The sequence below is a fragment of the Pyrus communis genome, chromosome 17 (assembly GCF_041283825.1).
Source record: "Pyrus communis isolate YQ-2024b chromosome 17, ASM4128382v1, whole genome shotgun sequence".
Lineage (NCBI taxonomy): Eukaryota > Viridiplantae > Streptophyta > Magnoliopsida > Rosales > Rosaceae > Pyrus > Pyrus communis.
In genome coordinates this window covers 27194042-27331930 of record NC_142581.1, presented here as the reverse complement: position 1 = coordinate 27331930, position 137889 = coordinate 27194042, and the positions used below count along the sequence as shown (strand labels likewise).

Below are 137889 nucleotides of genomic sequence, written 5' to 3'. Positions count from 1 at the left end.
ATGATTCTCACCATGTGCATTGGTTTTCGTAGTCATTGTCGGGCTCGATAATCTTAATGTTCTACCCTTTGTAATGGCATTTTGGTTGTCGATGTGTATAGTATTAGACTTTTAGTTTCTTTCCAGCTTGTTGTGCCATAGGATCGGGTATAAAAGTTTATTTTATGGTGTTGCTGCGTACTTCATTTTGTAATTTTCGAAGTTGCAATTCTAATAGTTACTTTGTGTGAGGATGTGAAGGTATAAAAGTTTCACCTTACTGAGAGAACAAAATCTTGCAAGGGCTTATAAGAACATCTTCAAAGGAAATATCAAAATATCCACATAAGCTATAACAGTAATAAAATACTAATATTTTCCAACCCAAATATCAATTCTTCTGTAGAGCTGATGTGGATTGACAGCAGCTTCAAATATTTTTTTATTAATTTTTTTTTTATGGGAAACGCTGAAACTGAAGCAAACGAAGAAGCCGAAAGACCGAAGCTTGAATTTTGGAAAACCAAAGAGAGAAAAGAGAGAACAAAAGCAGAAAGCTTGCAGAGCATCCATGGCTGAAGGTAGTTCGAATTGGGGCGTGAGGGACTTGCGGGAGGGAAGCTTGCAGAGCTTCCATGGCTGAAGGTAGTTCGAACTGGGTGTGAGGGACTTGCGGGAGGGAAGCTCATATAGAGTTAAGCAATAGCAATCGATATTAGCACATCCTGGAATTATAAAGCAATTTCATTATGATATAATTATTATTTTTTCTGGGCTAAGAGGATCGGCAAGAACGAAAAAATGGAGCAAAGAGCTCATAACTAACTACATCATTTGCTTCCACGATTGATGATTCTGTTCTTGAAGTGAATTTAACTTACAAAGTTTTTTTTGGCCTTTTATGAAAGTGTTGACCGGAAAAAAGTTTATATGGCTTTCTTGAGGGACTTGCGGGAGGGAAGCTTGCAGAGCTTCCATGGCTGAAGGTGTGAAGTGAAGAAATTGGGTTTTGAAAGATGTGAAAATGGGTAATAAAATAATAGTTTCATAAAATTAAAAAAAAAAAAATAATGTAATAAAATAATATTTAATTTGACATACCGGATGGAAATCAAAATTTTAAAAGATGTCAAAATGCCACATAGGCCGTCAAATTCAAATTTTACGTTTAAAATTTGACATCTCATTTGGAGATGCTCTAAGATGTTATGCTATTCCCTATATTACCAATTAGTTTTATGGTGCAACTTCAATTTTTTTCATGGTATCAGAGCAGGTTGTCCCATGTTGTCCAACGCTCACACATGCTCCATGTCACCCGAGTTGTGTTGTCCACGTATGCTTGAAAATTCGTCCCATGTGAGAAGATGTGTTGAGAATGAATTGATGAGAGGATAAACCTTACATAAGTTATGTTGTCCACGTTTCTACCATGTCGTTTGACTGTGACGATAAAATAAAGGCCCAGAGTGCAGCTTTTCCGAATTGACGTTTCTGGACGTTTTGAGTATTTTGAAGGTCAAGATGACATATTTTGAGGAAGATTTTTTTTGAGGATTAGGACGTCTCAAGCTTTAAAAAGAGATCTTTTGGGACCAAATCAGAGTTTATTTGGTTGGTCAAAAGATGGATTTTCTTTGTAGTCCGAATTTCAGTTTAAATAGGAAACCTTTTATGTTCTAGTTATTTTATTCTATTATGTTTCGTAGTTTTTAGAAATCCTTTTCTAGGTAGATTTTTTTGTTGTAGTATAAATAAAGCTATTTAGCCATTAAGGGAAGAGAAAAGAAGAACGCATTACTTTAGAAAGTGATTACTTTGGAGAATTCTGCTTAGAGAGCTTTTGACGATTCAAATTTATTTTCAAGGTGTTTTCTATCTATGTTCTTAATGATATTTTGTTTTATGATTGTTAGTAACTAATTTCGTTTGCTAGGACGAGGCCACGCGCTTTAGCAAGAATATATAGTTTCTTTTCAATTTACTTATGATATTATACATCCAGATTTTGAATTATTAATCACTGTATTTGAAACTATCTACTTGTCTTGATGATTGGCCATCATTAGGATATTTAGAAAAGTAATTTGATGCAATTTTGGTGGGGGCTGTCCCTAAAACTGACGAAGGCTTATTGTGGTTAATATGTGTAACTTCTTAGGATGGACGACACATTGTAAGGGTTATATGGTTTTTCAAAAGGTTTTCACAAAATTTAATGAGTCTTGCATGTTCACATTCGATCTGGATGTCACAGACGGGTTGCATGTTAGATATATGTTCTATGTTGGAGGTTCCAAGTAGGACATATTTTAGGAAAACCTAACCTTCAAAATATGCATTGAATGTGTAACTAATTGGAAGAACTATGTATAATTGTTAAGGTGATGGCGGAACCCTAGTGCTCAAATTTATTTTCAAAACTATTTTCTTTTGTTTTCTTTACTTTCTCAATTTATTTAATTGTTTTTAATTAAATTCGTTTTTAATATTTTAGGTCATAAAATCACCTTTTTTCAAACTTTGTTTTCAAATAATTAATTAAGATTTGGTTTTAACATAAATTATTCATTCAATCCCTGTGGAGAAAGACCTTGCTAGAGTCGACTATACTACGATAACCTTGCACTTTTGTAAGTATTTTTAAGTGTTTTTATCCCTAATTTTAGAGGTGGTAAAAATCCTATCAGCTCAATTGTATGGTTTGCTCCATTTAACTCTGAGGTCACGGGTTTGAAATGGGAAACAACCTCTTTACAAGTGGGTTTGAGGCTGTATACCGTTTATATTCCGAAGACCCTGCAGTTGCAGGAAGGAACACTAGGGTGCGGCATCTTGCCTATTGTTTCTTTTGCCAAGTTGGTTGCATGGTTCGTTTCTTCATACATATAATGTGTGTATGTACTGCTCCTTGAATCCTCTTTATTTCAATTTGAAATCGAACTTCGGAGTTGAGCCCCCCAGGGTCCATCGTCTTTCTCTCCTCCTTCTTCCCCAATAATATTGCTATCTTGACATGAGCGTTGCATCGAGGAATGCGGATGGGAGGAGGAGAGTTCATGGTATGACTCGGTGCCAGGATGCTTTTCAGTTGTTCATTGGACCTAACGGGCTATAGACAAACACAGAAGCTAAAACAATAAAGTCCTTTGCTTCACAGATCATTTTTGGTTATTGTGTATATGTAGCTATGATATTTTTTTGGCATCAGTTGTCCTCTCTAGTAGGCAACACTTCGTAGGATCAGACTTTGTTGTTGTTCTCTCATATGCACTAGTGGTATATTAAGATTCTCTTCGTTGTATGTTTGCTTTCTCTGAAGTTTTACTTACTCTTGACCTCGCTCAACATAACATGTGTGGTTTAGACGTATGATATGAGTTGTTTTGGTGGCAATAGAAAAGTTTGTATTCCTTTACATCTCTCTATTTCCCCTCCACAATTAGAGCCAGCATGGGCTCCTCAATCTGGTTTAATATATGTTCTTTGAATCTATGTTCTGGTTCTTTTCCAGCTGAAGTATATTGAAGCAATCCAGCAAAGTTATTTATTTGTTGTTTGCCTGGATGGTTTTGCTCTTGTCTACTATTTGGTTTCGTGCTTTAGTGTCATCTGATTTTGAAATAGATGAACGTGTGCCAATTGAGCTGAAGAAAGCTATCATGCAAGCTCGAATTGGTAAGAAGCGTACCCAGGCTCAACTTGCTCAAGTATGTATCTATCTCTTGTTGGAATTTTGACAAGGAAGAGAAGAAGAAAAATATAAACTTCGAAACTCAGAAGTCGGCTCCATTGGAGTCCAGATTTGTTTTCATTCATTTCATGATTGTTGGTATTTCTTGGAACTCATGGGCCGGTTCTATGTTTAGAGTCCAGGCTTGTTTCTAACTCCACACTTTCTGGTGACAAGCTCTTGACTCGCACACTGTGGTGACAAGCTATGCTTGCACACACTTTTGCGCTCTCTCTCATGTATAGAGAAAGCCCTTGGTTGAATATATTTTCGACTACCAAGTTTCTTCTACACGGCTCCTACTTTACATGGAGGATGTGGAGAACTCTCCTCCCAACTAAGGCATCTACCCGTGGCTTCTTACACCAACCATTTGTCTTGGTGTTTTATATTACTATTAGTACAATAACTTCAATATTAATATTTCAATATCTCTGTCTCTCTCACACACGCACGTGTGCACAATTACTGATGATGATCACGGGGTTATTTGCAGATCATCAATGAGAAGCCTCAAGAGATCCAGGAGTATGAATCTGGGAAGGCGATTCCAAATCAGCAGGTGATTACCAAGTTGGAGAGAGCACTTGGAGCGAAGCTGCAGCGTCAAAAGAAGTAAGGAAGCCTGGAAAGAAAATGAAGCTGAGCGTGTGATATGAGTTTTAAGTTCGAACTGATCTGTTGCACTGCAATCTGTAGTTAAAGTTTGAACTAATGCGCTGCACCTCATTATGCAGTGTTACTTTCAAAGTCGTGTGTTTGCTGTAGGAAGTACCTTTTATGTTTTCTAAGAATATTTCCTGAAATGACGAGTTTGCAAACAATTTCACCTATCTACATGTTTGTACTGTTATCATAGCGGGGTGTTGCTGTCCCCAATCCGCCTCATTGCATTTGGTACTGGCTCGGCAATGTACTGTCCAAATGTGCTTAACTCATGGCGCGTTTAGTAACCAATAATCGGAATGAGAATAAGGAATTCGATTTCGATTACGGATTATACATGTGTTTACTAAAATTAGGAGAAATCAAAAGTGTGTGGGGCCCACACAAAAAATAGAATCCAATTCCTAAAATTGGAGGTTTTGGATTCCTAACATATACAAGGTATTTGGATTCCAGATTGTCCAAGCAATTGGAATGATAATTTTTTTTCCCTTTATGCCCTCACTTACTTTCATTATTTCCATGATTATCCTTTTAATCCTAGACTTATTTTTCTGAAAATGCTCCTATCAATTTCCTTCCATGTCCTTCTAGCTCATTAAGCATAATTCTATGCTCATTCATAATTTCATATTATGCACAACTCCATACATATGCCGAAGAGAAAAAAACTACAACTTGAGTGAGAAAATTTAGATATTAAAGTCAATACTTAAATTTATAAAAAAAATAAACAAAATCATTTTAATACTTAAATTTATAAAAAAAAATAAACAAAATCATTTTAGTATGTCTATGAAATAAAAAAGCAATTTAATTTTTTCTTACTATTATATACTATATCAAATTTTATTAAAAAAGTACATAAAATATTTGATTTGAGACAAGGACATTTTAGTAATCATACTGGTTTATATTCTGATTCTGCTGAATTAGTAAACAGCTTTATGGAATTGTATTTCGATTCTGGACAGTTTTAGTAAACAACTTCAACAGGAATTTGATTCTGATTCCACCTCAATCTAATTCCTCCTCAATAGGGGTGGGCATAAAAACCGCCAAACCGCAAAACCGCATCGAACCGTAAGAAAAAAAAAACCGAAAAAAACCGTGTTGACCGGAAAAGTCAACTTTGAGTGAAAAACCGAACCGAACCGTTTCAAACCGGTTCCGGTTCCGGTTTCGAAGGACCAAGAACCGTTCGAACCGAACCGAACCGTTTTATTAATAATAAATAAATAAATTATATACACACACACATGTCGTGGTATAATAAGTTGAAAAAATTGGTTTCACTAAATTGCAAAACAGAGGATCCTATCCTAATTAGGGTTCATTTTCACTTACACACACACGGAGACACCTCCTTCACGCCTTCACGCCTTCACGCTGCACGCACGCCGCTCACACGAAGACACCTTCACACCTTCACGCCTTCACGGCTTCACGCTTCGACCTCTCTCCTCGCCCTCGGGTACTCCCTTTTTTTGTTATTGTTTCAACTTTCAGCCATTGTTCAAAGTTTCAATTTTTGAATTTTGGGTTTTGGAATAGCTCATTAAATTGAATTCTTGATTAACTTGAATTTCAGGTTCCACAAACATTGTTGTTCGAATTTCAGGTTCCACAGCAGCGCAATCAGCAAAGCTAAAGGTAATTTTTCTGGGTTTTTCGAATTGTTTTGTTGTAAGAAAACTTATCAAACATTTATGCAAGTTAATATTCTCATGAAATTTGTCCTCTCAATATTAAACTGTTGTTGCGTAGAGGCAGAGGCATTTAAACTGTTGTTAATTTATTTTCTCATGAAATGGTGAGTGTTCCTAAGTGTACTCAGTAAAAGAGTGAAGTTGGTGCAGGGTTCTTGCTGTCATCGTCTCACGTTTCAACTCCAAAACTTTTTGTGAAGAAACCTGTGTTGAGATTCATGTTTGGATTTAATATTTAGATGAACTTAATTACAATGCCTGACACTTCAATTTATGATTTTTGCGAAGAGGCATTTAATTGCAACAGTGTTTTAATTTTTAGTACCATTTTCTGGAATCACCATTATTGTGATCATAGTACCCTGTCTGTCTTACCTTTGCTTTTCCCTCTCCTTCACATGTCTATGATCATCCCAGATGGTTCTTTTTTCTGTTCTTACTATAGTAGTTTGTACTGTGAGAAGATTTAAGGCTAGTGTTTTACTTATTTAGTAGTTACTGTGAAATTGGTCCCAATTTCTTGCAAGTTGGTAATAAAATTTAACATGAAGCCTTCTCTGCTGCTGATTCAAAGTTTGTAGTAATGTATTTTTGATAGGAGGGCAAGCCTTTTATATTGTTCCAATTAGTCCACAATATTGCATGCTTACTTTCTTATTTGCTAATGAGTTCTTAATTTTTATATGTTCTAGAAAAAAGGAATGGTGGCACATCTAGCAATAGCATTGCGGATTCATAAACTATTCAATCCTAACTTATCACCTTTTACTAGTGATGGTATGTATGTAACTTTAATTTTTTTAGCACCTTCCTTATCACCTTTTCTCCTTAATCTTTCCCTTTTGTGTGTGGCAGCAAGTTGCAATCTTTGTTTCTACTCTGATTCTATCTTTCGTAAACTATACTGGTTTAACTATTGTTGGATATGCTGCTGTTCTTCTCGCTTCAAATGTTGCATTTTTTTGGGGCTGTTGATGGCATGCTCAATTGCTGTTTTGTTAATTAACTTTGGGAAACTTATGAGTTGAAAGTTGCAACTCAATAATGACTGCAGTAGCCTGCCTTAGCTTAGAAATGTATGTCACTTAACCATGTAAGAGCAAATCTGTATGATCAATTGAGTTTAGATGGTCGAATTCTTGTTTCTCTGTTTGGATGAACTCAGTAGACATATTTTAGGTACTATGAACTGATTTAGTTGTTTATCAGTGACCTAATTATAGTTTTGTCAAACTGCATTTCTACTTATTTGTCATATCAGAATGCATCTTTCCCTGATCAGACAGTACAAAAATTTCATTGTACAAACTATTCCGATCATTTCTGAGTTGTTTGAAGTCTACTTTGAAATCCCATTTTAACCAGACTTTTTTCAATTATCCTCTGACTGCTATTTCAAGCCGTGATTACAGTTACAATGATTTTGGATTTTGTAGTAGGAGCAGTCGTGGAGGGAACAGAAATGGTCGTGGCAAACCACGTGGGAGTGGCAACGACAGTGGTCGTGGACGCGGGCGTGGTCGTGGTGGAGAAGGGAGGAAGAAGCCTGTGGAGAAGTCGGTTGATGAACTCGACAAGGAACTCGATAGCTATCACGCAGATAACATGCAGGGTTAGTTCAAAACTGGAGCTGTGGAACTTTGCTTGCTGGTATCAGTCAGTGTTTGAGCTAATTTCTGCTTGGATATAGACTAATTTCTGCTGTGGAACTCGATAGCTATCACGCAGATAACTCGGTAGCTGTACAAAATATGACGGTTGTGATTTTTGGGATATAGACTAATTTCTGCTTGGATGTTAATGTGGATCAAACTAGTTGTGGTTCAAATAATTTATTATTAGGAACCGTAAACCGGCAAGAACCGGATCGGAACCGGTGTAAACCGAACCGTAAGGTTCTAGTAATAAATTTAAGTGGAACCGCACCGAATCGAACCGTTAATATATTTCGGTTCCGGTTTCAGTTTAGGGGTGGAACCGCACCGAACCGCACTGTGCCCACCCCTACTCCTCAATTCAATTCCTCTCAATTTGATTATGGATTAGTAATCAATGCTTATTGGGGCAATGGAATGTAGAATTATCAGAGAGAGGGGCCAAATATCTATTTCCAATAACACCGATACTGTCCTCAACTAGGTAATTACCACCTGCACAATCCATCATGTGTGAAATTTTATGGTGTGTGGTTTTATCACAAAACGCCTCGGTGTTAGTTAGAGTGGAGTTAGAATATTTAAACTAACTATTAACTATCTTTTAGTACGACTGATGTAGGGTTCAACACGCCCCCTCATGTGGGACCCAATTAGCGGGTCACACGTGGAAGATCCATACATCGACAACCATGTGGAGCTAAAGGAACTCACCCTACACGCGAGACCAAGGGATCCATCATCATCGTGCGAGGCCATGGGGGCCCACCCATCACTTGGCTATACAGTATAGGCCCGCTCTGTGACTTTGATACCATGTAGAATTATTAGAGAGACAGCCAACGACTTACTTTCAACAACACCAATACTGTCCCCAACTTGGTAATTACCACATGCACAATCCGTCAGGTGTGAGGTTTTATCATAAAAGATTTCGATATTAATTAGAGTGGAATTAAGATATTTAAACTCTTATCTTTTAATCCGGCCGATGTGAGATTCAACATGGAACTCATGCCATGTTATTTCAGTAGATAAATGCAATATCATTGTTGGTGATGTCCCAAAATTTGATAAAAGCGATCTAGCCTAGCTCATCGAGATCCACAAGTTTGCCATTGTAAACCTTCCCAACCAAGCGATCACGATACACCACAGCCTCTTGCCAAAACTCACGTTTGATAATGTTGCAGTACTACATAATTTATGCTTAGGACTTGTTTGATAGTGATGATTAGTTTGGATATGATTCTTCAAGTTGAAAGTTCCTCATAAAGAAAAGATCCATTTTTAATCTTACTATTTTTGTAGGAACTACTAAAGATTTTTTTTTTCACAAGTAATGGACAAAATATAAAAAATTTCATTCATTTTTTCCTTCAAAATACCTTAAATGTCATAAATATTCCTATCTAGGTTAGTCCTTCCTATCAAACGAAGTCGTAATGTCTTAATCAATCAATTCGTATATATATATAAAGACTGATCACCCCCCAAAAGCAAGCAGTCAATTAATAATAATAAGCATTGGTTTGATCTCTCTCTCATGTATGGATTAGTTAAATTCATTAATTTAATCTCAAATTTCATAACACACACTTTTTTTATTCTCTCACGTACTCTATTAAATCTTGTCATTTTTTCGTTTAATTTATCAAATCACCAATCTAAAAATTTATGAAACACCCGTGAAAATGACGCACATTCAACAAAAGAGACCTACTCAAAGTTGCAGACAACTTAAAACAGGACAAACAACATTATTGTACTGCATATGAGCCATTGACTTGACCCTATGAAGGCGGAACACACCGCTTCCGCTTTGTCCCACCGCTACCAACCGCCGCCACCATTACCTATCAAAACTCAGGTACCGGTAGATCCTCATCTGACGGCGAAGGCAACACCCACTCCCCGCCTCTCTCATCAAGCACCATCCCTCTGTTCTTCTCCACCCACCACACCGCCGGCACATGACACTCCTCCTTGAGAAAATCACTAGACTTGTTCACCAATGCCACGCTCCTCTTCACCCTCAGCTCAAAATCCCCTTCCTCCCCGTTCCACCCGGCCACAACATGCAGCATCCCTTCCAAGTTATGCCAGTCGAACGGATTCTTCGACTCCTTCAAGAATGGTGACTTCCTCGTATCAATCAAAAGCTCGGTCCCGACCTTCCGGTACCCCATTACATGAACCGGATAGTGCGGAATAACATCGATGTGGTTCTTAATATGCAGTATCTTCAGATTCGGGTGCCTCTCAATCCGTCTTTTCAGTGCCTTGTTTCCGATATGTGGACAACCAAATACAAAAACCGCAATTGGGATATCGGATACCCCATTTTCGGCCAAATCGAAAGCGCTCAAAACCGATAAACTCCCACCGAGACTGTGTCCTGTCATGGTTATGCTCAGCTTCTCGTCCTTGTACTTGTTCCTCAGCTCGTTGATTTTTGTCACAAGTTGAACTCTGGCGCTTGTTTTTGTAAACGGGGATTTTCGGTCGTTGGAAATGTACATTGTAAGCCAACCCCTCATGGCTTTCGGCACTTTTTCGTCATCTTCATCGTCATCCTTGTCATCGTGATTTTGATGGCCATTGGCATGAGAAGAACCTAAGATATTCTCCGCGGACTCCAGCTCAGCTCCCATGCCATTAATCCGCTCGTAGTTTCTAATCGTGCCGCGCCATGCGACGTAGATTTCACGCCGACCGATGGCTTTGCTGACTTCATCGGTAGTGACAGCGATGTAGCCGATCCAGTTAGACTCGCGATCCCACGACTCACGAGACTGGGAGTGGAGAAGCAAGGCCTCGGGGACGCTGACTTGGGCAGTGGCGTAGAGGAACCAAGAGACTTGGTAGTTGGCGGCGTCTTGGAGCATGACCTTGTCGAAGAAGGAGTGTTTGCCATAGCGGCTGGATCCGCAGTACTTGGAGTTTTGGTCGTTGTTGAAGGCGTCGTAGGTGGCCTGGCAGAAGTTGCCGCAGCGGAGGATGAGGGTTCGGAGATTGAGGTCTAGAGGGTCCAAGAGGCCATCCCAGTTGTTTGAGCCTAGAAGCTCTGACCATGCAGCTGCTGGATGATCAGCTGTTTGGTTGGTGGCCATGGACGTGGGAGGGAGAGGATGGCTTGTTATTTTTGTATGTTTAGCATTATTGTTTCCCATCTTTTGTGTGGGAATCTAGCTGAGTAGATATATCATATATATAGGGAATCTATGGAAGCAGTAAATGTACGTGGTCGATGTAGTTATTTAAGCCTGCTTTTGCTGACCATCCCGCTGAACTGAACCTTCTCCTTCTCTTCCTAGAACTTACCGCTTAATTATCCAACACACCCCTACCTTCGGAAACCTTCACTGCACTTTCGTACAGTATATGCCCATCCCTCCTTACCTAATCCCTTCTCTTTTTCTATGTCATTAAGCTTTATAAAAGTAGAGTAAATTACACAAAAATACCTTAATTATGAGTCGTATCATAATTTTATATCTCATGTTTTAAAAGTTATAATGTTATACCTCATCTTATGAATTTGTTGCAATATCAAACTTCCGTTCATTTTTCTGTTAAATATTGACGTGGCTTGAGGAGGAACCCACTCCCTAACCCAACTGAATTAAAAAATTAATTAAATATTAAAAAAATAATTTTAAATAATTTTATGAAAAATTGTGGACCCACCCTACCAACACATCACCCTCACAGGCCTCACACTTCTCGTCTCCCCTAATCTTTCCTCCTTTCCCTTCCGTCTACCCGACTTGTTTCCTGAGCGAGCTTCCTAGGTGACTTTACGGCGAACTTCGATGACAAGCATCGTCTCCACCACCACCGTTCCATTGTTCTCGGTGACACGAACTAGACCCACCCAGATTTCACGCAGTTTGCCGCTGTTCATTGTTGATCGAATTGTGGAATTTATGAGATTTTGAAGCTGGGAAGGCGTTCGAACATTCATCCTCACCCTCATTCCCCCTTCCGTTTGTCCCTCATCCCTTCACCAAAAAGGCGTTCAAACAAATTTGAAGGCAGAAGAACTTGGAATTTGAATCAGAAGAGAGGAAAGAACTGAGTTTCAGTCACCACCTCCACAGGCACCATCGATGAGAAAATCACCATTGCTAGCCGACCCTGCTAGATCTTGAAATCGTGCTATCCGTCGAACTATCGATATACTCCGACAACGTCATGAAGAGAAGTAATTTTGAATCTAAGATGAACTCTAATTTGATTGAGTTGTAAATTTATGTTTATATTCTTTGATTCGTTATTTGAAGATTTTCTAGATTTTAATGGTTTCCATTTGGTGGATCAAGTGGCGTTTGTTGTTAAATGTTAGTTTGTTTTGTTTTACTGAATTTTTTGGGTGGTGGGTTGGGGAAGATTATAACTATTGATTTGGGTTTAAGTTTGTAGGTCACGTTCATGTAAGGTATATATTGATAATGTAAAGTATGAGGGTATTATAGGGAATAATGTTGAGTGTAATAAGATAAGTTTTAATTAAAAAAGCAAATGTAAAGTATATTAAGTATATGAAATTTATTCAATAATATATGGAGGGTTAATATAATAAGTGTTTTTCTTAATTGCGTCCAAGGTACCAATTGTAATTAAAATAAGTAAAAGCTGTATTAATTACAATTGGTCGGTTGCTGCGTAACCATTTAGGACTAGTTTGGTATTATTGGACTTTAAAAAAATGATTTTGCCATGCAGTGAAAATAAACATATAAAAGATAAATTAGTTGAGTGTTTAGCTTTTTTTTTTTTAATTTTTTTTATAAAAGTACTTTCAACAAAAAAAAAAAAAACTCAGCTTCTGAATGTTTGGTAATCTTTTATAAACATGTGACTATATTTTGAAGTGAAGTACAATATTCATTGAATAGAGAGATGAACGTACAAAAATAGAGGATAGGGTGTTAACAATGAGCCTCAATAAAAACCTTGTCGGGGATTGCAACTCAATTGAAGGGAAAAAGAGTACCCTACACCAACAATTTAACTATTAACATTATCCTCCAATAAAAGGCCTAAAATAACATCGAGAGGTTCCTCGAACCTTGAAACTGGATGATCAAGAGTTAAACTGAATCTTGCTAGGCCGTGAGCCACCTTATTCGTCTCGCAGCGGCCAAATGAAACTTTCCATTACGCGATATCCCACTGTTTTGGATTGCAGAAATCACCATGAGTGCATCGCCTTCCACCTCCACCAGCTATGTCGACCATTGATGTGTAAACACAACTATTGGACGTGCATCAGCAACTTCTGCATGTAATGGAGAATAAATTCCACCCAACCGGACCACTGTAGCTGCTAAAAACACCCCATTTGCGTTCCTAACCACCACCCCGATGCCTCCATATGATTGAACCTCACCTCATCCATGCTGCATCAAAATTACATTTAATACCACCAAAATTTGGTTTCTACCATTTCTGAACTCGTTCCGTGTTTCCTTAGGGTTTCCCCTTTTTCAATTTTTTGTATTCCAGCAACCAAGTGTGAGTTTTGAGTTGAATCTCCAAAGGAGATACCTCTGGACTCGTCCACAAAAAATCATTGCGCGCCTTCGATATACTTCACAATAATACGAGCAACAACTCAAAACTCTCATTGGATAACAATTGAGCCATATGTTCCATCTAACCACCTAGTCCATCCTCACATTGGTGAGACAAGTGAAGCCCCAAAGGATTCGCAAACCAGATAGCAGCAAATCTAGAGCGGTGAAGCAAGGCATATTCGATTGTCTTTGCCTCCTTATCACAGAACACAGAGACATCCTCTATATGGACTCGTCATCGTTTCAAATTTACCTTGGATGACAGTGCATCCATACAACCACGCCAAACACAAATCTTAACTTTCCCTGGAACAGTAACTCGCCACAAAGCCTTCCAAAGGAATTTTGTCACTGCAGTCATCGAAGATCCCATCGGTTCGTCACCATCAATCCCATTACACGATCGTGCAACAAAATAGGCGGTTTTGGTTGTAAACAAGCCTTTAGGTTCCATTGTCCAAATTAACATATTAGGTGGATAAAACAAACTCAATAGAATACTCAGAATCAGACTTGCCTCTTCCTCCATAAACCAACTTCGGATTAAATTTGTATTCCATTCAAGACCATTGAGGTCCACCTTAGCGATCTAAATGTAAAAGTGGGATGCACCCCCATCGGTCTAGGACTAAGAACTTTATATAAGTTCTCCCTAAGGCAACTAACTATCACCCCATATTTTAATATGCAAACCATCTTTGACCCTCCACCTAGCGCCTTTCTGAATGATTATTCTGGATGCTGCCACACTTCTCCAGCAGTACAACGCGTTAGGTCTTACTGGAGCTTGTAGAAAATCAGTAGTAGGGAAATAACAAGCCTTAAAAACCTTGGCAAAAACAAGAGACTGTGGCTGTTGTATTATTCTCCACCCTTGCTTTGCAAGCAATGCAAGGTTAAAAGCATATAAATCCTTGATGCCAAGTCCGCCCTCACATTTTGTTTTACACATCTTTTGCCACTTAACCCAATGAATTCTACGTTTACCTGCTTTTCTCCCCCACCAAAATTGCACCACCATTTGGTTAATTAACTCATCACAAAATGACTTGGGTGATAACAATGTATGTGTTGTATACAAAAGGAATTGCCTAGGAGACAGTCTTGATCACAATTTCTTTACCAGCGACACTACTCAACAAAGAACCATGCCAACTATTCAATTTCTTTCATAAACGGTCCTTTATGTATGCAAACATAGCTTTCTTAGGCCTTCCAACAAACACCGGCAAACCGAGATAATGTTCATGATACTCCACTCTTTCCATACTGATACAGTCGGCATCCGTGTCTGTTAAATTTCTACTAAAAGCCACACTACTTTTTGACAGATTTACTGCTTGCCCATATGCCATTTCATAAGTTTTCAACAATTCCTTCACCTGCAAGCATTCCTATATAGAACTCCTGGTAAAGATAAAATTATCATCCGCAAAAAGAAGATGATGAATACTTGGTGCCCCATTACATACTTGGATTCCTTGAATTCAGCCCTGAGCTTCCCACGAATCAAACAACGCGGAAAGGCCTTCTACACATAGAACAAAGATATAATGTTGGATGTAATGTTTGATGTGATATAATGTTAATATGATAAGTAACATGTGACTATATCAAATGACTAAAAAAGATATAATATTGGATGTGATATAATAATTTTTTATTTATCACAATGGCGCCATCACAATCCTAACCTTACCTAACCACCCAGACGCTCATCCGTCCGAAATCTGAATAAGTGTGGTCGAGGATGGTTGATCGGGCACGCGAAAACGGTAGAGGAAAGCCCACCCTCTTCTTCTTCTTCTTGTGAATCTGGGAGTAGGTCTTGGTGAAGGAGTCAGTGACTCGAGTTGCCGACGAGACCATTATTGGCGTGTGACAAAGCACCAAAGCTTAAGAAAATTGGATGTCCCCGAAGCGATTCGGGTTGTGGACTAATTGCGTTGCGGGAAAAGTGAGTATGAGGGTGGGGCCTGAGATGTTGCATTTTGTGGCATTGTATGAGGGGAAGAATTGGTTGATTGGGGTGCATGCACGACGGGGTGGGGTGGGGCTTGTTACTTGGTGGAGGGGTGGAGGGGAAGAAGATGATTTGTTTCATTTTTTTTAAAGTTTTTAATTGTATAAAATAAATAAATAAAATTTATATTATTTAAATATTTTAAGGGCCATATTTAATTATTGTGGAACCTAATTATGTGCCACGTTAGCACATAACAGAAATTTTAACAAAATTATGACGGAAGGACCGCATTGATCTACAACATCAATTTTCAGGGACTACATTGATTGATTTTCAATTTCAAGGACCATCTTGATGGCATGGATCAATTTCAGAGACAATTTGTAATAAAAACCCTTCTTTATATTAGAGAGGACGACAAAGAGGCCGAGGCGGGATTGAGAAAGAGAGAGAGAGGAAGAGTGAAGAGGGAGAGAGAGGAAGAGTGATAGGGATAGGAAGATAGAAGGAAGCACGGGAAGAAGGAGAGGGGCCGGAGTAAAAACAATGTGAGGGAAAAGAAGAGAGAGCCAGGGATAGGGAGTGGAAGATGAAAAAGAACGGAGAAAACGAGGAAGAGGGTTCAGACATAATAAAAAATAAATTAAAAAAAGGGGAAGAGAGGATTTTTTTTATAAAAAAATAAAAATAAAATCGTGTTTTTAATTAATTATATAAATATATATTTTTTTTTTTGAACAAACAATATTATCTACATTAAGGGAGAGATGATGAGTTAAATCTCACAATGGGTTAGTAAAAATATGGTTAAAATTCGCCTTTGGTAAAAATGGAACTAACACCTCCCACTTACAATTATCTACATTAAAGGAGAGATGATGAGTTAAGCCTCACAATGGGCTAGTAAAAATGTGGTTCAAATTCGCCTTCGGCAAAAATGGAACTAACACCTCCCATTTACAAGTGAAGAGGAATATCACTCGACCATAATACTAAATAGAAATGATTTAAATGTTTAAAAAAAATAAAAATTTTGCATCGAATCACTCAGGCAATTCATTTACGGGTGAAGATGTACTAGGGCATTACTATTTACTAAGTAAATAATTGCCTCTGGCCCAATTGACAAGACAATTATTGGGTGTGGGATGGAATTGCTCTCTCTTTTTGGGTTTGTATGTGAGCAAGAATTTGAGATTTGTTCTTGGCTCGTCTATGTATGAGAGTGATCTAGGTGTATTTGAGAATCAAGTTGTGACAGCTTAAACACTTTTGTAATCTTCTTTGATAATAATGAAATTTCCTTACCGTCTTCATACTAAAGAAGGTTCTAAGAAAGTCGAATCAGTATAAATCCTTATATTATTTTAATATAATGTGTATTGATCTCATATCCGCCACTTTCACACAAGTGGAATCAAGAGCATGTATTCGGACGCTTCCGCACAACACCAACTCCGCCCCTCCTACGTATATCATTATTATTTCCTTTTCTTTTCGGACGCTTCCGAGTTCCGACAACACCAACTCCACCCCTCCTAATGCATATCATTATTATTATTATTATTATTATTTTCTTTTCATATGAGGTGGTTTTGCAGGGCAATGCAACGCTGACGTTTGGGGTTACGTATCTTAAACCCTTATTTTGTTTTCTACCTTGATAAAAATGACTATATCGACGACCAAAGATATAATTAAATAAAAAGGTTTATATCATTCCTCGTATCTTTATTCTTAAAATACAATACCGACTCTACTTGGTCTCTTGTAGATGCATGGGTGCAATTTGCCCCTCGTGCAGCAGATAATGTTGCTCATCGAACTTCTACATGCATCTTGTTGATCGGTGGTTTATGTAGATTGTTTATTTGATGATAGTAGAATCGTATGATTGCAACTGAAAGCACCTGAGTTAAGACACGAATGATACTAGAATTCTCTTACTACGAATGAAATTTTATTTAAAGTAGGATTTTTATCCCTTCTAATCTTGTTTCTTCCTTTCCTTCTTCTCACACTTTCTTTTTTTGTTTTTATTTCTCTCTCTCTATTATAATATAAATAAAATGTTGACGTGATTCAATGATAACGTTCAAAAGAAAAAAAATTAAGAAAAAAGAAGGTTTTTCTTTTCCTCTGTTCAAACAATCATGTCAGATAACTTTTTCAATAATTGGAGTGCCATTGGGGTCGAGAAAAACGAATCCTGCCACAGCAAGATCATCTTTTTAGCTTTTAGTTTTCAAAAAACGAAAACATAAATATAAATATAAAACTGAAAATATTATCAAAAGAATTTTCAACCTTCGAATTATTTTTAAATAAAAATAGCAGTCAATTAGTATTATAATTTAGTGGTATTTCTTCAATTGTAAGCGATAGTTCTTAGGTCAATTCTCGACAAAGATGAATTTGAACCACATTGTTGCTAGTCTATTATAAAGTTAAGTTCATCATTCTCTTTTAATGTAGATAATATCGTTTGTTAAATATAAAAAATAAAAAAGCCGTTGCTGGGTGAGGGAGGGCAGTTGAAGCAGACCCGTCCGAAAAAGGTGGCTGAGATGGTGATAGGTAGGCGCAAAGAGGAGTGAAAGGTTGAAGGAAGGCAGCAATAAATTGGCAGCTAGGCTTAATATAATTTAATAAAATTCTAAGGATATTTTTGTCCGGTTATTAATTTCATTAATGGGCCAAACAAATGGTTTTCAAATCTAGGTTAGAGTAGATAATCAAAACCAGATTTTTTGGACCAACAAATTTTGAGAGTTTTATCAAATATTTTATGGGCAGTTTGATAATTATTATTATTTTTTTTTAATTTTCTTTTTTTTGAAAATAAAATCTTATTTGATAACTATTTCAGGTTAAAAAAAAAAAATTGAAAACACAATGCCAAATTTTGAAAACTCAAGCAAAGTAATTTTTAGTTTTCATTTTTTTTGAAAATTAAAAATTGAAAATAGTTATCAAACAAAATTTCAGATTTTAATTTAAAAAAAAATTGAAAAAATATCAAAATAGTTATCAAATGGCTCCTTAGAGAGCTCAAAACATAATCTAGAATCTACAGCTAAAAGCTCTATCAAATGTCATATAATCATAGTGAGGAGTATTGTAGGATGACACATGTAACATCCCGTCCCGACATTATCGAAACGTGCGTGTGAAATGACCATTTTACCCCTAGTTCGTTTTGTCATGTTGTTTGGCTGTTTTGTGTGGTGTGGCATGTGTTGGACACACACACACACACACACTGTCACTCTCCCTCTCCCTCTGTCTTTTCCCTGTCTCTCTCTCTCTCCCGTGTTCCCATTTTCCCCATTACCATTGAAACTGTACGGACACACACACAAACACCCTAAACACTAGCAGATCGAGGAAACTAAGAGCACAGTCGTGATCGTGAAGTTCGTGGGAGCACAATCGTACCATTTTCAGGTAAGAAATCCGTTGTTTTCACGTCGATTCGACAATGGCAGATTTGGGTACTGTTCATGCAAACATTAATCTAGCTCGTTTTTGGAATTTTGAAGCTCATAGATGTCTTAGTGAGGTCCCAAGGAGCATCGGAGTAGCTCGTTGGACGAAATTGGACGTCGGAATCGTGGTTTTCGAAGTTGGCCGGTTTTCGAGTTTTGAGACAGGTATGATCTCGTAATTTTTAGGCTTTAAAAGTGGTCTAGCATTGTTCTACTAGTTCTAGGCTTCAATTTGGTTCAAGAAACGTGAAAAATGGTTGAGAATCGAGTGAGAAAACATGAATTGCAGGTTTTCCAGTTTCCGGCGTCGGCGACGTCGCCGGAGAAGGTGACGGAATATTCCATCAAGTATGACGGAATATTCCTGACGCCGTTAACGGAATCTGTCAAAACTGACGGAATATTCCTAACGGCGTCAGTTGACGCCGTCAGCGTGCCAGGCACGTGCCTGCGCGTGGCTGGCGCGTGTGGCCGTGCCTTGGTCGGCGCGTGGGGGCGCGTGCGGCGGTGGAAAATTTTTCTAAAAATATGGTTGTGATCCTGAGGTTGTGTAGAGCACGTGGGTATATTCAATTGTCCATTTTGAGCAATGTATGAGAAGTTTTTACGAGAAGTTGGTTATGTGCTTTAAAATTTACGTTTTTATAGTTGTTTCGCATATAGGTGACACGTACCCCGAGGACGAGCGTGCGCACTCGAGGCAGGGGGGCTACGACCCTTCTACATACCAGTGAGTGGGCTTTTGGTTTTCCGTATATACCTATATACTATATTTTTCCCAGAAATTGAATAAATGTTAATTGTTTTATGCCATGCACCATATTATTATCGTTTATGCATCATTGCATACATTAGTAGTGGTATACATATACATATGCATATTGGGTGTTGTGGACACACAGGTAAGTGCCAGGTAAGCGTTATTCATGTTTACATTCAGTAGTGGTTTGAGATACTTAGAGAGCTCATAACCTGCACCCCCGGTGTTAGTGCTCCCGCCCAGAGTAGGGCACAGTCCTTCATGTGATGTTCACCTCCCGCACCACACGCTCACCTTGGATCCAAGTTAGGTGCACAGTCCTGTCGTACAAACCACTATAGGTGGTTCCGACTCGTAGGTGACCCGCGATTATTCGCACAGCCTTCACGTGATCGTAGCACTAGAGCGTACATATGTATTACACCCAGGCCTGTCGTACAGACCACTTTAGGTGGTTTCGACTCGTGGGCAGGTTCAGATAGTGAGATTGAGATTTGAGCTCTAGATACATCCGTACAGGTCACGTTAGGTGACTCCGGCTGCCAGATTACATGTCATTGGCATGATTATACCTGAGCACTTGCATATCTTTATGAGATTTCGGCATGGCATATTATTGAGCACGTTTGACATGTTATTGAGCATGATTGACATATATACTATACGTATATTTATTTTCTGGGAAGTATACAGGTTTTACGGCGAGGGGTTATAAAGTATTTTTATAAATGGTTTTCGAAAGATTGTTTTTGCCCACTTACGCTTTTGTTTTGCGCCCCTCCAGGTTCTAGTTGAGTAGCAGTTCCGGTGGTTTCCCAGAGGGCTTTTCCGGCATTTCTGACAGACACCCACCATAGTAGGGTCACATTCGGGTGTACTATTGTCGCATTTTTTTCTCTTGGACTGCTGTAGGCTTGCTCTGAACTTAGCATTTCACTTACGCTAACACTTGTATTAGTACCTCGTATGCTAGTTTTTAATTATTCGTACTTTTTATATTACTATTTTATTAGCTTCCGCACGTGCACATGGTTACGTCACCTCTGTGTGATGGCCAGTACGCCCTGATCTCGGTCGGGGTGTGTCAGTTTGGTATCAGAGCTTAGGTTTGGCAGTCCTGTGTCTGTGTGAGTATTCTAATGGTCTTGGTGTCTTCTGTCAGAATTATGCCGCCTCGTCGGGAACCACGTTGCTCTTCTGAGTCTAGCTTCCCCGATGTTGCTCAGTTGGGGGAAGTTTTTGCTACAGCCCTTCAGTCAGTATTGCGCCCTCCCCAGAGGACTCATCTGGAGACTATGTATAATCTGAAATTGGATAAGTTCAAGGGTAATGAGGGTCACGAGGGCGCAGAGCGTTGGTTAGAGCACATTGAGAAGACTTTCCGTGTGTTGCACAATCAGGGGAACCTTCCTATGGAGAGGTGGGTCGAGACGACCTCATGGTTTCTGGATACGGAGTCTGCAGCCTGGTGGGAACAGGAGCTTCGTCGTTTGACTCCAGTCGAGAAGACTAATTGGGACGTTTTCAAGGAATTGTTCAAGAGGAGATTTGTGCCTCATGAGTACATTGACCATAAGAAACAGGAGTTCACTGAACTGAGGCAGCGGAAGATGACAGCTAATGAGTACTATCGCAAGTTTACTGATTTGTCCCGTTACCATCCTGACGTCGCTGGTAATCCGGCGGAGATGCTTCGTCGTTTCCGCCTAGGTACTAAGAAGAAGTGGCGTTCGATGGCGACCACTACCCACTGCGAGACCTACCAGGATTTCTACGAGATATTGTTGAGGATAGAGGATTCTGAGAACATGTCGAGCGACAGTGACGAAGAAAAAGACGACAATCAGAAGAAAGATGACAAAGGTAAAGGTCAAGCGTTGCTCGGGCCCTATCAGACCCAGAACTTCAAGAGGGGTGGAGCTAGTTCGAGTTCTTCTAGTGGTGGCTTTAGTGCTTCTGGACAGGGACGAGGAGGTAGGTTTGCTGGAGGCGCTCAAGGCCAGAGACAGGGTGATGGTGGCCGTGGTAGAGCCCTAGTTTGCCGTAGGTGTAACAACCGGCATTTCGGCGAGTGCAGGCGTGGCAGCAGTGGTTGTTTCACGTGTGGGCAGATGGGACATCGGGCTGCGAATTGTCCCCAGAGTCAGCAGCAGAAGCCGCAGCAGACTTTTATGCCACCACCTGCACCGATCCAGCAGATTCAGGGTCCGAGTAGTTATGGCCAGGCAGGTAGAGGTGGTGCCTACCACTATCAGGGTGATGCTGTTCCTTATGCCCCGGGACAGTATCAGTACCCCCAGGACCCCTATTCCCAGGGTGGTTATCCTCCATATTCTGGCGGCTATATGCCGTATCCTCCAGCTCCAGCAGGTGGTTCTCAGTGGTATCAAGGAGGACAGTATCAGCATGGTGAGATTGCTACCAGCAGTGCAGGGTCTTCGAGACAGTCGGGCCAGCCCAGTCAGGGGCGTGGTGCTCAGGGTCGCGGTGTTCAGACGAGCAGAGGTCGCGGCGGACGACAGCAGGGCCAGGGACGTCTTCATAATATTTCTCTGCAGGATGCTCAGAACAACCCGGATCTGATTATGGGTACGTTAAACATTCTTGGTTATTTTGCTAGAGTCTTAATTGATTGCGGAGCTACTCATTCTGTGATTTCTCATACATTTGCTCAAGTGACGCAACCTCGCCCCACACCTCTAGGGTACGATTTAGAGTTCGCTATGCCTAGAGGAGAGAGATGTGTCGTAGATTGTGTGTACCCAGGATGTCCAGTGATAGTCGAAGATGTTGTTTTATCAGCTGATCTTATCCCGTTAGATATTGTCGACTTTGATGTGATTCTGGGCACAGATTGGTTGCATTTCTATCGTGCCAATATTGATTGCTACGGGAAAGTAGTTACATTTCACCGTCCTGGACTGCCTGTGGTTACTTTTGTGGGTGAGCAGAGTGGGGTGAGACATGGCGTTATTTCGGCTTTGCGAGCGAAAAGGCTGTTGTCTAAAGGTTGTCAGGGATACCTCGCACATGTGGTGTTAGATGAGGCCGTTCCTAACAGAGTTGAGGATGTGAGAGTGGTTAGACACTTTCCTGATGTTTTCCCCGAGGATTTACCTGGTTTACCCCTAGATCGAGACGTGGAGTTCACTATTGAGTTGCTTCCAGGTACTAATCCTATTTCTTTGACTCCTTATCCTATGGCTTCCGCGGAGTTAAGGGAATTGAAAGTTCAGTTGCAAGAGTTAGTGGATAAGGGATTCATTCAGCCTAGTACTTCGCCTTGGGGCGTTCCAGTATTGTTTGTGAGGAAGAAAGACGGAACTTTGAGGCTGTGTATCGATTACAGGCAATTGAATCGGGTGACGATTAAAAACCGTTATCCGTTGCCACGTATTGATGACTTGTTTGACCAGCTTCGAGGTGCTTGTGTATTTTCCAAGATTGACTTGAGGTCTGGGTACTATCAGCTGAAGATCAGTAGGGATGACGTTCCTAAGACGGCATTCCAGACTCGTTACGGTCATTACGAGTTTCTGGTTATGCCATTTGGGTTGACGAATGCACCAGCTGCTTTTATGGATTTAATGAACCGGGTATTCCAGCCATACTTAGACAGATTCGTTATTGTCTTCATCGACGATATTCTGGTGTATTCTAAGTCGAAAGCGGAGCATGTTTGACATCTTACTTTGGTGTTGAAGAGGTTGAGGGAACACCAATTGTATGCTAAGTTTAGCAAATGCCAGTTCTGGTTAGACCAAGTTACGTTTTTGGGGCACATTATTTCTGCTCAGGGCATTTTGGTGGACCCTCAGAAGGTTGCAGCTGTGGAGAGTTGGGAGCAACCGCGAACCGTCACTGAGGTGAGAAGTTTCCTTGGTTTGGCGGGGTATTATCGGAGATTCGTTAAGGATTTTTCGGTGATTGCCTTGCCACTGACGAGATTAACGAGGAAAGATGTTAAATTTGAGTGGGATGATAAGTGTGAATAGAGTTTCCAGCAGTTGAAGCATTGTCTCACTCATGCACCTGTGTTGGCACTCCCGGACGATAGTGGTGATTTCGAGGTCTACAGCGATGCTTCCTTGAATGGTCTGGGATGTGTATTGATGCAGCATAGTAGGGTGATTGCTTATGCTTCGCGACAGTTGAAACCTCATGAGTTGAATTACCCTACACATGATTTGGAGTTGGCTGCCATCATCTTTGCGTTGAAGTTGTGGAGACACTATCTTTATGGTGAAAAGTGTAGGATCTTTACATATCACAAGAGTCTTCAGTATCTTTTTACTCAGAAGGAACTTAATCTTCGTCAGCGGAGGTGGATGGAGTTGCTCAGCGATTACGACTGCACGATTGATTATCACCCTGGTCGTGCAAACGTAGTGGCTGATGCACTTAGCAGAAAGTCACAGGGCCGTATTAATGCGTTGTACGCTAGTCGTATTCCTCTTTTGGCGGACTTGCGTGCTACAGGTGTGAGGTTAGAAGCAGAAGACCGGGATGTGGCTTTACTTGCTAATTTTCAAGTTAGGCCAATTCTAGTTGATCGTGTGCTCGAAGCTCAGGTAGCTGATCGGGAGACTCAAGAATTAATTCATGCTCGAGAGCAAGGAAGGAGGCGAGACCTCAGAGTTCGTGATTCGGACGGCATGTTGATGCAAGAGGGTATGATGTTCGTGCCTAATAATGTAGATTTAAAGAAGGAAATTCTCGATGAAGCACATATCTCGGCTTACGCCATGCATCCTGGAGCTACTAAAATGTATCATACCATTCGACCATTTTATTATTGGCCGAGTATGAAGAGGGAGATAGCTGAGTATGTGAGCAGGTGTGCTGTTTGTCAGCAGGTTAAAGCGGAAAGGAAGAAGCCGTTTGGGTTGTTGCAACCGCTTCCCGTTCCAGAGTGGAAATGGGAAAATATCACTATGGATTTTGTGTACAAGTTACCGCGTACACATAATGGCTTTGATGGCATTTGGGTGATCGTTGATCGGCTCACTAAGTCGGCACATTTTATTCCAGTGAGGGAGAAGTATTTTTTGGGCCGGTTAGCAGAGTTGTTTATCTCGAAGGTTGTGAAGTACCATGGTGTCCCTGTGAGTATTGTCTCGGATCGTGATCCGCGATTTACATCGAAGTTTTGGGTGGCTTTGCAGGAAGCTTTGGGCACGAGACTACTTTATAGTACAGCGTATCATCCACAGACGGACGGACAGTCAGAGAGAACTATTCAGACTTTGGAGGATATGTTGCGAGCTTCGGTGTTGCAATTTGGTGATGCTTGGCACCAGCGGTTGGATTTGATGGAATTTGCTTACAACAACAGTTTTCATTCGAGCATCGGCATGGCGCCATTTGAGGCATTGTATGGTAGATCTTGTCGCACACCGTTGTGTTGGTCTGAGGTTGGAGAAAGAGTTTTAGTGCGTCCAGAGATTGTTGAGGAGACTACTCATAATGTTTAGGTAATTAAGTCTAACCTGAAAGCAGCTCAGGATAGGCAAAAGAGTCTAGCAGATCGGCATGCTACGGACAGAGTGTACGAGGTCGGAGATTGGGTATTTCTGAAGCTTTCACCGTGGAGAGGTGTCGTGCGGTTTGGAAAGAAGGGGAAGTTGAGTCCCAAGTATATCGGACCATACGTGGTCACGGAGCGAGTTGGTGAGGTAGCTTACAGGTTGGAGTTGCCACCGGAGTTGGCTAGAGTACATAACGTTTTTCACGTGTCTATGCTTCGACATTATGTTGCTGATCCGTCTCACGTGATACATCCTCAACCGCTAGAGATTAATCCAGATTTGACGTATGACGAGGAACCAGTGACGATACTCGATTGGAAAGAGAAGGTTCTGAGGAACAAGACGGTGAACTTAGTGAAAGTTTTGTGGAGGAATCATTCAGTCGAGGAAGCTACGTGGGAGACAGAAGATCGGATGAGGGACTTGTATTCTCGATTGTTCTTTGATCAATAGGGGTTGTAATTTGGTTGTTTTGAATTTTGGGACGAAATTCTAATAAGGTGGGTAGGTTGTAACATCCCGTCCTGACATTATCGAAACGTGCGTGTGAAATGACCATTTTACCCCTAGTTCGTTTTGTCATGTTGTTTGGCTGTTTTGTGTGGTGTGGCATGTGTTGGACACACACACACATACACTGTCACTCTCGCTCTCACTCTGTCTTTTCCCTGTCTCTCTCTCTCTCTCCCGTGTTCCCATTTTCCCCATTACCATTGAAACTGTACGGACACACACACAAACACCCTAAACACTAGCAGATCGAGGAAACTAAGAGCACAGTCGTGATCGTGAAGTTCGTGGGAGCACAATCGTACCATTTTCAGGTAAGAAATCCGTTGTTTTCACGTCGATTCGACAATGGCAGATTTGGGTACTGTTCATGCAAACATTAATCTAGCTCGTTTTTGGAATTTTGAAGCTCATAGATGTCTTAGTGAGGTCCCAAGGAGCATCGGAGTAGCTCGTTGGACGAAATTGGACGTCGGAATCGTGGTTTTCGAAGTTGGCCGGTTTTCGAGTTTTGAGACAGGTATGATCTCGTAATTTTTAGGCTTTAAAAGTGGTCTAGCATTGTTCTACTAGTTCTAGGCTTCAATTTGGTTCAAGAAACGTGAAAAATGGTTGAGAATCGAGTGAGAAAACACGAATTGCAGGTTTTCCAGTTTCCGGCGCCGGCGACGTCGCCGGAGAAGGTGACGGAATATTCCGTCAAGTCTGACGGAATATTCCTGACGCCGTTAACGGAATCTGTCAAAACTGACGGAATATTCCTAACGGCGTCAGTTGACGCCGTCAGCGTGCCAGGCACGTGCCTGCGCGTGGCCGGCGCGTGGGGGCGCGTGCGGCGGTGGAAATTTTTTCTAAAAATATGGTTGTGATCCTGAGGTTGTGTAGAGCACGTGGGTATATTTAATTGTTCATTTTGAGCAATGTATGAGAAGTTTTTACGAGAAGTTGGTTATGTGCTTTAAAATTTACGTTTTTATAGTTGTTTCGCATATAGGTGACACGTACCCCGAGGACGAGCGTGCGCACTCGAGGCAGGGGGTCTACGACCCTTCTACATACTAGTGAGTGGGCTTTTGGTTTTCCGTATATACCTATATACTATATTTTTCCCAAAAATTGAATAAATGTTAATTGTTTTATGTCATGCACCATATTATTATCGTTTATGCATCATTGCATACATTAGTAGTGGTATACATATACATATGCATATTGGGTGCTGTGGACGCACAGATAAGTGTCAGGTAAGCGTTTTTCATGTTTACATTCAGTAGTGGTTTGAGATACTTAGAGAGCTCATAACCTGCACCCCCGGTGTTAGTGCTCCCGCCCAGAGTAGGGCACAGTCATTCACGTGATGTTCACCTCCCGCACCACACGCTCATCTTGGATCCAAGTTAGGTGCACAGTCATGTCGTACAGACCACTATAGGTGGTTCCGACTCGTAGGTGACCCGCGATTATTCGCACAGCCTTCACGTGATCGTAGCACTAGAGCGTACATATGTATTACACTCAGGCCTGTCGTACAGACCACTTTAGGTGGTTCTGACTCGTGGGCATGTTCAGATAGTGAGATTGAGATTTAAGCTCTAAATACAGCCGTACAGGTCACGTTAGGTGACTCCGGCTGCCAGATTACATGTCATTGACATGATTATACCTAAGCACTTGCATATCTTTATGAGATTTCGGTATGGCATATTATTGAGCACGTTTGACATGTTATTGAGCATGATTGGCATATATACTATACGTATATTTATTTTCTGGGAAGTATACAGGTTTTACGGCAAGGGGTTAGAAAGTATTTTTATAAATGGTTTTCGAAAGATTGTTTTTGCCCACTCACGCTTTTGTTTTGCGCCCCTCCAGGTTCTAGTTGAGTAGCAGTTCCGGTGGTTTCCCAGAGGGTTTTTCCGGCATTTCTGACAGACACCCACCATAGTAGGGTCACCTTCGGGTGTACTATTGTCGCATTTTTTTCTTTTGGACTGCTGTAGGCTTGCTCTGAACTTAACATTTCACTTACGCTAGCACTTGTATTAGTACCTCGTATGCTAGTTTTTAATTATTCGTACTTTTTATATTACTATTTTATTAGCTTCCGCACGTGCACATGGTTACGTCACCTTTGTGTGATGGCCAGCACGCCCTGATCTCGATCGGGGTGTGTCAACACATGTACAACAAATTCACAATTTAAAAAAAAAAGAAAAATAAGGAAATTTAGTAATGTAAGATACTTATTTTTAGCATCCCGGAATTTAAGTTGATACACAACACACCTATTATATAAAATTAACAAAATTTCAAGGTATAATTAGAACTTAGACTTTAAACAAATTTCCCAAAAAATATATATATATAAAAAAAAAAAAAACTCAACCGCCTAGAGCCACCCCGATTTTTCCAGCTGTTTTGCCCAAAATCGCCTTGGTTCCAAGGCGCCTAGCGCCTAGGGCCTTTTTTAGAACGCTGATAAAATCTTATGAGATTTCAAAACCACTTATATTAAAATTACATTTGTACATAAATCTAGAAAGTAACAATACTACTGTCTGTTCCTAAAAAAAAAAAAAATTCGAATTTTGAGAAAAAAAAAATCGTAGCTAATTTATTATTCACTAAATATATCGTTATATAAAAATAAATAGATTAAAAAAAGCAGAGTTCAATTGACCATTTTTTTAATTTTTGGGCGGTACTACCTAGTCCAAACTGAAAGCGGATCACATATTTCTGAGGAAAACGCTGCGTTGCCTTAAACCTCGTAAACCCCTTTCTCATGGCCGCCCTGAAGCTCTTCCTCTCATCCGCTCGCCGTCGCTGCCTCTTCCAACCTCACTCCCGTCTCCACCCGCCTCCATTTCTAAGCTATCACAGATCCCTAAGCTCCGAATCGGACCCAAACCCGAATCAGAACCCTCCGCAACCTCCTCGACGCCAACCAGTGCCGGTCGAACCCGTTTCATACACTCTCAAACCCAAGGAGCAATCCCTACCTGAACCAGATGCGACTCCCCAAGCAGCACAAACATCACCGCCGCCGCCACAAAGCTCCGGTGACTCGCCCAACCCATCGAGTCAGGACACTCGCGCCACCTGGACCCGTGAAGAGGCGCGTTTCATCAGGGACGTGCCATCTATATCTCCGGTATCGTACCCGGTGAAAGTTGCTCCGTTACCGGAAGATCGGGTCGCGGAGGAGAGCGGAGGTAGCGAAGGTGGAGCTGGAAAGGATGTGGATGGCGTGAAGGAGTTGGAGAGAGAGAAGAGGAGGATCGAGGCCGATGGTCGGATGAGAAGGAGGCTTTTTAGGGTTCCTGAGGAGGAGGTGGCAGTTCCTTTTCCCGCGTTGATTAAGGTTGAGAAGAAGGAGAGCAAGTCCATTCTCGATGTCATGGACGCAATTCGCCAAGTCAAGGTCAGTGTAACGTTTATACACTTGTTTGGTTGCTGAGAAAATGTGGGAAAGTTACAGGAATGGAAATTTTCCTTTTCTTGTTAGATAATTTTGGATGAGATACCAAATGGCTTCTACTTAATAGAACTAATATACTGGTTATTTTCCTTGGTTGCAATTTGCTTTCGTTCTCTGTTTCGATTTTGTTTCTGGAGAGTGGAGTTATTAATTAACAAAATGAAGTGTTCCTTTCTTAATTTGTTTTACGAACTTTGATTGCGATCGAGTATTAAGACTAAAGTTAGGCAGGAACATCTCGAGATCATGACTGTTTCTCCCGTGCATATTGCGCTAACCGATGTTCTTGCTCTCTCAATACGGTTGGATTACATGAGTAGGGGGATATTGTTCTCTTTAAACTTTTATGTTGTTAATGTTTACTTAGAAGTGTTCTGCTTTATTTCGATGTACTTCTCATTTCTAATATCTTCTTCTCGTGTTCTAGTTGTTTTACAGGCTAATGCCAAGTGCAATTTTGATGAAACTGTTGAAGCTCATGTACAATTGGGTATCGATGCAAAGCGAAATGTAATATGTCAACTCATCTGAGTAAAATCTTCTCTTATCTCATGCATATGTTTTTGTGTGTCAAAATAGATATTGACTTTTTCTTTAACTATTTGAATATATAAGATCAAGTCCTGAGTTTAGATTTGCAATTCATTTCATGATCCAACAGTGTCCAAATTTAAATGATTGCCCACATGTGGTTACAGCTAGTCGTGTACTTTTTGAATAAGGTGAACTCACATGTATGTGAGTGCGTGTGAGATGGCTATTTGCAGAATTGTTGAAACACTTCAAATTTGAAGGAATGACGTAAAACAAACATTAGCAAATGTTCATGAAGGTTGGACCCAAGAGGATTCAGTGGCATTTCAAGATTTCAATCAACTCCATGTTTTAGACTCCAGATGTTATAGTTCTTTGAAAAAAGTTATTATGCGACTAAGCTGTAACCATTATTCATAAGTTCCTTGTATTTGTTGTTTGAATGATCAATGCAGATCTTCTATGCACCCAAATATGGTTAGCCTTGACTGAGAAATGTTGGCTCATTTTCTGACTACTTTTTGAGCATATTGTTGTGCTCATTTTAGTGTATCGATTGCATATTTTTAGTAAGAGTTGTATGGATTGCTTCTTGAAAGAGTGATAAAGAATATATTGTTTCTGCTTTTTACTTTATGCTTCATATTTCTTATTGCACCATTATATTTAATGTTCCAAACTCCTGTTTGAAAGAATCAATTTACATGGACTACCTGATTGAAGTGCAGGCAGTTCGTGGTAACATGACTTTGCCGCATGGAAGTGGGAAGGTAGTTATCTTTACTTTGCCAAGTCATGTCTCATCAATTTAAAATCTAGTTGGTTACTGTATGACACTGTCATTCTTCAGGTTGTCAGGGTTGCTTTCTTTGCTGAAGGCTCAGATGCAGAAGAAGCTAGAGCTGCAGGAGCAGATATTGTTGGTGGTGTTGAACTCGTGGAGGAAATTGCAAGTAATGAGCTAACCCTTGTTGCTACTAATTACTAAATAATATGCTGAAAAGAGAAACTCCTGTCCACTAGATATACTTATGCAATGATATTGCCATTTCAATTATTTGAGTTTTGGTTTTGCAAATTTTTTTTTTTTTTTTGTATTGTAAATGTGTTTATGTGGGTTTATGTGCATCTTACATTGCTTGAGTTCAAAGAAGTAATCAAACAATTTATGATCTGACCTTGTATCATGCAGGCAGTCATAAGCTCAATGTTGACAAGTGTTTTGCAACAAATGAAATGATTATGCGTCTGGCAAAGGTTTTTGAGTTGTAATTTTTTACTTGCAGGATTATCATCTTTATTGTTTCATTAATTGAAAGTGAATGTTTAATATTTTAACAGATTGCAAGAATTCTTAGAGAGCGTGGTTTGATGCCTGACCGTAAAGTGAGTTATATTGTTGTAAATTTTTATTCAGTTTGCAGATTTGTGGGCAAATCCCTAATATTTGGTATACTATGTATCGTATAGCTAGGTACTGTCACCAATGACATTACTGGAGCACTACAGAAAGTAAGACAAGGTCATATTGAGTATAGAATGGACAGAACATCAATTGTACATGTGGGACTTGGAAAGGTACCGTAATCTTATTACAAACACAATCTTCTATTTTTCAGATGTTTGTTTGCTGGAGACATGGATTTCACTTTTATTCCTTCTTTTCAGGTGAGCTTTACAGAGGATTATCTGCGTGAGAACATCGGAGCATTTATGAGTTCTCTTTTGCTGGCAAAGCCTACGGGTTTAAAAAAGTGTAAGTGGCACAAATCTAATTATAGCATGTTCTGCAAAATCTGTTGGAAGAAATGAGCTCATTTTCTTTAGGTGTATCTAATATTTTCCATGCTGCCCACCATTAATAAGAAAATTGAAGAGTTCTTTAAGATACTGCAAAGAACAGTTGCAGAAGGAGGTCCGACTGTTCACCAGATTATGCACTTTTAATCAATTGATGAGAATTTTTGTTTGCATGCTTTTCGCTAAGTATCTGATTGGACTTCTTCTTTTACTTAAAAGTTATACATCTTTTTTCACGTTTATTAAACCATTTACACTTTTCATTTTCACAGCTTCCAAATATGCGGGTTATATTAACTCCTTCCATATATGTAGCACGGTGAGCTCTTAACCGTTGTTTTTGTATTAGTTATTTGTACTTTAACATTTGATGCACGGATGCTGCATACTTTAGTTAAATGCAGCCTTGTATATCCAGTCCGTTATCATGTGCAGATGGGTCCAGGATTTCCAGTTTCAATACAGTCGTTATCCAAAGCTGCAGATCACTACAACAAAGTGCACCTTAAGGCTTAAGTGACGCGCTCTGTTAACATTTCCGACCTAGATCAAAGGTTCACTTTATTTTGTCTGTTAATTTTTTACTGTTTTTAGGCAGTGAGGGCTCTCGGAGCGGATGTTGATTAACTAAAATTGAATGGTAGATTGACGGGGTTCCGTGAGTTAATGGCTTGTCTTGCTTATATCTGCTGGTCGTCTGGTGCTTTTGCAAAATGGCATTTAGCTCAACTGCTTCATCATCATCAGGATCTTCATGTTTCTCTGCAGTATTTCTGTTTTCCAATTTGGCTGAGGATGTTCAACATACTCTTCTGTGTAAATGCAATAATGTTCTTTGACTATATGGAAAACGTAGAGGTGAGACGGGTCCTTATCGGTCACTATGAACTTGCTTTTTGACAAGAAATATTTTTTGCTCACTGCCCCTAAGTGGATGTGATGCCCATCACTATGTTGAGTATTGTTAGATGAGTTTAAATTGTGAGAGTTGTGTAGTAGGGTTGAATCAAAATCATTTAACGGTAATCAGTAAGGTGGTGAGCATCACCACCACTTAAAGTTGGTGAGCGAAATGCGCTCATTACAAGGCCGAATAATTTTGGTATTAAATGTGTTCATTTAGACAAGTCTGAATGGTTGGGTAGATAATTTAGTTGTTTATTATTAGCTAAAGATCGTATCTAGAAAAGTTTATTTGATTTTGGACCGTTAGCTTGGGACAAACTAATTAGCGTTTAATTTCTTTATTATGAACTATCAATTTATTTGATTCATATGAAAGCTTAAATAGTCTGGACTCTGTATATTGTAAGAGGTTTTTCACAACAAAATAAAAAAGAACTTTATAAGTTTCAAATTTTGACATTTGTCCAGTGAATGTTGACATTTCGTCATGGAAGGACGAATGATAATTAACTGTTGATAAATTTTTACTTAAAATTATCATTCTATAGTTCGACACATCAATTAATCAGAATAAAAACTCATACCAACTAAATGAAGACACGAAGTAGCGTTGTTTTGATGAGATCATTTTAATTATAGTGAACATGGAATGTGGACAGCTGCCAAGAGTGCATGGCGAGAAACATTTCATCGAGTACTTGATGGGCAACATGGATTGCACCCCAACCTTCCACATGGTCACCGGAAGAGCGACCCAACCATTTTTCTAGCCTTCACGAGGTCGCATGACCTCTGGTTCCTGATTACCTTGTCCTCCAGGAGAATACGACCAAAAAAGGCAAAAGTTTTATTTTAATAATTTTGCCATTTCACTGTCGTATTTCCTTCTCCTTAGTTCGTACATTAATGAATGCAAGGGCTGAATGCCCAATCTTCCTGTTATACTCGTATAGTTTGTCTTCACGAAGACTCTCTTAAAAGTAAGAATCTTTCTATCATCATCTGAATAAATACACATCCACATTCAGTCTCGGAAAAGCCCTTCTTAGGCCTTACTCAATGCTTGAATGCGCAAAGCCGAAACTCAAGGCAGGGCAGATAACCTTCTAACTGAGGCCAATAGATATCCTATTTTTCAGATTTCTAGCTAGCTCTCAATCATGCCTTCCCAGAAAAAAAAAGATGCATGATGTGTTGTTTTGGTCTGGAAGAAGAGGTTTGGATCATTAGAACTGGCATCTGTCTGTTGGATCAATTGCAGTGTGAGGGTGTTCGTAGATCAGAGCTCAAAAGATGATCGCTCGGAAAGTCATGTTTTTTGCTCATATTTTATGATGCTGACACGAGAATTAACATTAAACTGTGAGATAGCAGAGAGTATTGGAAAATATTAGTATTTTATGGTTATTTGATTATGGGAGGTTTAACAAAACACTTCCAGTACTGTTCACTTTTAACGAAAAACCACATTTATACATTTTTCTGGTACTATTCACTATACCTTTAAAAATGGCATTTCATTAAAAGAGAAGTTTTTTTTAACTTTTCGTTAGTTTTTCTTTTGATTATTTGGGTTTGCTTGTTGTTTAATATGTGGGCCTAGCCCATCCAAATTGAAGTTTCTAGGTTTTGCTCTCTATAAATATAGCTTATAGTTTATTATGAATAATAAGTTAATCTTGATATAACCTCTAGAGATTTTGTAACCGTTAGGCATTCTTGTTTATTTAATAATATTATTATTATCTCGTAGTCTTGCTCTGATATTCAATTAAAATTCATAAAAAATCACACTTTGAAAAAATTTCTTTAGCATTTTTCTTTAAGTTATAGGCAATCAAGCTGAAGGACAGAAGGGACACATTATTCCAGACAAGCAACGTACTCTCATAAAAGTAAAATGGCCAAAATATCTCTAGATATTTTGTCTTCAGCTGAGGTGATCTGATGGGTGGGAAGACTGGACAGTCAAAGCAATTATTCATTATTCATTGCAATTATTCATAGAAGGTTTAATAAAATACTTTTGATATTGTTTATTTTTAACAAAAAATTATTAAACTAATAAAAAGGGGCAAGGCTTGGCCCCTTAAGGACTCCTCCTCAATTCATTAAGCGGTCGATTCACAGAATTTGTGTTTATAATTAAAATTGTTTATGTTATCAATCTCTTTGTAAAGATTATTTTTGAAATTTTTATAATCAAAACTAAGATTATTTAGTTAATTAATTCCAACTAATAAATAGACGGTTTTTACTACTTTTATTGCAGACACGCATAAGTTATATAACCGACCATTGAATATTATCCTTTATGTTTTATTATTTTTGCTTGTCAGGAGCATACTTGCAAGATTTTAACAATGTGGGCTTGACATGTCTACAGAAAAAGAAAAGTTGTGGTTAAAAGTTTGGCAAATCATAGTTTTGCTTTAAATCTCGAAAATCATTATTTTGATAATCTTCTTTTTGTTCAAATGGTTTTTTCCGTACTCGATTTGAGATGTCCAGTCGTACACTGTTCAATTATCATTGTTTAATTTTGTTTGGGCTCTAAGGTACCGTTTGGTACGTGGGACGGGACGGAACAGAGTGGGACAAAGCGTTCCGTCCCACGTTTGGTGCGCCTAAAACGGGTGGAACGAGCTGTTCCACGGGATGAGTTTTGAGTGAATTTTCGTTCCGCCTCAACCCCCTGGACTCGTTCCACATTTGTAGAACACAAAATTATAACCTCTCCGTCTCCTTCTTCTTCCTCCTTGTTTCCATCCGAGGGCATCTTTGTTTCCGCTCCGTTCCGTTCCGTCCTGTCCCGTCCCATCCCGTCTCATTCCATTCCGTCCCGTCCCGTCTGCATACCAAACGATACCTAAGCCCCGTTTTCAACCGAAAAATAACAATTGATGTTCAAATGGCGATAACTAATAAGAAAATGTCAAGGTGAAAACAAAGCCAAATATAAACAAATCAAATTAATTGGAATTTGGTTCTCTTTGGTCCAATACTATACATTCCAGTGTCAAATAATTTGTTTTTGAACTGTTTAAACAGGTTTTTTCCCCTCTTATAGTGTATAACGGTACGTTTAGAAATCGTTTTAAATATTTTTATTTAAAATAAAATATGAACAATATTTGACGAAAATTGATCACACGATGTATAATGAACGGACACGTTTTGAGATAATCGGAATCCTCATAAAGAGGATTACGAGAGATCATCATTCCTTTAAGAACCTAGCTTCTCTGCCCTCCCACTTCACTTACACTCTCATCCTACCTATTTATGCGATTATGATTAAGCTACGTTAATATTTTATATTACTATTTCTTTTTATCTTATTATCTCTATAAAAAAATAATATAAAATACTGACATGACTTAATTGTAACCACATAATATAGAATGAGATGAGAATGTATGAAAAATGGAAAGGCAAAAAAGCCGGGTCCTTCCTTTAAATCTTATAGACGGTATATGTTAAAAAAAAAAAAATCTTATAGACTATTAAATAAATAAAAAATAAATAAATTTGAATAAAAAAAGAAAGTGCATTAATTACAATGGTGCAATTCTAAACTATTATAATAATTGCACTGTTTTCCGCGCCACAAATCAAGAAAAATACAAAAACGAGAGAGAGAGAGAGAGAGAGAGAGAGACTTCAAAGCTTCAATGCGAGATTCTTCCATCTCCACTGACTTGTATTGGGGATAGGGTTAGGGTTAGGTTTGCCCGTTTGAAATTTATCTGCGAACAGATGGAGTCGGAGGAAGAGTACAGAAGAAAGGAGCGCATGGCATTGTTGGTGATTGTGGTGCTTGCTTCACTGTCCGTCGCTTCATTACTCGTCGCCTTCAGCTACTACTGCTACGTCCGCAACAAGGTCGCCAAGCGCCTCCAGAACCACAAGGGTGAGAACACTACTCTCTGTTTGTTTGCTCAGAAAATGCATGAAAGTGAAAGAAAAAAACCAGAAATTTCTTCGTTTTAAACATTTTTTTAGTGTTGATTTCTGGGTCGGAGTTGAATTTTTTGTTTATAAGAGTTTTTGAGGTCACCCAGTTAATTACATTTGAAATTTTGTTAAGGAAACACTTGTTAATTTGATAATTTCTGTTGGGTTTGGTGTGGAAACTTAAATTTAAGGACATAACGGCAAAAAGTTTGAGTCTTTGTTCTATAATTGTGTTGGATTAAAATTGGGATTTGTCAATTGGGGATAGACTGTTTTTTGATCTGTGGTTTAATTCTGTTTCTTTGAAGGGTCTGACCCTGAGAACAAAGGTGGTTTTTCAAATTTGCAAGTTGCTTCCAACAAAGGACTTCAGGTCTTCACATTCAAGCAACTACATTCCGCAACTGGTGGTTTCAGCAAGTCAAATGTCGTTGGCAAAGGCAGCTTTGGGTTAGTGTACCGAGGTGTTCTCCATGATGGGAGGAAAGTTGCGGTTAAGTTTATGGACGAAGCAGGAAAGCAGGGAGCAGAGGAATTCAAAATGGAGGTTTGAATCTTAGTCTACATCATGTTTACTTTGGCTCTGTTAGGTTCTGCGAGTGGGAGAAAATGGTTGAAGTTCACAGTTCCGTCTTTGTCCCTTGTAAGATGAACAAATAGCTCACCTGAAGCAAAGGATTTTGGTAGAATTTGGTTCAAATGATAGCTCATATTCTCATACCCAAGCCACTGAATGATGCAATTAGTTTTTATTTCCTCACTTATCCGTCAGCAATAACTGAAAATTAAATTAGCTTTGTAGATCGTTTATAATTGGTCATTGATTGGTTGATAATTAAATGCAGGTGGAATTGCTAAGTAGGCTGTGCTCTCCATATTTGCTGGCACTACTTGGGTATTGCTCAGATAACAGTAGTCATAAGTTGCTGGTGTATGAGTTCATGGCAAACGGTGGTTTGCAGGAACATTTGTATCCTGTCAATGGTAAGCATAACGTGTCTAGTAACTCTTTTATTTTTTATTTTTTTCTTTCCAAATACTTCCTTGTTACCTTCTTGTTTCCGATGTCGTATGTTTGTTTGGGCGTAGAAAGATATAATGAACACCCACTTTACTTTGCAATTTATATCATATGGTCGTATTTCATCTTTATTATGTGAGTTAAGTCCTTGGTCTTTCCTCTCGCATTGTTTCCTCTACATTCCCCTCCCTCTCTGTTTCTAATCATTAAGTTTCTGTTCCTGTCTGTGTGTGTTTTTATTTATGTTTGAGAAAACTTGCTGAACCTACATTTCTTTGTTTGCGTATTACAGTAACACAGAGTTTTTGTGCGTAGTTTTAATTGACCTGGTCACTAACAGTTGCTTTCTGAATGCCTGTTGGATTAACCACTTGGGTTCATTTCTGCAGGTTCTAAGGCTGTCTCCTTTAAGTTAGACTGGGAAACCCGGTTGAGAATAGCTCTTGAAGCTGCGAAGGGTTTGGAGTATCTCCATGAACATGTGAGTCCTCCTGTGATTCACAGAGATTTTAAGAGCAGCAACATTCTCTTGGATAAAAACTTTCATGCCAAAGTTTCTGATTTCGGATTGGCCAAGCTGCTTGGATCTGATAAAGCTGGTGATTACGTTTCCACCAGAGTATTGGGTACACAGGGATATATTGCCCCCGAGTAAGCACTTTGAAACTTTTAGCTGCAATGTGCATATTGGTTGATTTGTACCGTAAGAACTACCCTTTGTTGAATTCCCATCATATTTTGAAATATTTTCCATGGAATAGCAGCTTTTATTAATTCGGTTGCAATCCAGGTATGCATTAACAGGGCATTTGACAACTAAATCAGATGTTTACAGCTATGGGGTTGTGCTTTTGGAGTTGCTTACAGGCAGAGTTCCAGTTGATATGAAAAGACCTTCTGGCGAGGGTGTTCTTGTTTCTTGGGTGGGTTTCCTAGGTCTATTTTCAGTTCTTGCAATGGAATTACTCTTTACCCAATTCATTCTTTGATTCATCCCATCTTTTACCTGGCATTGTTTCCTTCACATTATTTTCCCGTACTTAAGATTTCTTTTTTGTTCCTTTTAAACATTCTATACTGTAGGCTTTGCCCCAGCTGACAGATAGGGAGCAGGTTGTAGAAATCATGGATCCTGCATTGGAGGGTCAGTACTCAATGAAGGAGGTCATTCAGGTGGCAGCAATTGCTGCAATGTGCGTGCAACCAGAAGCCGATTACAGGCCGCTGATGGCAGATGTTGTGCAATCACTGGTACCACTTGTGAAGATTCACAGGTCAACTTCGAAGGTAGGCAGCTCTTCTAGTTTTCATGCTACAACGTCACCTACGGTGCAGATTAGTAAAGCAAGTCTATGAAAGTAATTGAAGACACGCATAAATCATCCCCTGAAGGTGGTTCCTAAGGTAGCTAAGATTAGATTTTGTGTAATCTCATTATCAGTCCTGTAAGTTTTTTTGTAGTCTGCTAATTTGATCGAGGAAGAACGTAGATTGAAGTAAATAGAATGTCATCCGAATTATGAACCTAGCTAGCAGACATGGTCGACTTAAGATGGGTTCTTATGTAGTGGATGATTAAAATTCTCTCTCTCTCTCTCTCTCTCTCATGATTTCTGAGTTTCCATTTTCTTTCTTTGGAGTTCTTGGTCTAATATGATGATGACACGCAGTTTATGAGGTTTTGACTTTACTGAACTGTGCCGGAAAGATGGCTGGGAAGCTATTTTTCTTATGCAGTATGGAGGAAGAAACTAGAGGCAGGTCTCCCTTACGACCTTCTGCACTCCACCCTTATTAACGTATCCTCCAACTTTCGATTAACCTCATCAAATTGATTTTTTATGGTAAACGACACTAAACGCCCAAAAAGTGAAACTAAACAGCAAAACATCACGAGGTCTAGAAATCTCTCAACAGCGTTTGACACCAAGAGATGACGGCAAGAGGCAGCCACTGTGTTGTAGCCAAAGGCTATTGGAGCCATATTTTTGGTCATAGGAGTCCTATCTAAGTATTTTGGCTTCGAATAACTCCAAACATTCCAATCACATTTGTCGGTGCCTCATGTCAAATAGGCCTCTAAAAAAGTGATTTTGTGCATGTCTTCCCTCTTGTAACGCGATTTGTAGAGAAAAGCATTTTTGTCGTTATCTTGCTTCAATAAAGGCTATCTTCTTGATTGATGATGAGATTTCATTGGGAGTGTCAAATTTGTTTTTCTTCTAATACATACGATATTATCTATATTAAGATCATCTTCAATCTTTAGAGATAAAGTTTAAAAATTTAAGGTATAATTTAAAAATTATTTTTCTCCTTCAACCATTATGACTTAAAATTTTAGCTTGAGATTATTAAATGATGATTTTAAATTAATTTTTTTTTCGGTAACTTTTTTTTAAAATAAAATTTATGTAGATAATCTTAATTTATTTTTATGAACATTTTAATCTAAAAATATTTAACTTCCGATAAGTAATTAAAAATTATACAAATATATAGATATTTATAAAGTTTTAAGTGAAATTTGATTTAAATAATTTTCTTAAATTATTTTAGACATTAGATCTAGATTTAATATTGGGCCATCAAATCTTTTTTTTACCATTTGATCTCATTTGATTATAGCCATTAGATATAAGTAGAAAATTGAAAAATGTGTGAAATATGACGGTTTTGTGGGTCCAGAATAAGTTAAGTCAAGCTTTTATTCTTAGGAGAATCTAGTCCAAAGGTATATTTTCCCCCCAAAGTTATTTTAGCCAAATGGTTGGAGATGGTTTGAGGAGGGGGGGGGGTTTAAAGCTTATATTTTAAGTTTTATCCCATGAATTAGAGATGGTCTAAGAGTTGGGGAAAGCCGGCAAAATCTCACAGTGGGTTAGCCATAATAATTTGATTTGAATTCGTCTTTGCTGAAAATTGAACTTAAGATCTCTCACTTATAAGTGAAGAGGAATATCATTAGACTGTAATACTAAGTGGTTGGGGGTGCCAAATTATGTACGCTATTTTTTGGAAAAGCCCAGGCAAACATTTCAGTCTCTTTTGGATTTAGGGTGCGTGGGCGTACTACCACCGGATTGAGGGATTTTTCAATGTATCTAGAACATTAGGTGATATATCATGTGTCATTATACAAGTGATGAGACACTTAAAAAACAAAATTTTCCTCCACTTATATAATGACACGTGGTGGTATTCATATTCCGGGCACAAAAAAAAAAAAAAAAAAAATAATAATAATAATAAAATCTCTACCAGATCGTGTATTGGTCTACATGAAAAGATGTGAGCGGATGAGTTAATTACACATTGATCATTTCGTGTGGCCGAACAAACAACCTCCTCTAGGACTGGTTATTTTTCAAGCATTGGGATAAAACCTTGAAGGACAACCAAGAAACGGTAAAAGATTGAAGTATCCTTGTGGAGGATACTAGTATAAATTGAATTGAAATGAAACTGAAGAACAATATATAAATTTCATGCGAACAAAATGATAGCGTTAAACTAAATGAAATTAAAATTAAAATTAGCGCTTAATTCCTCTTTCATTTAACTGTTGTTCAAACTATTGTATTAACATCACGTTCATTTCGTCATATTTTGCCTTGAATGCACTTATATGCGATTAAGCACATTGTCACAGTTACGATCAAGTTGACCAATCACATAATTAAATGGCCGAATTGGAGCGTTATCTCATTAACTTGGCCTCCCAACTATTCATCACCAACGATCATCGGGCCTAACTTGGTGCGGCCTAACTCATCGTGACGCAACTTGGTGACGTTTAACTCATCACAACCTAACTTAATCGTAGCAATGCCTAACATAAAATTAAGGTGTCAAAGTTGGGCTTAAATGCATACCAAAGACCTTTGTTGTCCTCTTTCCTCAAACCTTAAGCCTTCATTTTTTTTTTTTTTTTTTTTTTTAACAAATGGTATTATCTACACTAAGGAGATGAGGTGTTTGAGTTAATATTAGAATATTGGGCTTTAATAAAGGAAGACCCAAGGATGCCAATTAAAAGGGAGACTTGCCGAAGCTAAGCATCGAGCCCATAGCAAGTTAAAGCCTTCTTAGCCAAAATACAAGCCACGTGTTTATGGGCGAAGTGATAAGTGATGGAGACTAATCTACTATCTGCCAAAGAACACTTTCCAGTGGCATCACAAGTAAAAAGTTGATGACTCACTACCCTCCAAGTGCTTTCGGGCAAGTGCAAAAGTTACAGCATTCGGGCCAAATGGTCTACAAAAGGAAGAAGAGACAATGGGGACAAGCACACTCAACAATTAAACAAACAAACTTACAAACTCTGCTCTCAAGCCAGACTTGCATCCAAAATCTGAAATCAACCCAGATTCAGTCCGTTTTAGTGATAGTTCCTTGAAAAAACTATCTCTTGTCCAGTATAAAAGCTCTGTTACCTCCCTTAATGTTGTAGTATTCATTCCCTCGTGTAAACTTGTTTACCATCCATCCATTTTTAGCATACAAACCTTGTAAATTCAAAGAAAAGTGACTGCAAGAAGTTCAACCTTGCCAGACAAGGTGAAATCTTGCCCGAAACTCTTTGTTTGCTTTCTAAATGAGTAGATTTATTGCTTAATACATTATCCAACATGTATTTAAGTTATTTCCACCTTTTTTTTTTTCTATTTTAAGAGTCCCATTTGCATTTGGATTTGGTTAGCTTGATGGATACCTTGGCTCAACAGCATGCATGAAATCCATCCTAAGCCTCCTCTTCAGATAAACATAGCGATTACCTCGATTTTTTGTTTCAAGAAGTTGCTGGAGCAAAATAGGTCAATTTTAACTTATCGCTATATTGTAGGTGCATTATATTAATTAGCTAGAACAGTGTATTCATCGAGAGATTTTTCAGTGTGACAGGTACACGTAGTGGTACACCATGTGTCACTAAACAAATGGTGAGATATGTGTGCTAAAAAGTTAATAACTTAAAAAGTAAAATTTCCCACTATTCCTATTAAAACACGTGGTATACTACTTGTGTTTCCGTCACAACTAAAAATTTTCTGTATTCATCATGTTGCAAGAGAGATTTTTTAATGTGACCAGAACATAGAGTGGTACACCATGCACGTGTCAGTATACAAATGGTGTAATATGTGTGTTAACTAGTTAATAACTTAAAAAATAAAATTTCTCATTATTTTTATAAATACACATAGGGTACAATAAAAAATTTCTCCACGTTGCACCTCAGCTTGATCCAACTTTTCACAAAATTAAAGTTTTTTTGTCTTCGATCTCTTTAGTTGTTTATTTATTTATTAAAGAAGACGAGTAGTCTTGTTACAAAAAATAGGTTAATGATTCTTGTCAATTATTTAAGTTTTTCCTCTTTTTGAATGAGCGTAGAATTATCAATCATGAGAAATTTTTCAAGTTTTTCAGAACATGGGGTAGTACACTAAATTTCATTATAATTGGAGAAAAGTTTTTTTTTTTATTCAAGTATCTCTCTAATTATATAATAGCATGTGGTGTATGTGTTTGTGTGCTTGGCACATTAAAAGTTTTCTCCTCAATTATATGGTCCCTACTTTCTGGCTTTTAGTCATATGTTGGTGCATGCCAACTCCGTCGTCATGCATGGGGACAAATTAACCTGCTACGTACATTTTTCAAAATTTCAGATAGTAAGTGACTGTACCACACGTACCCATTTTTGCATGGATGCAATGCAACTCCGAAGCCTAATCCACAAACCATAAAAAATCATGTATTCTATTATCTCTAGGGTTAATCAGATAATATTGATCACATGGCATGAGCACTTGTCGTTTGTTTCTATGTGCAGCTTGGAGGAACCTCATGGACTGTAGCCCTAGGCTGTAGAGATGCAAGAACCGCAAGCCAAACTGATGCCAACAACCAGCTCCCCTCCCCATTCGCCGACCTCGCAACCCTACTCTCAATAGCTTTGCAGCCAAAGGTTTAACCGACAGTGACATGACCGTGCTCTCCGGCGGCCATACATTAGGCCGGTCTCAGTGTTCTCATTCAGAACCCGCATATACAACGAGACCAACATCGACCCCGGCTTTGCCACTACTCGTAAGGATACTTGTCCCGCTTCAAGTGGCGATACGAATCTTGCTCCTTTCGATCGACTTCCAAATCGCTTTGATAACGAATACTACAAGGCCCTTGTGGCTCGCCGTGGTCTTCTTCATTCGGATCAGGAACTCTTCAAGGGTGAATGTCAGGATGCGTTGGTTAGAACTTATAGCTAGCAACAACGTTGCTGCTTTTACGAGAGATTTTGCTGTAGATATGGTGAAGATGAGCGCTGTCAGTCTTCTAACAGGGACAAATGGAGAGATCAGGAAAAATTGCAGAGTAGTCAACTAAGTTTGTGAGATTTACTGTAATACGGTGGTATTGATGTAAACTAGAAATATAACAACTATTAGGTATGTAGCTGGGAAGTGGGCGAGAAAGTGCTGTTAACGAATTAATCTGTGTCAAAGTTTCATGAGGACTTTTCCTCCAAAAAAAAAAAAAAAAAAAAAAAAAAAAAATGTTTCACGAGGACTGAAGAAGTATTAGCAATGAAAGCAGTTATAAAAAACTTGAATATTGTTAATGGTTGGAAAAAGCTATATGACGCAAAACCAAGTAGTACATAAAAGAGATAAATATTGGACATAAAAATATGGAGAAATTAGGTTTCCATCCTATTTTTTTCCTACTCCATTGATTAAAATCTTATTCATTTTCAACTTTGATCAAGGTTCTTATATTTTAATGAATGTCATTATTTCAATAATAAACTATTTGCATGTCAAGATAATTAAATTTTATTTCTAAATATATTCATGTAGTAATATATTCATTTAGTGTTAGAAACGTTACATTTGGTCTATTTATATTTATGACTAAACTTTGTATCATATATTTCTATTTTTAGTTTGTACCCATTTTTAATTTGCAACCCTTTTTTTTTTTAATTTGTACCAATTTTCTTTACAGTTTTTAATTTGTACCCATATATTAATTTTTTTTGTTCCCATATTTTTAAAATTTTATTTATACTCATAATTTTTTTCCCATTTTATTTGTACCCATAATTTATTTACAATGTACCCATGTATCTTTAAAAATGTACCACTTGTTATATGTAAAATTTACCCATTTTTTAATGTAAAACTATTTTTTTAATCTAAAATGTATCCATTGTTGTTTATTTAAAATTTACGTATTGTTTTCTATATAAAATGTATCTATTTTTTTAATATAAAACTTCCCCCTTTTTTGTATAAAATGAACCCACATTTTCTAAATTTATAATTACGTGCACCATTGTACTCATATAATTATATGGGTACATTCTTTTTAAACATTTTTATGGGTTACATATTAAAACATTTTACTTTTGGAACAATGTTGAAGTTGTACCCCATAGATAATTATATATGGCGAATGTACGAGCACATTCTTTTGACATGTGACAACTATTTTATCATTCGTAACAATGTTTTCTTTTGGTCAAATTCAAAACAATGTTGGATACATTCTTTTGACACTTTTTTAAAACACTGTTTCCAATTGATTGATACATATATATATATATATATATATATATATATATATATATGCGTACATGGACTTAACATCTGTTAATATACATTTTCAAAAGAAATTATACTGTTATATTGATTTTTTATTCAATCAAAATTTTGAAAAAATTTCCACATTTTTTGTTGGCCCTTTTTTTATAGCTCATTAGATGTGAGATTTTAAATACCATAGAATCTCAAGTTTTACTGTTCACATGGAAATATATTAATAGTAATATATTGAGGTGTACAAAGTCCTAGTGGCCAGCGATTGCATTCAAAGTCTTCTTAAAAATATACCCAGCTGAAATTACACAATGAGACATGAATTATTTGGGAAATTGGGGGTTGAGTTTTAGAGAGAGATAAGGAGGTGTGTGGCAATTGAGCTCAGAGCAGAAAAATTGATGGGAAATTAGAGGGGGGGGGGAGAAGTAGAGACCCATAACTTTTATTTGGGGAAGAAGACTTCCCAAGAAATTTTATAATTGAAAATTATTATTTATTTTTTTATTCATGTGACACAAATTTGTGGGACCTACGATGGTATATAACAGAAGAATTGACAGAAATTTTAACGGATGTATGAAATTGTAAGAAAATAATAAATAATGTATGATATTGAAATGTTTTAAAGATGTATGATGTTGTAATTGCACTCAAACCTGAAAAGGTAAAGTGTAATTTAGTCAAATCTCTAGAAGAGAAATACACTCACCCTTCTTAAACAAGGTGTATGACAAATTTCATTTTGAAATGAAGTTAGTGGGCAAGTTGGTCTCTCAAAAAGCAAAAGTGCTTTTAGACTGATTGAAAACGTTTTTAGTGAAATTGAATTTGGGTCCAAAAACACTTTAAGTGCTTTTTAGAAGAAGCACCATATATGTGCTTCTTGCAGAAAACACTTAAAATGTTTTTTCATGATCTTCTTTTGGATTTTAACTAGGGGTTGGTTTAAAAAAATATTTATTCCAAAAGTTTGTTTAGTCATTTTAAAAGTATTTCTAAACAAGTCTGCCATGTAAAAAGTTTTCCCTTGAGTGTTGTGTTCATCCTTCTCAAGGGTTGAATACATGCAAGCCTATGAGAGCTTAGAAACTCAAAAGGAATCCAAAAACACCACCACTATCACTTTGGTGTCCCCTCCTCTCTAAAGAGAAAAAGAGAGCACTAGCACATCTCTTTTTCTCACCCACCACCATCTTAGTCCTCCGGAGGTGTCGAAAGTTCTAGAGATTCTACCTTGGAGCCTAAGATCAAGAAGAAAAACTAGTACCAAGCAGTTTGGAGCGTAGAGGAAGAAGCTTGAGACACAAAGCTTAAAGGAGCACAAACGAGACCACCCATACGTGTTTGGTTAAAGCATCACATATATATTTTGTACTAAATCCATGATCCATGGAAGACTATTTAGGAAGTTCTACATCAATTCATGCTTCCGCTTTTATCCTTTGCTTGCATATGTTGTTGAATCTTTGCGTGCATGTTGTTCCAGAGCCTACCATGAAATCCCAAGGTTTCAATTTAAAAGAAATTTTAAATTGTCACCTCTTTAAAACTAGCTAGCTTAGTCTCTTTTAACACTACTAACTATATAGGTTGAGTTGGTACGTCTCCAATCTTATTCTAACGTCAATAAGCTTTCCTTAACATCATCCTCAATCTCAGCTAGGTAACCAACCTTGCTATTGAAGCAATGTTTAATGAAAGTAGGACTATGCATACGTAAGTTAAGACATCTAAAAATTGATATTTAGTAAGAATATACTGCATCAACAACAAACCGTTGCACCCTTTCTCTAACAAAGTGGTAAACAGAATCTAAATGTATAATTTGAGAATGGAAGATTGGATTTGCACAAAGAGGTTGGGCAGACATATTGCCAGAGTGTAATGTAGAAGGGTTGGAAAAAACTGATGCAAAATTTAGAAGAGAAGTTGTGTATAGTTTTGCAATATATTTTTTGGAGAGAAGATTCAAGCTCAAGGATTGGGTTGGGATTAGCTTTAGCTCGATGTTTTTTCAAGGTAAATTAAAGAGGGAAATTGGACTTGACTAGAAAACCTAAAAGAAGCAAATACATTGTAAAATTCCTAAATAGCTGCTGGAAGTACTATAAGAGCCACCGGAAATATTTCATTAACTCCGAAAGCATTTCAATGTAACAACAAACCAAACGCTTGGGAGCTGTTGGAAGAACAACAAAGTATTCATTGGGACTCACTTCTCTTCAGGATGTTTTGTGCCTAGTTCTGGCTAACTTAGAAATGGGGAAAACGAAGGCTCGTCCACCAATTTCAAACACAAGCCCAACAAAGGTCTTCGAACGAAAAAGACCCTAACAATTCTATGGTACCTTTAGTAAGAAATTGGTATTGATATCATTTAATTTGAGAGTTAATACTACAAGGTTATAATTAATAGCACATAATAACGTTGTTATTACTATAACAAGGTTAGTACTTACATTGAAGACTGTGAGTCTTCCCAATCCTCATAAGAGGTGGATAACCGTAACTTGCCACCAATTGTCTCCCTTTAAATAAATAAAAAAAACAAAAAAAAAGACTTTCTATTACAGTGTAATGGTAGATTTTTATACTTAGATGTGATTGAATTACAATAACAACATTTATGATTACACCATTGAGTTCCGATTATGACATAGACGTATGCTATTAATAAGAAACATCATAAAATTACACTACATCATAATGGTGTTACAACATAACGCTAACATTCAACATCTGAGGTGAGGTTACACTATAATCATTTAAACTTACACTAGTTACAGAACTATCACAACGTTATAATTAATTACACAGAATGACAGTATTACTACAACAAAGTTGCCTTTTACAATGTAGATGCTAGATCACATTGTTAAGGTAGAAAGTTATACTTCAACGTTATTACATTAAAGTATTAACGTTCAAATTAAACGATACTGATATATTTTTCTATTAAACGTATTGTAGACTAAGCCTTCATTTTATCCTTACATAAACATCGTCTCTAAAAGAATTTATTCATAAAAAAAAATAAAAAAATAAAAAATTTATTCCATTTTGTCAAAAATAAAAAAATTTGATTTAAAAACTGCTTAGACATTCATATACTTGAACTAATTGACGATCACATTAATAAGTAGCCTTATCACGAAAAGCTTTTAATTTTATGATTCATAAATAATCATACCGCATTCAAATTTTCAAATCAAATGAATTTTTCTAGAAATAATCTTCGTATCGATGGAGAAAAGAAAATGTTTCATTTCTGATGTATACCAAAATAACGACACGTTAGGAAAGATGAGACTTTCTCCCTTTTGTAACAGTAAAAGAGAGTAAGAGAGTGAAGAGAGAGAAGGGGGTGTGTGTGAGAGAGACTCGCAATCTCACATCACATGGCCTCTGTGGGTTTGGGGCCGAAGCATCAACAAGCAGAGGCACATCCACAGCGACAGCCAGACAACAGTGAGCCACTGAACCACGTGACTCGCCGAGCCCCCCAAATGGACTCCGACAAGGTACTCTCTCTCTCCTCACTCTTGGTCGCACATTTCTCAGCCACCTCTTTGAGCTCTGCTCCTCTAGAGGTTTGCTTCATCTGTGTAAAGGTAGGCTTTTGGTGCTCAGATCGCCCTTGATCCACCTCAACTCTTCACTGTCGTCACTAATTGTAGTCGATCCGCAACTTTCTGCGTCTTTTGAGGTCTTACCCACCTCGCCGGAGCTTCTCTCCGGCCAGATTTTGTGCTTTTTTTTTTTTTTTTAAAAAAAAATTTGTTTAATTTTGGTATTTCTTCTATTATTTCTGTAGTTACAATAATTTTTTGTAAATTATGTTTTCGTGAATGAGGTGGAGCTGCTTTAGGACAATTAGGAGAAAAAATTATAGAAAATGTGGGATTGGGTTAAATTATAATTGGGTTTAAAAGCTTATTAAGTTACTTAATATGGAAATTAAAGCTTAGTGGAGCTGAATTTAGAAGTTCTGATTGCTCGAACTTTCCCACTCAGCAGCCAATTTGAGCAATTGGGGTTTGTTGTTTTTGAATTGTTTCCTTTTGTGCAAATTCATATTTTAAGTTTGACGCCGTTGCACTTTTGCTTTCCGACTCGGTTTCTTGTGATCGAATGCTTGTTTTGGCACTCATCTGATGGTCTTTGGAGGCTGTTGTTAATCTGGTTTTCATTTGGGTTTTTAACAATGTTGTAATTTTTGCCAACTTTTTCTTCTTTTTCTTTCCTCGAGGTGGATTGTTCTTCAGAGTATTCTAGTTTGCTTCAGGAAGTTGATGTTCTTTGATTCTTCAGCATGCAAGTTTTGTAGCATGTGATGCTTTCTTGTAAACTAGGGTCACCTTGTTTTGCTTTTAGTTTAAATATGTCTTGAGATCTTTGTGCTTTCCCCTTTCCTAAATTTTGTTCTGAATATCCATACGTTTGCGGCAGTTATGTTGGTTTGTTGAGTCTCTTTTAAACTTGAATGTATTAACTTCTGTTATCATCAATGCATTCAACATTCGGTTGCTTAAGACGGTTGTTAAGTGTACTTTAATTTCTCACTTTGTGTAGTACATAGGTTTCCAAGCATAACTTTTTTTTCCAAATTCTTACTACTGTTATAATATAGAGGGGGGTGCATGCTTTCGTAACTTCACCATACACATAATGTACTGCATCACATATTCAATCATACAAAACAATATGGTATACACATAAGGCACTTACTAGCCATTAGAAGTTACCTAAAGTGATGACCAAAGAGTGATAAATGTTAGAATTGGTATGAAGACAAAAAGACATTGTTGACGTGTTCATTTGGATTCTTTTAGGGCTATTTTGGGGTATCACCCGTAAGGGGCCTACTGGTTTCAGTTGCATTTAGGCAGGGTGAATCCTTAGCAAGCACCAGCCTGCCAGTCATATTTTTTCAAAGCAAGCCTGAAGTTTGTGCTTGTGTTTGAACTTTTGTGTTTCTGTAAATTGCAGGAAATGTCAGCTCCTGTTATGGAGGGAAATGATGCAGTCACTGGGCACATTATTTCAACAACAATAGGTGGTAAAAATGGTGAACCCAAGCGGGTTAGTACTGGTTCCGTCTTCCATCCTTTACCCCTTTTGGTCCATTTGATGGCTAAAACTGTGATCAAACCTTTCTTCGTCCCATTTAATTCCTTTTATAGCACAAAAAGCTGTGCAGTTTTCTCATTCATAATCAAGGATTACATGACACGAGAGAGGATAAATTCTATATGAACACTGTTTTTGGTCAATTTTTTATTTCATGTTCATCAGAAAGAGGTTCTACTCTATGTGAACACTATAATTTCTGAAGAATTATTCAGTTTCCATTTATTTTTGTATTCTTAAGTGTACCTTTTGTTCTTGATTACAGACGATCAGTTATATGGCAGAACGTGTTGTAGGTACTGGATCATTTGGAATTGTTTTTCAGGTATATATTTTACTCTAATGACAGCTAAGCGCTCTCACATTCTATTCATTATTTAAGTCTCTGATGATATTCTTTTAATTCAGGCTAAATGTATTGAAACTGGAGAAACGGTGGCCATAAAGAAGGTCTTACAGGACAGGAGGTATAAAAATCGTGAGTTGCAGTTGATGCGCTTGATGGATCATCCAAATGTTGTTTTGTTGAAGCATTGTTTCTTCTCTACAACGACTAAAGATGAGCTTTTCCTGAATTTGGTTATGGAGTATGTACCCGAGACTATGTACAGAGTTCTGAAGCACTACAGTAGTATGAACCAAAGGATGCCACTCCTCTATGTGAAACTTTATACATATCAAGTATGACTCATTGTTTGTTATGATGTGTTTTTCCTTGTTAACTTCCTTTTTTTTCTTTTTTTTTTTTTGTTTTGTTGATAATCATTTGTATTGACTTATGCCCTTGTAATAAATGGAAAAAATCCTTTTCAGATTTTTAGGGGCCTGGCTTATATCCATGCTGTTCCTGGGGTATGCCATAGAGATGTGAAGCCTCAAAATCTTTTGGTGCGTGCTCTTTGTTTATTTTTTATTTTCATTCTCCATTATGAATTAAAGTACTTATTCTATTTTCATGTACATTCGGCAGGTTGATCCCCTCACGCACCAAGTTAAGCTTTGTGACTTTGGAAGTGCAAAAGTTCTGGTACGGTGTCCTCCACATTATTTTCCACATGGTTCTGCTCGTCTGAATATTAGACTGGCCATACATCAGTCATCTATCTATCCAGAGGCTTCATGTTAATGCAGTTGGGAAGTTGCAAAAAAAAAAAAAAAAAAAAAAAAAAAAAAAAAAAGCCCAGTTTCCTTGTATAACTTATATTTTAATGATTTTGGTTGTAATCAGGTCAAGGGGGAAGCAAACATATCATACATATGTTCTCGTTACTATCGGGCTCCTGAACTCATCTTTGGTGCGACAGAATATACATCATCCATTGACATCTGGTCAGCTGGTTGTGTTCTTGCTGAGCTCCTTCTAGGCCAGGTTATCTATTTCTTTGGGAATAAAGTTCTTATTCTTGGCCTAATTTAACTTTTGGGTTAAACTGTTTGTACTTTGGACTTATAAAAAAAATTCAAACTATTCTACAGCCACTATTTCCAGGAGAGAATGCAGTGGACCAACTTGTGGAGATTATCAAGGTCATGCCGTTAAATCTGTTGAATTAAATAAATCACGCAAGTGTGTGTGCTTACTATTTGTGTCTTCTTGCAGGTTCTTGGCACTCCAACTAGAGAAGAGATTCGATGCATGAATCCGAATTACACAGATTTTAGGTTCCCTCAGATCAAAGCTCATCCTTGGCATAAGGTATGAATTTAGATAACCCTTCGAATAAGTTGATTGTTAAGGCAATGCTTGTAGAGGAAAATGCTAGAACGCTGTGAAGACATATATATACATGTATCTAAGTTCTGGACATGGTGAAATCTTTTGTTCAAAATTTGAGTTAGCCATTATTGTCTGGTAGCATAAGGTGACTGGGAGGGTTAAGTAAGCTAAATTGGTTTTGGGAGTATGGTGTTAGCTGGACTTTGGTTGGTTTTGCGGGAACAAAATAGAAGAATCTTGAAATTTATGAAGGAATGGGTATGGAGTAACCATGAGAAAAAATTTGTTACTCTTCCTCTCTTTGGGCTTCAGTTGTGATGGAATTCAAGGAGCTTTTGTTTCGTTATGTTTTATTCTTATAGTTGTTTATTTCTTGGGTACGTGGTATGGTAGCAATTTAGAGTTTTTAGTTTCATCTCTGTTGCTGTGAACTACTGCTCCACAAAGTGTAATTTCCTCAAGTAAAATTTTGTTTATGTGGTTCTTTCCTTTTATCCTTGTGTTGTCCATAGTGCTGAGTCTGCTGACTAATACAATTATTAATTATTATGCTATGATTGTAGGGATTTAATTACTGTTATCTGTGGGATTATTTTCTTTTTGCATCCATACTAAAGTTTGCATATGTGACAATGCTCCTCTATTCAGGTTTTCCACAAGAGAATGCCGCCAGAAGCAATTGACCTTGCTTCACGACTACTTCAATATTCACCGAGTCTACGCTGCACTGCGGTGAGTTGGCCTTCTATTCGCATGGAGTTCTACTGTTTTCAAAACCAAGACATCATGCCTTCACATTGATGTGGTTTTGAATAAAGATTTGAGAGAGTTCCCTCTATATGGCATCTTCCATTTTTGTGCTGAGTTGCAGCTTTTGCACTCAGCTGTTGCATTTGAAAAATTAATTAGTTGATTTTGAGTTGTTTGACTCCATTACATGTTCTAATGTCTGAATTCTCACTGATTGTCCAATTACAGCTCGAGGCATGCACGCATCCTTTCTTTGACGATCTTCGTGAGCCCAATGCTCGCCTACCAAATGGTCGCCCGTTGCCGCCACTTTTCAACTTCAAACAAGAAGTGAGTCCCATATTCATTTACTTTCTACCTGTTAATGACATATTGAAAATATTTATTGCTTGTTGAAAATATTCTGGGCCTTTCAACACTTGAACGTGTTGAATTTCTTTGAATTTTAGTAACGTGAAGGTCAAGTGGCAACCATTTCCCTAGGTTTAGATGGGATGCATAATCTGAAAGAATTAGAGTAGGGGACATCTAAGTGGTTGTAAATTCGTAAGGCACCAACTCTATGAACATACTTTGACACATACATAAATATAATATATATATATATATGTCTTGTCTTGTCTTTTCATTACCATCCACAAGTTCAAATGAAAATTTTCCGTCTTTCTTAGCAATCATATTTTCACATTTTACACTCCTGCAAGTGTTGATTGATTCATTCCTCCCACCGGCTCCAAAATTGAGTTGCAGTTAAACGGAGTGTCACCAGAACTGATCAAAAGGCTCATACCAGAGCATGTGCGGCAGCAGGCCGGACTTGGATTCCCACACCCAGTCGGTACTTAAATATAAAGTGATGAAACAAGGAATTATCTTTTGTACTAGTGGATGGATGTGAAGCCAAAGAGGGCCTCTTTGTGGTCTATATATAACTGAGCATTTTGGCCTAACCTGCTGTTCTCGCCTCCCGAAGATGTATACATATACTGGCTTTCCGGCTTAGCCTGGAAATTGTTGGCCCTATCTACCGTCATTTTAGCTGTCTTCCCCCGTCTGTACATCATTTTTGAGTGTTAAGGATTCCAGAAAGCCAAATGCACAAGGTATCGCTGTTCAAATCTAGCTAGTAGGGGGTGTAAAAAGTCCAGCAGGAGCCCGAGGGGCGTAATAGTAGCGGCGTGTCTTTTACTTTTGATCATCGTATGTTATTTCCACCGTATGTTTGCAGTATCATCGTACATTTTATCCTTGCTATTGTTGATCACTGTCTGTTTCAATGTTGCACTTTCCGGATAATTTCTAATGTAGCTGAATATTCTTGCTTAGTATTTTTCTACTCAGTTATTTTTCCTTGAGGACGTAATATTAGTCCAAGAACATTGATCTTATTTCTAACTTGAGGTAAAACCAAATAACAAATTTGCCTCTCAATGTATGTAGTGTATCCAAAATAAAAGTCAATAGGCGAGCAAAAATTCAATGATTTGAACCTAATGAGAATGTAAACGTAATGTTCAACGATTTTATGATTTGAACCGTCTGTATTTTAAGTACTCTTTTAAGGGTCAACCTTCCAAAAAAAAATGACCAAAAAAAGGGTTTATTACATGATAAAGTTAGGATGAAGGTTCGGTTCTTTTTATTATCTCTCTTTAACGGTTCAGATCTCTAGATCTATGAACTCCAAACACAAAAATCCTGAAAGAATCCCGACTCGTCTCAACTTGTTGAGGAAGGGAATTGTGTCCCACACGACCAGACAGAAAAACACCCGTTTGCCAAGTCTATCCCTAAAACATGAGTTAAAAACAAAACTGGTTTGGATCCAAGTTGACCCGACCCGCAGCATTACTGGTAAGAAAACCAAGAAAAAGGAGATTCGGATCCCACTTCGAATTACCTAGCAGCCTGCAAAAATAGGCGCTTTTTTTGCACTGCTTCCCTTTCAACCGCTTCACTTAGTTTACAGTGGCTAACCGTTACGCAGCTCAGCTGCAGCTATGCTGCCCCCAAAGCCCCACCTCTCACTCTTTGGCTCGAACCATCCACGCCCACATGATCGCTTCTGGGTTCAGTCCACGTGGCCATATTCTTAACCGTTTGATTGATATTTACTGCAAATCTTCAAATATTAGGTACGCCCGCCAACTGTTTGATAAAATTCCCAAACCAGACATTGTTGCTCGAACCACCTTGGTTAAGGCATACTCTGTCATTGGAAATCTGATGCTGGCCCGTAAAATATTCGATGAAACCCCTTTGAGCATGCGAGACACTGTTTCTTACAATGCCATGATCACTGGCTATTCCCATAACAACGATGGCTATGCCGCTGTTAGACTGTTTTGCGACATGAGGCGAGGGGATATTAGGCCTGACGATTTCACCTTCACGTGTGTTCTTAGTGCTTCGGCGCAGATAGTGGATGACGAGAAGCAGTGCAAGCAACTGCATTGTGGAATAGTTAAGTCTGGAACGGCGTTTGCCACTTCGGTGTGGAATGCGCTATTATCTGTTTATGTTAAATGTGCTTCCTCGCCATTGGTATCATCGTCATCGTTGATGAGGGAAGCTAGGAAATTGTTCGATGAGATGCCTAAGAGAGATGAACTGTCGTGGACGACAATGATTACCGGGTATGTAAGGAATGAAGACCTTGATGCAGCTCGTGAGTTGCTGGACGGGATGGATGAAAAGTTGGAAGTTGCATGGAATGCCATGATTTCGGGTTATGTGCGTCATGATTCTTTCCAAGAAGCATTGTTGTTGTTTAGGAAAATGCGTTTACTGGGGATTCGTCAGGATGAGTTTACATACACAAGTGTTATCAGTGCTTGTGCTAATATTGGATTATTTCAGTTGGGGAAGCAGGTGCATGCTTACATACTAAGAACCGAAGCAAAGCCCACTCTGGATTTTTCATTATCTGTTAACAATGCATTGATTACACTATATTATAAATGCCGTAAACTTGATGAAGCACGATATATTTTTAATAATATGCCTGTTAGAGATCTTGTTTCTTGGAATGCATTACTGTCAGGGTATGTAAATGCAGGGCGCATTCAGGAAGCAAAATATTTTTTCGAGGAAATGCCAGAGAGGAGCATTCTAACATGGACTGTGATAATATCTGGTTTAGCTCAAAACGGATTTGGAGAAGAGGCTATGAAGCTATTCAACCAAATGAGATTAGAGGGTTGTGAACCATGTGATTATGCATTTGCTGGAGCCATTACTTCTTGTGCTGCGCTGGGAGCATTGAAGCATGGACGCCAGCTCCACGCTCAACTGATTAGGTTGGGGCATGATTCAAGCCTTTCAGCTGCAAATGCACTTATCACGATGTATGGCAGATGCGGAGTTGTTGAGGATGCAAACACTTTGTTCCTCACGATGTCTTATATTGATTCAGTGTCTTGGAATGCTATGATTGCAGCTCTCGCACAGCATGGATATGGTGTCCAAGCGGTAGGACTTTTTGAGCGAATGTTGAAGGAGGATATGCTACCAGATAGAGTAACTTTCCTCATCATTCTCTCAGCTTGTAGTCATGCTGGTTTAGTCAAAGAAGGGCGCCATTATTTTAGTTCAATGCGTGATTCTTATGGTATTAGCCCTGATGAAGAACATTATGCTCGCATGATTGATCTGTTGTGTCGGTGCGGGGAGTTCACAGAAGCCAAGGACTTGATTGAATCAATGCCTTTTGAGCCAGGTGCGCTGATATGGGAGGCTCTTCTTGCTGGTTGCAAGACTCATGGGAATCTGGATTTAGGAATTCAAGCTGCAGAACGACTCTTGGAGTTGGTGCCACAGCATGACGGAACCTACGTACTGTTGTCAAACTTGTATGCCACCGCAGGCTATTGGGATGATGTGGCTAAGGTACGGAAACTAATGAGAGATCGAGGGGTTAAGAAAGAGCCTGGTTGTAGTTGGATTGACGTTGAAAACATGGTCCACGTCTTCTTGGTTGATGACACAAAGCACCCTGAGGTGCAAGCAGTGTACAAGTATCTGGAGCAACTAGGACTTGAAATGAGGAAATTAGGATATGTACCGGACACAAATTATGTGTTGCATGATATGGAGTCCGAGCATAAGGAGTATGCCATTTCCACTCACAGTGAGAAGCTTGCGGTTGCATTTGGGCTCATGAAGCTTCCTCCTGGACACACAATCAGAGTATTTAAGAATCTTAGGATTTGTGGGGATTGCCATAATGCGTTCAAGTTTATATCAAGAGTGGTAGGGAGAGAAATAATTGTGAGAGATGGGAAGAGGTTTCATCATTTTAGGAACGGTGAATGCTCTTGTGGCGATTACTGGTAGCCGGGAGTGAAAGCTTGATGGGAAGAGGATTCATATCTGAGGCAGTTGATCCCTTCACCCACCAGGTTAAGCTTCGTGACCCCGGAAGTGCAAAAGTTCCGGTACATTCGTCCTTTCGTCATACTTTTTTATTCGGCTATGTCATTACACTGTTTATTTAGAACTTTGGTAGCAGAATGACCAGCTGCAGTTTCTTTCACGACCGTTGAATGTTTACTTCCTGATAAAACCATAATCCATTCCTTCTGGTTTGATGAAAAATAATGCACGACTTCAACAACATATTGCTACGAAGAAAATCGTGCTAATGCAGTTGCTACGTTGCTAAGAAAATCAGTTTCCTTGTATGATTCTAGTGATTTTCTTTCTAATCAGGTCAAGGGGGATGAAAAGATAACATACATGTGTTCGCATTATTATCGGGCTCCTGGTCTCATCTTTGGTGCAACAGAATATATGCAACGTCCGTCAATATCTGGTCAGACGGTTGTGTCCTTGCTGAGCTCCTGTGCCAGATTATCGGCTCATTTGGCAGTAATATTCTTAGTCTTGGCTTAAGTTAACTTTTATTCCCATTTTGAATTGAAGAAATTCAAACTCTTCTACAGCCATTGCTTCCGGGAGGGAATCATGCAGTGGACCACCTTATACGGAATATGAAGGTGAAGCCTCACTTTCTCTGTTGAATCAAGTGGATCATGTAAAAAGCGTAAATTTACGGTTTAGGTGTCTTCTTGCAGAATGCAGGTTCTTGGCAATCCAACTAGAGAAGAAATTCGATGCATGAACCCGAACCCATGTTATAAGTTTCATTTATTTGTAATAGTACCTCAAATATAACCTCATTGTTCACTTGTATTATAACACGTGGATCTGCTACATCAGACCATGATTTGTGTATTCTGCAACCAAAAGTCACTGTTGCACCTTGTATTCCGAACATATAGAGATCATTTTTCTTTGGCAATGTTAACTTGAAATCGTAGCGTGTTAACTGTCCCTACTCGATATTCCAATGTTGCTGAAAGGGAAGGTATACGAGCCATGTTTCTATGGCAGCAGCCAACAAGCCCCGCCATTTAATCACCATGGGGTGATCTAGTAGTTGTGGACGAATTCCATGCCTATATTTTACACAGCACGTCATCAGTTTAATTTTTTTACACTGGTCAACCACACGATGATGGTCATGGAAGGCTGAAATGCCTCTATGTGACTTTTGACCCCCGAAAAAGAGGACTAACGTGGCAAAGCCACCGGTTAGTCCCATTTTAAGGGGGAAAAAAAAAAAAAAAAAAAAGCCCTACCATTTGATCCGCTTTCAAGTTTTAATCTCAAATGTATATTTCCTCGGTAGAAATTAGAGTCTCAATCTCCTAAATCTCATGGTCCAAGAAATTGTGATGACCTATTGTTTAATATTAATCCAACAGTGAGAGAAAGTACGACAGAAGTTAAATGACACTGTGGATGAGCACAATTTCCTTCGGACCGTAGAGGCCAAGAGAACAATGGTAGAAATTATATGCAACCACAATTTCATTGCAGAAATTATTACCCACCACTGGTTGTAGTTTATGATGATTTGACGCAACAAAATACTTCAAAACTAATTTTATTGCTGAAGGCAAAACCCATAGTATTTTACTACAAATTATCGGGATAAATGTCACTCTTCTTTTAGGACTACTTGTAGAGAGAACAGCTCGCCCTTTCAGAATCAAAAAATGGGGAACGAGACTGAAAAGAGCTCACCAATGGCGGTTGTTGTTTATTGATCCTTCCTTTTCTATCATAAGAAGATGAGGATGACAAGCAAATCAATGTCTGATACAGTTCCTAAGGTCCCTTGGGGACTGACCAACCTACGATTGAATTCTCTATGTTGATTTTGTGACTTCATGTATAGCATTTGCTAGATATCCAACATTGCCCGTTGTAACACCGGCCATGCTGCATGCACATGAATATCATACGTGAGAAATATCCAACAGCACTGCTTGTGTTTGTGTGTCTGCGTGAGTGTGTGTGTGTGTGTGTGAGAGAGAGAGAGAGAGAGAGAGAGAGAGAGAGAGAGAGGGAGGGAGGGACAGAGAGAGAGGGTACCTTATACGACCATTGCGAGTCATATAGATATGAAATTCATTTGTCAAGCGATCAACCTGTTCAGGTGTCATCCCGCTGTAGCAAAACATACCTATCTGTTTGCAAAAACCAGCAAGATCGTAAATAACATAACTAGAAAACAAGCTGAAGACCCAAAGAGACCGAGCAACACAGATTATATGTACCACAGACAAGGGACCCCTAATTATAAATACATTTACACAGAAATTACCAACAAAAAGGAAAAGTGTTCTTTTACGTTAGACCAGCGCCCTAAAATTTGGTAATGTTTGTTTGACGACCATAATCAAACAACAAAAATACGATGATTAGACAGAATATACACACCTGATTTGTTATGTGCTCCCACGATAAGGGTGACCCTAGTTTCTCAAGATTTTCTCGTAGAGCAGTTCTCATTCCAATGATGCGATCTGCCATGCCCTATAGAGAAGAATGAAGGAGATAAAAATCAGAAGATAAAAGAAAAAAAGATACAGCATAGCATGCCACCATTGGTTACATATTTGATTTGAGGATAAAAGCGACTGAATTTAAAATACGTTACGACAAAACACTTGTATGAAATACAAGTTTATCCTCAAATTCCCCAGTTCCAAGGAAAAAGAATATAATAGAACGAATTTTTAGGGTAGAATCACACTATTTATGTAGTCTCAGAGGATAAATGGAAAACATCTGTGAGCATAACAAAATTTCTTATATGAGGTGCAAAACCAGCCAACATCCGTCATTGGACGTTGAAACACTAAAACAAACGTGTCGGACGTACTTCATAAATATAAAAAAGTTTGTCCCCAGGTGTGTACTCTATTCACTTTACTTCTACTTTTCCAGCTAAAAGCATAAGTTAGTTATAGCATATCACCTTAAAGAATGAAGTTCATCACAGAAATGGTAAACACAAGAAGCCTATACATGATGATCAAGTTTTTAAAGAAGTTCTACAGTCCACCATTCAATTCTCCATATTTCAGCTAGTACTTATTTTTAAACTAATGACCTGAAGAGACTTTTGAACTTAACAGAAACAATGTAACATATAGGAGGCGCTGGATGTCAATTTCATGATAAACATACTGGTACTTCTGGTAGCATGTTATACAGAACTAGAGAATACACTAATCAACTTACAGACCTCACTCTTTAACGTATATTTCATGTTCAATGTTAGCTTTGAAACAAAGCTTTTCATGCAGTATCAAAAGTATTTCATTAAAGATGTACATATGTACGATAAACATAGATCCAAAGTCACTTTTAATTACTTTATACTTGGATATCGGCTCCTACTTGGTAGTTGGTTTGATCACATATTGGCATCTCCTTTATGGTAAAGAGTTGAAAATACGTCTATCCTACTCTAAAATGAGACTTAATGAGAAATTCTAACGATAACTTAGAAGTATAGGAACAGTTACTTACCTTAACTTCCTTCAGCCATAAAGTTTTCAATTCTTGATCACCAAGGATAGTTGAAACTATAAGCGCTCCATGAACAGGTGGGTTACTATACATGGGCCTGGCAAGCATCTGCAACTGGCTTTTTACTGCCACGGCTTGTTTTTCATCCTCACAAAGCATGCTGCAAACATAAAGAACATCAGCATAAAAGATGTACCGAAAGACCCCCTGCTTTCTTAGTATACTTCCATAACTTATAAGTAGAGTGGACATATAAGCCATGCGTACACTAGGTACCTAAAGTGCATTAGAAAATATGGCCATAATCCTACAAATGCTACTCCACAAGACTAGTCACTGTCATTTAAAGGAGAAAATAAAAATTCACATTGTCCATGAGTAAAGTTCAAACTACTTGCGATATGAAGAATGCTCGTTTATCATATATAACCTATGTTTCCTTCACAATGTTAAAGGTATGGACAGAGATTTTGATGAAACCAGTGTCATATTAAGCAAAGTGATGTATGAGATTAATCATCGAGTTTTGATTGAAATACAACGGAAATTGACTATAATCAATTTAAGCATCAAATGTAAAGGTTGTACACAGTACTAAACATAAAGAATATGTCCTACTTCTATGTCATCCTATACACAATTTGCTAATTGATCACATAGTTAATATTCAGTCTTGTCTTGGATTATACAGAGAACAGATGGAACAAAAGAAACAAGCAGCTGCTATTTTCATTAAGATTGCAGTAACAGCCACTAGGCAGTAGGATTAAAAGTACCAAATTAAATAGACAGTATTTAGAAATAGACAATTACCTAAGACATCCTACTCTCTGGCCATAGAGTCCCATGTTTTTGGCATATGATTGAGCAATTCCAATTAGATGACCATCCTCAAGGAAAATCCTGATGGCTTTTGCGTCTCTCTCTGGGTCACCGCTAGCAAAGCCTTGATATGCCATGTCGAAGAAGGGGAAATGTCCCTTTTCCTGAATCAACCACAAAAATCAAAATAAGCAAAGGGAGAAGCAGAAGGTTATTAGAGGTAGAAGAAGAAAAAACTTTTAAAGAAAATATTCTGAGAAATTTACCTTGATCAGTTTTGAAATCTCTTTCCACTGTTCCTCTGAAGGATCCACTCCAGTGGGATTGTGAGCACAGGCATGAAGTAGAAAGAATGAGCCGTTTGGAGCATTCTGTACAATACCCCGTCGCAGAGGAAGGAACAGGGTGTCAATGAAGAGAATATACATATAGGGTAAAAAGTACATGCAAATTATATTTACCAGGAAGGATTAAAGCAGCAGAATTTTTAGAACAACATAGGTGGAATAATGTAAAAGTAAGATATGTTTCTTTCTACCTTTATGTCATCGACCAGTCCTGCAAAGTCCAACCCCTTCGTTTCTGGATGATAGTAATGGAATGTCTTTTGGGGGACGTGAGCATCTCTCCAGATGTTATGATGGCTGTTGATATTTCATTTAAGAAGCGCCGCATCAGAAAATGCTAATAGTTAATGGAGAGGAGTGGGAAATTTTTAAGCAATAAAAGAAGTTCTAAACAATGCTCACTTGACCCATGTTGGCACTGGTATATAGATTTGAGACTCGGGACGAAAACGCTTTTGAAAGTCTGCAAAAAGACGGCATGCACCCGTTCCAGAGAGAGCTTGCACTGCTGCTATCCTTTTATCTTTGATGTGCTCCGAATTCTCCCCATATGCTAGCTTCAATGTTTCTTCCACCTTCTTCACACTTCCCCCCATAGGAAGATACTCCCTGTTGAGAACAAACCAATCGTAAATCACTATACCTTAGTATAAGGAGAAGTTAAGAAGATAAGTGAACTTGCATAATAACAATGGAAAGTGTTTAGTCTTTAGTTCCTATTGTAATATGTAAAAGATGCATGTATTTGCGAGATTCCAGTCCTTACTTTCTACTTTGCGCAAAAGTTCCCACAGTAACTTATCTGGCACAAGTGCTTTTTGAATTATAAGGAGAGGAGCAGTTTAGGGTGTCTACGAACAGTAGATTGAATAACTCTATTCTACCTACTTATCTTCCCTCTATTCATAATTGTAAAAGGATTACATGTTCCTTTGCTACTGCTGCTAACAGACTTCTCCTACATTTCACATCCTATATAAACCCTTTCTTGTGTAGATTTTGATAAGGAAATTGTATACTAATCTTGAGATGTACAATTACAAGAAGATATATACATGAAGAAAGATTGAGGGTCAGCAACTAGAGCTGCACCATACTGAAGACCCATAACAGATGACAGCTATGATGGGTTAGTAAGGTCTAAGAACTATTACACCCCATACTTTGGTAAAGTGAAAACAGCTCGGTAAGGTAGTGGCTACAACTCTCGGCTAAATAGGGTGGTAGTACCCATGCTTTAATCATCCAATAATGTAGCTGTGAGAGAAATGAAATCTCAATCCAAATCCAATTATTGAATACCAGACACAACATTACGAAACTCAAATAACAAAGTCACGATACAATATACAGGCAAAAATTTCGTTCACCACAACCTGGTTATCAAGAAAACACGTCCAAGCATGGACTGACTTTACATGATTATCTTCTAAAGTTGCCAATTTTTAGTCCAGTTTTTCAGTACATCAAACATCCAATTCTATAAAGCTCCAGCACTCCCCAAATAAAATACAACAACAACAAGAAAGCCTTATCCCACTAAGCAGGTCAGCTGCATGAATCCTAGAACGCCACTGCGCTTGGTTTTGCACCAAGTCTCCCGTTAGCTCCAAGTACTCCCCAAATTAAATAAACAGAAAAAGCAGAAGCATATATTACTTGGATGATAGAGATTCGAGTCAGTGAATAATAAAGTTAAGAATCTAAATCCAAATGGTGAAAAGGAAGCACACTATGTGAGCAATGTGACAAAAGAATCAAATGTGTTTGTGCCTGAGTGGGGCAATGTAAAGGTGAACTTAAAGGGACCACTGAAACATTGGCAAGTTGTGAAACACAACACGTATCGAATAATTTCACAGCTCTAATTATAAATATAAAAATACTAAAAATGCATAAAAATGGGGAAGTGACGGATCAATCTATTTGGTATCCTTCTTGGATCAAACTTTTAGTTTTTGAAAATGATGAATGTAGCTAAATTAGTTGCTACTCACATGTTTAAGTTTCCGGCAATCCTCCGCTCGGCTTCTCTAACGCATTCCAGAACAACTGGCTTTCCATTATCATCTCGATACGCACCCTTTAATTAATTAAACAAAATAATTAGAAAATAAATATGAAAAAAATTATTAAACGCGATGAACAAACAACATAGCTCAGAGATAAATCAGCATCACTGTGTTAGCTGTTGACTGACGAACATATTACAAAATAAATAAAACATTAAAAAAAAAGGAAAAAAAAAAAAAAAGAGATAAATCATCTTAAATATTACTGCAGAAATATTGAGATTCAAATTATCGTCGATTCGGATCAAACAAAATCCCGCCAACCAAGCACAAGATACAGCCCAGCCCGGTGAGGATTTGCATGTCCTTCAATTAATAGCAAAATAAATTATCCTCTGCTTTTCCTTTAGTTCATTTAATTCCTGTTTGGCTTCTGAGAAAGTGAAAATTTTAAAAAGTACCGGAATTTTTTTTACTGTTGTATTCATGGCCCTGTTTCCTACCGAGTTTCCAAAATTTCTGAAAATTCCGGTCTCAGTTGAGCTAATCGAGTTTCACAGAGAAAATATAAACACACAAACAAATTAATGTTTAAATTTCTTTCTTATCAAAAGCTTAATCATTCTCTCTCTCAAAATGATGAAAGAGGCTCACCACTCCAACATTGACTTTATCGGGACTTGGATCGGCGAGGAAAGCCTCGGTGACACCGAGAATCGGATCCTTAGGAGCCGGCTCGACGCTCCGCCACCACGACATGGATCGGCTTCCGAATACGGAACTCCGCTGCTGAACAAGTTTCCGGGAAAGCGCCATCGGAACGGGAAGGGATGCGGGAAGCCGAAGCAGCAAAGCAAGCCTGACTTTTGGTTTCTAAAATGGGAGGTGACAAGATCGAGGGATTAACAGTTGATATATATAGGTGGAGAGAGATAGGAATTGAGATGGATTCCTTGATGTGCGTGACAATTTTGTGTACGTTGTTTCTAGAACATTAGTTACGCTTTTGCTGACGCTTCTTTTGGCATCTCTCTTCTCGCTCTTTTTAGTTACTAATTACTTGGTTATTTTTGGTGGAAAATGATCTTCTTCAGATTTATTTTGTGGAAATTTCATATCTTAATCGTTTATCGTATATATTATAATTAGTTTTGGTCAAATAGTATTTTTGTTTAATTTTAAATAAAAAATTAAATAATTTATAATCGCACGATAAACGATGAATGATTAAGATGTAAGAATCCCATAAATTGGATCAGGATGGCCAATTCCATTTTTGGCTGTAATGGTTACGGGGTTTGACTGGCTCTGCAGTCACTGGTCAGCACAAGCATTTCCCATGTCGCTCCATCCACCTAGAGCAATTCGAAATGGTTACCAACAATTTTTAAGCAAATTAGTATTAAATTCATATACTCACATAAATTATATTTAACCGTCAAAATTATGGTAGTCAAATTCGCAAATACGTAAACTTTTAGTTTATATTTTTGTCTTTGGTCCAAAAAGAATTTAAGTATTTTGATTTTTTTTTACTCAAATCTCAAATGCAAAAACATGTATTCTTAAATTTTGAATTTAAAGACATGAGTCCTTTTGCATTTGCATTGCAAGACAAAATAGTGGATGCAAAACATGCATGATCGAGTTGGATTTGGGCTTTGGTAAAATCTCTCAACTCCTTTGATTCATTTTCGATGTCAAGTCCTGCAATACTTTGAAAAAATTAGCATGTCTTAGAAAGTATTCAAGATGAATTAATGATTCTGATTTAGCAATGATTGAATAATTACAATAACTTGTAACTTGCCTGATTGAAACGTGGCATAAAAGTTAAAAGTTCACTGGTTTATCATGAAAGATAGCTTGTGCTTGCATGCATGGTTTAAAGATGGCTAATCTAGGGTTTCTAATACTTCGGCAGTTTTATAAAGCCTAAGGAAACTTAAGGAAGAATGAAAGGAAAGCTTATCGCTCAATAATAAGGTTTCCTGCACTTAGAGGAAGTTTACTCTGTTTGGTGCGTTCTTGCCCTAGTCCATCCCATCTTTCCCTCGATGTTGTCCCCTTCAACATATTATCCTTTGATTTCCTCTCTTCTTCCTGCTTTTGCTAAGTTTTATCCTTCTCTTCTATGGTTGCAATTATAAAACTCCTCTTTGGTATAACGCTAAAGGAGGTTGGTAGCCTCGTGAACCTAGGTTGAACACATTGCCCAAAATGCCTTCTTTATATACCAGGTTCAACAAACTACTCCATATTTTAAAGAAAATAAACTTCAAGTAACTAGCTAGTTGATGCGGTTTGATTTAAATTGGTGAAGTATTTTTTTTGGATAGCTTAAGTTTAAATTGTAAGATCTCACATCGTCCAAGGGAGTGATCCTTATATGTATATTCTCATCCCTACCTAGCACGAGGCCTTTTGGGAGCTCACTGGCTTCGGAGTTCATCGTAACTCTAAAGTTAAGCGAGTAGCCCGCGAGAGCAATCCCAAGATGGGTCACCCACTGGAAAGTTCTCGCGTGAGTTCCCAGAAACAAAACCGTGAGGGTATGGTAAGGGCCTAAAGCGGACAATATTGTGCTACGGTGGTGTCGAGCCCGGGATGTGTTGGGGGCCCGGGCCAGTATGTGACATAAATCATGATAGTTAGGCCTCCCATTGGGTCAGAAAAATTGAGTTTGATTCAATTTTATAGGAATCAAACTCTTGAAATTACCTGAGAATTTTGAGTTTAAAATAGTGATTTCATTTCTCGAGTTTAATATTAAACTCATGAGTTTGATTCTTATACCGTAAATAACTAATTATTTGAGAAATATAAAAAGTAGAGAAAAGGAGAAATAGATGGTTTTACACAATCACATATTTTCGTTTTGAATAAAGAAAAAAAAAAATCTAATAAGCAAAGGGATCAATAATTATTATAATCAAGAAGAAGAAGAAAAAAAAAAGAACCCTTGCATGTTAGCTTTCAATTACTATTTTATTTTGTAATCTAAGACTTTGATTCATAGAAACTTTTTTGTTTTGTTTTGATATAAACGATATCATGGGAAATGAATTGAACTCGGAATATTTGGTAGTCGGGTATAAGGATAACTGTTGTTAAGCAATTGAATTATAAATTGTCTTTTTTTATTAACTCTCAAAATTTGGTCTAACTACAGATTTATTTTTCTTGTGAAAACAAAAAATGGCCGGTGGATTTTGTTTAATTAGCTATTGGATTTTGTTTGGATGAGTTTGAACACATAAAATTTGAGGAAAAGAAGAAAGAAAAAGAAAAGGGAAGGATTTGTTTAATTAGCTATGAATTGTATACACATGGAAGATCTAATCTGAACCAATAATTAAATAAATCTCAGCCACAAAACTCTATAAATTGAGCCTTAGTGAAATATTTTTCATTTAAAAATTTTCAGAACAAATTTGAACGAGTACAAAATCATGACTAGTCAGGGTTGGAGTGTGTTACTGTGCCTTGCTTTTTTAAGCTTGACCGTTGCAAGTTGGTGCCTCATCGCCAATGCCTCGCCAAATACCAACGAGGATGAGGGAAAAACACGCATGGGCACTTCAAGTTGCTGGATCAAATGGTTATATGAATTATAGGCATCAGGTTTTAATTTGTCCAAAATTTTTGCATGCTGTGTAAAGTTCGTTTGGATGTGCTTTTAAAATGACTGAAAGCGTTTTGGTAAAAATGTTTTTAGAATCAATTTTTAGTAAAAATGCAAGTAAATCCTTAAAAAACATTTAAAAGTGCTTCTTGGAAGAAACACATTATTAGTGTTTCTTGCAGAAAATACTTTAAGTGCTTTTGGAATAGAAAAATATTTTCTTTAAAAACGTTTTCAATCATTTTAAAAAGAACATTCAAACGAGTCCATAATTTTCTTTCTACAAAGCGTTCGTCCTTTAACAAAATAATGCTCGTGTAAATAACATATCGATGATATGTTTTATTGATACGTTTTTAACCTCAAACAAAGGCCATACATTCTGCACAGAGAAAATCTAAGATAAATAATTACTGTGGCTTAATTATTGCAGGCTGATGTATGCCATGCATACCAAATACTGAAGAAAGGTGGAATGAATGATGAAAATATCATTGTTTTCATGTATGATGATATTGCATTGGCCGAGGATAATCCCAAACCTGGTGTCATCATCAACAAGCCAGACGGCAAGGATGTTTATAAAGGAGTTCCAAAGGTTTATTTGTTCTAATTGATTTCTAATTGAGTAATGCTAACGGGATTTTCTGTTATCCTACAGTTTATCGTAATTTCTATGCCAAATTATAAAGCATTGTGTCAAAATTATAAGGTGGTGGACAGTCTATGAAAAGTGTCATTTTTTGAGAGAGTCCCCTTGGTATTTCTCATTCTAATTACTAGCATAATTATAAGTTTAACCGTATTTCATTTTTTTAATGAAAATATAGAAGAATAAGATGAGATTAGCTCTTTGTCAACAATAGCGCGCAGATTTTAGATGTACTTGATTAGATTTTTTTTTTTTTCTTTTCATTTTTTCAATCAGGATTATATAAAGGATGATGTGAATGCAGCGAATTTGTATGCGGTTATTCTTGGGAACAAAAGTGCCCTCAGTGGAGTAGTGGCAAGGTTCTGAATAGTGGTCCAAATGATCATGTATTCATATACTATACTGATCATGGTGCTACAGGATTAATTGATTGGTAACTATTAATATTTTTCTTATTTTCTTGCCGAGGTTCTACAAACAGGTGTGACTTGTAGAATAAAATTTAAGAACCCAATAAAGATTGAAAAACCTAAGTGGAAGTTGCCCCAAATTATGAACCAAAACCTTATTGGGAAACAAAGAAGAAATTCTAGTTCTTGGCACCTTTTTCCCGAAAGAATAGTTGGGGTTTTTCATTTCACTTGGTCTACTTGGATTCTTCCCATTATGTTAATAACTATTTGATTTTTTATTTTTAGTGTTTATTTTTTGTGCTTGATGCAAAACTAAGCGCAGTTGCGTTTTAAAATTCATACAATCGACCATACTTAGTAAAACAAAGTTCGGTTGTTGTTTTGTATTTTTTGTGCTTGAGATATAAGAAAAATATATGGTGCAAGAGAAAAATAAAGAAGAGTTAATGGATGAATGGTGGGAGGAGAGATAGAGGAAATGTACAGTAAAAGTGTGTTTGTTTGACCTCGTTAAGTTTCACTGGACTGGCTAGGATGACTAGTCAATGTAATCCCATGTTCGTTTCTTGCATGACTAATTTAAATGAGACGGACTCGCGCCGAGTATGCGCTTCATTAGCCAGTCTTCGCTAAGGACCCCAAAATCAAGCAGACTGCTAAGACCTTCGCCCCTCCCATCTATGTCTTCTTCTTCGCTTCGCCCCTACCCCCGCGCTTCGCTCCACGTTGAAAGAGACTCCACGGTTGGATCGATGTCGCGGCTCCTGTGGCCTCATGGCGCTGGATCTGGGTTCGCCGACTGCCTCAACGTGCTGAATATGGGATCAATTTTCTTCTGGAATTGCCCTTCTTTATGTGTTTTGTTGATTGAATTGTTGTGGGTTTGTTTTCGATTGTCTTATTTGGGGATTTTGGCGTCTGGGTTGGTGAAGTTTTGTGGGTTTTTGTACTTGGGTTTTGGCAGTTGAGGCAAGTAGTACCTCTCAGACTTTCAGAAATTTTGGATGGGTTTTTGGAACATATAGGGGATATGCCCTGCAATTCGATGGGTTTGGAACATATGGGTTTTGGAACAGATGGGGTCAAAGTTGCAGAGTACCTGCAATTCGAGAAGAAGAAGAGGGATATGCTCTTTTTTTATTCGTATATTAATTTTGATAATAATAAATTAAAATATAATAATAACTTTTAGTTAGTCTATCTTCTTAGTTCAACACTGCACAAAACAATTCATTAAGTTAGTCCAGCTTAGTCTATTCTAAGCCAGTCCAGTTTAATCTCTCAAGCTAGTCCAGTCCGAGATAGTCCGGCGCAACAAACGCACCCTAGGGGGTATACCATATAAAAATTCGAAAATTAAAAAGGGTATCCCCTAAATTGTTTCAATTTGTTTTCAAGATCGATTTTGTTTTTATTCATTTGTCGTTATTTCGTTATCTCCCTCAACCACACTTCATCTCTTATTTCTCCTTTATACTTTCCGCATATGATCTCAAGCACAAAGTAAAAACCAAAACAAAAATGGCACAGCTTTCAATTTGGATTTTATTTGCTAAAAGTTTCTTTGACTTTTTAACTAGTACTAAATTAGTATTTAAATTAAAAAAGAAAAGGATTTATATTTGATCTCAGTTTGTCCAATTTATTATTGCATAACTACAGATGTGTGCATAAAATGTTTCCAAGGATGCCTGTTGGTGATCCTGTTTACGCTAAAGATCTCGTACATGTGTTGGAGAAAAAACATGATGCTAAAGGTTACAAAAGCATGGTAAGAATTCCTTTTGACTTAATAAATAATAACTGAATAGGATGTTAGGTTTCTACTAATGTATCCTGGTGTAACGACCCGTTTCAAATAAATATATATTTTCTTCCCGAATGTGTAAAAATGACGAGTATGCCTCGAGGCTTAGTGACGTGGATGTACGTATATAGTTTTAAATTATTTTTCTCGCTGACGTAATTAAATTGTACTTGACGTCACAACCGCGTTGACGTGAGTTATGGTCGAATCGGAGTCATAACGAGGAAGTTACAATTAGTAATGCGCGTAAACGGGTAAGTTACAGATCAATTATTTGGGCTCCTACCTCCTTGGGCCCAATCAGGTTTTATTTTCTCTCTTCTTTCTGCCAATCTTGTAACCCACACACAAGTGCAACCTTCATCTCTCCTCTCTTCTCGAAAATTCCTTCCGTCCGTACAACCGAGAGCACTTACCCTCAAACTAAACCAAAACTCCACAGATCGAGCTTGATGTTTCCAGATTCCTACTCCTCTCGAGCTCTAGAATCTGGTGATACCTTTTGTTTGGTGATTTGACTTCGAGAATCCGAGATTCCGAGGAGCTAAACTACTTTGACGTCGTCGTGGGATTTATCTAAGGATTTAAGACTCGTGGTAGTCCCCATACAACTTCCTTAGCATCTTGGAACAATTTTGGAGTGGTTTGAACGTCAGGACACTCGGGTTTTTCTGCACACTTTTATAGTTATCTTAGTGTAAATTAGTTAGTCTTTTTTTTTTTTTTTATTACTCACATTTTCATATCACTGTCACTTCCGCACTGCGCACATGGCTACGTCATCACTATATGACGGCCAACACGTCTCGATTTAGGTCGGGGTGTATCACCTGGACCTAAACGTAATAGTTTCGAACTCTCCTATATTTCTTAATAATAATAATTTGAAAAAAAAAAATCCCAATTCATAAGAATTTTCCGCTGCCTCACTAAATCTAAATTACCACTTCAAAATTAAGGCATTTATTAATTTATTTATAAAAATTATATATATGATCAGGTAATCTACCTGGAAGCTTGTAGCTCTGGGAGTATGTTTGAGGGTCTCCTTCCAAACAGCATAAATATTTACGCTACGACTGCAGCAAATGCAGAAGAGAGTAGTTACGCAACTTACTGCCCTGGCCAAGTTCATGTTCCTCCAGAATATCACACCTGCTTGGGAGACTTGTACAGTATATCCTGGATGGAGGATTTGTATGCATGCATGCAATATATATATACATATATATAACATATTTTAATGCAACAAAATACTTGATTTATCAGTATTTAAACATGTTTAAATCCAATCCAAGGCTGATACTAATTACTTTGCTCTTGCGTTGGACTTTTGGTATTTACATTGAGAGCAGCGATGCGGAAGATTTGCAGACAGAAACTTTGGCCAAGCAATATGAACTGGTAAAATCATGAAATTTATCTTTTCAAATTAAGGGGCTTATTGATCCCTGTCCCATTAAAATCGTGAATTTTTTTTAGTCTTAAATCTAATTATCTGTTAAATTAAAATGTAGTATTAATCTGCAACTTCCTCTTTTCTTACTGTAAATTATGATTTTATTTAAATGTCTAAACAAAATCTGTGGTCTCGCAATATAATAAATTTTCTAGCCATATAAAGTAAATGTATGATAATCATGTCAACGAAATTACAGGTTCGAAAAAGAACAAATGCATCTCATGTTATGGAGTATGGAGATATGAGTCATAGGCAGGATTTCCCCTCTACTTACATGGGTGGAGCTCCTGCAGCAAACCCTAGCTATACTTCCACTTCCATCAAAGACACCTCCGCATCGAGCTCAAGGGTTGTTAACCAACTCAATGCCGACCTCGTTTACTTCCTGCTCAAGGTGTCATACTCTTAGTTTATCCTCAGTTTCTAGCCTCAAATGCTCTTTATTTGCATTATAAAGTTGATTCATGTTCAGATTTGTAGTCTGACAACATATGAGAAATTTCGTCGTACACTTTGTTTTAAATCTACGAACCATGTCCCTTTAATCTTCAGTTCCATGGAGCTCCAACTGGTTTTCAGAAGAAGCTGGAAGCTCAGAAGCAGCTGCTCGATGAAATTTCTCAAAGGGAGCATGCGGACTACAGCGTAAAGAAAATTGGCGAGCTTTTGTTTGGGAATGAGATGGCCTCAAAAGTGTTGATGAATGTCAGGCCTCCGGGGCAACCGTTGGTAGGTGATTGGGACTGCTTTAAGACGCTTGTAAGTTCTTCCGCTAACTCCAAACATAACGTTACAGACTAGGCCAATTAGCCAGGGCAATGAATCCGACGCCTGGCACCTGAGTTCAAATCCCACCACGGAAGATTATTGTAGTTTAGACATTAGAGTGTCGCTCCCCTTTAGAAATTTTTTTTGCTAATTATGTATTTAGTTCTTTTAATTAAACTAATAAATTGGATGTTGATCGATGTTGGAATTTGATTTTATTTTTGTATGTAGTTGGGAACTTATGAGAGGCGTTGTGGAGGTTTATCAAGATACGGAAGGAAATACACAAGGGCAATTGCCAACATATGCAATGCTGGGACCAGCATGGAGAAAATGGATGCAGCCTCACATGAAGCTTGTTCTGAGAAACCCCATCTCTAGTTTTAATTTGTTTCTGATTGAATTAAGTAATTAAATAGATAGTCATGCATACGTGACAACATTCATGCATCTTCTTCTTAAGTAGGTTGAATACCATCATATTGGCAAAACAAATTTCAATGCAAATAGACCGTCAAAATTGACATGAATGGTTGGTCTAGTTGTATTCCGTCTCCATTTTATTAGACATCTGGAACAAAAACGTCAAATAGAAGCTTTCTTTCTATGTTACATGGGGAATTGAGGACTCAAACTATGGTGGTAGCTCATATATGATCTTGAGCTGATGCGAAGGGAATTTAGATTGTTTGTGAGGTTTTAAGGCGCCAACAACTAAAAATCTACACTTTCGTTCTCTGAGAGCGATTTTAAACGCACTTCTAAATTGAAAACAAACAATTAATCAGTTCACTCAGATATGTAGAATTAAAAGAAGAACAAAAAAAATTGATTTTAGATGATTTATTTACTACAAATTATCGTGCTCGATAACTTGAGCTCCTCTCCATTCCTCAGCAGGGTTAATAACCACAGGAACGAGCAATGAAGCTGGTCCAGTGCATGTAAAGTACTCCTTACTGCCATATTTCTCATAGAAAGAACCAGGAGTTGACAAATATATATCCTCAAATCCCATGCATATCACCCTGTAGAACAAATCACGCCCCTGAAACATTCACAAACCAATAGAACAAAATGAGTCTGTCTATACACATATATGAACATGTACAACATTTTATAGGATTGCTAGTTTTCCTGCCCGACCGTGAACCAGAACCCTTGATTAAGGTAAGTGGCACGGCCCTGATTCACATTCGGGAAATCCGGTCAAAAGCTGCCAAACAATATCAAGTGGCTTTACGTCCGGCCGAGCCAAGTTTCCATCCTTTATGTTTTTGTCGATTTTTTGTTGTTTAGATTGAACAACACATCAAACTCTCGGTCATGAGATTTGAGCTCAGAAAATGGAGGTATATAACTGCCATTAGACTAAATGTGTTTTTTTCCATTAAAAAACACATGAAACTCTCATCCGTCAATATGTGCTCCAACAAAGTGAAGATTAAATGTCACTAAACTAAACGCGCATAAGCTATGTTTATGTTTTTCCGGACTTAAATGTAAAAATACTAGATAATGAATGTGTTACCTGATCCAGTGTTTCATATTTTGAAGGTGGGGTGTTATAAACGGGCTTCAGTCTCTCTTGAGGAGGCGCAGCATAGACTCTGCTGAGCTTGTTTTTCAAAATGGTGTACGGCACATCCTGCCGGCTCCAGGAACCTGGTTTTTCTCGATCCTCAGAACCGAAAGAGAACCACCCTGGAGTGTCAGCTTTCATTGCTTCACCGGGAGACATAATTTCGAAAGGAGAAGATGGTGGAGGGTGCGCAGTGTAGCCACATCCCTTGAGACCTTGGATTGCTGCTCCGCCTCGTCGTTTAAATTTGAAGTGGCTGAGTATAGCATTCGTCATAGTCACCGGCTTCCGGCCTTTGTTTTTCACAATCACAGCCGTTGCCATGCTTACTGGATAGAGTGTCACAACATATGTTATATCAAGTGTTCCACTAGTGCTGCTTAGTTCAACCTGCAACAAATTAAGTTCCGAACCCAATGGGAAAATAAGGAAACAAACATTTAGCCGAAAATTTTACTATGTGCTTGTGTATCCTGGAGTTTTTGTTTGTAATGGCAATCGAAAAATTACCTGGAGAGCATCGATGGCATCGGAATCAACATCTTTAACTGTCCATTCGGAAGCGGAAAGAAGTGAGCCTTTAGCGCCTGCTTCCGATGCATCATTCAAAACCAAACCAATTCCCCCCTTGGCTTTGGTAGAATCCGTTTCATTGCCTGGAATGGTGTACAGAACCTCCTGAAAGCCGTCGTCTTTCCAGTACACCTTTGGCTTGTATGAAGTCACATGGGCATTGGGTATTTGAAGCTTTAATGAACTTCCATTTCTGACTGTGAGCTCAACAATTGGGACGCTGTCCGACTCCGAAAACTTGATGCCTTTTCTGCCAAATTTGTCACTGAGGGTCTCTGGAACCGAAAGTGCCGGTACAGGAGCAGCTGTTGAAGAAGCTCTTATCATCTTTGAAGTGGGAACAGAGAAGGAAAGAAGAGAAGCCATGGGAGTAAGAGAGAGAGAATGAAGAAGCTTTTGACAGCTTCCACACACTCTAGTCACTAGTTTGTTAGGAGGCTCATCCTTTTTGCTCAACTGTTTTGTTTGGATGTATATTTTGGACACTACCACTTTTTCTCTTGGCTCAGCCTATCTGTTCAAAGTTCCACATAAATGTTTCTTTGCAAACCTTAAGCATAATCCTAAGGGATTGGTTTAGTGGAAAGCGAGTAAAGGTTTGAAATGCCAAATTTGAGTTCAAATGTATTTCTTAGGGCCACTGGCTTTGCTTTGGCTTACATTGTGCCCTCATGGAGTATCTAGGCTGCATAAGAGGGGGATTAATACATCATCAATATATGGTACGATATCTCCTATGTTCAAAAAAGAAACTCACTAGTTTCAAGTTTTGGCAATACAACATTTATCTGACTAACAAATCTGACAGCTTACAGACTTGTTTGAAAGTGCTTTTAAAATGACTAAAAATACTTTTGTTGAAAATGTTTTTACAATCAACCCTTGGTAAAAAAGCCAATAAATCCTTATATAAAAAAAATAAAAATAAAATAAAAACACACACACACACTTGGAAGTGCTTTCTAAAGCACTTCAACTGCTTTAGGAGCCCAAAAAAAATTCTCTAAATGCACCCTCAGTCATTTCAAGAGCAATTCGAAACGAATCCATAACTTTAATTGTCTTGTACCCTCTAGCGACTGAGAATTCCCGAGAAAGACTTGAAGTCGACTCACCATCCCCAACTCGAATTACAAACATTCAGCATCTACAACAAAGATTGTATAATCTCAGACCATATTCGTGGCATTCATCACTAATGCTTGAAAAAGATTCAAGAGCTAAATACAACAGAAAACAAAATTCATTCAAGCTTTTCACTAAACATGGCTCAAGCACCAAATCATCTTTCCCATTCAAAATCCGTACACCCCAACAACGGGAAAACAACGCGTCTACTGTAACATAAAAGTGGCATTTACAAGGCGTGATCAGCGATAAGTTTCTTTTCCTCTAAACAAAACTGTTTCTAAAATGTGCTTTTCATATCTTAATGAAACAAAATGTCGCACGAAAATTAGTCTTCGTCCATCCCGGCAGGCTGATCTCTCCGACTTGGGCCACCTGCTGGTTTTGCCATTATGATCTGCAAGACAGTCGAAGGCATTGTCAATAAACACTTCTTATTGAATATTAGAAACATCTCAGTCGTGAAATTAGATAAACGACTTTCGACGCTGGACTAGACATCAAGATAGCTTTTATGCACTTTGTGATCCTGTTGTCATCGTTTAATTTTCTATTAGTAGGTAATCATCAAGAGCCAATCAACCAAACCTTTGAAAAACGACCCCCAACTTATACACTCAGCTGTGATAAGATGGGTAACACTAACAGATGCTATATTAGAAAATACATTTGGAAGCTGAAAATTTACTCTCACACATTTAGGTAACCAGAAAACCCGACAGCCAAGCATATAGAATTCCTATTTCCTATCGAGCCTTCTGCACTGACGCCAAATTTACTAAAAAAGTAAAACAGTGCACAAAACTATCTTTCTTCTTTTCTGTTGTGGAAAAGAAAAAAACTAACATTTGTGGTTCTTTATGGTTATAATGGAACTTTGCTTTGTGTGGGTACACATGAATATATGCGTGTGTACTAAGTTAGAAAGTAGCTCAAAGATGAAATGAGAGAAACATTTCATAAAACAAAAAGATAAATAGACAACTAATCCATAGTGCCTCGACCAATTTCAACTAATTAGCATTTTTCTACTTTCGCCTCAAAAGACGCAACCGGAGATTTATAAAAGAAGTGCATACCAAGTTTGGGTACTCCAAAACTAAGAAACTTATTGGCAAATATAAGATATATTACCTGATCTACTCGTAGAACAGTGCAGGCAGCATCTGCAGCATACTTGAGAGCAAAGAACCTGAAACAAACAGCCCAACAAAGAAGATTGTTACCTATAAGACATGATAAGACTTTCCTGACCAACCAAAACACATTGATTCCCATAAATTAAGGAAAAAGAACCGTCTACAATTACTAAAATATCCAATATGTATGAATTCAAGATCTTTTCAAGTTACTACTCAATTATCCAAATGAAACCTCATTTGTCCCAAAATACTACAAATCCTTTCACGCAGCTGTAGCTCATTTTGACTAATGTGAACCATCCACAAGTATCTTTAAAACAAATTAATGAAAAATGTTGCATTGTCGTTTCATTATAACTCAATGACTAGGTCATGTGGCGAATAAAGGATTTCAGCATAAAGATGTAGTTGTTAGACCACAAAACTTAAAACTTCTTTTGCAAACAAATTCAGACCAAAATTTAATGTACAAAACTTAATCTTCAGAACAATATTGCGTCAAACATCACAGCTGTAACAGCATACAACGTATTGAGAACTCTCACACAAAAGCATGGATTGTTACAAGACATCTAACAGCTTACTTGGTTATGTGGAGGTCCCAAACATTAAGAGTTGACACATCTTTGCAACAGCCTCCCTCCAAGTCAAGGCCAACTTTGGTATTTCCTGATGCATGTTCAGCATATAGAGAAGATATGATCTCCATTGCATTAAGTCCAGCATTTTCAGCCAGTGTTTTAGGTACCATCTCAAAGCTTTCAGCAAATTTTGCAATAGCATACTGATCCAATCTGTAAAACCATTGTTTTAGTACGTTATTTCACTCATGCCCATTCGAGGCCAACAACAGGCATGTTACATATAAAAAATTACTGAAAAATAAATAAAATACAAAAGGCAGAGACTATTTACCCTGTCTCTGTAAAAGAGAATTCCTTTAGTCTCCTAGCTAACTCAATTTCAGTAGCTGCAGCTCCAGGAACAATACGGCTATCCTTGCACATTGCCTGAAAATGAAATGCATTATGATAGAAAGATTCCAATGGCTTGGACACCTGATTAAACAATTTTCTTAAAGGTTCCTGAGAACCATACACTAGTAATGATGCAGAGGTAAAACAAAACCATCCCAACAAGAACATATGAATCTGAATGTTTCTCGTAAATTACCTTGTACGTGTTCACTCCATCATCAACTGCTCTTTCGAGGTCATCCAATATACTGTCAGTACTCCCTCGTAGAAGCACAGTGGATACAGAGTTACCCCCTTCTTCATTCTTCACAACAGTGACCTACATGATAAATCAATGGGTTAAAAAGAAATAAGGAAGAACAAATGAGGCCAGAAAAAAAAAATTATAAACCAAATTCTATGCCCAGTGTTGTTATCTCAGTCATTTGGTGTGAATCAGAGCAAGGCCGAAGAACAGGCTCTGCTGTACGGTTTAGCAAGACATGCTTCTGCCATGACAATGAGACCGCACAAGGTACAAACGATGCTGCAGTGACAGCAAGAATGCCACAAACTACCTGTATCTTTTCCTATGCTTTTTGTTTATCTTTGAATACTTGAGCAGCTTTCTTCTGAGAGAGTTTGAACCTTCTCAATTGGTTGTTTGCACAGTTATATACAATTGATATACTGAGGTTAGTTTGGGACTGTATTTTATAGGACAAAGTGAATGTTATTTGTTCTGGGATTGCCATCATCCTTGAAACAAAGTTTATACTTGTAATTAATTCTTTTAATTATTTATATTTCTTCTTGTAATTAATTCTTTTAATTATTTATATTTCTTCTATTTAAAGTAACGTGTCTTAACCTCGCCTCAACACCCACCCCAATGAAAATACTGATGTTCATGGAAACAACTTTCAACATACCCTAACACCAGCAATTTCCTCGACCGAGACAGAGTCAACATATCCCAAATCATCTGGGTTAGGCTGGCTGAGCTTCAACTGTTGCAAAAATACAAAGTGTATTAAGAAGCATTCGATAAGGTACTCATAAGATAGATGACCAAAAAAAGGTTTTCTCATAAGATATCAAATTCTTCTAAAATTACCATGGCAACAGCACCAGTTGTACGGCAAAAGCGTCTCAACTCAAACTTTGAACTGATTTTCAACACCATGAGCCTGGAACCAAGAACTAGAATGTCAAAACACAAAAGGAGCGCAAGGATATCTAAAGAGATCTAAAAGTACACATGTTGAAGTGTTTATCTGATTCTGCAGTTCTAAGTAAAACAGTTTACGTAGCATGAATGCTACAAGGTCCGAAAAAGTTAAAAATAACAAGAAGTTAACACTTACTTGTACCGCTCACAAAAATGTAGTGCCATCTCTCCAACTGCTGCTCCGCTGACAATTACTTTAGCACCGGAATCTGCAACTGCTTTGATGAGCTCCTCAATTTTAGCTTCTTCTGTTTTTGCATAATTTTCTAGCTACATGATGACCAAGAAAACAGTTGCTAGTTAATGACATATCAACCACGTTAAACTAAACTTTGCAAATAATGGAAACACATAGGCAAAACAGTAATACATGGAAACTATAGAAACAGACATATTATATATTGCTAATGCCAAAGAGAGAAAGACAAGGTCAGAACGATTTAAAACAAAATCTGTTAAACTAACCATGCAAATACCAAATAATTCAGGCATCACCCGATTCAAACATATTTACCATGTCTCAATTTCCTGAGACTAAAAATAAAGAAGGAATATAATCAAAAGCATTTGTATGGATCTGTAGGGGACAATGAGTTTACAGTAGTCTGCATACACGCTAGATTTCAGTAGAGTCATGAGGCTTAATTGTATTTGTACATGAGGTTAGTCTTGTCATTAGAGTTCAAGAACCCATGTCAACCTAACACTATTTAAATATGAAAACCCAAACTACTATATGTGTATATTAGTATACACGTACACGAGACTGCTTCTTAAACAGGATCTCACAGTTCAAGTGGAAATGTCCAAACAATGCAGCAAAATATTCAAAGCCCAGACTTCAAGGCCCCAAACACAGAGCTAAATTCTAAATCCCTAGTCCTAAAACCCAACATTACACCCTAGAATAACAAATTATCTCATTACATGGAAAGGATGATAAAGAAACCTTAAGAGAGCGTAGTTCAAAAGGGTTGGAATCCCACAATGTGAGACCCCGTCAGAGGAACTATTAAGATGTATTATATATGACACAATTCTAGACACAGGGAAATTGTACCAAATCATCAATGACATGTAGATATACATATCGCTACAAATTGGATATGAGATGCACAGTATATTGTCCTCGCAACACCCACAGGAACCAATAAATTGTGTCTTTATATCAACTTATCAACATAAAAGACTTCTCTCACTAATAAAGGACTTCTATTTACAACACAAAAGATTTCTCTCACTAATCCGCTTCAACACAAAGAGAACCTTCCTCTTCGTCAATTACCTGGTCAGCAGTATGAATTAGGACAGTTCCCTTGGTCTCAGTTGCAGAGGTATCAACACCACCAGCAAACACAGCAACCTGAAAAGGTAAAATAGAATGTACAAGCTGAGATACCTGAACCTTGCAAGCATATATTTAGAGCACATAAAAAAGTCAAAGGATTTTTTTAATAAAAACTGGATCACACAACGAAGAACAGGCATGAACAATCATAAAGAATTATGAACTACAACAGAAGAAAGTTTAAAAAATAAATGGCACCAAAACTATATAAATTAATGTTCATATCAACAATTCACAAAACACAAACATATAACTAACAAATTTAGCTCTAAACCCTTTTTGGTTTAATAATTTAACACTATAACGAAAGACCCAAGCACACTCATATTAGGTATATGTACTATCCAAAAAGCAAAAAGAAAAAAAAAAAAAAATATATATATATATATATATATATATGTCTGAATATCAGTTACCCTTACATAGAACAAAAACAACAAATAAAATGGTCAAATATATACAGAGTGTAAAGCATTGGACTTTACTGGGTTCTCAGTTGTTCTCCAATGTCTTTAGAGTTTACTAAACTAAATAAGCCGTCACAGTTAAAAAAAGTAAAATAATACATTATTATGTGAATTGCAGATAACCAGGTCACTATTTTCCTGCTTCCAAAGGTTTCAAGTGTGACAAATAGGGGACATTGTAAGTCCAAAACAGACCAAAACCTACCCTATTCTAACTGGTATTTCTATGATCAAACATCATCAGACCAACACAGACCAAAGGTTTATTTTAATCATTCAACAAACCTACCATTTCCAGTGATTTTTTTCTGAAATATCATGGAATTAAACTGTTTATGACAAACAAAAAGCAAATCAATTTACACATCTGACATTGGCAAATATCAACCAGCTTAATGTCATTTAATGGTGGTGAAAAAGTATGATAAATGATAATCATGCTAACTTTCCTGTTACAATCATTGAATTTTCCCTTCCCTACACCCAGCATTCCATGCTGGAAGTTCAAATAAAGTGCACCTCTGCCCATCATTTACCAGTTGCTTCAAATTTTATATGAGATTCTCAGTATAATGTCCCTACAGTTCCCAGAGAAACCAATAATTTGTGCCTTTATGTCAAAGTCCAAAGGTAAAGAATAGTGAAAACTCCATAAATGGCGCTAAAAGGACAACTCAAAGTAATTAGCAATGAGTAATCTTTCAAAGTTTTTAATAGACCATGTGGAAACTAAACACATCATTTCAAGGGTATAGCATGTACATTTTATGCAAAATGTTCAAAAGTACATATACATAAAAGACTGCTAACCTTGGCCTTATCCATTCGCTTTATACTCCCCACAGCATCAGTTTTCAACACCATACCTCGAACTACTGTACAATTATGCAAACCCCCTCCCACAATCTTTGCAACACGTACATTATCCACATTGAAGTTTACTGGGTTCTTCGGGCACACTTGTATACATGCCTATATCATCCAATATTAGAAACTGCTAGCAAACAGTAATATACTATTCTTCTTTCCTTGGCTTCAAAGTAGCTTAGTAGCTGACGTAGAAACTAAGCAATAACACATAAGGGGATAAAAGTAAATACTTACATCGGCAACAAGTGAGGATAAGATATCTTCTTGCCCGAATTGCTTGCTGGCAATAGCAGCTTTCATTCTACAAACCACTTGTTCTTTGTTGCGCACATCCATGTTCTCAGAACCTTCCTCAACCAGTCCATCTAAGATTTCAATTGTCTGAAACATTCAAAAAACGGAACAATACTCAGAACACAAGAATTCCAATGATCTCAGTTCGACGAAAGAAACAAAAAAAAAAAACTCAGTCATAAAACGGAGTTGACAAACCTTTTTGATGGCTTTGTTGTATCCACTAATGATCTCGCTCGGGTGCAGGCCCATCCTGATAAGCTCCTCTGCGTTTTGAAGGAGCTCCCCGGCAAAAGAAATGGTGAGATTAGCGCCGTCGCCGATTTCTTCCTGCTGAGCCCTGCCTGCCAAAACCAATATCTTGGCAGCAGGATGCTGAACCTCCAGTTCATTGACAATGGTGGCAGCATCATTGGTCACAAATAGCTTGTCCAAGTGATTGATTACCATCTTATTCATACCTGATCAGTGAAAAAGCGGACAAATAATTCAAAAAAATAAAAAATAAAAAATTTAAAAATCTACTTGCAAAAGTATGCATCTGACCAACCAAAAGGGAGTGTGATTTGTAGTGCGTAGAGTAAGAGAGGATATACCATTGGGACCGAGAGAAGTTCTGGTGATGGTGGAGAGTTGCTTGCAGGCATCGATGTTCTTCAGCACCGCCTCGTCCAAACCGGAGAGATGCTTGTGGCCCTCCTTCAGCATCGATTGTATTCCGTAGGGCTGCATTCCGAACCCCTTCTTCTTCTTCTTCTTCTGCTACTCCTGTACTTTTCGTTGCAACTGCAACCCTAGAAAAGTAGCAATGGCCGCTTAAACCTTGCTCCCTCAAACTGAAGCCTTTTCTCGTTCAACCCAGACGCTTCTAGTTCTAGCGGGCTTTTCTTCTCCATTAAAAGAGATAAAAACATAACTACTGACCAGTGAGTACTCTATTTTTACTGACGGCTTACGTGGCCCAATAGGCGTATTAAATAAAAGATTCTCCCATGAAATAGAAAGAGATATTTGTGGAGTTATCCTCCGAACTTATATAAAACTGTTAATTTTTTTTCAGAATTTTAATTTTAGCCCATTACCTCTTTTAACTTTTATGAATAATCAATTTTTTTCATTGCATTAGATCTAAAATTTTACATCCAATTTTTCATTCTTTTAGCCTTATACAGTTGTCATGTGTTGTATGCGTGATCAAAATGGACAATAAATTTGATGAAAATTTTTAAAATCTAGCATCATGAGAAAAATCGGCTATTTATAAAAGTTCAGGGAGTAATTAGGAGAATTAAAGTTTTAAAAGGATATATGCTAATTATAAAAATTTAAACGGTAATAAACTAAAATTAAGATTCAAGAAGAAAATTCACGTCACATACAAATTTTAGAGGCAAATTGACAAATATGCTAAGTACAAATGAGTGATTAATGTGACAATATTCTCCACGGGCGGGCCAGTGCAAAGCTACCGAAGCCCCAGAAAGGTATTCGGATCCCTTCCTCCTAATCCACCAAATCAAGGGATTCGTGCCGTTGAAATTTGATTCAACGATTGAAGTTATTATAACTTTTAAAGTGTATCCCTATTTTCAGTCATTTGATCAAATTTCAACGACATGAATCCCCTGATTTGATGAATTAGAAGGAAGGGATCAAAGATAATCCCTTTCCAAAACATAAAAGCAAAACTGTAATTTTGAAAGTCTAAGAGGGGTAATTCTGTCTCCTAAAACCCTAGCTCCGCATAAGCTGGACCTCTTGTCATATTTGGGTTCTTGACCCTCTCTCACTCTTCATACCAGACACCTCCTGCGGCTGCCACCCACCAATCCCGAATGGTCTCTCTCTCTCTGTCTTCGGTTTCAATGTTTAATTTCTGCATTTGGGTGTTGGTTAATCAAGTTTGGTAATGATTGTGATTTGGATTTTGTGGTGTGTGGGAAATGCAGGCTGAAGAGAAGAAGTTGGCGAACCCCATGAGGGAGATCAAGGTCCAGAAGCTGGTCCTCAACATCTCCGTCGGTGAGAGCGGAGATAGACTCACGAGAGCCGCCAAGGTACTCCCCATTGCTATCCTCACCACCCATCTCACACAAATTCTGTAATGCCATCTTATAGTAGAGCCTGTAGAGGAATTTATGTTTTCTGTTTGATTTAATTGTTTTTTGTTTGAAGGTGTTGGAGCAACTCAGTGGCCAAACACCCGTTTTCTCCAAAGGTAATAAATTTTCTTACCCGTTTGGAATTTTATTGGTGACGCGCAATGGCGTTTTAGAATTCATATAGCTGACCTCATTTAGTGGGAAAAGGTTTTGTTGTTGTTATTTGGATTTTTATTGGTAATTCATTTTTTCCATTATTTCATCTGTCTGCTGCTACAAATTAGTTTGCTTTTTCATGGGTTCTGGGATTTGGGGGTACTCATTGGAAATGAAATCAAAATATTGGGTTTATGTTTCACTATGTTGACTACTTCTTTTGTTATTTGTTTTCGGAATCGTAAATTGACTATGAGTTTGAGTGCATTAAGAGTTTTCTGATTTTATCTGTATCGTGGGGCGGTTTTTGCGTATGATCTTTTCCTTTGTGTTTCATCAATTTGCCTATATTTTACCTTCTTATTGCTTCAACGGTTGAGGAATTTTGTCTATAATGCTCCAAGAGCCCAAAAGTTGAATTGAGTGTGGACTTTGTTCTGTTTTCGTGCTTTTAGCCCTTCTAGTTAGATATGTTTAAGGTCTTGGCTAATGACTTAGTTGTTAAGGAGTCTAGCAGATTGACGTTGAGTCTAGCGGATTGACGTTGTTAACTCTGGTTAAATTTTCTAGTAAAAAAGGTTTTTGCTGATAGACCAGCCTCTTCTGTATTTTGCTTTCTGGAACTAGGTAGTGTGAATGTATGAATTTTTGGAATTTTCCTTGTATTGGATAGTAATTTTTCATTTGGTTTATGAGTATTTGTTGTATATGTTTTCATCTGTTCTATACCGTGTATTTGTGTGATTTTCTCATTTTCAATGTATAGCAAGGTACACTGTCCGATCCTTTGGTATCAGGCGTAATGAGAAGATTGCCTGTTACGTCACCGTGAGGGGCGACAAGGCAATGCAACTTTTGGAGAGTGGATTGAAGGTCAAGGAATATGAGTTGCTACGAAGGAACTTTAGTGACACTGGTTGTTTTGGATTTGGCATCCAGGAACACATTGATTTGGGAATCAAGTAAGCTGCTTTATTTTCTAGAATAAATGGATTCGTGATTTTGCAGGAGACCGTAATAGCTGAATTTTGTAGATGACATGTAATTTCCGTCTACTATGTACAGGCGTTTTGCATGCATAGTAGTGTATTTGCTAGTTAGGATTGTCCTATAATTTTACGGTGACTCTTAGGAAGCAGTTCTTAGTTTGTTTCGTATTCCGTCCTGGAAGTGGTTATAGAAACTTTGCGTCAATTTGATTGTTGTTTGGACTTTTTGTTGCTTTTCCTGTCTTATGTATCTGATGTTCTTACTCAATGCATTGTTTATTTATTATCTTTCTTTCAGGTACGATCCTTCTACTGGTATCTATGGAATGGATTTCTACGTTGTTTTGGAGCGTCCAGGTTATCGTGTGGGTCGTCGTCGCAGGTGCAAGTCTCGCGTGGGGATCCGGCACAGGGTCACAAAGGATGATGCCATGAAATGGTTCCAGGTCAAGTATGAGGGTGTGATTCTTAACAAGTCACAGCAGCTCACAGCTTAGGCCCCAACTTTTGTCGAATTAATTTGTCCAGTCTCTATGACCAGCCTCTCGTAAATTTCAGTTTTGTCAAAGCTTGAGTTAAGGTTTGGAACAGAATATGTTAATTTGTTTTTCGAATGATACGTTTCTGGATTTACCTCTAAAAATTTTGTAGTTACTATATACCATTAGATCTTGAGTTGCCTGGAATTTCAGTTTCTTTGCTGCACGCTTGTCGTAAGCTTCTTGTTTGTGTCGAAACACGTTGTGTATTGATCCGCTTGAAAATATGTTCGATTTAAAAGAGTCAAGTACAAATTTACTTCTCAACTTCAGGTAATGAAACAAACGGAACAAAGGATGTAAGGCAGACAAAAGCGACTGCATTTGATTGCCAACATTTCTTGAAACTACAAAGGATGTAAGGGAGGCAAAAGCGACTGCATTTGATTGCCTAACTTTTCTCCAAACCAGTTTACAGGACAACAGGGAGCGTATGTGTTCATGGAATGATAAGCTTCTTGCCAGCATAGATCGTATCTCCTGTAAGACCGTTCGCCTCTTTGATCGCATCAATGGATACCTAACATGAGACGTGCACGAAAAGATAATGTATACATCAATTGAAAAGCAAACCAAGATTACCAAAATAAATGTAACAAGTCATACTGCTGCGATTCAATTGAAGTAGGCCTTGTGCAATGAGCAACGAGATATGCAGATTGTCTTAACCTTCAATCGTTTCTCGAGTGGAAGCACTCAAGTGTTATATGTTGCTCTAGTAACCAACATTCAATCCGTTGATCAAATGTTATATGTTGCTCTAGTAACCAAGTAACATTCAAATCCCTTGAGCCGGTTAGTTGGATCAAGTATGCTCAATCACGAACGAGCCACTTCTTTGCAAGTGACAAATTTCAAGGTTTTCAAAACATGGCCTAGAATTTCCCAAACATTCAAGCACAAAAAGCAGGAACTTTACAGGCACGTAGTCATCGAGATACAAAGTACATGTTTCAAAGTCGGTCGAAAATTTCACAGCTGTTTTCTTTTTCCAGGGATTGCGTCTTGTTCGTATGATTATTGTTCGAAAAACAGATTCACAATGTGCAAGTTAAAGGTGTTTTCAAACATCTCTTCAACATATATCTCCCAAAGCATATGGATATGGTTTAAAATTATAAACTTAGCAGGCCGCAATTCGACGCCCAAAGAACTACTTCATGGATGCCAATTCTCCAAGAAAAATGTAAACACATTTGCAATACAAAGACAGTTAAAATAGTTGAAAAGCTTACCCCATGTTCTCTAGAGAGTCCCCAAAGAGTGTCTCCTTTCTCGATCTCTATCATTTTATGCGATGACTTCGGCGTCTCCTGTACATTTTGGTCCTTGCTGGTAATGGATTTCTGCAATAACATCCACAAATCAAATCAATGTCGATTTTTCAGTGTGCCGGAACACGGCCCGATAAAACGATTAAATACACCGAAAAATTTCTCCAAAACTAAATCAGAGTATAAGTAAAGGGTTTTTTTTTCTCTTTCTAAAATGTACACATGATTGGATCACTCAAATAACAATAAAAATTCAAAAATTCACAAACAAGTCGAAACAAACAAGGAAATGGGCGACCCCAAATCGTCTAATCAAAACTTGCAGGTACCGGAATTGGAGGGTGTGGTTCCTTGACAGTGATGGGTTTCTGTTGCTGGGAAGGGAGAGGCGGCTGCGATGGAGGCTGAATGGGCTGAGTTGACTCAGAGAGTGGAGGAGCTTCTTCATTTCCGCTTTTGTTAAAAGGGTTTAGAGCTTTGAGAATGCTCATAGCGATGCCGGAGAACACCACTAAGCCGGCAGTCTTGGCGATGGAGTCGTCCTTAGGATCGCCGTCGCCAGCGGCGGAGCTTCGGTCGGACATTGATGGTTGGTTCAGGGGGAAGGGAAGGCGAGGAGAAGACCTTGAGACTTTACGTTGGTGTTTTGAGGGTTTTCAGGGAGACCTCCCACTTTCGCATTTAGACCACACCCAACCCTCGGCGAGTATTTATCAAATATAGTAAAAAATTAACTCTTAATTTCAAAAATATCACTTTCTATAAAAAATTTCAAATATATACAAAATTTAACTTAAATAGATACAAATACCCTCAAATTTAACAATTAAATAAATTAATGACTTTTTAGCTATTGTCGCCTTAAGCTGCAGTCCAACTTCATCTTTGCTTCTACACTCCACCACCACAACCCTATCCCCTTCGATCCCCTCATCACCAACATTAAGCGCTGTCGCGGTTACCGCAAGTGGGAGTAACAGAATTTCAATCATGCCTTCAACGTCTTTTTTCTTACTAATATCATTTTTAGTTTTAAATATAAAATAGTTTTTATAGTTAATTCACATGTCGTTATATGATTGTATTTGTGAGACCCACGTGGCGTCACATCATCACACTAAAAGAACAATTGACAGATTTTTCACGAAAGAACTAAAATGATCACGATGGACAAATTCAAAGAAAGACTAAAATGATTCAAGATAGACAAATTCAAGAACATTACTATTGATTATCATTATTGTTAAAGACCAGATTAAGGAGTTATGTCAATGTCACGAATCATTTTGACTAAAAAGTCTTTAATTTATTTGATTGTTAAATTTAAGGGTATTTCTGTCTATTTAGATGAAATTTTGGATATATTTAAAAGATTTTATTAAAAGTGACATTTTTGAAATTAAGGGTTAATTTTTGGTTATATTTGATAAATACTCACCCTGGGCTAAAAGTCAAATTACATTAAATTCAAAGGTTGAGATTGAATATAATCAAATCTAACGGTAAAAAAAAAAAAAAAAAAAATCTAATAGCCCAAATTTAAATCCAACGGCTAAAATAATTAAAATATATATTTAACTCAATTTTCTTCTACAATTCTTCTAATTTTTCTTTCTACCATTTCTTTCCATTTCCAAATTGTTCAACATAGCAAGAGAGCATATTAGAGGTCGAAGTTTAACCCATGAAAAAGATGTTGCTTTATACTTGGCATGAGTTTCTGTTAGCGAAGATGATACAATTTGCAAGAATAAACTCCCTGTCACAAAATCACGATAGCTAGATTCGGCATCATGCTCATATTGCATAAGCGAGTTTGCAAGTTCAGCTTCTGCGTTGATCATTTCTGCATCCTCAATGTCAAGGCTTGCTTGGTATTGCGCTATCTGCATTGTCCTGCTACGCCTTCTTCTATCACCCATTGATGAGATATTAATGATTTTGAGGAAACAAAAACATTTTGAAAGTTGGAAGATTGGTGAATATGTTGTGTGATGGTTAGATATTCAACATATGCTTATATAGAGGATGATTGAAGGTTTGTGGTTAGATATTCACATGTGTGTAGATTTGTGGTTCGATATTCACATGTTTGGTGTGTTATACATCTCTATCATGTGTTTTGTATGTGCTTCATATATCTTTTGTGTGCCTTGTGTGTTTCATATATTTTGTGTTTATACATTTCTATCATGATTTTCATATTCTTTCATAATGTTCCATGAGTTTCATGTATCGATTTAGTGATTTTTCAATATTTATCAGAATTTAAATATTTTAGATTAAAATGTTCATAAAATTAATTTATGATAGTCTACATTTTTTTTTAAGTTAATTTTAAAAAAAAAATTAGCCAAAATTCATTCTTTAATAATTTGTAATCTAGGGCTAAAATTCTAGGCCAGAAGGATTGGAATAAAAAAACTATTTTTAGGTTAAAATCTATGCTAAAAATTTTAAGTTTTAGGCCAATGATTGCAGAGAGTCTTAAACATATAAAATGTACAAAATTAATATCTTTCGGCAAAGATAATATTTTACCATTAAATAGCTTTCCGGCAAACAAGATGCTAACCATGCCCATTTCAAGGCATTTTACCTTTCTCATTTCTGGCAAACAAGATAACATTTTGGTCTCTTTTCACCACCAAAACAGACGATATTGGGAAAGAGAGATTCAAACACTCGACCTCGGGTGTAGTTTTTGGCCGGGAAAACTTTCTCCCAAGAATAATAAAAAGGACAATCGGAGAATCCGACACCAGAATTACAGCAACTTTGAGAAACAAAGAGTACCACATAAACATCTGAACACCTAAAGAGAAAATGGCAAGCAAATACAAACACGAAAACAGCTCCGGGGAAGTATCATTGAACAAAAGCTAAAGGAAAGAACGAATTGAAGAAACATAATATGCAATCATTGAAGGAAAATTTATATAATTCCAATCCATTAGTGTCTAGCAAGGGCACATACGAAAACAAAAGCTTTCAACAAAACCTCAAGGACCAGCCAAGACCACAAAAACTCGAGGACCAGCTAGAACAAAAACTCGAGAAACCAAACACGCTTTTCAACTGTCCTCGTATCCTAAAATACAAGCGAGATGGTTAGTTGTGGCACAAAACAAGTTCTGTGACACAAAACAAGTTAATCCTCATCCATCCCTGCAGGCTGATCTCTCCTACTTGGGCCACCTGCTGGTTTCGCCATTATAATCTGCAACACGGTCAAGGCATTGTCAAAAAAAATATCAGCTGCCGTCTTTTTTTATCTTCCTCCTATTTATTTATATTTATTAAGGTAATCATAATGAGCGAAATATTTGAAAGCAGCCGTCAATTTATATGCAGTAGTTGTGATAAGGTGGGCATCATTACGAGAAGATATATTGGTAACAATGCACTTAGGGACCAAAAAAAGCATTGACAATAGTTACTAATTACTTACTTGATCTACTCTTAGGACAGTGCAGGCAGCATCCACAGCATACTTGAGAGCAAAGAACCTGTAACAAACATCGCAAGAAAGGTCAGGCCAAAAAGGAAAGAATAAAATCCCAAGACGAAATATGGACGCCTAATATCACATATAAAGAAAAATAACATTGGGCAAGAGTTTACCGAAAAATCTAGTGGTTCAATAAATAATTTTGATTTCAATGAATCAAATAAGAGATCTACAATTACAAAGATTCCCTTGTGTATGAATTGGAGATATGAACCATGCTTGGCTTATATGTAAGGAGTAATTGGCCAACAAATGAACCTAACAGATGAACAACTACAGACGCAGAAGGAACTCATTGGCTATTCAATTTCAAAACCACCAAAAAGGGCATGGAAATTCAAAGTGTCCTCTACAAACAAATTATAGACCCAAAATTTAATGCACAAAACTTAATCTTCATGAACAATATCGCATCAAGCATCACGGTTGTAAGTTGTAACAATACACAATGAAACCGTTCACAAAAAAACTTGACTTGAAAGACGACAAAGAAAGCTTACTTAGTTATGTGGAGGTCCCAAACATTAATAGTCGACACATCTTTGCAACGGCCTTCCTCTAAGTCAATGCCCGCTTTCGTATTTCCTGATGCATGTTCAGCATAGAGAGAAGATATGATCTCCATTGCATTCTTCCCAGCATTCTCAGCCAGAGTTTTAGGCACCATCTCAAAACTTTCGGCAAATTTTGCTATAGCATACTGATCCAATCTGCAAAACCAGTGTTTCTTTAGTGTGTTACTTATTTCTCTCATGCCCAGATTCTATTTTATGCTGTCAGGGACAACGTTACAAGCAAATTACAAATCCAATATTGCAGATCAACCTAAAAAATCTAAACGAATCATATCAAAACTCATGATTTCTAAACCACACCATTTTTGGACCAGAACACCCATGACATATCTGTTCTTTTTCTTTCGTTTTGCTTTTGCTGCTAGTCATATTTCCTTTACATGTTAATTTGGTTGGATCATTTAAAACTGCAACTGGTGTTCCCATCTAGTTAGGTTGTCATACCCCTGACGCTTCATTAAGGTATCACTGAAGTTCTACAATGTTTATTCCGATGCCACTGAATACATCTTATGTACTTAGAATGTACCTCATTACACATTTTCAATAGAATATCTTATATGGTATGACTTTCCTTCTCAACAGAATCTTAATAGCTAATTCCACCTCATTTGAGGATTAAATCATTACTTATTGTTGGTCATTTTTGTCTGACTAACAGAAATCTCCATGTGTTTTATGTAATTCAGTTGAACTAAAATAATTCAAAAACAGAGACAATTTACCCTGTTTCTTTAAAAGAGAATTCCTTCACTCTTCTAGCTAACTCAATTTCAGTAGCAGCAGCTCCAGGAACAATGCGGCTATCCTTGCACATAGCCTGACAATGAAATGCATTAGGAAAGCAAGAAATTACTTTCAATGGTTTGGACACCTGAATACAACTACTTCAAGAGTTCCAGAGAACAATATGCCTCCAGTGATTGCAGAGGTAAAACAAGCCGCCAAACAACACAGAAAACTGTTAATGCTCCACATTAATTACCTTGTATGTGTTCACTCCATCATCAACTGCTCTTTCAAGGTCATCTAATATACTATCAGTACTTGCCCGTAGAACCACAGTAGCTACTGAGTTCCCACCTTCTTCATTCTTCACAACAGTGACCTACATAAAAGATCGTTAGATGTATCAGGAAGATGAAAAGGAAAATAGCCGAGAACAAGATAATTTCGATACAGTACTAGGTCTGAGGAAACATCTTTTCAGCATACCCTAACACCGGCAATTTCCTCAACCGCGACAGAGTCAGCGTATCCCAGATCATCTGGGTTAGGTTGGCTAAGCTTCAACTGTTGCAAAAATACAAGGGGTATTTTTGTAAGACTCTCATACTTAAGAAACATTCAATAAGGTTCTCACAAATCAGATTCTTGTGAGATTACCATGGCAACAGCACCAGTTGTACGGCAAAATCGTCTCAATTCAAATTTTGAATTGATTTTCAGCACCATGAGCCTGGAATCAAGAAATAACAAGTTAAAACAGAAAAAGAGCTCAAAGATCTCTTAAGAGATTTGAATATCTTAAGATGGGTATTGAAGGGTTTATCTGATTCTACGGACACAAGTGTCAGTTTATGCTACAACGGTTGGAAAGGATAAAAAAAAAATATGACAAGATGTTGATACTTACTTGTACCGCTCACAGAAATGTAGTGCCATCTCTCCAACTGCTGCTCCACTCACAATTACCTTGGCACCTGAATCTGCAACTGCTTTAATGAGCTCCTCAATTTTAGCTTCTTCAGTTTTTGCATAATTTTCAAGCTACATAATGACCAAGAAAATCATAGTTAATGAGATATCAACCACCTTAAACCTAACTTTCAAACAATGGAGGACAAAAGGCACACAACTTTAAAATACCAACTACAGAAACAGACATCAGATATATTGTTAATACCCAGGAGAAAATAGATCAAAACATTTTAAGATAAGAAATACCAAAAAACAATTAGCTGCAATAAACTGACACCAGCTCAAGTACTATGGACCTAAAGGCAAGCATATTAAAAAACCAAGAGGTCCAATACATTCTGTTAAGATGTACAAAGGGATAGAAACTATATTTTGTGAAACTTTTCCAAAATGAAAGTAAAACAGACTTAGATATAGTAGTAAAGTGAAATCGCAGAAACTGGTAAAACACATTAGAAGAAATCATCACTTCTTCATGTACAGCCCTCTAACCAAACGACAAACTAGGGGAGATTAAAAAGAAATAACAAGGACCACTTCAAGAAGAGTACAGAGTGTTCCAATCATGTACAAGTACAATAGAAATAAATTAAACCTTATGAACCATATGCATATGAAGAAGAACTTAACTAGTTGCACATATAAACCAATTATTCAAGAAACTGCCACCAAATATGACCTTTATGGGATCAATTGCACATATAAGCTAAGTTTTTCGGTTGCAACATAAAAAGAAAATTCGAACTTTTGCTACATAGAATTACAAACAATCTCCCATTCCTCCAGAACAACAAACACACACAAACATACCTGGTCAGCAGTATGAATTAGAACAGTTCCTTTGGTCTCAGTTGCAGAGGTATCAACTCCACCCGCAAACACAGCAACCTGAAAAGGTTTAACAGAATATACAAGCTCAGAAACTTGAACCTTTCAAGCATATATTTAGACCGCGTAAAGGTAAAGGGTTTTTATAATAAGACATAGCGATCACAATACGGAAAACAGGCATGATCAAGCATAAAGTATTATAAACTACAATAGAAGAAGTATTCAAAAGTTAAACAGCACCAAAGCACTATAAAGTTAATAATATTATTCAAATCGCCAATACAAACACACACTCATGTTACTAGCTTACGAAAACAAGCACACTGTTAGCAGATATACGTGAAGACTGAAGATAGAAAACTAAATTCCAAATAGTCAATGTGTGGTGCATTTTCTGAACTTCAATACATGAAGAAGAACATGTTATGACAAGAAGGCTGCTGCAAGTCTTGAGCATAGCATATTATTGAATGCAATATGCCAAAAATTAGTGTTATCAAGGTAATAACATGAAATCAGAAGCCCTAATCACCACAATTAATAAAATAAAAAGAACACCATTTTCTCTGGTAACCAACAAACCAGGCCAACATTTTTCCTGATTCCAAAAGTTTGAAGTATGAAAAATACGGAATAAGGCAGTGTGTAAGTTCACACCAGACCAACACCTACTTATTCTAACTGGTATTTGCGTTGAATCATCAATTTTACATCATAATCATTCGACAAACCTACAATTTCCATAGATTTTTCAAAAGTATCTTCAACCATACTGACTATCACAAGCAAACAGCAATTCCATTTGGCAACTGACTTTGGCCAACATAAACTACCTTCAAGGACATTTATGGTAATGAAAAGGTATGAAAATCATGCTCATTTTCTTATAATCATTGAGTTGCTTCTTCCCTATACCCAATATTCCATGCAGAAAGTTTCAATGATGTTTCGTCCATCATTTACAAGCTGTTCCAAATTTGATATGAGATCCTCAGTATAGTGTCCTCACAATACCAGTAATTTGTGCCCTTATATCAAAATCCAGAGTTAACGGATAGTGAAAACTCCCAAAATGGTGGTAAAAAGACAAGAGTAAATCTGACAAAGTTTTTAATAGACTATGAGAAATGAAACTCATCATATAAGGGTATATCATGTATATCTTATGCAAAAGTTCAAAAGCAGATGTGTAAAAGATTGCTAACCTTGGCCTTCTCTATTCGCTTTATACTCCCCACAGCATCAGTTTTCAACACCATACCTCGAACTACTGTACAATTATGCAAACCCCCTCCCGCAATCTTCGCAACACGTACATTATCCACATTGAAGTTTGCTGGGTTCTTGGGGCATACTTGTATACATGCCTATATCGTCCAATAAAAATGTTTACCATTAGAACTTGCTAACACACAGTGACATGCTATACTTCTTTCCTTGGCTTCAAAATAGCTGAGTAGCTGACATAGAAATTAACCAATAATACAAAAGGGGAAACAAGTAATAATTACATCGGCAACAAGCGAGGACAAGATATCTTCTTGGCCGAATTGCTTGCTGGCAACAGCAGCTCTCATTCTAGAAACCACTTGTTCTTTGTTGCGCACATCCATAATCTCGGAACCTTCCTCAACCAGTTCATCTAAGACTTCAAGCGTCTGAAATATTAAAAAAAAATCAAACAAAACTCAGAACATTAGAATTCTAATAACAGATAAAAATCAGAAAGGGGGATTGAAAAACCTTTTTTATGGCTTTGTTGTATCCACTAATGATCTCACTCGGGTGCAGACCCATCCTGATAAGCTCCTCTGCATTTTGAAGGAGCTCCCCAGCAAAAGAAATGGTGAGATTAGCGCCATCGCCGATTTCTTCCTGCTGAGCCCTGCCTGCCAAAACCAAAATCTTGGCAGCAGGATGCTGAACCTCCAGTTCATTGACAATGGTGGCGGCATCATTTGTCACAAATAGCTTGTCCAAGTGATTGATTACCATCTTATTCATACCTGATTAGTGAAAGAGTAGACAAATAATTCAAAAATTAAAATTAAAAAGTATGCTTGCAAGTATCGGATCCACTAAAGAGATCCACCAAAAGGGACTGTGATTTGTAGTCAGTAGAGTAAGAAAAGGAATACCATTGGGACCGAGAGAAGTTCTGGTGATGGTGGAGAGTTGCTTGCAGGCATCGATGTTCTTCACCACCGCCTCGTCCAAACCGGAAAGGTGCTTGTGGCCCTCCTTCAGCATCGATTGTATTCCGTAGGGCTGCATTTTGAACTCTTTTCTTCTTCTTCTTCTTCTACTACTCTTTCTTTCTCACAGATTCTGCAAAACCCTAACCCTAGAAATGGCTGCCTTACAAAACCCTACTCCCTGCAACTGAAGACGTTTTCTTTGAACTCCTGCGAGGAGCTCTTTTTCTTGTCAAAGGATGCGGCTCCTCTGCAGTTATGCCTTTTGCACTTGTTTGCCTAGTACGAAATCTGCATCCTCCAACTAATCCAATGGATTGATCGGTTGCCAGGTCATTTGAAACAACTCTTGTTAATTGGAGAAATAATCCCTCATGGTGAATCGGTGATAGGGTATTCATAAGATAACCCTCACGGTAAAAAATTAAAATTAAATAGACTCTTATGATAAAGTCTATTAGGATTTTCGTTCAAAATTGAAAGTTTCGTCACCAAGTCAACTTTTGGATAGCCTGCATGTGAAGACTTTTAATGAAGAGTTAACGAAACTTTCAATTTTGGACTTGAATCTAACAAACTTTATCACGAAGATTTAATTCCTAAATGTTTTTACCACGCGGCTCTATTCTAAATACTCTATCACCACAAGATCAAAATTTCTTACATGAAGAAATATCGTCACAGGTTCGTTGACTATAAGTTGCACGCTTGTCGAATCCCTCGTCGAGATGCAACTCTAAAGGTTGTTAGGGTGGCTTTGTTTCAGTGGGGTGTGGTGGTGTACCTGCAAAAAAAGTACTCCGACACTTACGTTAGTCAGAGTGAATTGGTATTATCTAGTCAATGATTTCAGATTGTGTACCTTGTTCTCTATCTCAACTCCCTTTTTATAGAGCTATGATGCTTGAGGAGCAAGTATCACTCCCTCGATTCTCATTCCTTCTCCAAAAATGGAGGTAGTTGCTCACCTCCCTCTACCTCTCTTATGGGCTTTGCATTCACGAATTTGACCCAAATTTTCCATGTTCTGCATCTCATACATATACGAAGGACAACTAATATATCACGCATGTGGGTTGAGGGCACATTCCTTGTTGGTGTCACATCTCGGTCCAGGCTCAACTCCACCATATCACGATATTGTCTGCTTTGGGTCCCGACCATGCCTTCACGATTTTGTTTCTGGGAATTCACACGAGAACTTCCCAGTGGGTCACCCATCCTGGAATTGCTCTCGCATGAACTCGCTTAACTTCGGAGTTCCTACGAAACCCGAAGCCAGTGAGCTCCCAAAAGGACTCATGCTAGGTAGAGATGGGAATATACATATAAGGCTTACAGGATCAACTCCCCTGCGCGATGTGGGATGTTACAATCCACCCCCCTTAGGGGCCCGACGTCCTCGTTGGCACACTTCCGGGCAGGGATTAGCTCTGATACCAAATTGTCACATCCTGCCCCGGGCCCCCACCACATCCCAGATTCGACTCCACCGTAGCACGATATTGTCCGCTTTGGGCCCTGACCACTCCTTCACGGTTTTCTTTATGAGAACTCACACAAGAACTTCCCAATAGGTCATCCATCCTGGGATTGCTCTCGCGTGAACTCGCTTAACTTCGAAGTTCCTACGGAACCCGAAGCCAATGAGCTCCCAAAAGGCCTCATGCTAGGTAGAGATGGGAATATACATATAAGGCTTACAGGATTCACTCCCCTAGGCGATGTGGGATGTTACAGTTGGTGTTAAAGAACAATGTTTGAGTTAAAATTTCAACTTTGGAAAGACTTGATAGTATTTGGAACAAACAACTGTAAGACTTTTATTGGGCTTACATCTATTTAGGAGTCGTAATTGATTAAGAATATAAGATAGGAAAAAATTATTGATTATCCCTATAATGATTGGTGGTGAAGTAAACCTATAATGATTGGGAATATCTTTCCTATTAGGTCATGGATTTTGGAGGTGCTAAAGATATGTATTAGGGATTTCTTTATGGGCAAGAAACCTAATATACTCACCCATAAATATAAGGCTTAGGTCCTCACTCTTATATACAATATTCTAGCACAAAACCCTACCCCATATAAGAGTGCATAAGGCGTGTAGAGAGAGCGGAAGATCTTTGCTTGTTGCTATGTTCGTGGTTCATTCTTATGCTTGGATTCAATGACTTCTCAAGGTTAGTACTTTTAGTGTGCACATTATAGTTGACTTACAACAATGACAATATATGGATGTGAAATGGAAAGTTTATTTTTTGTTGTAGAACTTAAAATGCATTTTTGGACTAAGTAAATGATATTGGATGGCTAAAATCCTTATACATCACAGCAAATAAATGAGTTTGAACTGGAATGTTGCGCTCTTTCCAATAGGGTATTATGAGCCTAAAAGAAAGTTCGAGCGACAATTTCAAAATTTCCCGATGCGTCATTTTTCGAATTATGAGGTTAATTAGTTAAATGTTTAATTAGAAGATTAATTAAATTACTTTTAAACCCTTTAGATTATTTCAAAAAGTTGTATTTGTTTGAACTTGAATCAAACAGTTACACCTGTTTTGAAAAGGCATTAGAATCCTATATATCTCAAACGGTCATTTGCATTTTGTTATGTCAATTTTGGAACCTTTATTCATATAAACTTTATGAGAGAGAAACACAAGGAAGTTCGCCAGAATCAAAGTTTCAGTGCTAAAACTTTCATAGATAGTTAAATCCTAGTGGAGTGGACGCTTGCAAAACTACAAGCGCTAAATAGGAGTGAAATTATGTTCAAAGACATTGAAAATCTATAGGCCTCTATCTGCAAAATTTGTAAGCTCATTGCTTTATTATAATTTTGCTTTTTCTGTAATTATATACATATCATATTTGGTTGTTAATATTATTGTGTTAGAATATATAAATTTCAATAAATTAGTTTTATTGATTGTTGTTCTGCCAACATTCTCTTAACATTTCACATGTTGTTATGACTCTTTTGGGCAACTAATAGTACCCTTGGGCTCAAGGCAAGGATCTTGACGAATCTTCGTCCTTAGGCTTGTCTCATATCTCCATGTGTAACTCACGATGGGCCCACATGTAAAAATCATATTTTATTTCCACGCCCAAATTTCATAGTTTTGGGTATGCTCGATCATGATTTTTCTACCCCAAAAGAAAAGGTCCTTCATTTTAGGGCGGTTGTCGGTGATGAGGTATTCGAACCCCAACAGCGTGGCTCGTACCCATGTACTCTAATCTTTTGAGCTACAAACTCCACCTTGTCTCAATTGGATATATTTATGGGAGTACCCTAATAGGACCCTTATTCTTATTTGCCAATTTATTTTATTCTAGAAACAGACCGGCCATTAATGTGATTTTTCAGTTTCCAGGGCAGGATCTTGGGTTTTATATTGGAATCTCAACTTTCTTTATGGTAGCAAGTAGTCTCATATGTAAAGCCCTACGGCCACACATGCTCCATATACCCGAGTTGTATTGTTCACGTGTTAAGCTTGAAAATTTGCCACACGTGTAGGGGCGTGTTGAGAATGAATCCCACATCTATATGCTTATAAGTAGTTAGGCTACTCATATGATTTTATGGTGGAACATTAACTTCTTCATAGTATAGCTCAAATAGAAAGCCGTAAAACAAGTAGTTGGCAAAACAAAATTGATATTGACACAATTTGCAGAATTAAAAGCCTTTGCAAAATTCGTTTTTGTTCTTCAAAGTGAAACATATTGTGGTTGTTTTGGTTGCATCACAATGAAATAATGTTTGAGTCGTTGCATCAAGTACTAACCACATTGAGCAAGGACTGTCACTTCGCAATATTGTACCACACATAATGGAGCCGTAAATAGTTGAGTGAAACAAAGTAACCAATTCAGAGGATTTATTTTCTCTCCTTCTGTGAGAGTTCTTTCCCCCTTTTTGGCGAGGGTTTCGGTTGCCTCTTCTCAATTTCTCTAGTGGCACCGGCCCTAGCTCCGGCTGGGGTCTATTGCTGTGTTCTCGACGGTGGATGATGTTTCAGTTGGCTGCTTTAGATTTGTGTCGGTGGAGAAGATTTCAAAGGAAGTTTCTCGCCTGTTGTGTGTTTTTTTGGGCTTCACTGTTGTTGGGTCATTTTTCTATTTTTCTGTTGGTTTAGACCATTTTTTGATTGTGTGTAGGTGTAAGTTGGACCTTTGATTTGCTTGTAAATTTAGGCTTGCTGTTTAATAAAAGTTTTCCCTCGACCAAAAAAATAAAAAAAACCAAGTAACAGATTCGATGAAGAGTTGCAGCAGCAATTATTCACGAGGTGACACGTTTTCCCTGTATGCTTGCCGTACTTCGCCACTTCCCATAATGGAACCACCTCGGGTCCGTCCACATTCTCAGGAAAACGTTTGGCTCTGAAACTGCCATCTCAGCATCCCTCCCTTCCACGCCAAAAATTCTTCCACCTCAGAAATTTTCAAATATTCCAAATTTATCTCCCAAAAATTAAAATATCCAACTTTTTTACTTCCTCTGTTTCATATTATTCAATTTAGCCCAAAGCAATAACCTGGAGTTGCAATTTGCATGCTCGTCAATGGCTCAATTACTGACCCCCTCCCCTGTTTTCACTGAATCTCTCAAGTTCCAGAACCCATTACCGAATGGGTGCTCTAGAAGCCCAGGGCGCATGTTAGCCAAGCCCGGCAGTAGCCTGACTTTGATGGGTGGTCATGGCGGTGGCCGGAGGAGGCGTAGAGGCTTTAGCAGGCTCAGAGTGGCAACCGACGACTCACCTTCAACGAACGCCGTCGCTGATGACTACTATTCCGTCTTGGGATTGGTATGCTTAATAATGTTGTACCCCTTTTATTAAATTCCATCTGGGTTGTTTAAATTTGCAAAAAATTTATGCTTCTGCGCAAATTAATTAGTTTAATTTTTGTGGGAAAATCCAAAAGTTCATATTTTTATGAATTTTGAGGAGTTCGGTTTTGGGTGAAATGCTTTAGATTTTGTATGTTATGTTAATAACAGCTTCCAGATGCGACGCCGGCACAAATAAAAAAGGCGTATTATAATTGTATGAAAGCTTGCCATCCGGACTTGAGTGGTGATAATCCAGACACCAACAATTTCTGCATGTTCATCAATGAGGTCTATGAGGTGCTCAGTGACCCCGTGCAACGCATGGTTTACGACGAAATTCACGGCTATGCTTTGACAGCAATCAATCCTTTCCTGAACGAGTCTGCACCAAAGGATCATGCATTTGTTGATGAGTTTAGCTGCATAGGCTGCAAAAACTGTGCCAATGTTGCCCCAGACGTCTTTGGAATCGAGGAAGACTTTGGAAGAGCCCGAGTATACAGTCAGTGCGGGAGCGTAGATTTAGTTCAACAGGCAATTGATAGTTGGTAGGTACTTTGACATCGGTTTTTCGAATATGATGAACATTTTGTGACAAACTGACTAGTCCTACTTCCATTTTTGTCAATTGTATTGTGTGTTTAACTTCATCACTGTGAACTAAGACAGATATTAGGAATCAGGCATCTTTGTATTTTCATGGTTTGCGTGTAAATAGGTAGAAACGGGACAGACTGCACTGAAGAGCGTTACTTTACATCAAATAAGAATTTGACTTCAGACTTGTTAGAAGAGTCTTCCTTAAAGCTCGTGATAGTATTTCTGGTTTTTGACAAATAATCAAATCATTTTTCTACAAATTTCAAATCTTTCTGCAGCATCAAATGGTTTTCGTGCATGCTTGTACTGCTTTCACAAATTCGACGTTTGAAATTTTCATGTCACTGGATAGTTGTCAATTGTACTATCAGATGCCTGGAAATTACTAGATGTCCTTGATTATTAGTTGACAAATTCTTCGTTGTTTCAGCCCTGTTGATTGCATCCATTGGACTTCTGCTGCGCAACTATCATTGCTTGAAGATGAAATGCGCAGAGTAGAAAGAGTAAACGTACGGAAAGCAATCATTATAATGTCATAATTGTCCAAGTTTTATATTTATACTAATAATTATATGCACTTCTTTATCACCATTTTGAAATCCTTCGATGCGAATAGTTTTCTTGGCTGCTTGGTCGTACTAATCAATTCTGAGTCTTTCTAGTTATCTAAACTTTGACCAAAAAAGCTGCGTTTTATACTTTTTTCTTATTCGTTTATAACTTCAGTAGCTAAAAGTGTACTGTGGATGGTCAGGTTGCACTGATGCTCGCAGGTATGGGCTCATCAGTGGATGTTTTCAGAATGGTATGTTACTCGTTCTTTGTATTATACATTGTCTTCTATATGATTTTTCACAACTTTCAGTTAATGACCTGAAGACATTTTCAAACTACTCGTTTCACTTATCTTTGCTTTTGTGCGTTGAACTACAATGTGTTGGCATATTATCTGAATTCTGCTATGTGTTGGCATATTATCTTAATTCTGCTAAAACGAAGGAGAACCAGGAATTTTATTCCTCGTAGCTCTTGAAACACTTCAGATGTAATCAAGAAGCAAATCAAAAGAAGAATGTATAAATATTTGTTATATGTTCTTGAACTCATCTGCTTAGATGAATCTTTGGGATAAAATTATTTCTAGCTTATCTTCATTGTCGCCATAACTAGCTTAGCAATTTTTGTTGATGTGGCAGGCAAGTTCTCGGTGGCAAAAGAGGCAATCACAAGTCTTGGTAGGAACTCTCATTTTATATTTTGTACCTTCAACTAATCTAATGTTTTGTGATTTCTTTTGCTATAAAGTAAAATCGGTAATACTGGGTGTGTCGGTTGTATGAACTACCAAAGATGAATCCTTCAATATTCTGATCCAAAGAGCCGTCTTATGAAATTTCAGTTTCTTCTGATAAAGAAGAAAGCAAAAAACCTTGAGTTGCCAATTTCTGTGCTGCTGTTCCCTCTTGGCAGAAAAAAATCTCGATCGCTGCTTACAAGTTTTTAAAGTACCAAGTGCATTTAGAATTTTAGTTATGACATTTCACAAACCTGGGTTTATTGCAGGAACAAACTAAAATTAGGATGATGAAGAAGAAGAAGGATTCAGATAAAACAGAATCATACTGGGACAACATTTGGGGTAACACCAAAAACTACCAAAATTCAGGTAAGTGCAAACCTGTAGAAAGAATGATATTGATAGCTAATGTTTGAAATATCAATGCACAGAAGAAACATAATAGAAGTTACTCGAGGTGAGTACCATCCACGCTTTCTTCGTGTCTCACCGTTTTACCCTCAAGTATGTCCAATGAATGAAATGCAATATGTTTTAAAATTTAGTCTCTAAGAAGTTTTTACATTTTGATTTATATTCCTTCTCAACGTCTAGTGCTGTCTCTTCCTTTCCGAGGTCCAATGAGTTAGAACCAACTTATTTGGATCGCGGACTGATAACAAAAGCATTACTTTCATTTGCTGCTGTGCTCATATATCTGCATAGCTACGCAGAATCTTGCTCCCTTGTCCAGATAGATGTTTTTTCAAATGGGCAATGATTAAGACTCAGAAAGGCTTTCCACGTTTGTCGTCCTTCTTACCATTCCTACATGCTTTCTTCCACAAGCAAAAGTTCTAATCTCCCATAGGTGCCAATTAGATTTGCATATTCTGAATCTTATGCGCTAGTGGTTGTTGCCGAACCCCGCCTCAGTTCATATAGGCATTTCAGCATAAAATTATCCTCCTCCAAACTTCAATATCTCATCTAAATATTGATGTTACATGGTTGTAATGATTGGGGACACTATCGTTAAAGCTTCCATAAAAATTGTTTTCTACTCAAACATGTTTAATGCTTCATATGTTATAGACTAATCAAAGTCTGAAGTTAAATTTGAAATGTGTTTTCATTTTCCAGAGGAGGAAGTGAAAGAAAGAGCAAAGAGAGCAGCAGCAGCAGCTCGAAGATGGAGAGAGTACTCAAGGAGGGGTGCTGATAAGCCTCCCAGCTATAAACTTCCGGAGGCCATCTCCAACAACGAAAAGTGACCAGATTAATCTGTAGAGGACCGTCACCATTGAAATTATATCATCAAATGCAAGTATTAACCAATTTATAGCTTAAGCTGGTGTAAATTTGTAACCATGTAAAACTTGAAGAGATCTGAAACTCTGCGTAATCAGTATAGTAGCTATCAGATTACCAGAAGATTGATCTGTAAGTTTAAAAATTGAAAAACAAAAAGATAAGATATACATATAGAAGCATTCTGCATACGCGCAAGGTTTTTATTGCATCGAAGCATCATGATCGACGTTATTTCTTGTTTCTCCAAGACTCCATCGAGAATCCGAGCACGACATAGCATCATGGTTGACGTATAGAGCCCTGTGGTCCGGGCACACTAAAAAATCTCTCCAGGAAATAGTAATCGCACGAATTATGATGTGGTATATGTTTTCCGAACTCGGCGAGTTACAGGAGGGTTCGGTAACAAAACCGGAGATGTAGTTTAATAGTTGTAGTAGTACAGGATACGACTAAAAACATTCATCAGTCTTCTTTTTATACAAGCGGCATTGGGTAAGGAGGAAATTAAATACAACAACAAAGGTGTGGTAGAGTCGATGTTCATGATTTTTGCAAGTACACAAACGAAGCTAAAATACTATAACAAGCTACGAAATATGATCCGGCGGCCACAAGTTCGGGTATACAAGGAAATGAACCCACCCAACGATCAATATACAGACCCTGGCCTGGCCTATTAGACAATTTAGCCAGCAATGTATCTGAAAAACTAGTTTTTTTTATTCTAAAGACAGATTCCGTTGATCATATACAGGGAGCGGGATAAAAGAAAAGCCCGAAAAAGAAAAGCACGAAAATTACCAGTTCTAGTTTGAGCAGCATCCAATTCTCTTGAAAACAGAACCATCATCTTTGACATTTATGGTCTGTCCTTTAGACGGAACAGCAGAAGCGCTTCCACTGTTGCCTGCCTCGACTGCCCTCTTGCTTACCACCCGGTATATTTGAGTCAAGACTTGGGTAAATGCACTTTCTACGTTGGTTGCTTCCAACGCAGAAGTTTCCATGAAGTAAAGGGACTCTTTTTCGGCAAAAGATTTACCATCCTCTTTTGAGACAGCCACCAGATGGCGAAGATCTGATTTGTTGCCGATGAGCATCACTACAATGTTAGGGTCAGTATGGTCCCTCAGTTCCTTCAACCACCTTGCTACATTCTCAAATGTGGCATGCCGAGTGACATCATACACTAGCAAAGCACCAACAGCCCCTCGGTAGTATGCGCTTGTAATGGCACGGTACCTATAACAGTTAAGGAATATAGTGGAAACTATGTAATTTAGAACTAAACAGCAATTTTACAACTTCAGACAACAACTTGCAATTGTAGCAAGAGGGCCATTTCACCCCGCAATGGATGTAATTTCCACTTGAACATGATGCCCAATGTGAGGGAGATTCAGACCAAGGAAACATATCTGCAATCAACACTTTTACCCAAATATAACTCCAACTATTTACAACTCTTTTTTTTAGATAGTATTAGAAAGCTCTATGGTCTAGCAACCGCTACAGTACCTCGTGGTAATCAGTGTAGCATATACTAAACAACGGAATAATACAAAAGACTCCAATCCTGGGCAGTATCAACAACAGATTAGCCAGCTGATTTATCTTTCCCTCACTGGACCTTGTGAGCCAAATGCAGTTATATAGTGTTTTTTGCCAATTCATATCATGCTTTTCCTTGAGAAATAATATTCTCCAACTAGACTCAATAGAATTCAATCACTTGCATGCAGCTAACACGTCATAATGTTTATACACATGACACGAACATAATCGGTAACTTTTGCGTTTTCAACAAAACTATATGAAAGTCAAAAGCAGTTGCGAACGATACTTAGGTACAAAACTTCTTGTAACACGACAATTAACTCATAGGTCAGAAGTCTGGTCATAACAAAAGCTAGAAACACAGTGAGTTCAAAACCAAATAGTTTTCGCAAAGCAAACATCAAAGTAACATTTCATAAGCCAAAGATTGTTTCCATGAAATTAGGCAAAAATAATTGGCCATCAACAGCACTGCACAGTTGCATTACAATTCAACAAAACTCAAAACTGAAAATTTTCAAATTCCTTTTCTTTTCCTCTGAGGATTGGTTTGTAGGCAATATTCTATCCAAATATAGTTCAGGCATGCCTCTTTTGTGGTGAGGCGATGGAAGATATTGACCATTTTTCAAATAGTATTCTTTCGTTAGAGGTGTCAGGATGTGTTGACATGGCCCGCCCAAACACCCTAAACACAAACCTTTTTCTTGATTGGGTTCTACATATAGAGAACAAGCAACAACAAAAAGGAAATAACAACATTAATTTGTCAGAAAAACTGTTGGTGTGTAAGCAGCTCTTGGAACACCCCTATATGCAATGATACTGAGGAACCAAAAGCCTAACCCTATTCAGGCCAATAGTAATGCTACTAATTGTCTCCCAACTTTGCCATAAGATACAACACCACACAATACAGGAAAAAACAAACACATCCCCTCCCACAAAGGGGATCAAATGGCAACCCCTGAAGGAGTACTTCATTAAACACAATTTGGATTCTCCAGTTTAGAGAAGCAATCAAGCCATGTCTGGAGACCTAGACTAGAGAACTGTCCCAATCGCAGAATGTCAAGCCTTGAAGGAGGGATTTCCATGAAAAGTGAAATAAGGTCGGACAAAGAAGCAAAACAGAAGGCCACTCTAAAGTCCAAAATAGTATTTTGAAAGCACCACGAGCAAAAAAATATGCTATGGCAGCTGGGAGTGGTCAAGAGAGGTATCCACTTCACATCATCTCCCAAATGGATCACATAGAACTTCAACATGTTATCAAAGACGCAAATGTTGTGGCAGATGCAGTTGCTGACTCAGGGCTTACAACAAGTTTTTAAGTACTGGAAATAAAACCAGATTCTAATTGTAGGTGGTGGCCACTATTCGATCGGGTTGTTCTTTCTCCTTTAATATCAAGATTATGATGGTGATGCATCAATATCAGCCTATGTTCTGTCTCCCCTCCTTTCCTCTTCCTCCTTGATCACCTTATCAAAATGCCCACTAAGACATACTATAGTGCTTTGCAGACAAGCACCATGTCAAATTACAGGCGCGTTTAGCATCAAGTTCTTCACTTCGATATATACAAGTATCAAAGTATCCTTTCCTCAAGAAAAAGAGGACTGCAAAATATGAGTATGCAAAACTTCGCAAAACTACAGGTAAAATTTCAAAATAAGTTAGGGAGACAGAAAAAAACTCCATAACCCCACGAAATTTCCAAAAACAGGGGAAAACCCTTTTGACAAAACCGAATTTTGGGTTTTTCACTGTTCACCTCAGATATCAATACTTGAAAGAATAACCCTACTAACTATTGAGCATACAATTCAATCAAAACTCGAACCAAGATATTATATATAAAATATTTCCAAGTAATCAGCTAAATAATCAAACCCAAATCAGAAAAACTAAAAATATAGAGAATACTGCGGGGCAAAAAGAAAGAGGAGAAAAAATATCACCTTTCTTGACCAGCAGTGTCCCAAATCTGAGCCTTGATGAGCTTGGAATCAACGGTCAAAGTCTTGGTGGCGAACTCGACGCCGATGGTAGACTTGGACTCCAAATTAAACTCGTTCCTGGTGAACCTGGAAAGCAGGTTCGACTTTCCCACCCCAGAATCCCCAATCAATACCAGCTTGAACAAGTAATCGTACTCATCGTCACCTTTGTACCCCGCCATCTATGATTTTATATCAATTATTCAAATATTCAAATCTCAATCAATCAATATATATGTATATGTATGTATATACATACTTCTTCTTGCTGAGAGAGAGATGAAGCGCAAGGAGACTGCCTTTTCTTGGTTTGGTCTAACAATTGTGGAAGATAGGCATCATCGTAGGTGTGAACGGGGATGTGGTGGTCATTGAATTATTTTTTTTATATTTTTACTTTTAAGAAAGATAAAGATTTGGGTTTTTAAATTTTGAAGAATTTTCACTTTGCTTCCTGCCAATCTAAGTCTACTTCTTTTTTCTTTAACCAAAGTTTTCAAATTTAAATTTTATAAATGGCGATTTCGAAAGCAAAATTAAATTCTAAGGTAAAACTAAATTAAAGTAAAAGGTTTTTGGAAGGTTTTCTGGTTGCCCGAAATCTAGCAAGATAATAAAAAGCCCAAAGATTCGAAAGAGTCTCTAACAAAATAATTAGTTAAATTTTATTTTCAAGTGTCTAATTAATTGTGCCACTAATTATTATCGTATAGTGATATTCCTATTCACTTGAAATTAAGAGGTCTTAGGTTTGAATCTTGTGGATGACGAATTCGATCTAAATTAAGTTGCTCATTGTGTGACTTAGTCGAATTCCCCATCTCCTTAGTATAAAAATATCCATATACTCAAAAAAAATAAAATCTAGTTAATTATATTATTATATTTAGTATATTAAACTGTATTCTCTTAAAACTAATTTTTTTTTTTTTTTTTTTACCAAAAAGAGGTCTTCATCTCTTCCTCCCCAGCTTTCCACTTTCTGGAGGGAGTGACCATCCAAATGACTAGCGAGTGTGACCTTAAAATTTGACAAAATAGAAATGAAAATTATTACTGATGCCATAATAGAGAGAAATAATGATATATTCTGCTTTTATGATTTCCAATCAGATCGAGTATCTTTGGGTTCAACGCAAACATTCAAACACAATCAAATATTATTTTTAAATTTGAACGTAAATAATGACATGTTTCGTGCGTTATGATTTCTATCAAGAGAGAGGGTCTTTTTCGGATCTATTTTGTAGGAATTCTAAGGATTTCCATATTCTAACCGTTCATCGTACATTATACGGTTAGTTTTAGTAAGATATTATTTGTGTTTAATTTTAAATAAAAAAATTAAAATGATTTATGACCGCACAATACACGATGAGTGGTTAAGATGTAGGGATCACTAGAATCCTCACAAAGTGGATCCAGATAAGATCCAATTCCCAATTGGATAGGATTTTTTTGGATTTGAAAGAAAAGATACTTACATTTAAATTCAATCATCAATTCAAACTGAAATTAATTATCAACCAAGATTTCTATATTCAATTTTGGAAAAAATCGAAAATAAAAAATGAATGGTTATCAAATGGCCTTGGTTATAGAATAGATCATGAAGGTTGAACGACTCTACAAACATGAAATGAGGTGTATATGAGGACGCACCTAAAACCACCGTCACTCTAGTCTAACTTACAAACTATTAATCACTTAGTATTATGATCTAATGACATTTCTCTTAACTTACAAAATATTTATCTTCACTTGTAAGTGAAAGGTCTTAGGTTTGATTCTCACCAAAATTAAATTTGAACTATATTATTACGAATTATTGTGAGGCTAAACTTTCACTCCCTTAATGTAAATAATATAGTTTTTTAAAAAATAACTTACAAACCATTGACACCATCCTCCTGATTATGTTTTTATAAAAGATCCATTCGTAAACCAGCCCAATAAAATCCTGCTGGACCGGCCGACCAAGGCCCAAAGCTATGAACATATCTTTCTCACACAAAAAGCAACAACTTGCCCAGCTGATGTGATATTTTGTAGCAACTTTTAACGAATGTTGCAGATCCATCGAAACGGAGAAAGTACAACGACGTTGCTGGATACTACAATAGTGCCACAAATGCAAGCCTAATTCTTTAAGGGGTAATTTGCTTAAGGTTGCGAAAAAAAAAAAAAAAAAAAAAAGAAATTTCAGCTGATGGTTTCGCTTCGGCAGTCCACCATTATGGCAGCAGGAAAGACTTACAAAAGCACTTCAGCCTCCTCTTAGCCACTATCAAATTATTCACCACCTTCATAAATCGAACTCAAAATGTGTCATGTGGAATATTGATCTTAGTTGGAGGAATGATTATGTACATGTAAAGAGCTAAGAAATGATTTTGAAGGAATAATTTTGCAAACCTTAGTTGGAGGAATGATTTTGCAACCTGCAGAGCACCTTCAAGCTGTTGGACCATTCTAGAGGTATTATTTGCAACTAAGGATAACTAAGATTGCCTCCATTAGGGTTTGCATTTTACATTAATTGATTGCTAGGATGTGTAAAGTCATGGCGTTGTAGAACAACGTTCACATGAATAACATACATAAAGATGTGGAACTAGGATTTTGTTAAGGGAACTTTAACTAAAAGATTCTAGTACTGTTCATTTTAACGAAAATCCATATTTTTACACTAAAAAGTCAATTCAGGTACTATTCACTTTACCATTTGTCTTGTCATTATCGTTAAAACTCAAAGTTTTCAAGTTTTTTTAATTAGTTTTCTTTTTTATCAAAGACTCAAAGGGAAGGTGGAGTAATGAACAAATAATACGCTTGGCCTAGTTGTTTGGAGTAGGTAGTAAAGCATGAAAATTTCTTACAAAGTGGTTGCAAATAAATTTCTTACAAAGTGGGCGCAAATGCCCACAATAGGACTTGTATATGCCCCCAGGTGAATTTATACATTTTAGATAGAGAGTGTCCGCAAGTCGTCAGAATGGTTGTTGGTAGGCGATAAGAATGAAGTTGTTGGTAAGCAATTGGCCACTGACAATCAATAAGAATGGTTGTTGGTAGGCAACATCGTCTAAAACGATGTACCAAGGATAGGTCAGCAAGTCGTAAGCTTATTGAATGGATAACCTGAATTGAGAATGACATTAAATTTAGAATTGTGATTTTCTTACAACAACTTTACAAACTAGGCATATCGGTGATTGAGATAGTAGTGAACTGAATTGACTTAAATTAAAATTCAAGGTATTTCTCTTCACTTAGAAGTAAAAGATCTTAGGTTCGAATCTCATGAATTGCGAATTCAATATCAAATTAAACTGCCTATTGTATAGATTTGTTGAACTCGTCCTCTCTTTAATATAAAAATATCGATGTACTATAAACAAATAATTCAAAGGGCAAACAAGATCATACAATTTTAAGCTAGGAATGGATTGTTCTAGGGAAAGGAATATCGTTAAGAGTTTGGACCCAAATAGGTGCCCTTGTTTGCCTTCATTGGCTTTCACTAGACTGGACTGGACTAAGTATTAGTCCAATCCCGTGTTTGTTAGGCGTTGAGACTAGTTTTAATGAGACTAGAAGGGCCTCGCCCAGGCTAAAGGCTTCTCTAGCCGGTCTTAGAGACCCCCAAATATTGAGCGGACTGCTAATCCGCTTCTCCCCTTCATGCTTCGTCCCTCTTATCAACGACTGTAGACTTCCCCATCTCCCAGAAAACCCAAAAGAGCAAGTCTGCAATTACCCTCAGCCACCCACCTCCCAAACCAGCAGCCACCTCCAAAGCTAACAACTATCTCTTTCTTCGCTCTCTATCGATGGAATCCGACGCATAACCCAAAAATAAAACCCACCGACATCCAAACACAAACACCAGAAGAGGAAGATGAAGAAAGTAACCTTCCTAATTAGTCCAGCCGTCCAAGCCGTCGTCCAATTTGTCCCGGAACACCCAGAAAAAACCCACCTAAGTGGCCCATTTCTTATCTGGGTTCAACCCCACCAAGAACCCATACCCCAATTCGACCAAAACCAAAATATTTGAATTGATTTGTCGTGCCTTCTAGAATTTGTTAGAGAGAGATAGATATTCTAGACAAAAATGGTGAAACTGGGAGAAGGGAGGGAGAGAGTGGCGGAGGAAAATAGGTTTTGTGAGAGATGATTCTAGAAATAAAAAAATATTGGCCGTGGATGATTTCATAAAATAATAAAACAAATAAAATTATAATTTATTAATTATCTTGCTTTTTAGTCAGACAGTACATCAAACGCTTCATTAAGTTAGTCCAGCTTAGTCTAGTCTAAACCAATCCAACTTAGTCCCTGAAGCTAATCCAGTCCGAGATAGTCCGGTGCAACAAACGATAGGCTGTGGAAAAGGCTTGGGGCAATGACGTAGCTAATGAGGTTCTAACCGAGGCGTGTCTATTGTTGGTTGAAAATTATTTCCAAATCCCCTCTTAGGTTTTGATTTAGTCTTGTGCTTTTGAGAATTTCTTGAAGGCTTTCTCTTCAGAGTGAGCTCTACAATATCTAGTTCTAAATTTTATCATATTCTTTTTAATATGATTCTTTCTTGATTCTTTTGGTGAGAATTTTAGGAATTTGTAAATCGTATTTGTTTATCATACATTGTGTAGCTTAAAATGATTTTTGATCGCACGATGTACAATGAGTGGACAATTTCACATATTTTCCTCATATTTCATACAGAAAAACTATAAAATATTTCCATAATTTATTTGAAAACAAAATAAAATTGTGCATGGTGTGGGCCACTGTTTTTGTGCAAGTGCTCATTGGGTTTCGTCATTGTGTGTTGGATTAATCAATTGCTAGGTTGCTTCCGCATGGCTAATCCTTGCATTAATCAAAGTTCTGGCTCTATAAGAAGGGTGGTGGACCGGATGGAATGTCTCGACCGGATAGAATGGCTCATTAGGTTATGAATTTAGGATTTGTAATGTTAGGATTGGAAGGAATAGGCTGAGATATTTGGCAGCAAACACGTCAATTAGATTAGGATTAGAAGGGAGGGGTTAAGATACTTGTCTAGTGTTTGTTGTGAACAAATCAAAGAAAAGTCATCCAACATCAATGATCTCAACATAGCCCAGCAAGCATGACATTCTACCAACAAGCATAATCTGCAATGGGATTGCAACTACAATCACGACCCAGTTAAGATCAAGCATCAAACCATAACGATCGCGATCCACAACTAAAGTCAAGCACCAATCTGTGATGTTATTTAGGCGCTTTAGGCGCATTCAAACAATGGTTAGGACTTATTGCCTACACAACTAGATATGTGGCAACTACAAATTTATGTGTGTAATGCTAAAAGTTAGGATGAATAACTTGTGTCTTTATGCCTTTTTTTGGTAGAGGCCAGATTAAATAGGATAAGCGCAGTTAAATTTAACATGAATTATGTTTGTTGTTTGGTAGAGTTAGTAGATCATGAGTTTAATATGGATCTCATAGCGAATAGAAAGAACTAAATCCCTAGAAGAAGGTCCCCCGTCCCTTCAACCCCAACCATCTGAAAATTTTGAACTACAATCCATAAACAATACATCAAGTAAAAAAATATGGTGATTCTTCAAACTAAATTTGCTCCACACCAAGAGACAAACCAATCTATCCAGCTGATAAGCGCACTCATTTGCTTGACAACATTTACAACATCTAAAATGTACTCGCCGGTAGTACGAATTTGAAAGAGAAATATAATTTTATGTATGAAAATATGAATTTCACGATAATTGAAAGTAGTAAAATAAAAATAATTCTATTTTTAAATGACTATGCAAGACTTTCATTTTCCGACGTGGACAAATCAACTAGTTATCACCAGAACCATAAGGACACCAACACAAACACAAACAGCAATTAAACCTGTACGTTCATACGGTAATGGTTGGAAGACACATACATATATGAATATAATCCTCTTTAATTATTCAAGAAGAACAATTCCAAACCTATCGACATGAAGTTCAACAGTGACTATTAACTAGTACTGATCGCAATTCTGCGGCAAAATCATTTGGAAATGTTTTAAAAATAACTGAAAATATTTTTAGAACAAATTCTTAGAAAACATATAAGTAAATCCTGAAAAAGTACTTGAAGTGCTTCTTACGGGAACCACTTCAGTGTGTTTGAAACCCAAATTTTTTTTTTCTCTAAAAGCATTTTTAGTCATTTTAGAGGCACTTCCAAACAAGTTCCAAAAAACAAAAACATTAGAATTGAAATTTTCGGATTTGGATCCTCTCCGAAGCAACTAGTCGGGATCCTACTGACCAGTGTTAGTGGACCGTTAGATTTTTTTCCAACGGCTACAAACAGAGGACCCTCTAAAAGTTATAATAATTGTAGCCGTTAGATAAAAATCCAATTGTCCACTAACACTGATCAGAATCTCTTGACCAGTTGTCTCGGAGAGGATCCAAATCCGAAATTTTCATCCAAGAGAAGAGAGCTCTGTGGTTTTGACAAGAAAACGTATTATTTTCTTTCAATTCTCATCCTTTCGAGTTTAAAAAGACTCTCAATTGGTTCAAACTTCAAACTTGAGCTGACAACTCCCTTTGATTTGAACACAGTTTCAAATCCTCCTCTTGTCCTCCAATTTGGTCTGTTTTAATTCCATAAAGAATAAAATAATTGTAAAAGTAAGGGCAGTGGGCACCAAGACTAAAAACAACAACGACAAAATGATAGGCATACTGCATAGTGCATACAGGTTTTATATCCCACATCCGCTGGTAGAAGAAGTACGTTAGTGAAGTGGCATATAAAAACACAAGCCAAACTTGAAGAAAAGCATACCTTTCTCGGCCTTTTGGCTAAGATCAAGTGTAGTATCTGTTCTTATCAGTTTAATATCTGATACGTGGACCAATGGTTCACACGATATTAAATTAATTTTTTAAGGGAGAGAGTCTACTACAATAGCTTGCTATTGGGGCTCTCGAGTGTCGCCTAAGCGTTGCACTATAGCATGGGCCTGGCGCATCCCACCAAATCTAGTTAGAATTTTCGAGCTTTCACTCTTCAATGGTCCAATATGTTAAGAAGTAGAACGGTTTTGAGGTTTTTTTTGGAGATTACAGTGGTTGTGGCTCATAGTTTTGGGAGCATCTCCAGTTGTCTATTATCCCTCAAATCCATTCAATATTTCACACAAATCACAAGCTATCTATCATAAAGTCACTTCTAACACTTAAAATGTCTGAGAAAGTGAGGAAGGGTGTCATATTAGAGCCATCTCCAATAGGAAACTCGATAATAAGGTCTCCACCATTGTTAAGGACCTCTTTAGGACTCAACAAGTATATTCGAGTCTCTAACAAAATATTTACTTCAATGAAGGAGTCCCTACAGTTGAATCCCCAAAACAAATATAAAAAGGAAAGAAAAAAAAAAGAAAGATTGGGAGTCTGAAAAGTATCTCTTTGATCTACAACAATAAAAAAGAGAAAAGCATAAGAAACAATCTAAGTTGGTGATTTTAACAGCGTAAAAAAGGAAAGGTAGATAACAAGTGCGTTGTAGGGGATGCATTGTCGCTGCGCTTTGCAGCTTCAGCATTCACGTGGGTTCAAGTCCACTTTCTCCAATTCTTCAAAGTCGGTACACCATTTACAGTCCTTATCCGCATCCTTACATTTGAGGATTTTTATAGGAATTCCGGCGAGTCCCTATACTTTCTTGTACTTTAGGGACTTCTTTTCCGGCCCATTGAAAGCCTTATGTCCCTAAATATGAGGTTTATACGGTGGTAGGAACTCACCCTTGCCCTGACCTCTCTTTCGTCACCTCCGGCCACCAGCTTGAGAGTTCGGTGGCATGTTTCTCCCATTCCGGCAAGAAATCCAGGGGATCCCCTCATTCGGGTCAGGACTTGGCTCTCACCACTTATAATAATCTTGGACAACCCAAAAACATTTCAACAATTTTGTGGGAGCTCATTCGGGTCAGCACATATCTTTAAATGACTATGCAAGACTTTCATTTTCCGACGTGGACAAATCAACTAGTTATCACCAGAACCATAAGGACACCAACACAAACACAAACAGCAATTAAACCTGTACGTTCATACGGTAATGGTTGGAAGACACATACATATATGAATATAATCCTCTTTAATTATTCAAGAAGAACAATTCCAAACCTATCGACATGAAGTTCAACAGTGACTAGTAACTAGTACTGATCGCCATTCTGCGGCAAACTCATTTGGAAGTGCTTTAAAAATAACTAAAAAGGTTTTTGGTGAAAATATTTTTAGAACCAATTATTAGTAAAAATACAAGTAAATCCTAGAAAATCACTTAAAGTGTTTTTTGGAGGAAACACATAACTAGTGCTTCTTACAGGAAGCACTTCAAGTGTGTTTGAAACCCAAATTTTTTTTTTCTCTAAAAGCATTTTTAGTCATTTTAAAGGTACCAAACAAGTCCCGAAAAGCAATTGAAATTTTCATCCAAGAGAAGAGAGCTCTGTGGTTTTACACGCAAATGTATTATTTTCTTTCAATCCTCATCCCTTCGAGTTTAAAAAGACTCTCAATTGGTTCAAACTTGAGCTGACAACTCCCTTTGATTTGAACACAGTTTCAAATCTTCCTCTTGTCCTCCAATTTGGTCTGTTTTAATTCCACAAAGAATAAAATAATTGTAAAATTAAGGGCAGTGGGCACTAAGACTTAAAACAACAAAGACAAAAGTGATAGACATACTGCATACAGGTTTTATATCTCACATCCGCTGGTGGAAGAAATACTTTAGTGAAGTGGCATATAAAAACACAAGCCAAACTTGAAGAAAAGCATACCTTTCTCGGCCTTTTGGCTAAGATCAAGTGTAGTATCTGTTCTTATCAGTTTAATATCTGATACGTGGACTAATGGTTCACACGATATTAAATTAATTTCTTTAGGGAAAGAGTCTATAACAATAGCTTGCTATTGGGGCTCTCGAGTGTCGCCCAAGCGTTGCATTATAGCATGGGCCTGGCGCATCCCACCAAATCAAGTTAGAATTTTCGAGCTTTCACTCTTAATGGTCCAATATGTGGCTCCTTAACCGTAATCGCTTAACAAGTAGAACGGTTTTGAGTTTTTTTAATTTTTTTGGAGATTACAATGGTTGTGGCTAAAACACTAGTTTTGGGAGCTTCTCCAGTTGTCTTTCATCCCTCAAATCCCTTCAATATTTCACACAAATCACAAGCTATCTATCATAAAGTCACTTCTTACATTTAAAATGTGCATCTCCAATGCGAGGCTCGATAATAGGGTCTTCACAATTGTTAAGGACCTCTTTAGGACTCAACAAGTATATTCGAGTCTCTAACAAAATACTTACTTCAATGAAGAAGTCCCTTCGAATCCCCAAACAAATATAAAAAGGAAAAAAAAAAAAAAAAAAAAAAGATTGGGAGTTTGAAAAGTAGCTCTTCGATCTCCAACAATAATTTTGAAGAATTTTTCCCTTTGCTTGCTGCCAATCTACTTGTTTTTTCTTTAACCAAAGTTTTCAAATTTGAATTTTATAAATGGCGATTTTGTAACCAAAATTAAATTCTAAGGTAAAACTACATTAAAGTAAAAGGTTTTTGAAAGGTTTTGAAATGGAAAAGAAAAAAAAGAATAGGGACTGCTTTTCTAATTGCCGGAAATCTAGCAGGAGAATAAAAAGCCCAAAGATGTTAAAATTCTCTAATAAAAACCCTAAACCTCAAACGTGTCGGAACACGTTTGGTATTATGTTATAATACAAATAATTAAATTTTATTTTCAAGTGTCTAATTAATTGTGTCACTCAATGCTACGGTTTAGTGATATTCCTATTCACTTGGAAGTAAAATGTCTTAGGTTTGAATCTTGTGGATGACAAATTCAATCTAAATTAAGTTGCTTATTGTGTGGCTTAGTCGAATTCCCAATCTCCTTAGTATAAAAATATCAATAAACTCAACAAAAAAAAATCTAATTAATTATATTATCATATTTAGTATATTAAACTATGTTCTCGTAAAACTAAAATTTTTAACCAAAAAGAGTTCATCTCTTTCTCCTCAGCTTCCCACTTTCTGGAGGGAGTGACCATCCAAATGACTAGCGAGTGTGACCTTAAAAATTGACAAAATAGAAATGAAAATTATTAGTGATGCCATAATAGAGAGAAATAGTGATATATTCTGCTTTTATGATTTCCAATCAGATAGAGTATCTTTGGGTTCAACGCAAACATTCAAGTACGATCAAACATTAGTTGTAAATTTGAACGTAAATCATGATATATTCTGTGCGTTATGATTTCTAACAAGAGAGAGAATCCTCTTCAGATTCACTTTGTGAGGATTCTAAGAATCTCCATATCTTAGTCGTTCATCGTATATCGTGCGGTTAGTTTTCATCATATACTATTTGTGTTTAATTTTAAATAAAAAAATCAAATAATTTTTTACCGCACGATACACGATGAATGATTAAGATGTGGGGATCCCTAAGATCCTCACAAAGTGGATCCATATAGGATCCAATTCCCAACTGGATAGGGTTTTTTTTGGATTTGAAGGAAAATATACTTACATTTAAATTCAATCATCAATTCGAACTGAAATTAATTATCAAACAAGATATCAATATTCAATTTTGGAAAAAACCGAAAACAAAAAACGAATGGTTATCAAACGGCCTTGGTTATAGACTAGATCAAGAAGGTTGAACGACTCTACAAACATTTCCGAAATGAGGTGTATATGAGGACGCACCTAAAACCACCGTTACTTTACTCTAACTTACGAACTATTAGTCACTTAGTATTATGGTCTAATGACATTTTTCTTCACTTACAAAACATTTATCTTCACTTGTAAGTAAGAGATCTTAGGTTTGATTCTCACCAAAGTCAAATTTGAACCATATTATTATGAATTATTGTGAGGCTAAGCTCTCACTCCCTTAATATAAATAATATCATTTGTTAAAAATAACTTACAAACCATGGACACCGTCCCCTTGATTATGTTCTTATAAAAGATCCACTCGTAAACCAGCCCAATAAAATCCTGCTGGACCGGCCGACCAAGCCCCAAGGCTATCAAAATATCTTTCTCACAAAAAGCAACTACTTGCCTAACTGATGTGATATTTCTTTTTACTTACAAAACATTTATTTTGTGTGATATTTCTCACACAAAATAAAATTATTAGTCACTTAGTATTATGGTCTAATGACATTTATCTTTACTTACAAAACATTTATCTTCACTTGTAAGTAAGAGGTCTTGAGTTTGATTCTCACCAAAATCAAATTTGAATCACATTATTACTAGTTATTGTGAGGCTAAGCTCTCACTCCCTAATGTAAATAATATCATTTGTTAAAAAAAAGGGTAAAGTACAAAAAACTATCTCAACTATTGGTGTTACGACACTTTCATACCTCATCTTTTAAAATTGACAATGTCATACCTTATCTTTACAATTTATGCCAATGTTATACCTTCCGTTAGCTTGGGCGTTTATTTCTCAGTTAAATGCTGACGTGCCTTGATTCGGGACCCATATTTTTATTAAAAAATTAATAAAAATTAATTAAAAAAATCATTTAATAATTTTTAAATATTAAAATAATAAAGAAAAGTAAAAAAATTAATTTAAAAATTAAAAAAAAACCCTCACGTCCCCTTTCCCCACCTCCCCTTCTCTCTCTTCTCCCCCATCTTCATCTTCTTCCCCTTCCAGCGCCCTTACTGTTCCTGCAACCCAGAAAAAAGAAGAAGAAGAAGAAAAAAAACCAATTTATCTTCCCCCCCCCCCACCCCACCCGTGATTTTCCCCGACCCCCCTTCCTTTCTTCCCCCCTCCTGTCTTCCCTAAACCTGCCTCACCCTCGCACCCACTACTTGCAACCCAAAAAAAAAACCCGGGAAAAAACCCAAATCCCGTTGAGGTGGAATCGGGAAACCTTCGTGATGGGGTGGGAGTGATGGATTTGGGGTTGGCAGGGGGTTGGGTTTTGGTTTGGGGTTTTTTTTTTTTTTTTTTTTTTTTTTTTTCCTTCCTTCTTCTTCTTTCTGGGTTGCAGGGGGTTGGGTTTGTTGGGGGGGGGGGACGAACTGCATTTGGTTTGGTTTTTTGTTTTTTTCCTTCTTCCTGTTCTTCTTTCTAGGTTGTTTTTTTTTTTTTTTTTTTTGGTTGAATATTAAGCAGGAAGATGAAGATGGGGAGAAGAGAGAGGGGGGAAGGGACGAAGTGAGGACTTTTTTAACTTTTTTTTAATATTTAAAAAATATTAATATCTTTTTTTTTTTTAGTTTTTAATAATATATATATATTTTTAATAGAAAGTGGGCTCCGAATCAAGCCACGTCAACATTTAACTGATAAATAAACGGCTAAGCTAACAGAAGGTATAACATTGGCACAAATTCTAAATATGAGGTATGACATTGTCAATTTTAAAGGATGAGGTATGAAAGTGTCGTGACACCAATAGTTGAGGTAGTTTTTTGTACTTTATCAAAAAAAAAAAAACTTACAAGCCATTTACACCATAATCTTGAATATGTTCTTATAAAAGATCCACTCGTAAACCAGCCCAATAAAATCCTGCTGGACCGGCCGACCAAGGCCTAAGGCTATGAACATATCTTTCTCACACAAAATACGACTACTTGCCCAACTGATGTGATATTTTATAGTTAACGAATGTTGCAGATTCATCGAGACGAAGAAAGTACAATGGCGTTGCTGGATACTACAATCGTGTCACAAATGCAAGCCTGATTCTTTAAAGGGGTAATTTGCTTAAGGTTGTCAAAAATAAAATAAAAAAATCAACTGATGGCTTCACTTCAGCAGTCCACCATTCCGACGGTATGAAAGATTCACAAGGACACTTCAGCCTCCTTTTAGCCACTATCGAATTATTCAGCACCTTTAGAAATCGAACTTAAAATGTGTCATGTGAAATATTGACCTTAGTTGAAGGAATGATTATGTACATGTAAAAGAGCTAAGAAATGATTTTGGAGGAATAATTTTGCAAACCTTAGTTGGAGGAATGATTTTGCAACTAAGGATAACTAAGATTGCCTCCATTAGTTTGCATTTTACATAAATAATACTCTTGGCCTAGTTAGTTGTTTAGAGTAGGTAGTAAAGCGTGAAAATTTCTTACAAAGCGGGTGCAAATAAATTTCTTACAAAGTGGGCGCAAATGCCCACAATAGGACTTGTATACGTCCGCAGGTGAATTTATACATTTTAGATAGAGATTGTCCGCCTTATCATGTTCAAGCAATCGGCCACTGACAACAAATAAGAATGGTTGTTGGTAGGCAACACCGCTTCAAACGCTCTACTAAGGGTAGGTCGGCAAGTCGTGAGCCTATTGAATGGATAATCTGAATTGATGTTTCAATGACGTTAAATCCAGAATTGTACAACTTTACAAACTAGGCATATCGATGATTGAGATAGTAGTGAACTGAATTGACTTAAATTAAAATTTAAAGTATTTCTCTTTATTTGGAAATGAGAGGTTTTAGGTTCGAATCTCGTGAATAATGAATTCAATATCAAATTATGCTACCCATTGTATGTCTTTGCTGAACTCTTCTTCTCCTTAGTATAAAAATATCGATGTACTAAAAGAAAAAAATTCAAAGGGCAAAGAAGATCATAAAATTTTAGGAAGGTTTAACAAAGCACTTTCGGTACTGTTCATTTTTAACGAAAAACTATATTTATACTTTTTCATGGTACTATTCACTATACCTTTAAAAATAATTTTTCATTAAAATAGAAGTTTTTTTTTTGAACTTTTCATTAATTTTTTTTTAAAATTTTATCAAAGCTTGGAATGGATTGTTCTAGGGAAAAGAATACCGTTACGTGTTTGTACCCAAATAAGGATTTCACTGGATTGTTCTTGCTTTGGGAAATGAAAAAGGCATCGGGCAGCTACTTCGTGTCCCACATCGATAGGCTGTGGGATTGCCACGCGGTGAAGAGCATTTAAAAGGACGCGAAAATTAACAAGAAAAGCATCTTTGCGCTTGGGGCAATGACGCAGTTAATGAGGTTCTAACTGAGACGCGTCTATTGCTGGTTGAAAACTATTTCCAAACCCCCTCTTAGGCCTTGACTTAGTCTTGTGCTTTTGAGAATTTCTGGAAGAGCTTTCTCTTTGGAGTGAGCTCTACAATATCTAGTTCTAAATTTTATTATATTCTATGTAATATGATTCTTTCTTGATTCTTTTGGTGAGAATTTTAGAAATTTGTAAGTAGTTTTTGTTTATCATACATAGTTTTTGTCAAGCATGATTTATGTGTATTTTTAAATAAAAATATTTAAAATAATTTTTGATCATACGATGTATGATGAATGGATACGATTCACAAATTCTCTTGATATTCTTTTGGGTTGTATTCACAATTCATACAGAAAAACTATAAAATATTTCCATTATTTATTTGAAGGCAAAATAAAATTGTGCATGGTGTGGGCCACTGTTTTCGTCTAAGTGCTTATTGGGGTTCGTCATTGTGTGTTGGATTAATCAACTGCCAGGTTGCTTCCGCATGGCTAATCCTTACATTAATCGAAGCTCTGGCTCTATAATAAGAGTGGTGGACCGGATAGAATGGCTCATTAGGTTATGAATTTAGGATTTGTTATGTTAGGATTGGAAGGAATAGGTTGAGATATTTGGAAGCAAACATGTCAATTAGATTAGGATTAGAAGGGATAGGTTGAGATACTTGTCTAGTGTTTGGTGTAAACAAATCAAAGAAATGTCGTCCAACAACAACAATCTCAACATATCCCAGCAACTAAGGTCAAGTATCAATCCGTGATGTTATTTAGGTGCATTCAAACAATGGTTAGGACTTATTGCCTACGCAACTAGATATGTTGCAGCTACAAATTTAAATGTGTAATGCTAAAAGTTAGGATGAATAACTTGTGTCTTTATGCCTTTTTTTGGTAGAGGCCAGATTAAATAGGATAAGTGCAGTTAAATTTACATGAATTATGTTTGTTGTTTGGTAGAGTTAAGTATATCATGAGTTTGATATGGATCTCATAGCAAATAGAAAGAGCTAAACCCCTAAAAGAAGGTCCCCCGTCCCTTCAACCCCAACCATCTCGAATTTTTGAACTACAATCCATAAACAATACATCAAGTAAAAAATCTGATGATTCTTCAAACTAAATTTGCTTCGCACCAAGAGACAAACCAAATCTATCCAAATGATAAGCGCACTTGTTTGCTTGATAACATTACAATTTGAATTGAGTCACCTCTAAAATGTACTCGCCGGTAGTATGAATTTGGAAGAGAAACGTAACTTTATGTATGGAAGTGTAAATTTCACGATACTCAAGAGTAGTAAAGTAAAAATAATCCTGTTTTTAAATGACTATGCAAAACTTTCATTTTCCGACGTCGACAAATAAACTAGTTATCACCAGAACCATAAGGACACCAATACAAACACAAGCAGCAAGTAAACCTATATATTCATATGGTAATGGTTCGAAAACATATACATATATGTATATAATTGTCACATCCCTGCCCGGGCCGGATCATTTCCCGGGCCTGCTTCACCACCATAGCACGATATTGTCCGCTTTGGGCTTACCATTCCCTCACGGTTTTGTTTTTGGGAACTCACGAGCAACTTCCCAGTGGGTCACCCATCATGGGATTGCTCTAGCCCCTTTCTCGCTTAACTTCGGAGTTCCTACGGAACCCGAAGCCAGTGAGCTCCCAAAAGGCCTCGTGCTAGGTAAGGATGGGAATATACATTTAAGGATCACTCCCCTGGGCGATGTGGGATGTCACAATCCACCCCCCTTAGGGGCCCGACATCCTCGTCGGCACATTTCCGGCCAGGGATTGGCTCTGATACCAATTGTCACATCCCGGCCCGGGCTGGATCATTTCTCGGGCCTGCTTCACCACCATAGCACGATATTGTCCGCTTTGGGCTTACCATTCCCTCACGGTTTTGTTTTTGGGAACTCACGAGCAAATTCTCAGTGGGTCACCCATCATGGAATTGCTCTAGCCCCCTTCTCGCTTAACTTCGGAGTTCCTACGGAACCCGAAGCCAGTGAGCTCCCAAAAGGCCTCGTGCTAGGTAAGGATGTGAATATACATTTAAGGATCACTCCCCTGGGCGATGTGGGATGTCACAATAATCCTCTTTAATTATTCAAGAAGAACAATTCCAAACCTATCGACATGAAGTTCAATAGTGACTGGTAACTAGTACTGATCACAATTCCACGGCGAACTCATTTGGAAATGCTTTAAAAATAAATGGAAGCGCTTTTGATGAAAATATTTTTATAACCAATTCTAAGTAAAAATACAAGTACATTCTGGAAAAGCACTTCAAGTGTGTTTGAAACTCAAAAATATTGTCTCTGAAAGTGTTTTTAGTTATTTTAAAGGTATTTCCGAACAAGTCCCGAAAAGCAAAAACTTTAGAGTTGAAATTTTCATGCAAGAGAAGAGAATGCTCTGTGGTTTTACAAGAAAATGTATTATTTTCTTTCAATACTCATCCTTTCGAGTTTAAAAAGACTCTCAATTGGTTCAAAACTTGAGCTGACAACTCCCTTTGATTTGAACACAGTTTCAAATCTTCCTCTTGTCCTCCAATTTGGTCTGTTTTAATTCCACAAAGAATAAAATAATTGTAGAATTAAGGGCAGTGGGCACCAAGACTTAAAACAACAAAGACAAAAGTGATAGGCATACTGCATACAGGTTTTATATCCCACATCCGCTGGTGGAAGAAGTACGTTAGTAAAGCGGCATATAAAAACCCAAGCCAAACTTAAAGAAAAGCATACCTTTCTCGGCCTTTTGGCCAAGATCAAGTGTAGTATCTGTTCTTATCAGTTTAATATCTGATACGTGGACCAATAGTTCACACGATATTAAATTAATTTTTTTAGGGAGAGAGTCCGTTACAATAGCTTGCTATTGGGGCTCTTGAGCGTTGCCCAAGCGTTGCACTACAGCATGGGCCTGGCGCATCCCACCAAATCTAGTTAGAATTTTTGTGCTTACACTCTTCAATTCTCCAATATGTCAAGAAGTAGAACGGCTTTGAGTTATTTTGGAGATTACAATGGTTGTGGCTAAAACATAGTTTTGGGAGCATCTCCAGTAGTCTTTTATCCCTCAAATCCATTCAATATTTCACACAAATCACAAGCTATCTATCATAAAGTCACTTCTAACACTTAAAATGTCTGAGAAAGTGATGAGGGGTGTCATATTAGAGCATCTCCGGAGACTCGATAATAGGGTATTCACCACTATTGTTAAGAACCTCTTTAGGACATCTCCAATGGGAGACTAGATAACAAGTGCGTTGTGGGGCATGCATTGTCGCTGCGCTTTACAGCTTCAGCATTAACGTGGGTTCAAGCCCACTTTCTCCGATTCTTCAAACTGGGTACACCATTTATGAGTCCTTGTCCGCATCCTTACATTTGAGGATTTTTATAGGAATTCCGGCGAGTCTCTATTCTTTACTATACTTTAGGGACTTCTTTTCCGGCCCATTGGAAGCCTTATGTCCCTAAATATGAGGTTTATACGGTGGTAGGAACTCACCCTTGCCCTGACCTCTCTTTCGTCACCTCCAGCCACAGCTTGAGAGTTCGGTGGCATGTTTCTCCCATTCCGGCAAGAAATCCAGGGGATCCCCTCATTCGGGTCAGGACTTGGCTCTCACCACTTATAATAATCTTGGACAACCCAAAAACATTTCAACAGTTTTGTGGGAGCTCGATCATAACTGCAACCCATTTTTACAAAATCGATTAGATAACCCAATTTTCCAAAAGTTAAGTATCGAACTATTCCATGATGTGTTAAGAAAAAGATATTAACAAATGGATGAATGCATATATTAAAAAAAAGAAAAAAAAGAAAGAGAGGAGATGTATATGATATGCAAACTACTACTCTGCCGACCCAAAATCGTGAATACGAGTAGATAAAAAAAAAAAAAAATGAAAAGGGTCTTTCCTCAAATTTTTTTATGGTATCTAGAGCCAGGTTATGTACATGAGCAACATATATATTTTATAGCAACATGCGAGTAACATGACTCCGATACCATGATAGAAGCCATTTTTAAACCACTACGCGAAACTTTCATTCTTCACTATGGGACAATTCAGCTCATTGTAACTATAACCATAAAGATGACAAGACAAATACAAACGATAATTAAACACAACCCGAACACTTTCCCAACTTTATGGGAGATTCTGTCAAGATTCCAGGGTTGAGCTAGCAACCCACTACTATTCACACCGATAGTGTTCTAATTATATCAAGTCAGGTCAGAATTTCATTCATAATTTTATATCTAGTAATATGAAGATACAACTCTTGTAGGACAAGGAAACAAAACTCCTAATCTAATAAAAAATACAAACCTATAAAGACATAAAATAAATACATTCATATTTTAATTTCACTCACTCATCTCAATATATGACTTTTATAAGTGATAGGCATACATGTTTTATGTACCATATCGACCACTGGGGACAAGTATGTTTCTGAAGTGGCCTATATAAACACAAGCCAAAGTTGGGATAAAGCATACCTTTCTCGGCCTTTTGGCTAAGATCAAGTGTAGTATCTGTTCTTATCAGTTTAGTATCTGATACGTGGGCCAATGGTCTACACGATATTAAATTAATTTTTTTAGGGAGAAAGTCCATTACAATAGCTTGCTATTGGGGCTCTCAAGCGTCGCCCAAGCGTTGCACTATAGCATGGGCCCGGCGCATCCCACCAAACATAGTTCAAACTTATACAAAGACCCATTAGTCCCACCAGTAAATATAGGATGGAGGGAGAGCTAAAACCACTCGATACTATTGCAATGACCGATACAAATGCAAACCCTGACACTAAGGATTTCTCGTTGTACTGGACTCGGGTTATGTATATTTTAAGGCATTCCAATCCGTGCACACACTATGGCTCTGCCTCTTGTAACAGAATGCTGGATGCAGTTAGACATAGAGGTCAAGACAAGACTTATAGTTAAACCTTCCATCTCCGAAAAATATATGAATACTTATCCTAGAACGTTTGAGCAAACTAACGAAACAAAGTGCTCTTAGCTGAAGAAAAAGGACCTATTGACGCAACACCAAATCCTCAGATTAATCTGTTATAAATATGAGGTTTATACGGTGGTAGGAACTCACCCTTGCCCTGACCTCTCTTTCGTCACCTCCGGCCACCAGCTTGAGAGTTCGGTGGCATGTTTCTCCCATTCCGGCAATAAATCCAGGGGATCCGCTCATTCGGGTCAGCACTCGGCTCCCACCACTTATAATTATCTTGGACAACCCAAAAACATTTCAACAATTTTGTGGGAGCTCGATCATAACTGCAACCCATTTTTACAAAATCGATTAGATAACCCAATTTTCCAAAAGTTTAAGTATCGAACTATTCCATGATGTGTTAAGAAAAACATAATACAAATGGATGAACGCGTATATTTTAAAAAATAAAATAAAATAAAAGGAGATTGGGGGGTATATGATATGCAAACTACTACTCTGCCGATGCAAAAGCGTGAATACAACAAGTAGATAAAAAAAAAAAAAGGGCCTTTCCTCAAAAAAAATATATGGTATCTAGAGCTAGGTTATACACATGAGCAACATATATATTTTATAGCAACATGCGAATAACATGACTCTGATACCATGATAAAAGTCACTTTTAAACGACTACGCAAAACTTTAATTCTCCAATGTGGGACAATTCAGCTCATTGTAACTACAACCATAAAGATGACAAGACAAATATAAATGATAATTAAACACAACCCGAACATTGTCCCAACTTTATGGGAGATTCTGTCAAGATTCCAGGGTTGAACTAGCAACCCACTACTATTCACACCGAAAGTGTCCCAATTATATCAAGTCAGGTCAGAATTTCATTCACAATTTTATATCTAGTAATATGGAGATACAACTCTTGTAGGACAAGGAAACAAAACTCCTAATCTAATAAAAAATACAATCCTATGAAGACATAACATAAATACATTCATATTTTAATTTCACTCACTCAACTCAATATATGACTTTTATAAGTGATAGGCATACATGTTTTATGTACCATATCGACCACTGGGGACAAGTATGTTTCTGAAGTGGCCTATATAAACACAAGCCAAAGTTGGGATAAAGCATACCTTTCTCGGCCTTTTGGCTAAGATCAAGTGTAGTATCTGTTCTTATCAGTTTAATATCTGATACGTGGGCCAATGGTCCACACGATATTAAATTAATTTTTTTAGGGAGAAAGTCCATTACAATAGCTTGCTATTGGGGCTCTCAAGCGTCGCTCAAGCGTTGCACTATAGCATGGGCCTGGCGCATCCCACCAAACAAAGTTTAAACTTATACAAACCCATAAGTCCCAATCGATCTTGCAAGATTAAAATGGCGAACACAGAACTAAAGCCTCCACTGCCTATTTCTTTCTTGAAACCTTCTGTTGCAACTTGCAACTCAAGCATATGAAATCCAGTGCGATGTAGAATGTATGACAAAGGTGGAGTGTTGCCTCAGGACGAGAATTCTAAGAACTCACTCAACATTTGGTTCCTTGGCAACACAAAGAATATGAAACCAGTAAATGGAGGACAGAGGGAAAACTAAAACCACTAGATACTATTGCAATGACCGATACAAATACAAACCCTGACACTAAGGATTTTTCGTTGTATTGGACTCGGGTTATGTATATTAAACACCATGATTTATTTAAGGCATTCCAATCCGTGCGCACACTATGGCTTTGCCTCTTGTAACAGAATGTTGGATGCAGTTAGACAGAGTTAGAGGTCAAGACTTATAGTTAAACATTCTATCTCCGAAAAATATATGAATACTTATCCTAGAACGTTTGAGCAAACTAACGAAACAAAGTGATGTTAGCTGAAGAAAAAGGAACTATTGACACAACACCAAATCCTCAGATTAATCTGTCATAAAATGAAAGGAAAATTCGAAACATTTAGAAATCAGATGAAGAACACTTACTTGTATAACCTTCCTTTACCAGTAATCTCCGCAAGAACATTTCCCATCTTTAAAGTGATGAAATCTACTAGCATCACGTACAATAATCTCTCGGTTTTTTATTAGAGATATGTACTTAATAGCAACATGACAATCAGTGCAAACGCGCAAATTCTTCATCACCCTTACTGGTACACCCTCAGGAGTGTTCATTAAGGCGAAAGCAATCGCCAACTTCTCACTATGGTGTGCCAAGTTATATTCTTTCTCCTCGTTATCCATATCATGCAAAACAGAGCTGATATCAGGCACATAACCATGCAACTTCAACTCTGATGTTAGCTCTTTAAGATACAAATCAATCTCTCTAGATTGGGGGTGCGATTTATCACCGATGCAGAACTGGTGAACTTGATTTTTAATTTCCAGCCAGCTTATACCTGGCTCCTTCTTGACCTTTCTATCTCTCATCGTTTTTCTCATCTCAGAAACATCATGCCACCTTCGAGCTAAAGCATGGATGTTCGAGAGTAGCACATAGGATGCCGAGTCCTGTGGATCTTGCCTAATAACTTCTTCAGCAATCCTTCTTGCCATGTCTGCGTTCTTGTGGATTTTACATGCAGATAACAAAGTTTTCCAAATGATAGCATCTGCTTTAACAGGAATTGATCGTATCATTGCCTCGGCTTCCTCCAAACAGCCAGATCGGCCAAGCAGGTCAACCACACATGTATAGTGTTCTAATTTAGGATGTAGTCCATACTTTTCGACCATAGAGTTGAAGAACTCAAGTCCTTTGTCCTTCAACCCGCAATGACTGCACGCATAAAGCAAACTCAAGAAAGTAACATCATTTGCCTCCAATTCTTCCTGCTTCATCTCCTCAAACAGCTTAATGGCGTTCTCTCCTTGTCCATGAAACCCATAGGCAGAAATCATAGAACTCCACGTTACAGCATCTCCACCTTCACTTTCCGTGAAAGCTTTCCGAGAATCATCAAGACACCCACATCTCGAATACATGCTAATTAACGAACTAATCACCGCAACAACTGTGCTAGCCCCAGCTTTAATTGCTTCAGCATGAATTTGCTGACCCTGTCCAAGTGTTGCCAATTCCGCACACGAACTAATAACACTAACAAAAGTGACCTGATCAGGCCTGAAACCAGCAATTTTCATCAAGTTATACTGATCCAGCACTCCCTCGAGATGCCCATTTTGAGCTTTTCCCGCAATAATAGTATTCCAAGCAACCACACTGCGAATTGGCATCGATGTAATCACTTTTTCTCCTTCCACCAAGCTACCCGACTTCATATACATATGAGCCAAAGAGCTCCCAACGACCAAATTAAACCCAAACCCGCATTTCATCACATAAGCGTGAACCTGACGCCCGGCACACAATGTTCTCAAACCAGCACAACCCCTCAGAACACTGCCCAAAGTGTACTCGTCGGGCAAAAACCCCAACTCGTGCATCTCAGAAAACAGACCCAGCCCCTCTTCGTTAAATTCAAACTGCGTCAACCCGGTGACCATGGCATTCCACGTAGCCACATTTCTCTCAGGCATTTCATCAAACAGCTTCTGGGCACTTTCCAAATCACCCTTCTGCACGTACCCATTGATCAAAATGTTGCAAGACATTGTGTTTCTTCTGGGGAGATGACCAAACAAGGTTAAAGCGGCATCCAAGTCTCCGACTTTGGAGTACAAGTTGAGGAGGTGATTGGATACGAACTTGTCTGCGGAACACCCAGATGTGACAATCAAAGAATGGAGCTGTTTTGCTAAAGAGAGGGACTCGCTGGGGATGCATGCTTTGAGGAGGTGTGAGAAGAGAGATGGGTCTGACCATATCTGAGATTTGAACCCCTCAAATGCTTGTTTGATGTGTCCTTTGGAGCAGAGGTTTGTGAATTGTTCTGTGGCGGCGGCGGGGGTGGTCGAGCCTCCGACAACTTTGGAGGTGGCGGAGGACAGAAAGCGTGGGGATGGAATGTTGAGTAGGGAGTAGAAAGACGACTTGCCCATACATCTGGTTCGCCGTGGCGTGTTCTGTTGAAAACGAGCAAGGAATTTTTATGTTACTAACTTACCATGTGGGGGTGCCCTTGTGTAAATTTGAATTTAGTTTGGTTCGTTGTCAGGTCTTCTTCGAAGTTGGCACTGCTCCTTATCAAAGACTATCCTCCTGCTCACTATATTGCAGGTTTTGTGTGAAGAATTTCTCACACGCCAATTCGCTTTAAGTGTTTGGCTTTTCATCATGCATGGAGTTGTCTTGACTTTGAAGTGCCGTCTGTCTTTTGAGTGTGGGTGTGGATGATTTCAAAAGTTGGATGCCTTTTTTTGGCTTATTCTTTGACATGTTTCGCCCTCAAATCCACCAATAGGACTATATCTAGTTTGGCCAAGTTGGCTTATTTTTGACATGTCTCGCCCTTAAATCTTCAATGTCCAATTTGATATTTCTATCATTTTCTGAATTTTAGCGATAATAGTTTAAAAGTGTTAGTTATTAGGGAAGAGGGGGATCAGTAAAGATCGAACTGGCATCAAAATGCACAGACAAATTATTTTTCGTCATTGTAGTAAGCGCCATCCGCCTGTCTTCAATGGAGTTTACAAAGTCCAGAAGTAGAGATTAAAAATCAGGAGGGACTTTCACAGAAGAAACCAAAGGCCCAAGTATATTTGGTCATCACATTACACTTTACATGTGATTTAAAAAAATAACAGCTTTTATACATTTTTACCAGTTATAGAAGTTTAGCCGAGTGTTGATGACGGTATGAGTTACACCATCTAAACAGCCACTGGTGATGGAACTGCAGCAGGGACCCGGTTTTCAACTGGGATTTCAACGAATTCGGCCAAGATTGCCCGGAATTCATCTCCGGTCATTGTTTCCTTCTCAAGAAGGACCTCCACGATCTTGTCAATGGCTTCGCGGTTGTTTCTTATGTGGGTCAACGCAATCTCATATGCTTCATCCGATAATCTCTTAATAGCTAAATCAATGTCTTCAGCAAGCTTTTCTGACATTGAGTTCCTTGCCATCATTCTCATAATGACGTCACCGCTCTGAGACGCGTCCATCAATGACCACGGTCCAATATCAGACATTCCGAAGGTGGTAACCATCTGCAACAATGCCAATTAAGTTTCTCAGTATGACAGAGCTAATAGTTTCATGTCATGTCACATTTAATAACACCAAGGTTCACAGTAATCTGTGTCATCTGACAGTTTAAATTTCTATGAGAAGATAACGAATAAGTTCAATTACCTGTTTGGCCAAACCAGTGATCTGCTGCAAATCACCAGCTGCACCTGTTGTCACCTCAGGCTCACCAAAGATCACTTCCTCTGCAGCTCTACCACCAAGCCCGCCAACAATTCTTGCAAATAGTTGCTGCTTGGAGATCAAGGTAGGATCATCTGCAGGAATAAACCACGTAAGACCCCGAGCCTGACCACGAGGGACTAATGTCACCTTTTGGACAGCATCATGCCCTGGAGTCAATGTCCTGCATTGAGGAGAATACAAATCATTATTCGGGTTATTTAGGTTTCTGTTTCCACAATTTTAGTTATTTGAGCTTCATAAGAACAACCAATAAAAGACTAAATTATCACTTACCCACAGATGGCGTGTCCAACTTCATGATATGCCACCAGACTTTTACTCTTTCCATCTGTCATTACTGTTCCTTCCATTCCAGCCACTATTCTATCAATTGAATCATCAATCTCCTTAGATGAAATTGCTGACTTCCCACGTCGACCAGCCAATATAGCTGCTTCATTAAGGAGGTTTGCAAGATCTGCCCCACTGAAGCCAGGTGTCCTCATGGCTACAACATCAAGAGAAACAGTTCCATCAAACTTCTTATTGCTAGCATGAACCTTTAAGATCTCTGTTCTTCCTCGTATGTCTGGGACATCAACAGACACCTGCCTGTCAAACCGGCCAGGCCTCAATAAGGCAGAGTCAAGAATATCTGCCCTGTTAGTTGCTGCAACCACGATGATACCAGTGTTGCCCTCAAAACCATCCATTTCTGTCAAAAGCTGATTAAGGGTTTGTTCCCTTTCATCATTCCCTCCACCAATTCCAGTTCCTCTTTGCCGTCCAACAGCGTCAATTTCATCAACAAAAACAATGCAAGGTGCATTCTCCTTAGCCTTCTTAAAAAGATCACGAACTCGAGAAGCACCAACACCAACAAACATTTCAACAAACTCAGAACCTGAGATGGAGAAAAATGGAACACCAGCTTCACCAGCAATTGCCTTTGCTAGTAGAGTCTTTCCAGTTCCAGGAGGGCCAACAAGAAGAACCCCTTTAGGAATTCGAGCCCCAACAGCTGTGAACCTCTCAGGCTTCTTTAAGAATTCAACCACCTCCACGAAATCTTGCTTGGCTTCATCTACCCCAGCAACATCATCGAATGTCACTCCGGTGTTTGGTTCCATTTGGAACTTGGCTTTAGATTGACCAAATTGTAGAGGAAATCCAGGCCCACCTGGACCACCCATGCCTCCGGATGAACGTCTTGAGAGTAGGAACAAGCCCCCAATTAAAATTAGTGGGAAAGCAAGATTTCCGATCAGATTAAATAAAAGAGAGCCTGAGTCTTCTTGAGCATTATGTGCTGCAAAGTCGATGTTCTTTTCCCTGAACTTCTGGAGGAGCTCTTGGCTTAGTCCCGGAAGTTGAACACGAACTCGTTGCAATCGGTTCCCTAACTCAGGAGAAACAGCCTCAACAATAGCTATGGTTCCATTCTCAAACAAATCAACTTTAGTTACCCTGCCCTTGTCCAGATACTCCAAGAACCTGGAATAAGACATCCTTGAAGAAGAGACACCTTGATCATCGGCGGCCAAAGCATTCCCCGCTCCAAGTAAAGCTGGTGCTCCTATTCCCACATTCCCAAGCAACAACTTCAGAAAGCCTCTTCTTCCCTCGTTTTGCCTTTGGTCTAGCGACGCCTTTGTGAGAACTGTTTTTGTCACTTTACCCAATGATGGAAGAGCTGAAGGGTGCAAGAGATGCCTGCCACAAAAGTCCTTGCTCAAATTTGTCTTAGTACTGCGGGTAGATAACCCATTCCCCACAAGGCATGCTGATGACGCTGCCATCTGTAAGTACAATAACAAAAGGCACTTGCAAGTTTATATGCCAAATCACAGATTACTGGAAACAAAATTGAGTAATTCAACAACCTATGCAGAAGAACAAAAGATCAGAGTATAAAGGAAATATGAGATCAGCTTAATATTTGATTGCATCTCAGTCCCGAAAAAAGTTGCTCAAACAGATAATTACTTTTTCAACAGGAGATAAGGGATTGTTTGGCATTTAACTTGAAAACAATTTATAGTTCCAAAAACGATGAATCTAGCTAAAATACTCGGAACTCATTAGTTTCAAAAACAAAAAATTGGATTCAAGACGGATACCAAGCAGGGCCTAAATTTATCGAATCTCAATTCATACCATCCTAATGATCTTAAGCCAAAAATGTCACATAAATAAACATTACAAATTAGAGCAATTCAACATTTAACAGGACAAGATGAATGAACATCAAGATTGCAACAGTGAGCAACTTCTACCGCCTTTTTACCCAACACATGCAATTCTTTTCAGTTAATTTTTTTTCAGAAAATCCATTCAACCAAAAGCACAAAATAAAAAATAAAAAGCAATCAGGTGACGTGAACTGATGGAGTGTTTACAAAGACGCAAGTTTCTGGTTCAATAAATTCACAAAATAATGCAAATAAAAAATTGATCATTAAAAAATCATAGCTTTCTTCAAGAAGCAAGCACCCAGTTGACATTTACAGCAGCAAAAAATCCCATTGAGGAAATGCACATCAAACACATGTCTAGATTTCGTTTGTTTTCCAAGTACAAGTACGAAGACACAGATACAAAAATACACAGAGCAGAACCACAAGTGGTGGATTGCCCCGATGGTTAGGACTTTCTTCTTCAACCTACTGCGTCCCGAGTTCAAAGCCCCTCTCTTCCTTAGTGTAGTTTAGCGTAAAATATCGATTGAAATCAAAGAAATACAGTACAGATTAAATAAAACTATGGAGGATCGGCAGCAGAAGAGGGAGAGAAGCACGTACCTTTGAAAAATGGAGGATTTTTGTGAGGGAGAGGATGGGGATTTTAGGAAGGGGCGATCAAGATAAATAGCTCCAATGAATGGGGATGCCAAATGGGATTTTTGAAGAAGCGGATGTGGTTTCAGAGCAGCGTACGTGGCTTATCGTTAGTGAGTAGGAGGACTTGGAAGTCGTTTTAAGTTCTTTACTTTTTTATTTTATTTTTTCTTAGGCTGGGGATCTGAAAAAAGCACGTCACTCAAGTTTAGCAAATATGATTAGGGATGGGCATGGTTCGGTTCGGTTTGGTTCGGTTTCACTTTCAAATTGGAATCGGAATTGAAAAATTTCAACGATTCGGTTCATGACGGTTCTGGTTTGGTTCATGCTGGTTTATGGTTCTAACCAAAATTATATATATGTTTTTTCTAATTTTCTACTTCTAATACCAAACACATATTTCAACCACAAATTCAAGTAAATTTGAGTTTCCATTACTAGATCTACAAGATTTGTGACCGGAAAATAGAAAATGTGCGTATAAATATAAATCAAAAGATAAAAAGGCTCATATCAAGACCAAAGTGTAAGATCTTAAACTAAAACTAAAATGTACATAATGCATAATATATTGGAAATAATGGAGAAAAATAATGTAGGGGGAGAAAAGTGATAAAACAACAAAGGAGGGGGAGAGAAGTGAAAGAAAAATATTGGGCTTATGCACATGGTCTTCTTGGAAAAATGTCTTATTTATATAAAAATAATAATAAAACAATAATTTATATTAAAAGCGGTTTGGTTTGGTTCATTTGGTTCTTAATATTTCCAAATTGGAACCGGAACCGGTTGAAATGGTTCAATTCGGTTTTTGTTCTGATTTTAACCTTTTTTGGTCAATGCGGTTACAATTTTTTTTTGTCACGGTTCGATTCGGTTTTCCGGTTTTGCGATTTTTATGCCCACCCCTAAATATGACAATAACGTTTTACAGTAACGGCAAAAAAAAAATTATGTTTATGTGTTCTGGTATGAGTTTAATTCTTATTGATTATTTGCTCTTAATGATTAATTTTTTAATTCACTAATATTATTATTTGTCAAAAAAAAAAAAAAACTCTTTAACAAAAATTAAAATGGAGAGCACGTCACTCCCTTCAATTACCACATGTGGACTGGACACAATCAGAGATAGGGGTGGGCACGGTGCGGTTCAGTGCGGTTCCACCCCTAAATTGGAACCGGAACCGAAATATATTAACGGTTCGATTCGGTGCGGTTCCACTTAAATTTATGACTAGAACCTTACGGTTCGGTCTACACCGGTTCCGATTCGGTTCTTGCCGGTTTACGGTTCCTAATAATAAATTATTTGAACACCAAATCATTATGCATTCAAATACATCTTCTAAAACTGATTACATAAAGTTGCATACAACACATCTTTTTTAATGCAAATGTCTTTGGTAGTGGCACCAAGTCAACAAAAAGAGACAACTAAAATACATATGCACTGGCCAATCAGTCAACAAACAAAAAAATGATGAAACAAATTGCAAGTTTTTAGACTTCAGAGAGCAAGCAAGAAGCAGCAGCTCCTGTACACAATTTTTCAACCTATTTTTCAACCTATTATACCATGACATGTGTGTGTATATATAATTTATTTATTTATTATTAATAAAACGGTTCGGTTCGGTTCGGCCGGTTCTTGGTCATTCGAAACCGGAACCGAAACCGGTTTGAACGGTTCGGTTCGGTTTTTCACTCAAAGTTGACTTTTCCGGTCAACACGGTTTTTTTCGATTTTTTTTCTTACGGTTCGATGCGGTTTTGCGGTTTGGCAGTTTTTATGCCCACCCCTAATCAGAGATTCAAACCTTTTTACTAACATTTTCTCACTCTCCAACTATCCTTCTTGTTGTAGTGGTGCTTGTACTTCAACTCAAGAGGATCTTCGCCCAGACCTTTTTTTGTACGAACGTATGAATTTATGTTACTTTCAATTATTTTGATATTTATCGGGAAAATAAATAATTAATCAAGATTTTACATGAATTTAAATTAATTCTTCCATCATGCTAAGCAAGGAAATATATCACGCATACCAAATAAGGAAATATATCAAGTTATGCCAAGAATAATCCTTTAAACTCGACACCTACCAAGCTCACATGACCCAATACATGTGGTTGTGACCCAATACATGTGGTTGCACATGGCTTGCTAGAGTGGTTGATGTGTGAAAGGTTACAAAGGTCCACAAGGCCTATGTAAACTCTTCAATAATGGAGACTTTGGTCTATTTGGGAGCACTAGAGTTCAAGCCCATTACTTGGAGTAACAAATGCCAGGTGAGCAAATTGAAGAAAGTTGATGTTCCATCATAAAACCAATTGGCAATATGAGGAGTAGTCCAACCTCTTATAAGCTCATGTAAGGTCTTTCCTTTCATCAATGTGGGACTCATTCTCAACACAAATGAGATACTTTTCAACACCTTATTTGACAGTGACCTAACCTCAACATCCCATCGCCTCATTCCTACACTAAGACATATGTTTTCCGTGAACCTTTTTAACCATGTCATCCTTTATATATAAAACAATTATATAATCATGTGTTTTATGTGTTGGAAACAAGCTATTTCAAACACCTCGTATCCCTAAGTAGTCTCCGGCACACCATTTTACCCAACAAATTTAACAGAGTCTTCACCCTCTATAAAAGCAAGTCAATATCATATAAATGGGGGAGGAGGATACCACGCTCAACAAGCAAAGGAGAAGAACCTCTTTTTCCAGCTACCGAAAATCTTTCTCTTGTTTATTGCAAGCTTCCTACACCAACCACAAGTCTAGCCTCAAGCTTCCCACTGTTCTGCCTCCAACTTTTTTCCTCCTAGCTACTGTAAAACCTCCCAGCAAGCTATAACCTCAACTATTTTTCTCACATTCTCATCCTTGAAACCTTAATCTCCACTGCCAAATATCTCTTCAAACATTTCTTCTGAAACCAAATCATACACTCTTATAGGCTAAACTTTTGGGTCTCAAGCTCCTATGCTAAGCCTAATTATTCTAATGTCTAGTATTTGTTCAGAGTTGAACAATCTTACTAAAGCCGTTAGAAATACTTCATCAGCGCCAAAATATTTGGCGTAACATCAAATCAAGCACTTAAGAGCTGCTAGAAGAACAACAAATCATTTCCTAGGACTTGTTTTTCCT

The 137889-nt window shown here is 37.7% G+C and overlaps 14 protein-coding genes, 7 non-coding genes and 3 pseudogenes across 33 annotated transcripts; 15 read left to right on the top strand and 9 right to left on the bottom strand.

The window, feature by feature from the left end:
- Nucleotides 1-9212: 9212 nt before the first annotated feature.
- Nucleotides 9213-10948, bottom strand: LOC137708755 (phospholipase A1-IIdelta pseudogene; annotated as a pseudogene). Its single transcript, XR_015958241.1, has one exon. The product of XR_015958241.1 is annotated as a phospholipase A1-IIdelta pseudogene (transcript).
- A 17309-nt stretch (nucleotides 10949-28257) lies between these two features.
- On the top strand, nucleotides 28258-32343 carry LOC137708226 (uncharacterized). Of its 3 annotated transcripts, none has more exons than XM_068447258.2 (11): nucleotides 28258-29003; nucleotides 29499-29570; nucleotides 30323-30364; nucleotides 30445-30547; nucleotides 30787-30851; nucleotides 30936-30980; nucleotides 31065-31172; nucleotides 31263-31350; nucleotides 31667-31713; nucleotides 31830-31948; nucleotides 32163-32343. In XM_068447258.2, the coding sequence occupies exons 1-10, from the start codon at nucleotides 28365-28367 to the stop codon at nucleotides 31908-31910; spliced, it is 1290 nt and encodes a 429-aa protein (XP_068303359.2). In that variant the 5' UTR covers nucleotides 28258-28364; the 3' UTR covers nucleotides 31911-31948; nucleotides 32163-32343. The 3 variants fall into 3 exon arrangements, with proteins under 3 accessions (XP_068303359.2, XP_068303358.2, XP_088546040.1); XM_068447257.2 differs by having other exon boundaries at nucleotides 32039-32343; XM_088689914.1 differs by having other exon boundaries at nucleotides 31830-32343.
- A 3552-nt stretch (nucleotides 32344-35895) lies between these two features.
- On the top strand, nucleotides 35896-38862 carry LOC137708212 (Protein kinase superfamily protein). The gene is made up of 6 exons (XM_068447235.2): nucleotides 35896-36213; nucleotides 36566-36804; nucleotides 37103-37241; nucleotides 37668-37929; nucleotides 38069-38201; nucleotides 38362-38862. The coding sequence occupies exons 1-6, from the start codon at nucleotides 36060-36062 to the stop codon at nucleotides 38632-38634; spliced, it is 1200 nt and encodes a 399-aa protein (XP_068303336.2). The 5' UTR covers nucleotides 35896-36059; the 3' UTR covers nucleotides 38635-38862.
- Nucleotides 38863-38986: 124 nt separating this feature from the next.
- On the top strand, nucleotides 38987-43707 carry LOC137707702 (peroxidase-like; annotated as a pseudogene).
- Nucleotides 43708-48101: 4394 nt separating this feature from the next.
- Nucleotides 48102-53813, top strand: LOC137707548 (shaggy-related protein kinase eta). Of its 2 annotated transcripts, none has more exons than XM_068446439.2 (12): nucleotides 48102-48412; nucleotides 49881-49973; nucleotides 50287-50346; nucleotides 50430-50702; nucleotides 50835-50909; nucleotides 50992-51048; nucleotides 51250-51390; nucleotides 51498-51548; nucleotides 51622-51717; nucleotides 52387-52470; nucleotides 52717-52818; nucleotides 53239-53813. In XM_068446439.2, the coding sequence occupies exons 1-12, from the start codon at nucleotides 48290-48292 to the stop codon at nucleotides 53332-53334; spliced, it is 1251 nt and encodes a 416-aa protein (XP_068302540.2). In that variant the 5' UTR covers nucleotides 48102-48289; the 3' UTR covers nucleotides 53335-53813. The 2 variants fall into 2 exon arrangements, with proteins under 2 accessions (XP_068302540.2, XP_068302541.2); XM_068446440.2 differs by having other exon boundaries at nucleotides 48212-48502.
- Nucleotides 53814-54217: 404 nt separating this feature from the next.
- On the top strand, nucleotides 54218-57826 carry LOC137707500 (Pentatricopeptide repeat (PPR) superfamily protein). 3 transcript variants are annotated; one of them, XM_088689208.1, is made up of 4 exons: nucleotides 54332-56888; nucleotides 57199-57357; nucleotides 57432-57485; nucleotides 57564-57826. In XM_088689208.1, the coding sequence occupies exon 1, from the start codon at nucleotides 54544-54546 to the stop codon at nucleotides 56821-56823; it is 2280 nt and encodes a 759-aa protein (XP_088545334.1). In that variant the 5' UTR covers nucleotides 54332-54543; the 3' UTR covers nucleotides 56824-56888; nucleotides 57199-57357; nucleotides 57432-57485; nucleotides 57564-57826. The 3 variants fall into 3 exon arrangements, with proteins under 3 accessions (XP_068302479.2, XP_088545334.1, XP_088545335.1); XM_068446378.2 differs by having other exon boundaries at nucleotides 54218-56924; nucleotides 57199-57485; XM_088689209.1 differs by having other exon boundaries at nucleotides 57199-57485; nucleotides 57571-57826.
- Nucleotides 57827-58422: 596 nt separating this feature from the next.
- Nucleotides 58423-64596, bottom strand: LOC137707501 (aspartate aminotransferase, mitochondrial). Its single transcript, XM_068446379.2, has 10 exons — nucleotides 64211-64596; nucleotides 63542-63627; nucleotides 61947-62153; nucleotides 61736-61841; nucleotides 61464-61568; nucleotides 61189-61361; nucleotides 60376-60535; nucleotides 59278-59373; nucleotides 58930-59024; nucleotides 58423-58776 (listed from the first exon to the last, which is right to left on the bottom strand). Exons 1-10 carry the CDS (start codon nucleotides 64370-64372, stop codon nucleotides 58704-58706), a joined length of 1263 nt encoding a protein of 420 aa, XP_068302480.2. The 5' UTR covers nucleotides 64373-64596; the 3' UTR covers nucleotides 58423-58703.
- A 2412-nt stretch (nucleotides 64597-67008) lies between these two features.
- LOC137707703 (vacuolar-processing enzyme-like) lies at nucleotides 67009-72816 on the top strand (annotated as a pseudogene).
- Nucleotides 72817-73031: 215 nt separating this feature from the next.
- PNSB2 (NDH-dependent cyclic electron flow 1) lies at nucleotides 73032-74892 on the bottom strand. The gene is made up of 3 exons (XM_068448532.2): nucleotides 74379-74892; nucleotides 73818-74258; nucleotides 73032-73334 (listed from the first exon to the last, which is right to left on the bottom strand). The coding sequence occupies exons 1-3, from the start codon at nucleotides 74805-74807 to the stop codon at nucleotides 73137-73139; spliced, it is 1068 nt and encodes a 355-aa protein (XP_068304633.2). The 5' UTR covers nucleotides 74808-74892; the 3' UTR covers nucleotides 73032-73136.
- A 774-nt stretch (nucleotides 74893-75666) lies between these two features.
- Nucleotides 75667-82778, bottom strand: LOC137708687 (T-complex protein 1 subunit theta-like). Its single transcript, XM_068447811.2, has 13 exons — nucleotides 82474-82778; nucleotides 82076-82338; nucleotides 81818-81964; nucleotides 81524-81685; nucleotides 80184-80261; nucleotides 79035-79168; nucleotides 78785-78857; nucleotides 78600-78677; nucleotides 77885-78007; nucleotides 77627-77721; nucleotides 77296-77505; nucleotides 76704-76761; nucleotides 75667-75966 (listed from the first exon to the last, which is right to left on the bottom strand). Exons 1-13 carry the CDS (start codon nucleotides 82607-82609, stop codon nucleotides 75898-75900), a joined length of 1626 nt encoding a protein of 541 aa, XP_068303912.2. The 5' UTR covers nucleotides 82610-82778; the 3' UTR covers nucleotides 75667-75897.
- An 811-nt stretch (nucleotides 82779-83589) lies between these two features.
- Nucleotides 83590-85829, top strand: LOC137708307 (large ribosomal subunit protein uL5). 2 transcript variants are annotated; one of them, XM_068447356.2, is made up of 5 exons: nucleotides 83590-83715; nucleotides 83827-83934; nucleotides 84053-84095; nucleotides 84902-85097; nucleotides 85423-85829. In XM_068447356.2, the coding sequence occupies exons 1-5, from the start codon at nucleotides 83713-83715 to the stop codon at nucleotides 85619-85621; spliced, it is 549 nt and encodes a 182-aa protein (XP_068303457.1). In that variant the 5' UTR covers nucleotides 83590-83712; the 3' UTR covers nucleotides 85622-85829. The 2 variants fall into 2 exon arrangements, with proteins under 2 accessions (XP_068303457.1, XP_068303456.1); XM_068447355.2 differs by lacking the exon at nucleotides 83590-83715 and having other exon boundaries at nucleotides 83821-83934.
- Nucleotides 85830-85879: 50 nt separating this feature from the next.
- LOC137708308 (uncharacterized) lies at nucleotides 85880-87620 on the bottom strand. The gene is made up of 3 exons (XM_068447358.2): nucleotides 87267-87620; nucleotides 86899-87009; nucleotides 85880-86183 (listed from the first exon to the last, which is right to left on the bottom strand). The coding sequence occupies exons 1-3, from the start codon at nucleotides 87519-87521 to the stop codon at nucleotides 86103-86105; spliced, it is 447 nt and encodes a 148-aa protein (XP_068303459.2). The 5' UTR covers nucleotides 87522-87620; the 3' UTR covers nucleotides 85880-86102.
- A 2216-nt stretch (nucleotides 87621-89836) lies between these two features.
- On the bottom strand, nucleotides 89837-96120 carry LOC137707454 (T-complex protein 1 subunit theta). 2 transcript variants are annotated; one of them, XM_068446328.2, is made up of 13 exons: nucleotides 95694-96120; nucleotides 95299-95561; nucleotides 95067-95213; nucleotides 94761-94922; nucleotides 93535-93612; nucleotides 92660-92793; nucleotides 92410-92482; nucleotides 92239-92316; nucleotides 92009-92131; nucleotides 91749-91843; nucleotides 90949-91158; nucleotides 90389-90446; nucleotides 89837-90157 (listed from the first exon to the last, which is right to left on the bottom strand). In XM_068446328.2, exons 1-13 carry the CDS (start codon nucleotides 95827-95829, stop codon nucleotides 90089-90091), a joined length of 1626 nt encoding a protein of 541 aa, XP_068302429.2. In that variant the 5' UTR covers nucleotides 95830-96120; the 3' UTR covers nucleotides 89837-90088. The 2 variants fall into 2 exon arrangements, with proteins under 2 accessions (XP_068302429.2, XP_088545191.1); XM_088689065.1 differs by lacking the exon at nucleotides 89837-90157 and having other exon boundaries at nucleotides 90377-90446; nucleotides 95694-95954.
- Nucleotides 96121-99990: 3870 nt separating this feature from the next.
- On the top strand, nucleotides 99991-103989 carry LOC137708725 (uncharacterized). Of its 2 annotated transcripts, XR_015958425.1 has the most exons (8): nucleotides 100245-100582; nucleotides 100777-101156; nucleotides 101639-101720; nucleotides 101966-102016; nucleotides 102408-102446; nucleotides 102611-102707; nucleotides 102775-102877; nucleotides 103631-103989. XR_015958425.1 is itself a non-coding variant. In XM_068447868.2 (7 exons), the coding sequence occupies exons 1-7, from the start codon at nucleotides 100337-100339 to the stop codon at nucleotides 103759-103761; spliced, it is 1032 nt and encodes a 343-aa protein (XP_068303969.2). In that variant the 5' UTR covers nucleotides 99991-100336; the 3' UTR covers nucleotides 103762-103989. The 2 variants fall into 2 exon arrangements, 1 of the variants encoding a protein (XP_068303969.2); XM_068447868.2 differs by lacking the exon at nucleotides 102611-102707 and having other exon boundaries at nucleotides 99991-100582.
- Nucleotides 103990-104360: 371 nt separating this feature from the next.
- On the bottom strand, nucleotides 104361-107764 carry LOC137708375 (ras-related protein Rab11D). 2 transcript variants are annotated; one of them, XM_068447434.2, is made up of 3 exons: nucleotides 107624-107764; nucleotides 107326-107546; nucleotides 104361-105046 (listed from the first exon to the last, which is right to left on the bottom strand). In XM_068447434.2, exons 2-3 carry the CDS (start codon nucleotides 107544-107546, stop codon nucleotides 104611-104613), a joined length of 657 nt encoding a protein of 218 aa, XP_068303535.1. In that variant the 5' UTR covers nucleotides 107624-107764; the 3' UTR covers nucleotides 104361-104610. The 2 variants fall into 2 exon arrangements, with proteins under 2 accessions (XP_068303535.1, XP_088545174.1); XM_088689048.1 differs by lacking the exon at nucleotides 107624-107764 and having other exon boundaries at nucleotides 107326-107606.
- Nucleotides 107765-111760: 3996 nt separating this feature from the next.
- LOC137709582 (U4 spliceosomal RNA) lies at nucleotides 111761-111905 on the top strand. The gene has a single exon (XR_011064876.2). It is a non-coding gene; the product is annotated as a U4 spliceosomal RNA (small nuclear RNA).
- Nucleotides 111906-114218: 2313 nt separating this feature from the next.
- LOC137709580 (U2 spliceosomal RNA) lies at nucleotides 114219-114414 on the top strand. Its single transcript, XR_011064874.2, has one exon. It is a non-coding gene; the product is annotated as a U2 spliceosomal RNA (small nuclear RNA).
- Nucleotides 114415-116228: 1814 nt separating this feature from the next.
- Nucleotides 116229-116424, top strand: LOC137709578 (U2 spliceosomal RNA). Its single transcript, XR_011064872.2, has one exon. It is a non-coding gene; the product is annotated as a U2 spliceosomal RNA (small nuclear RNA).
- Nucleotides 116425-121460: 5036 nt separating this feature from the next.
- On the top strand, nucleotides 121461-121613 carry LOC137709581 (U4 spliceosomal RNA). Its single transcript, XR_011064875.2, has one exon. It is a non-coding gene; the product is annotated as a U4 spliceosomal RNA (small nuclear RNA).
- Nucleotides 121614-124284: 2671 nt separating this feature from the next.
- LOC137709579 (U2 spliceosomal RNA) lies at nucleotides 124285-124480 on the top strand. The gene has a single exon (XR_011064873.2). It is a non-coding gene; the product is annotated as a U2 spliceosomal RNA (small nuclear RNA).
- Nucleotides 124481-124527: 47 nt separating this feature from the next.
- LOC137708786 (pentatricopeptide (PPR) repeat protein) lies at nucleotides 124528-130844 on the bottom strand. Of its 3 annotated transcripts, none has more exons than XR_011064832.2 (3): nucleotides 128540-130844; nucleotides 126680-126864; nucleotides 124528-125244 (listed from the first exon to the last, which is right to left on the bottom strand). XR_011064832.2 is itself a non-coding variant. In XM_068447937.2 (2 exons), the coding sequence occupies exon 1, from the start codon at nucleotides 130559-130561 to the stop codon at nucleotides 128555-128557; it is 2007 nt and encodes a 668-aa protein (XP_068304038.2). In that variant the 5' UTR covers nucleotides 130562-130844; the 3' UTR covers nucleotides 126225-126864; nucleotides 128540-128554. The 3 variants fall into 3 exon arrangements, 1 of the variants encoding a protein (XP_068304038.2); XR_015958815.1 differs by having other exon boundaries at nucleotides 124528-125086; nucleotides 126706-126864; XM_068447937.2 differs by lacking the exon at nucleotides 124528-125244 and having other exon boundaries at nucleotides 126225-126864.
- Nucleotides 126063-126258, top strand: LOC137709576 (U2 spliceosomal RNA). The gene has a single exon (XR_011064870.2). It is a non-coding gene; the product is annotated as a U2 spliceosomal RNA (small nuclear RNA).
- LOC137709577 (U2 spliceosomal RNA) lies at nucleotides 127683-127878 on the top strand. The gene has a single exon (XR_011064871.2). It is a non-coding gene; the product is annotated as a U2 spliceosomal RNA (small nuclear RNA).
- Nucleotides 130845-131082: 238 nt separating the features above from the next.
- LOC137749571 (ATP-dependent zinc metalloprotease FTSH 2, chloroplastic) lies at nucleotides 131083-134852 on the bottom strand. The gene is made up of 4 exons (XM_068489690.2): nucleotides 134681-134852; nucleotides 132174-133678; nucleotides 131820-132060; nucleotides 131083-131674 (listed from the first exon to the last, which is right to left on the bottom strand). The coding sequence occupies exons 2-4, from the start codon at nucleotides 133676-133678 to the stop codon at nucleotides 131336-131338; spliced, it is 2085 nt and encodes a 694-aa protein (XP_068345791.2). The 5' UTR covers nucleotides 134681-134852; the 3' UTR covers nucleotides 131083-131335.
- Nucleotides 134853-137889: the final 3037 nt, after the last annotated feature.

Coding starts and splice junctions, on each gene's coding strand:
- LOC137708226 (XM_068447258.2), top strand. CDS start 28,365: ATGGCCGCCCTGAAGCTCTTCCTCTCATCCGCTCGCCGTCGCTGCCTC. Junction 29,004..29,498: donor ACGCAATTCGCCAAGTCAAG/GTCAGTGTAACG, acceptor GTTGTTTTACAG/GCTAATGCCAAGTGCAATTT. Junction 30,365..30,444: donor TGCCGCATGGAAGTGGGAAG/GTAGTTATCTTT, acceptor GTCATTCTTCAG/GTTGTCAGGGTTGCTTTCTT.
- LOC137708212 (XM_068447235.2), top strand. CDS start 36,060: ATGGAGTCGGAGGAAGAGTACAGAAGAAAGGAGCGCATGGCATTGTTG. Junction 37,242..37,667: donor ACATTTGTATCCTGTCAATG/GTAAGCATAACG, acceptor TCATTTCTGCAG/GTTCTAAGGCTGTCTCCTTT. Junction 37,930..38,068: donor CAGGGATATATTGCCCCCGA/GTAAGCACTTTG, acceptor GTTGCAATCCAG/GTATGCATTAACAGGGCATT.
- LOC137707548 (XM_068446440.2), top strand. CDS start 48,290: ATGGCCTCTGTGGGTTTGGGGCCGAAGCATCAACAAGCAGAGGCACAT. Junction 49,974..50,286: donor AAAATGGTGAACCCAAGCGG/GTTAGTACTGGT, acceptor TCTTGATTACAG/ACGATCAGTTATATGGCAGA. Junction 50,347..50,429: donor CATTTGGAATTGTTTTTCAG/GTATATATTTTA, acceptor CTTTTAATTCAG/GCTAAATGTATTGAAACTGG.
- LOC137707500 (XM_068446378.2), top strand. CDS start 54,544: ATGATCGCTTCTGGGTTCAGTCCACGTGGCCATATTCTTAACCGTTTG.
- LOC137707501 (XM_068446379.2), bottom strand. CDS start 64,372: ATGGCGCTTTCCCGGAAACTTGTTCAGCAGCGGAGTTCCGTATTCGGA. Junction 61,842..61,946: donor CCAGTGCCAACATGGGTCAA/GTGAGCATTGTT, acceptor AAATATCAACAG/CCATCATAACATCTGGAGAG. Junction 59,025..59,277: donor GGGAGCACATAACAAATCAG/GTGTGTATATTC, acceptor TTTTGCAAACAG/ATAGGTATGTTTTGCTACAG.
- PNSB2 (XM_068448532.2), bottom strand. CDS start 74,807: ATGGCTTCTCTTCTTTCCTTCTCTGTTCCCACTTCAAAGATGATAAGA. Junction 74,259..74,378: donor ATGCCATCGATGCTCTCCAG/GTAATTTTTCGA, acceptor AATTTGTTGCAG/GTTGAACTAAGCAGCACTAG. Junction 73,335..73,817: donor AATATGAAACACTGGATCAG/GTAACACATTCA, acceptor TGAATGTTTCAG/GGGCGTGATTTGTTCTACAG.
- LOC137708687 (XM_068447811.2), bottom strand. CDS start 82,609: ATGCAGCCCTACGGAATACAATCGATGCTGAAGGAGGGCCACAAGCAT. Junction 79,169..80,183: donor TAATTCATACTGCTGACCAG/GTAATTGACGAA, acceptor GTCATCATGTAG/CTAGAAAATTATGCAAAAAC. Junction 78,858..79,034: donor CATTTTTGTGAGCGGTACAA/GTAAGTGTTAAC, acceptor TCTTGGTTCCAG/GCTCATGGTGTTGAAAATCA.
- LOC137708307 (XM_068447355.2), top strand. CDS start 83,821: ATGCAGGCTGAAGAGAAGAAGTTGGCGAACCCCATGAGGGAGATCAAG. Junction 83,935..84,052: donor GACTCACGAGAGCCGCCAAG/GTACTCCCCATT, acceptor TTTTGTTTGAAG/GTGTTGGAGCAACTCAGTGG. Junction 84,096..84,901: donor AACACCCGTTTTCTCCAAAG/GTAATAAATTTT, acceptor TTCAATGTATAG/CAAGGTACACTGTCCGATCC.
- LOC137708308 (XM_068447358.2), bottom strand. CDS start 87,521: ATGTCCGACCGAAGCTCCGCCGCTGGCGACGGCGATCCTAAGGACGAC. Junction 87,010..87,266: donor AACCACACCCTCCAATTCCG/GTACCTGCAAGT, acceptor ATGTTATTGCAG/AAATCCATTACCAGCAAGGA. Junction 86,184..86,898: donor GACTCTCTAGAGAACATGGG/GTAAGCTTTTCA, acceptor GTCTCATGTTAG/GTATCCATTGATGCGATCAA.
- LOC137707454 (XM_068446328.2), bottom strand. CDS start 95,829: ATGCAGCCCTACGGAATACAATCGATGCTGAAGGAGGGCCACAAGCAC. Junction 95,214..95,298: donor ACAACAAAGCCATAAAAAAG/GTTTTTCAATCC, acceptor TTAATATTTCAG/ACGCTTGAAGTCTTAGATGA. Junction 90,158..90,388: donor CTGTCCTAAGAGTAGATCAA/GTAAGTAATTAG, acceptor ACCGTGTTGCAG/ATTATAATGGCGAAACCAGC.
- LOC137708725 (XM_068447868.2), top strand. CDS start 100,337: ATGGCTCAATTACTGACCCCCTCCCCTGTTTTCACTGAATCTCTCAAG. Junction 101,721..101,965: donor GCAGAGTAGAAAGAGTAAAC/GTACGGAAAGCA, acceptor GTGGATGGTCAG/GTTGCACTGATGCTCGCAGG. Junction 102,017..102,407: donor CAGTGGATGTTTTCAGAATG/GTATGTTACTCG, acceptor TTGATGTGGCAG/GCAAGTTCTCGGTGGCAAAA.
- LOC137708375 (XM_068447434.2), bottom strand. CDS start 107,546: ATGGCGGGGTACAAAGGTGACGATGAGTACGATTACTTGTTCAAGCTG. Junction 105,047..107,325: donor GACACTGCTGGTCAAGAAAG/GTGATATTTTTT, acceptor TAACTGTTATAG/GTACCGTGCCATTACAAGCG.
- LOC137708786 (XM_068447937.2), bottom strand. CDS start 130,561: ATGGGCAAGTCGTCTTTCTACTCCCTACTCAACATTCCATCCCCACGC.
- LOC137749571 (XM_068489690.2), bottom strand. CDS start 133,678: ATGGCAGCGTCATCAGCATGCCTTGTGGGGAATGGGTTATCTACCCGC. Junction 132,061..132,173: donor GTTGGACACGCCATCTGTGG/GTAAGTGATAAT, acceptor TCCTCAATGCAG/GACATTGACTCCAGGGCATG. Junction 131,675..131,819: donor TCACTGGTTTGGCCAAACAG/GTAATTGAACTT, acceptor GCATTGTTGCAG/ATGGTTACCACCTTCGGAAT.